Consider the following 144,179-nt stretch of genomic DNA (forward strand, 5'->3'; position numbering starts at 1 on the left):
ATGTGGAATCTTATTTCAGTCCATTTGGAGATAGTGTTAGTGTCGATGCAAGATAGGTGATCAGTTTCGCGTCAAACGTACCATAGGCTAAGAAATCATTTTAGACACACCCGATGGTACACCTAGGTGACGATGCTCAAGTGGAAGCTCGATTCGGTCCATTTGGAGATAGTGCTAATCCTGATGCAAGATAGGTGCTTGGTTTACACCGAACGTACCATATGCTTGGAAGTCATTTTGGACACACCCGATAGAACTCCTAGGTGACGTGGGTCATGTGGAATCTCACTTTGGTCTGTTTGGAGATAGTATTAGTGTTGATGTATGATAGGTGCTCGGTTTTGCGTCAAACGTACCATAGGCTTAGAAATCATTTTGGACGCACCCGATGGATCTCCAATGTGACGTTGGTAATGTGAAATCTCATTTCGGTCCATTTAGAGATAGTGTTAGTGTCGAATGCAAGATATGTGCTCGGTTTCATGTCAAACGTACCATAGGCTCAGCAGTGGATTTAAACGCACCCGATGGTACTCCTAGGTGACGAAGCTCATGTGGAAGCACGATTTGGTCCATTTGGAGATAGTGTAATCCTAACGCAAGATAGGTGCATGGTTTACGCCGAACCTACCATATGGTTGGAAGTCATTTTGGACACACACGATAGAAATCCTAGGTGACGTGGGTCATGTGGAATCTCATTTTGGTCTGTTTGGAGACTGGGTTAGATAGGTGCACGGTTTGCGACAAACATACCATAGGCTCAGAAAATCGTCTTGGATGACCCAATGGTACTCCTAGGTGACGAGGCTCAAGTGGAAGCTCGATTTGGTCCGTTTGGAGAGAGTGCTAATCTTGACGCAAGCTAGGTGTACGGTTTGCGTTGAATGTACCATAGGCTTGGAAATCGTTTTGGATGCACCCGATGGATCTCCTTGGTAACGTTGGTCATGTGGAATCTCATTTCAGTCCGTTTGGAGACAGTGTTAGTGTCGATGCAAGATAGGTGCTCGGTTTCACGTCAAACGTACCATAGGCTCAGAAATCGTTTTAGACACACCAGATGGTACTCCTAGGTGACGATGCTCAAGTGGAAGCTCGATTTGGTCCATTTGGAGAGAGTGCTAATCTTGACGTAAGATAGGTGCACCGTTTGCGTTGAATGTACCATAGGCTAGGAAATCATTTTGGACGCACCCGTGGGATCTCCAAGGTGACATTGGTCATGTGGAATCTCATTTCAGTCCATTTGGAGACAATGTTAGTGTCGAATGCAAGATAGGTGCTCGGTTTTGCGTCAAACGTACCGTATGCTCAGCAATGGTTTTAAATGCACCCGATGGTACTCCTAGGTGATGAGGCTCAAGTGGATGCTCGTTTCAGTCTGTTTGGAGATAGTGCTAATGTTGACGCAAGATAGGTGCACGGTTTGCGTCAAACATACCATAGGCTCGAAAATCATTTTGGACACACCCGATAGAACTCCTAGGTGACGTGGGTCATGTGGAATCTCATTTTGGTCCGTTTGGAGACAGTGTTAGAGAGGTGCTCGGTTTGCGCCAAACGTACCATAGACTCAGAAATCCTCTTGGACACACACGGTTTGCATTGAATGTACCATAGGCTTGGAAATCATTTTGGACGCACCCGAAGGATCTCCTAGGTGACGTTGGTCATGTGGAATCTCGTTTTAGTCCGTTTGGAGACAGTGTTAGTGTCGATGCAAGATAGGTGCTCGGTTTTGTGTCAAACGTACCATAGGCTTAGAAATCGTTTTAGTCGCACCTGATGGTACTCCTTGGTGACGAGGCTCAAGTGGAAGCTTGATTTGGTCCATTTTGAGATAGTGCTAATCCTGACGCAATATAGGTGCATGGTTTACACCGAACCTACCATATGCTTGGAGGTCATTTTGGACACACCCGATAGAAGTCCTAGGTGACGTGGGTCATGTGGAATCTCATTTCAGTCCATTTGGAGACTAGGTTAGATAGGTGCACGGTTTGCGCCAAACATACCATAGGCTCAGAAAATCGTCTTGGATGCACCCGATGGTACTCCTAGGTGACGAGGCTCAAGTGGAAGCTCGATTCGGTCTGTTTGGAGAGAGTGCTAATCTTGGCACAAGATAGGTGCACGGTTTGTGTTGAATGTACCATAGGCTTGGAAATCATTTTGGATGCACCCGATGGATCTACTAGGTGACGTTGATCATGTGGAATCTCATTTCAGTCCGTTTGGGGATAGTGTTAGTGTCGATGCAAGATAGGTGCTCGGTTTCGCGTCAAACGTACCATAGGCTTCGAAATCGTTTTAGACACACCCGATCATACTCCTAGGTGACGATGCTCAACTGGAAGCTCGATTTGGTCCATTTGGAGATAGTGCTAATCCTAACGCAATATAGGTGCATGGTTTACGCCGAACGTACCATATGCTTGGAAGTCATTTTGGACACACCCGATAGAACTCCTTGGTGACGTGGGTCATGTGGAATCTCACTTCGGTCCGTTTGGAGACAGTTTTAGTGTCGGTGCAAGATAGGCGCACGGTGATGATGAGGACATCAACACCGATCATACATCCACGCCGTCCACGTCGACACCTGCTGGTCCTATTACTCGTGCTCGTGCTCGAAAACTTAATCATCAAGTGAGTTCCTTCTTGAGCTCTTGTCCATCCTGTTTAGATCTTGGAGACACGTGCACTCTTGTTTTGATTAGAAATCAAGGAGAAGACCGAAAGGGAAAAGGACTTGCGTAGGCTGGATTCGGACTGCAGCACACCTCCAACTTGCGACGGTCGCCACGGTTACATACGGAGTCAGATTGGGGTGATTCTGGACTTGTTGGAAAGCTAATAAAGTCTACTTTCATACGGATCTGACCTCGTACTCATACCTGCTCAGAAGCGGCGTCAACAGTCCAAAAATCACCGAGAGGTCTATTCTGTCCAGGGTGCTGCGCCACCTTAAGTTAGCCCAATGGGCTTGTATCGTTTAGAGTCCAGTAGGGACGCGTCCTAGGGTTGGAGCACGACCCAAACTCTCTTGTGGTCATCCTCCACACGTCATATACCCCTTAGCCGCCACCAGGAACACTTGGGTTTTGTTTAGATCAAGTTTAGCCTTTGCTACTTGCTTGTAGGCGCGCGTGCTGATCCAGCCGCCCGTCTCCTTGTCTTCGGAACCCCACTCATAATAAGATTCAGTTTGAGGTTTTCAATTTCATCTTGCAAATTCAGTGCTTGTTTCCTTGTTCTTGCTAGTTCTTCGATTGCTTGCAGGACAGGAGCCCTAGTGGCTGGTTGTCGCGCTCCACAAGATCATGACGGCCTTTGGAGGTGGTGTATCGGTTGCTAAGGCGCAGTCTTGGAAGGTTGTAGTCGGGCCATGAACGTCATCTCCATCCACCAAATCGAGTTACCTCACGCCTCTCATCGAAAGATCGTCCATAAACCCTAGCGGGTTCTTATCAGTTTGCGCCAAATGTTCCATTGGCTCAGGAATCGTTTTGGACGCACCTGATGGTACTCCTAGGTGACAAGGCTCAAGTGGATGCTCATTTCAGTCTATTTCGAGATAGTGCTAATTTTGACGCAAGATAGGTGCACGATTTGCGCCGAACATACCACAGGCTCAAAAATTGTTTTGGACTCACCCGATAGAACTCCTAGGTGACGTGGGTCATGTTGAATCTCATTTCGGTCTGTTTGGAGACAGTGTTAGGTGCACGGTTTGCGCCAAACATACCATAGGCTCAAAAAATCATCTTGGACGCACTCGATGGTACTCCTAGGTGACGAGGCTCAAGTGGAAGCTCGACTCGGTCCATTTGGAGAGAGTGCTCATCTTGACGCAAGATAGTTGCACCGTTTGAGTTGAATGTACCATTGGCTAGGAAATCGTTTTGGACGCACCCAATGGATCTCCAACGTGCCGTTGGTCATATTAAATCTTGTTTCTGTCCATTTGGAGACAGTGTTAGTGTTGAATGCAATATAGGTGCTCGATTTCGCATCAAACGTACCATAGGCTCAGCAATGGATTTAAACGCACAAAATGGTACTCCTAAGTGACGAGCCTCAGGTGGAAGCTCGATTTGGTCCATTTGGAGATAGTGCTAATCCTGACACAAGATAGGTGCATGGTTTACGCCGAACCTACCATATGCTTGGAAGTCATTTTGGACACACCCGATAGAACTCCTAGGTGACGTGGGTCATGTGGAATCTGATTTCGGTCCGTTTGGAGACTGGGTCAGATAGGTGCACGGTTTGCGCCAAACATACCATAGGCTTAGAAAATCATCTTGGACACACCCGATGGTACTCCTAGGTGACGAGGCCCAAGTGGAAGCTCGATTCGGTCCATTTTGAGAGAGTGCTAATCTTGACGCAAGATAGGTGCACGGTTTGCGTTGAATGTACCATAGGCTTGGAAATCATTTTGGATGCACCCGATGGATGTCCTAGGTGACGTTGGTCATGTGGAATCTTATTTCAGTCCGTTTGGAGACAGTGTTAGTGTCGATGCAAGATAGGTGATCAGTTTCACGTCAAACGTACCATAGGCTAAGAAATCATTTTAGACACACCCGATGGTACACCTAGGTGATGATGCTCAAGTGGAAGCTCGATTTGGTCCATTTGGAGATAGTGCTAATCCTGATGCAAGATAGGTGCTTGGTTTACACCGAACGTACCATATGCTTGGAAGTCGTTTTCGACACACCCGATAGAACTCCTAGGTGACATGGGTCATGTGGAATCTCACTTTGGTCTGTTTGGAGATAGTATTAGTGTTGATGTATGATAGGTGCTTGGTTTTGCGTCAAACGTACCATAGGCTTAGAAATCGTATTGGACGCACCCGATGGTACTCCTAGGTGACAAGGCTCAAGTGGATGCTCGTTTTAGTCTGTTTCGAGATAGTGCTAATTTTGACGCAAGATAGGTGCACGGTTTGCGCCGAACATACCACAGGCTCAAAAATCATTTTGGACTCACCCGATAGAACTCCTAGGTGACGTGGGTCATGTGGAATCTAATTTTGGTCTGTTTGGAGACTGGGTCAGATAGGTGCACGGTTTGCGCCAAACATACCATAGGCTCAGAAAATCATCTTGGACGCACCCGATGGTACTCCTAGGTGACGAGGCTCAAGTGGAAGCTCGATTCGGTCCATTTGGAGAGAGTGCTAATCTTGACGCAAGATATGTGTGCCGTTTGCGTTGAATGTACCATAGGCATGGAAATCATTTTGGACGCACCCGATGGATCTCCGAGGTGACGTTGGTCATGTGGAATCTCATTTCAGTTTGTTTGGAGACAGTGTTAGTGTCGATGCAAGATAGGTGCTTGGTTTCACGTCAAACGTACCATAGGCTCAGAAATCGTTTTAGACACACCCGATGGTACTCCTAGGTGACGATGCTCAAGTGGAAGCTTGATTTGGTCCATTTGGAGATAGTGCTAGTCCTGATGCAAGATAGGTGCATGGTTTACGCCGAACATAACATATGCTTGGAGGTCATTTTGGACACACCCGAAAGAACTCCTAGGTGACGTGGGTCATGTGGAATCTCACTTTGGTCTGTTTGGAGACAGTATTAATGTTGATGTATGATAGGTGCTCAGTTTTGCATCAAACGTACCATAGGCTTAGAAATCGTATTGGACGCACCCGATGGTACTCCTAGGTGACAAGGCTCAAGTGGATGCTCGTTTCAGTCTGTTTCGAGATAGTGCTAATTTTGACGCAAGATAGGTGCACGGTTTGCGCCGAACATACCACATGCTCGAAAAATGTTTTGGACTCACCCGGTAGAACTCCTAGGTGACGTGGGTCATGTTGAATCTCATTCGGTCTGTTTGGAGACAGTGTTAGATAGGTGCACGGTTTGCGCCAAACATACCATAGGCTCAGAAATCATCTTGGACGCAACCGATGGTACTCCTTGGTGACGAGGCTCAAATGAAAGCTTGATTCGGCCTATTTGGAGAGAGTGCTAATCTTGACACAAGATAGGTGCACCGTTTGCGTTGAATGTACCATATGCTTGGAAATCATTTTGGACGCACCTGATGGATCTCCAACGTGACGTTTGTCATGTGAAATCTCTTTTCTATCCATTTGGAGACAGTGTTAGTGTCGAATGCAAGATAGGTCCTTGGTTTCGCGTCAAATGTACCATAGGCTCAGCAATGGATTTAAATGCACCCGATGGTACTCCTAGGTAACGAGGCTCAGGTGGAAGCTTGATTTGGTCCATTTGGAGATAGTGCTAATCCTAACGCAAGATAGGTGCATGGTGTACGCCGAACCTACCATATGCTTGGAAGTCATTTTGGACACACCCAAGACGTGGGTCATGTGGAATCTCATTTCGGTCCGTTTGGAGACAGGGTTAGATAGGTGCACAGTTTGCGCCAAACATACCATAGGCTTAGAAAATTGTCTTGGACGCACCCGATGGTACTCCTAGGTGATGAGGCTCAAGTGGAAGCTTGATTCGGTCCATTTTGAGAGAGTGCTAATCTTGACGCAAGATAGGTGCACGGTTTGCGTTGAATGTACCATATGCTTGGAAATCATTTTGGATGCACCCGATGGATGTCCTAGGTGATGTTGGTCATGTGGAATCTTATTTCAGTCCGTTTGGAGACAGTGTTAGTGTCGATGCAAGATAGGTGATCGGTTTCACGTCAAACGTACCATAGGCTAAGAAATCATTTTAGACACACCCGATGGTACACCTAGGTGACGATGCTCAAGTGGAAGCTCGATTTGGTCCATTTGGAGATAGTGCTAATCCTGACGCAAGATAGGTGCTTGGTTTACACCGAACGTACCATATGCTTGGAAGTCGTTTTGGACACACCCGATAGAACTCCTAGGTGACGGGGGTCATGTGGAATCACACTTTGGTCTGTTTGGAGAAAGTATTAGTGTTGATGTAGGATGGGTGCTCGGTTTTGCGTCAAACGTACCATAAGCTTAGAAATCGTATTGGACGCACCCGATGGTACTCATAGGTGACAAGGCTCAAGTGGATGCTCGTTTCAGTCTGTTTCGAGATAGTGCTAATTTTGACGCAAGATAGGTGCACGGTTTGCGCCGAACATACCACAGGCTCGAAAATCGTTTTGGGCTCACCCGATAGAACTCCGAGGTGATGTGGGTCATGTTGAATCTCATTTCGGTCGGTTTGGAGACAGTGTTAGATAGGTGCATGGTTTGCCCCAAACATACCATAGGCTCAGAAATCGTCTTGGATGCACCCGATGGTACTCCTAGGTGACCAGGCTAAAGTGGAAGCTCGATTCGGTCCATTTGGAGAGAGTGCTAATCTTGACGCAAGATAGGTGCACCGTTTGCGTTGAATGTACCATAGGCTTGGAAATCGTTTTGGACGATCTCCAAAGGATCTCCAACGTGACTTTGGTCATGTGAAATCTCGTTTCTGTCCATTTGGAGACAGTGTTAGTGTCGAATGCAAGATAGGAGCTCGGTTTCACGTCAAACATACCCTAGGCTCAGCAATGGATTTAAACGCACCCGATGGTACTCCTAGGTGACGACCTTAGGTGGAACCTCGATTTGGTCCATTTGGAGATAGTGCTAATCCTAACGCAAGATAGGTGCATCGTTTACGCTGAACCTACCATACGCTTGGAAGTCATTTTGGACACACCCGATAGAACTCCTAGGTGACGTGGGTCATGCGGAATCTCATTTCAGCCTGTTTGGAGATAGGGTTAGATAGGTGCACAGTTTGCGCCAAACAAACCATAGGCTCAGAAAATCATCTTGGACGCACCCAATGGTACTCCTAGGCGATGAGGCTCAAGTGGAAGCTCGATTCGGTCCATTAGGAGAGAGTGCTAATCTTGACGCAAGATAGGTGCACGGTTTGCATTGAATGTACCATAGGCATGGAAATCGTTTTGGACGCACCCGATGGATCTCGTAGGTGACGTTGGTCATGTGGAATCTCATTTCAGTCCGTTTGGAGACTGTTAGTGTCGATGCAAGATAGGTGCTCAGTTTCGCGTCAAATGTACCATAGGCTCATAAATTGTTTTAGACACACCCAATGGTACTCCTAGGTGACGATACTCAAGTGGAAGCTCGATTTGGTCCATTTGGAGATAGTGCTAGTCCTAATGCAAGATAGGTGCTTGGTTTACGCCGAACGTACCATATGCTTGGAAGTCATTTTGGACACACCCGAAAGAACTCCTAGGTGACGTGGGTCATGTGGAATCTCACTTTGGTCCGTTTGGAGATAGTTTTAGTGTCGGTGCAAGATAGGCGCACAATTTGCACCAAACGTACCATTGGCTCAGGAATCATTTTGGACACACCCGATGGTACTCTTAGGTGACGAGGCTCAAGTGGATGCTGGTTTTAGTCTGTTTGGCGATAGTGCTAATGTTGACGCAAGATAGGTGCACGGTTTGTGCCGAATATTCCATAGGCTCGAAAATCATTTTGGACTCACCCGATAGAACTCCTAGGTGACGTGGGTCATGTGGAATCTCATTTCGGTCCGTTTGGAGACAGGGTTAGATAGGTGCACGGTTTGCGCCAAACATACCATAGGCTCAGAAAATCGTCTTGGACGCACCCGATGGTACTCCTAGGTGACGAGGCTCAAGTGGAAGCTCGATTCGGTCCGTTTGGAGAGAGTGCTAATCTTGACGCAAGATAGGTGCACGGTTTGCGTTGAATGTACCATAGGCTTGGAAATCATTTTGGATGCACCCGATGGATGTCCTAGGTGATGTTGGTCCTGTGGAATCTCACTTCGGTCCGTTTGGACATAGTTTTAGTGTCGGTGCACGATAGGCGCACGGTTTGCGCCAAACGTTCCATTGGCTCAGGAATCGTTTTGGACGCACCCGATGGTACTCCTAGTTGACAAGGCTCAAGTGGATGCTCGTTTTAGTGTGTTTGGAGATAGTGCTAATGTTGACGCAAGATTGGTGCATGGTTTGCGCCGAACATACCATAGGCTCGAAAATCGTTTTGGACTGACCCAATAGAACTCCTTGGTGACGTGGGTCATGTTGAATCTCATTTCGGTCTATTTGGAGACAGTGTTAGATAGGTGCACGATTTGCGCCAAACATACCATAGACTCAGAAATCGTCTTGGACGCACCCGATGGTACTCCTAGGTGACGAGGCTCAAGTGAAAGCTCGATTAGGTCCATTTGGAGAGATTGCTAATCTTGACACAAGATAGGTGCACTATTTGCGTTGAATGTACCATAGGCTTCGATATCATTTTGGACGCACCCGATGGATCTCCAACGTGACGTTGGTCATGTGAAATCTCGTTTCTGTCCATTTGGAGACAGTGTTAGTGTCGAATGCAAGATAGGTCCTCGGTTTCGCGTCAAATGTACCATAGGCTCAACAATGGATTTAAATGCACTCGATGGTACTCCTAGGTGACGAGGCTCAGGTGGAAGCTCGATTTGGTCCATTTAGGGATAGTGCTAATCCTGACGCAAGATAGGTGCATGGTTTGCGCCGAACCTACCATATGCTTGGAAGTCATTTTGGACACACCCAAGACGTGGGTCATGTGGAATGTCATTTCGGTCCATTTGGAGACAGGGTTAGATAGGTGCACGGTTTGCGCCAAACTTACCATAGGCTTAGAAAATCGTCTTGGACGCACCCGATGGTACTCCTAGGTGATGAAGCTCAAGTGGAAGCTCGATTCGGTCTGTTTGGAGAGAGTGCTAATCTTGACGCAAGATATGTGCACGGTTTGCGTTGAATGTACCATAGGCTTGGAAATTGTTTTGGACGCACCCGATGGATCTCCTTGGTGACATTGGTCATGTGGAATCTCATTTCAGTCTGTTTGGAGACAGAGTTAGTGTCGATCCAAGATAGGTGCTCGGTTTCACGTCAAACGTACCAAAGGCTCAGAAATCATTTTAGACACACCCAATGGTACTCCTAGGTGACGATGCTGAAGTGGAAGCTTGATTTGGTCCATTTGGAGATATTACTAATCCTGACGGAAGATAGGTGCTTGGTTTACGCCGAACGTACCATATGCTTGGAAGTCGTTTTGGACACACCCGATAGAACTCCTAGGTCACATGGGCCATGTGGAATCTCACTTCGGTCTGTTTGGAGACAGTATTAGTGTTGATGCATGATAGGTGCTCGATTTCGCGTCAAACATACCATAGTCTTAGAAATTGTTTTAGACACACCCGATGGTACTCCTAGGTGACGAGGCTCATGTGGAAGCTCTATTTCGTCCATTTGGTGATAGTGCTAACCCTAACACAAGATAGGTGCATGGTTTACGCTGACCGTACCATATGCTTGGAAGTCATTTTGGACACACCCAATTGAACTACTAGGTGATGTGGGTCCTGCGAAACAACATTTTGGTCCGTTTGGAGACAGTGTTAGATTGGTGCACGGTTTGCGCCAAACATACCGTTGGCTCGAAAATCGTCTTGGACACACCCGATGGTACTCGTAGGTGATGAGGCTCAAGTGGAAGCTCAAATCGGTCCATTTGGAGAGAGTGCTAATCTTGACGCAAGATAGGTGCATGGTTTACGTTGAATGTACCATAGGCTTGGAAATCATTTTGGACGCACCCGTTGGATCTCCTAGGTGACGTTGGTCTTGTGGAATCTCGTTTCAGTCCGTTTGGAGACAGTGTTAGCGTCGATGCAAGATAGGTGCTCGGTTTTGTGTCAAACGTACCATAGGCTTAGAAATTGTTTTAAACACACCCGATGGTACTCCTAGGTGACGATGCTCAAGTGGAAGCTCGATTTGGTCCATTTGGAGAGAGTGGTAATCTTGACGCAGGATAGGTGCACCGTTTGCATTGAATGTACCATATGTTTGGAAATCATTTTGGACGCACCCGAGGGATCTGCAAGGTGATGTTGGTCAAGTGGAATCTCATTTTAGTCCATTTGGAGAGAATGTTAATGTTGAATGAAAGTTAGGTGCTCGGTTTCACATCAAACGTACCATAGGCTCAGCAATGGTTTTAAACGCACCCGATGGTACTCCTAGGTGACGAGGCTCAATGGAAGCTCAATTTGGTCCATTTGGAGATAGTGCTAATCCTGATGCAAGATAGGTGCATGGTTTACGCCAAACCTACTAGATGCATGGAAGTCAGTTTGGACACACCCGATAGAACTCCTAGGCGACGTGGGTCATGTGGAATCTCATTTCGGTCCGTTTGGACATAATGTTAGATAGGTGCACGGTTTGCGTCAAACATGCCATAGGCTCAGAAATCGTCTTGGACACACCTGATGGTACTCCTAGTTGATGAGGCTCAAGTGGAAGCTTGATTCGGTCCATTTGGAGAGAGTGCTAATCTTGACGCAAGATAGGTGCACGGTTTGCGTTGAATGTACCATAGGCTTGGAAATCATTTTGGATGCACCCGATGGATGTCCTAGGTGACGTTGGTCATGTGGAATCTCATTTCAGTCCGTTTGGAGACAGTGTTAGTGTCGATGCAAGATAGGTGCTCGGTTTCACGTCAAACATACCATAGGCACATAAATCATTTTGACGCACCCGATGGTACTTCTAGGTGATGAGGCTAAAGTGGAAGCTTGATTTGGTCCATTTGGAGATAGTGCTAATCCTGACGCAAGATAGGTGCATGGTTTACGTAGAACATACCATATGCTTGAAGTCGTTTAGGACACACCCGATAGAACTCCTAGGTGACGTGGGTCATGTAGAATATGATTTTGGTCCATTTGGAGATTGTGTTAGTATCGGTGCAAAATAGGTGCACGGTTTGCTCCAAACGTACCATAGGCTTAGAAATCATTTTGGACGCACCCGATGGTACTCATAGGTGACGTGGCTTAAGTGGAATCTCGTTTCAGTCCATTAGGAGATACTGCTAATGTTGACGCAAGATAGGTGCACGGTTTGCGCCAAACATACCACAGGTTTGAAAATCGTTTTGGACACACCAAATAGAACTCCTAGGTGACGTGGGTCATGTGGAATCCCATTTCGGTCTATTTGGAGACAGTGTTAGATAGGTGAAGGTTTGTGCCAAATATACTATAGGCTTAGAAATCATCTTGAACGCACCCGATGGTACTCCTAGGTGATGAGGCTTAAGTGGAAGCTCGATTCGGTCCGTTTGGAGAGAGTGGTAATCTGGATGCAAGATAGGTGCACGGTTTGCGTTGAATGTTCCATAGGCTTGGAAATCTTTTTGGACATACCCGATGGATCTCCTAGGTGAAGTTGGTCATGTGGAATCTTGTTTTAGTCTATTTGGAGACAGTGTTAGTGTCAATTGCAAGACAGGTGCTCGGTTTCGCGTCTATCGTACCATAGGCTCTGAAATCATTTTAAACGCACCCAATGGTACTCCTAGGTGACGATGCTCAGGTGGCAGCTCGATTTGGTCCATTTGGAGATAGTGCTAATTCTTATGCAATATAGGTACATGGTTTACGCCGAACCTACCATATGCTTGGATGTCATTTTGGACACACCCAACAAAACTCCTAGGTGACGTGGGTCATTTCGAATCTCATTTCGGTCCATTTGGAGATAGTGCTACATAGGTGAACGGTTTGCGCCAAACATACCATAGGCTCAAAAATAATCTTGGACACACCGGATGGTACTCCTAGTTGATGAGGCTCAAGTGGGAGCTCGATTCGGTCCATTTGGAGATATTGCTAATCTAGACGCAAGATAGGTGCACGGTTTGCGTTGAATGCACCATAGGCTTGGAAATCATTTTGGACGCACCCGATGGTACTCCTAGGTGACGAGGCTCAAGTGGATGCTCATTTTAGTCTGTTTGGAGATAATGCTAATGTTGACGCACGATAGGTGCACGGTTTGCACCGAACATACCACAGGCTCGAAAATTGTTTTGGACGCACCTGATGGTACTCCTAGGTGACAAGGCTCAAGTGGATGCTCATTTCAGTCTATTTCGAGATAGTGCTAATTTTGACGCAAGATAGGTGCACGATTTGCGCCGAACATACCACAGGCTCGAAAATTGTTTTGGACTCACCCGATAGAACTCTTAGGTGACGTGGGTCATGTTGAATCTCATTTCGGTCTGTTTGGAGACAGTGTTAGGTGCACGGTTTGCGCCAAACATACCATAGGCTCAAAAAATCATCTTGGACGCACTCGATGGTACTCCTAGGTGACGAGGCTCAAGTGGAAGCTCGACTCGGTCTATTTGGAGAGAGTGCTCATCTTGACGCAAGATAGTTGCACCGTTTGAGTTGAATGTACCATTGGCTAGGAAATCATTTTGGACGCACCCGATGGATCTCCAACGTGCCGTTGGTCATATTAAATCTTGTTTCTGTCCATTTGGAGACAGTGTTAGTGTTGAATGCAATATAGGTGCTCGATTTCGCATCAAACGTACCATAGGCTCAGCAATGGATTTAAACGCACACGATGGTACTCCTAGGTGACGAGCCTCAGGTGGAAGCTCGATTTGGTCCATTTGGAGATAGTGCTAATCCTGACACAAGATAGGTGCATGGTTTACGCCGAACCTACCATATGCTTGGAAGTCATTTTGGACACACCCGATAGAACTCCTAGGTGACGTGGGTCATGTGGAATCTGATTTTGGCCCGTTTGGAGACTGGGTCAGATAGGTGCACGGTTTGCGCCAAACATACCATAGGCTTAGAAAATCGTTTTGGACGCACCCGATGGTACTCCTAGGTGACGAGGCTCAAGTGGAAGCTCGATTCGGTCCATTTTGAGAGAGTGCTAATCTTGACGCAAGATAGGTGCACGGTTTGCGTTGAATGTACCATAGGCTTGGAAATCATTTTGGATGCACCCGATGGATGTCCTAGGTGACGTTGGTCATGTGGAATCTTATTTCAGTCCGTTTGGAGACAGTGTTAGTGTCGATGCAAGATAGGTGATCAGTTTCGCGTCGAACGTACCATAGGCTAAGAAATCATTTTAGACACACCCGATGGTACTCCTAGGTGACGATGCTCAAGTGGAAGCTCGATTCGGTCCATTTGGAGATAGTGCTAATCCTGATGCAAGATAGGTGCTTGGTTTACACCGAACGTACCATATGCTTGGAAGTCGTTTTGGACACACCCGATAGAACTCCTAGGTGACGTGGGTCATGTGGAATCTCACTTTGGTCTGTTTGGAGATAGTATTAGTGTTGATGTATGATAGGTGCTCGGTTTTGCGTCAAACGTACCATAGGCTTAGAAATCGTTTTGGACGCACCCGATGGATCTCCAACGTGACGTTGGTAATGTGAAATCTCATTTCGGTCCATTTAGAGATAGTGTTAGTATCGAATGCAAGATAGGTGCTCGGTTTCATGTCAAACGTACCATAGGCTCAGCAGTGGATTTAAACGCACCCGATGGTACTCCTAGGTGACGAAGCTCAGGTGGAAGCATGATTTGGTCCATTTGGAGATAGTATAATCCTAACGCAAGATAGGTGCACGGTTTACGCTGAACCTACCATATGGTTGGAAGTCATTTTGGACACACACGATAGAAATCCTAGGTTACGTGGGTCATGTGGAATCTCATTTTGGTCTGTTTGGAGACTGGGTTAGATAGGTGCACGGTTTGCGACAAACATACCATAGGCTCAGAAAATCGTCTTGGATGACCCAATAGTACTCCTAGGTGACGAGGCTCAAGTGGAAGCTCGATTCGGTCCGTTTGGAGAGAGTGCTAATCTTGACGCAAGATAGGTGCACGGTTTGCGTTGAATGTACCATAGGCTTGGAAATCATTTTGGACGCACCCGATGGATCTCCTTGGTAACGTTGGTCATGTGGAATCTCATTTCAGTCCGTTTGGAGACAGTGTTTGATAGTAGGGGAGTGCCCGATCTTTCGGTGAGTGAAGATAATTTCGATCTGGTGGAAGTAGACCCTCACGATCCGACTACGACGAGCGAACCCGAAGCGCCAATGCAATCGCTGAACCAACTCCCGATGGTTACCAACCTCGCCGGTGCGAGATCAGCCTGATCACGAAGATCGTTTCTTGCACGCAATCGAAAAACGAACAAGAAAAAGACGCGAGCAATCACAATTATCGCTCGAAGGTGGAGTTCTGAATCACACAAAGACGGCGCAGAATGGCCGTATTCGAGAGTAGCTAAAGCTAGATGTAAAACAAAACTCGAGTTGTAAACAAAAGGGACTCCGACTAAATAAAGGGGGCGCAGCCCCTGGAGTCCAGATCGACGGCAGGAGGGGGGGGCGCCACCAGGGGAAAGGCGGCGGCTCCCAGCCCTAGGCGCCCCACCTGGGCTGCCCTGTTGGGCCATCTTCTTATTCCGCTGGTCCTTCGTTCCTTAACAGCATGATGAAGTTTAATTCTCTCGCACGGGCCCGAGTGATTGGCCCTAGATGATCAACTGGAGGCGCCTGAGGTGCTGCTGGTGTAGATGTACTCGTGGTGTCCTCATCATCCTCCCCTTCTTGAATTGAAGTCGTCCTCGACGGCAACTCCTCATCTTCGCCCGCATAAGGTTTCAAATCTGCAACATTAAAACTCGTGGAAACACCAAACTCCGCAGGCAGGTCAAGGATGTAAGCATTATCATTAATCTTGGTTAGTACTTTAAAAGGACCAGCAGCACGTGGCATCAATTTAGAACGACGTAAAGTAGGAAAACGATCCTTTCTTAAATGCAACCAAACCAGATCACCCGGTTCAAAAGTAACATGTTTTCTCCCTTTACTACCCGCAACCTGATATTTAGCATTAGCAGTAGCAATGTTTTGTTTAGTTTGTTCATGCAAGCTAATCATGTGATCAATATGTGCAGCGGCATCTATGTGTGGAGCGTCCTCAGCATCAAGAGCAAACAAATCAATGGGCGCTCGAGGAATATAACCATAAACAATCTGAAAGGGACACATTTTTGTAGAAGAATGCGTTGCATGATTATAAGCAAACTCAACATGAGGCAAGCAATCCTCCCAACGTTTCAAGTTTTTATCTAAAACAGCCCTAAGCATGGTTGACAAAGTTCGATTAACCACCTCAGTTTGCCCATCAGTCTGAGGGTGACAAGTAGTGCTAAACAGCAATTTAGTTCCCATTTTATTCCACAGTGATCTCCAAAAATGACTGAGAAACTTAGCATCACGATCAGAGACTATTGTATTTGGAATACCATGCAAACGAATAATCTCTTTAAAGAACAATTCAGCAACATTGCTAGCATCATCAGTCTTATGACAAGGTATAAAATGAGCCATTTTGGAGAAACGATCAACAACCACAAAAATACTGTCCCTCCCCTTCTTAGTTCGAGGCAATCCCAAAACAAAGTCCATAGAAATATCAAGCCAAGGGGAAGTAGGAACAGGCAAAGGCATGTACAAACCATGGTTGTTCAATCGTGACTTAGCTTTCTGGTAAGTATTGCAACGTGCAACAAGGCGCTCAACATCAGCGCGCATCCGGGGCCAAAAGAAATGAGCAGCCAGCACCTCATGCGTCTTGTAGACGCCAAAGTGCCCCATGAGACCGCCTCCATGCGCTTCCTGTAACAACAAACGACGAACCGAGCTAGCTGGAACACACAGCTTGTTAGCGCGAAACAGGAACCCGTCCTGTATGTGAAATTTGCCCCATGGTTTGCCATGAATACAATGGGCAAAAGCATCTTTAAAATCAGCATCATCCACATATTGATCCTTCACAGTTTGCAGGCCAAAAATTTTAAAATCTAACTGTGATAGCATGGTATAGCGATGAGACAAAGCATCAGCAATAACATTTTCTTTCCCGCTCTTGTGTTTAATAATGTAAGGAAAAGACTCAATGAATTCTACCCATTTAGCATGACGACGGTTCAGGTTTGTTTGGGTACGAATATGTTTTAAAGCCTCATGATCAGAATGAATTATAAACTCGCGATGCCAAAGGTAGTGCTGCCAAGTATGCAAAGTGCGCACTAAAGCATAAAGCTCCTTATCATAAGTAGAATAATTCAAGCTAGCACCACTTAATTTCTCGCTAAAATAGGCAACAGGTTTTCCTTCTTGTAACAAAACAGCACCTAGCCCAATACCGCTAGCATCACATTCAAGCTCAAACACTTTAGTAAAATCAGGCAACTGCAAGAGAGGAGAATTGGTTAACTTATCTTTCAAGGTGCTGAACGCAACCTCTTGTGAATCACTCCAAGCAAAGGGGACATCCTTCTTTGTAAGCTCATGTAGAGGCGCTGCAATGGAGCTAAAATCACGAACAAACCTGCGGTAGAAACCTGCAAGGCCAAGAAAGCTTCGAATTTGTGTGACCGTCGTCGGTGTAGGCCACGCCCGAATGGCATCGATCTTGCTGCTATCCACCTCAATGCCCTGTGGAGTAACAACATAGCCAAGAAACGAGACACGTTGTGTGCAAAACATGCATTTTTCGATGTTAGCAAATAAATTGGCCGCACGCAACGCATCAAAAACAGCACGCAAATGGTCTAAATGCTCTTCCATAGACTTGCTGTAAATAAGGATATCATCAAAATAGACAACTACAAACAATCCTATGAAGGGCCTCAGAACTTCATTCATCAAACGCATAAAAGTGCTGGGAGCATTCGTCAAACCAAACGGCATAACCAACCATTCATATAACCCAAATTTCGTTTTAAAAGCCGTTTTCCATTCATCACCTAATTTCATGCGAATCTGATGGTAGCCACTACGCAAATCAATCTTAGTAAAAATAATGGCACCACTAAGCTCATCTAGCATATCATCAAGGCGTGGTATAGGATATCGGTAGCGAATGGTAATGTTATTAATAGCACGACAGTCTACACACATACGCCAAGAGCCATCTTTCTTTGGAACAAGTAACACAGGAACAGAGCAAGGGCTAAGAGACTCACGAATATAACCCTTGTCAAGCAACGCCTGTACCTGTCGCTGGATCTCCTTTGTCTCATCCGGATTTGTACGGTACGGGGCGCGGTTCGGGAGCTGTGCGCCGGGAATGAGGTCGATCTGGTGCTCAATGCCACGAAGTGGTGGAAGGCCTGGTGGCAAATCTTTTGGAAAGACATCAGCGTACTCCTGCAAAATGTTAGCAACAGCAGGGGGAATATCCAAAGACGGTGTATCATCAAGGGAAACGAGCACACGAGAGCATATAAGGGCATAGCATGGCAAAGTAGCATCGTGTAACTTATCAAAATCAGCACGTGTAGCAAGCAAAACAGGAGCATTTAACTTGATTTCAGAATTAACAGAGGTCGATGGTGCAAGTTGTTTAGCAGTTTTAGCAGCTCGAGCAAGATCATCTTTTAGAATTTGTTCAGGTGTCATTGGATGTATAATTATTTTTTGACCCTTAAACATGAGAGAATAGTGATTGGAACGACCATGATGCAAGCTATCAGTATCATATTGCCAAGGTCGCCCAAGTAACAGAGAGCATACTTCCATGGGAATAACATCACAATCGACAAAATCAGAATAAGCACCCATGGAGAAAGGAACACGGACCGAACGAGTAATTCTAATTTTCCCACCATCATTAAGCCATTGAATGTGATATGGATGTGGATGCTTACGAGTGGGCAAAGACAACTTCTCAACCAGCGCGGTACTCGCCAAATTGTTGCAGCTGCCGCTGTCGATGATGATGCGAATGGATCGCTCTTGCACAACGCCCTTGGTATGGAAAAGAGTGTGTCGCTGATTCGTCTCAGGCGTAGCGACCTGTGTACTAAGAACACGCTGCACAACAAGACTTTCATACCTATCGGCGTCGTCCGGGTTGACATGTACGTCCGTCTTTGCTGCATGGTCAGTGGCAAGCATAGCGGGTTGAATATCGTCAGAATCACTAGCGGAAGAATACTCACCATCATCACGAATGAGCAAGGCACGCTTGTTCGGACATTCCCGAGACACATGGCCAAATCCTTGGCAATGAAAGCACTGAATATCCCGTGTGCGGTGTGTGGAAGGAACTGCACCTGTGGATGGAGGAGTACCTGCAGAAGTGGCTGCCCGCTCACGTGGTGTAGTGGTGGGTGTGGACGGTGCAGGGGGCGCGGGTGCTGAACCGGATGTCGAGCTTCGTCCTGCAAAAGAGTTAGAATATGGCTTCGAGCGGCGTCCCTGTATTTGACGTTCAGCTTTGCAAGCAAATTCAAATAATGTGGTCATATCATAATACTCTTTGTAATCAAGTATATCCTGAATTTCACGGTTTAAACCACCACGAAAACGTGCCATAGCAGCATCGTTTTCCTCAACTAACCCACACCGAATCATGCCTTTTTGCAATTCCTGGTAATAGTCCTCTACAGATTGTGAACCTTGCTGAAAACATTGCATTTTATTAAGCAAATCGCGAGCATAATAAGAAGGTACAAATCTGTATCGCATAGCAGCTTTTAATTGATCCCATGTGGTTGGAACTGTAGCGGGATGTTTTTGTTTATATTCACGCCACCAGATTAAAGCAAAATCAGTAAATTCACTAATAGCAGCTTTAACTTGAGAATTAGCAGGAATATCATGGCATGAAAATTTCTGGTCGACTTCTAATTCCCAATCAAGATATGCAGCAGGATCATATTTGCCATTAAAAGATGGAATTTTAAATTTTATCTTAGCAAAAGAATCATTACCGGGACGGCGTGGCACACGGCGAGCGCGGCCTTGACGGTCTCCACCGTCCTGCTCCGTGTCACCAACATAATCATTCTGGAGATCTGCGACCAGCGTGCTCAATGAATCGAGGCGTGACACGATGGTGTCGAGCGTGGTCTTGGTGGCTGTCTGCGAGAGGTCTAGCTGATCGAACCGCTCGTTCGCCGTAGTGACCGTGGAATCCATCCGTTCATGCATCGTCTTGATGTCGGTGGCAAGTCCATCAATCTATGTCCGCATGTCCTGCAGCTCATCCTTCACGTCGTCGCCGTCGCCTGCCATGGTTAGCGCAAACACAAAACCGATGCCAAAATAGGGTATAACGGTTCACAAGGCGCTCACACTAGTGCTGTTATCAATGTCTTATCCGTTCTTACCTAGCACACAGGGGCGACCCACAACCGACCGGAGGAACTCGCGAAAGATTGGAGCAGCGATTGCCTGGGAACAAAGTCAGCTCGTCGTAGAACTATGTGGAGTTCTGGGTAGGCCGCACTCAAGTCAAGGATTAGCAATTAACGAATGCAGATTAGCGAATGTTCAATAAGTATCCAAAGTACAAGTCACAAGTGCTGGCTAAGACGTGTCCTAGACGTAGCGCAACAAGGTAAAACAAAGGACGATGGAAAGAACTCACAGAACAAGCAAATAGTCCGGATTTTTTTTTTTTTTTCAAAAGGTACTAGTAGGAATCAACTTTTTTTTTTGCACTATTTTTTTTTTATTTTTCTCTGAACAAGGATCACAAAAGATGCAACCACAAAAATTGGCACCTACAACTGAGGTGTTATGTGGCCTACAGAAAAACAACACGTTCTCTGAAAAACGTGCAAAACCCTTGACAATTTTTTTTCTATATTTTCCCGAATTTTTTTGGGGATTTTGACGAAACCAAACAGACCGAAGGTGAGTTTGGGTCGGCTCCAAATGGTGTCGAGATGCTCCACAAAAAATTTCAGATTTTTCTGACAAACGAGGGAAAAGTTATGCCTGTTTTACCGAAGGTATCTCAAGTTATGTTTTTCGGAAGGCACAACACGGCGGCGGCAGTTAGGGCAAAGCGTCCCTAAACTCCAACACCGATCACAGGATCAATCGTCCCTGTGACTAACAGCAGTAGGTAGGCGCCAGATGATGTAAGGAGGGCTGCGATGCAGGAGAAATAACAGCGGCTGGCAACCTATCTAGGGTTAGCGCGGCGGCGAGAGATCACACAAGGCGGCTAGCGGGGGCAAGTCGAGTAATATGGTGGCTTCGACTTGTTGTTTGGGAACGGTGGGTGGGATAGCGGCGGAAACAAAGAAGAGCAACGGTGCGGTTGAACTACGACCACGAACACAATCCTAAACCAGCAACAAGACTCGACCACGGAAACAAACTCAACAATGCGAAACTGGAACGAAATTGCAAAGGCACAAAGGTTGATAGGACAGCGGAAAGTAAAATATTTTTTTGGCTTTTGTGGACTCTAGGTAATGAACAAATATGAATCGGGAAAACACTCGATAAAGCTCACCGATCAACCTGGAAATCTGATACCACTTGATAGTAGGGAAGTGCCCGATCTTTCGGTGAGTGAAGATAATTTCGATCTGGTGGAAGTAGACCCTCACGATCCGACTACGACGAGCGAACCCGAAGCGCCAATGCAATCGCTGAACCAACTCCCGATGGTTACCAACCTCGCCGGTGCGAGATCAGCCTGATCACGAAGATCGTTTCCTGCACGCAATCGAAAAACGAACAAGAAAAAGACGCGAGCAATCACAATTATCGCTCGAAGGTGGAGTTCTGAATCACACAAAGACGGCGCGGAATGGCCGTATTCGAGAGTAGCTAAAGCTAGATGTAAAACAAAACTCGAGTTGTAAACAAAAGGGACTCCGACTAAATAAAGGGGGCGCAGCCCCTGGAGTCCAGATCGACGGCAGGAGGGGGGGCGCCACCAAGGGAAAGGCGGCGGCTCCCAGCCCTAGGCGCCCCACCTGGGCTGCCCTGTTGGGCCATCTTCTTATTCCGCTGGTCCTTCGTTCCTTAACAGCATGATGAAGTTTAATTCTCTCGCACGGGCCCGAGTGAGTGGCCCTAGATGATCAACTGGAGGCGCCTGAGGTGCTGCTGGTGTAGATGTACTCGTGGTGTCCTCATCAGTGTTAGTGTCGATGTAAGATAGGTGCTCGGTTTCACGTCAAACGTACCATAGGCTCAGAAATCGTTTTAGACACACCAGATGGTACTCCTAGGTGACGATGCTCAAGTGGAAGCTCGATTTGGTCCATTTGGAGAGAGTGCTAATCTTGACGTAAGATAGGTGCACCGTTTGCGTTGAATGTACCATAGGCTAGGAAATCATTTTGGACGCACCTGTGGGATCTCCAAGGTGACATTGGTCATGTGGAATCTCGTTTCAGTCCATTTGGAGACAATGTTAGTGTCGAATGCAAGATAGGTGCTCGGTTTTGCGTCAAACGTACCGTATGCTCAGCAATGGTTTTAAATGCACCCGATGGTACTCCTAGGTGATGAGGCTCAAGTGGATGCTCGTTTCAGTCTGTTTGGAGATAGTGCTAATGTTGACGCAAGATAGGTGCACGGTTTGCGTCGAACATACCATAGGCTCAAAAATCATTTTGGACACACCCGATAGAACTCCTAGGTGACGTGGGTCATGTGGAATCTCATTTTGGTCTGTTTGGAGACAGTGTTAGATAGGTGCTCGGTTTGCGCCAAACGTACCATAGGCTCAGAAATCCTCTTGGACACACACGGTTTGCATTGAATGTACCATAGGCTTGGAAATCATTTTGGACGCACCCGAAGGATCTCCTAGGTGATGTTGGTCATGTGGAATCTCGTTTTAGTCCGTTTGGAGACAGTGTTAGTGTCGATGCAAGATAGGTGCTCGGTTTTGTGTCAAACATACCATAGGCTTAGAAATCGTTTTAGTCGCACCTGATGGTACTCCTTGGTGACGAGGCTCAAGTGGAAGCTTGATTTGGTCCATTTTGAGATAGTGCTAATCCTGACGCAATATAGGTGCATGGTTTACACCAAACCTACCATATGCTTGGAGGTCATTTTGGACACACCCGATAGAAGTCCTAGGTGACGTGGGTCATGTGGAATCTCATTTTAGTCCATTTGGAGACTAGGTTAGATAGTTGCACGGTTTGCGCCAAACATACCATAGGCTCAGAAAATCTTCTTGGACGCACCCGATGGTACTCCTAGGTGACGAGGCTCAAGTGGAAGCTCGATTCGGTCTGTTTGGAGAGAGTGCTAATCTTGGCACAAGATAGGTGCACGGTTTGCGTTGAATGTACCATAGGCTTGGAAATCGTTTTGGATGCACCCGATGGATCTACTAGGTGACGTTGGTCATGTGGAATCTCATTTCAGTCCGTTTGGGGACAGTGTTAGTGTCGATGCAAGATAGGTGCTCGGTTTCGCGTCAAACGTACCATAGGCTTTGAAATCGTTTTAGACACACCCGATCATACTCCTAGGTGACGATGCTCAACTGGAAGCTCGATTTGGTCCATTTTGAGATAGTGCTAATCTTAACGCAATATAGGTGCATGGTTTACGCCGAACGTACCATATGCTTGGAAGTCATTTTGGACACACCCGATAGAACTCCTAGGTGACGTGGGTCATGTGGAATCTCACTTCGGTCCGTTTGGAGACAGTTTTAGTGTTGGTGCAAGATAGGCGCACGGTTTGCGCCAAATGTTCCATTGGCTCAGGAATCGTTTTGGACGCACCTGATGGTACTCCTAGGTGACAAGGCTCAAGTGGATGCTCATTTCAGTCTATTTCGAGATAGTGCTAATTGTGACGCAAGATAGGTGCACGATTTGCGCCGAACATACCACAGGCTCGAAAATTGTTTTGGACTCACCCGATAGAACTCCTAGGTGACATGGGTCATGTGGAATCTCATTTCGGTCTATTTGGAGACAGTGTTAGATTGGTGCACGGTTTGCACCAAACATACCATATGCTCAGAAATTGTCTTGGACGCACCCGATGGTACTCTTAGGTGACGAGGCTCAAGTGGATGCTTGTTTCAGTCCATTTGAAGATAGTGCTAATCCTGACGTAAGATAGGTGCATGGTTTACGCCGAACCTACCATATGCTTGGAAGTCATTTTGGACACACCCGATAGAACTCCTAGGATGATGAGGACATCAACACCGATCATACATCCACGCCGTCCACGCCGACACCTGCTGGTCCTATTACCCGTGCTCGTGCTCGAACACTTAATCATCAAGTGAGTTCCTTCTTGAGCTCTTGTCCATCCTATTTAGATCTTGGAGACACGTGCACTCTTGTTTTGATTAGGAATCAAGGAGAAGACCGAAAGGGAAAAGGACTCGCGTAGGCTGGATTCGGACTGCAGCACACCTCCAACTTGCGACGGTCGCCACGGTTACATACGCAGTTGGATTGGGGTGATTCTGGACTTGTTGGAAAGCTAATAAAGTCTACTTTCATACGGATCTGACCTCATACTCATACCTGCTCAGAAACGGCGTCAACAGTCCAAAAATCATAGAGAGGTCTATTCTGTCCAGGGTGCTGCGCCACCTTAAGTTAGCCCAATGGGCTTGTATCGTTTAGAGTCCAGTAGGGACGCGTCCTAGGGTTGGAGCACGACCCAAACTCTCTTGTGGTCGTCCTCCACACGTCATATACCCCTTAGCCGCCACCAGGAACACTTGGGTTTTGTTTAGATCAAGTTTAGCCTTTGCTACTTGCTTGTAGGCGCGCGTGCTGATCCAGCCGCCCGTCTCCTTGTCTTCGGAACCCCACTCATAATAAGATTCAGTTTGAGGCTTTCAATTTCATCTTGCAAATTCAGTGCTTGTTTCCTTGTTCTTGCTAGTTCTTCGATTGCTTGTAGGACGGGAGCCCTAGTGGCTGGTTGTCGCGCTCCACAAGATCGTGACGGCCTTTGGAGGTGGTGTATCGGTTGCTAAGGCGCGGTCTTGGAAGGCTGTAGTCGGGCCGTGAACGTCATCTCCATCCACCAAATCGAGTGATCTCACGCCTCTCATCGAAAGATCGTCCATAAACCCTAGCGGGTTCATATCAGTTGGTATCAGAGCAAGGTTGATCGGTGAGAGACTTCCAGTTCTTTGTTGTTTTTAATCTCCTATAGTCCAGAAAAAGCCAAAACAAAATTAGTAGATTAGTTCTCCATAATCCCAAAAACCCTTTGTGCTTAATACTAGTGCTACCTAGTTAGGGCTTGTTGAGTCGTCGGTTGCATCGGTTGTGTCAAGTTGCTGGTCTTAGTTTTAGTCCTTTAGAGTTTCGAGTTCTTGTTACTTTCCTATCACAACACGCGCTATCATATAGTCTCTCTGTTGGCCGAATCCAAGTAGGGTTTGAAGTTTGAATCGGACAAGGAATCGGCTGTTCCTTTCTGTTGGCCGAATCCAAGTAGGTTTTCAAGTTTGAGTCGGATCAAGGAATCGGGTATTCCTCGCTGTTGGCCAAGTCCGAGTAGAATTGGAAGTTCCAGTCGGACGAGGAATCAGTTCACCCCGTGCTACAAATATCAAACGGCAGCAAGTATTCATATCTAAACGAGTGGCTTACTCTAGAGAGAGAGAGAGAGAGTATCTTTTTTTACCGGAACACGGTTTGCGTTGAATGTACCATAGGCCTTCAAATCGTTTTGGACGCACCCTGATGGTACTCCTTGGTGACGAGGCTCAAGTGGAAGCTTGATTTGGTCCATTTTGAGATAGTGCTAATCCTGACGCAATATAGGTGCATGGTTTACACCAAACCTACCATATGCTTGGAGGTCATTTTGGACACACCCGATAGAAGTCCTAGGTGACGTGGGTCATGTGGAATCTCATTTTAGTCCATTTGGAAACTAGGTTAGATAGTTGCACGGTTTGCGCCAAACATACCATAGGCTCAGAAAATCGTCTTGGACGCACCCGATGGTACTCCTAGGTGACGAGGCTCAAGTGGAAGCTCGATTCGGTCTGTTTGGAGAGAGTGCTAATCTTGGCACAAGATAGGTGCACGGTTTGCGTTGAATGTACCATAGGCTTGGAAATCGTTTTGGATGCACCCGATGGATCTACTAGGTGACGTTGGTCATGTGGAATCTCATTTCAGTCTGTTTGGGGACAGTGTTAGTGTCGATGCAAGATAGGTGCTCGGTTTCACGTCAAACGTACCATAGGCTTTGAAATCGTTTTAGACACACCCGATCATACTCCTAGGTGACGATGCTCAACTGGAAGCTCGATTTGGTCCATTTGGAGATAGTGCTAATCTTAACGCAATATAGGTGCATGGTTTACGCCGAACGTACCATATGCTTGGAAGTCATTTTGGACACACCCGATAGAACTCCTAGGTGACGTGGGTCATGTGGAATCTCACTTCGGTCCGTTTGGAGACAGTTTTAGTGTCGGTGCAAGATAGGCGCACGGTTTGCGCCAAATGTTCCATTGGCTCAGGAATCGTTTTGGACGCACCTGATGGTACTCCTAGGTGACAAGGCTCAAGTGGATGCTCATTTCAGTCTATTTCGAGATAGTGCTAATTGTGACGCAAGATAGGTGCACGATTTGCGCCGAACATACCACAGGCTCGAAAATTGTTTTGGACTCACCCGATAGAACTCCTAGGTGACATGGGTCATGTGGAATCTCATTTCGGTCTATTTGGAGACAGTGTTAGATTGGTGCACGGTTTGCACCAAACATACCATATGCTCAGAAATTGTCTTGGACGCACCCGATGGTACTCTTAGGTGACGAGGCTCAAGTGGATGCTTGTTTCAGTCCATTTGGAGATAGTGCTAATCCTGACGTAAGATAGGTGCATGGTTTACGCCGAACCTACCATATGCTTGGAAGTCATTTTGGACACACCCGATAGAACTCCTAGGATGATGAGGACATCAACACCGATCATACATCCACGCCGTCCACGCCGACACCTGCTGGTCCTATTACCCGTGCTCATGCTCGAACACTTAATCATCAAGTGAGTTCCTTCTTGAGCTCTTGTCCATCCTATTTAGATCTTGGAGACACGTGCACTCTTGTTTTGATTAGGAATCAAGGAGAAGACCGAAAGGGAAAAGGACTCGCGTAGGCTGGATTCGGACTGCAGCACACCTCCAACTTGTGACGGTCGCCACGGTTACATACGGAGTCGGATTGGGGTGATTCTGGACTTGTTGGAAAGCTAATAAAGTCTACTTTCATACGGATCTGACCTCATACTCATACCTGCTCAGAAACGGCGTCAACAGTCCAAAAATCATAGAGAGGTCTATTCTGTCCAGGGTGCTGCGCCACCTTAAGTTAGCCCAATGGGCTTGTATCGTTTAGAGTCCAGTAGGGACGCGTCCTAGGGTTGGAGCACGACCCAAACTCTCTTGTGGTCGTCCTCCACACGTCATATACCCCTTAGCCGCCACCAGGAACACTTGGGTTTTGTTTAGATCAAGTTTAACCTTTGCTACTTGCTTGTAGGCGCGCGTGCTGATCCAGCCGCCCGTCTCCTTGTCTTCGGAACCCCACTCATAATAAGATTCAGTTTGAGGCTTTCAATTTCATCTTGCAAATTCAGTGCTTGTTTCCTTGTTCTTGCTAGTTCTTCGATTGCTTGCAGGACGGGAGCCCTAGTGGCTGGTTGTCGCGCTCCACAAGATCGTGACGGCCTTTGGAGGTGGTGTATCAGTTGCTAAGGCGCGGTCTTGGAAGGCTGTAGTCGGGCCGTGAACGTCATCTCCATCCACCAAATCGAGTGATCTCACGCCTCTCATCGAAAGATCGTCCATAAACCCTAGCGGGTTCATATCAGTTGGTATCAGAGCAAGGTTGATCGGTGAGAGACTTCCAGTTCTTTGTTGTTTTTAATCTCCTATAGTCCAGAAAAAGCCAAAACAAAATTAGTAGATTAGTTCTCCATAATCCCAAAAACCCTTTGTGCTTAATACTAGTGCTACCTAGTTAGGGCTTGTTGAGTCGTCGGTTGCATCGGTTGTGTCAAGTTGCTGGTCTTAGTTTTAGTCCTTTAGAGTTTCGAGTTCTTGTTACTTTCCTATCACAACACGCGCTATCATATAGTCTCTCTGTTGGCCGAATCCAAGTAGGGTTTGAAGTTTGAATCGGACAAGGAATCGGCTGTTCCTTTCTGTTGGCCGAATCCAAGTAGGTTTTCAAGTTTGAGTCGGATCAAGGAATCGGGTATTCCTCGCTGTTGGCCAAGTCCGAGTAGAATTGGAAGTTCCAGTCGGACGAGGAATCAGTTCACCCCGTGCTACAAATATCAAACGGCAGCAAGTATTCATATCTAAACGAGTGGCTTACTCTAGAGAGAGAGAGAGAGAGAGAGTATCTTTTTTTACCGGAACACGGTTTGCGTTGAATGTACCATAGGCCTTCAAATCGTTTTGGACGCACCCTGATGGTACTCCTTGGTGACGAGGCTCAAGTGGAAGCTTGATTTGGTCCATTTTGAGATAGTGCTAATCCTGACGCAATATAGGTGCATGGTTTACACCAAACCTACCATATGCTTGGAGGTCATTTTGGACACACCCGATAGAAGTCCTAGGTGACGTGGGTCATGTGGAATCTCATTTTAGTCCATTTGGAGACTAGGTTAGATAGTTGCACGGTTTGCGCCAAACATACCATAGGCTCAGAAAATCGTCTTGGACGCACCCGATGGTACTCCTAGGTGACGAGGCTCAAGTGGAAGCTCGATTCGGTCTGTTTGGAGAGAGTGCTAATCTTGGCACAAGATAGGTGCACGGTTTGCGTTGAATGTACCATAGGCTTGGAAATCGTTTTGGATGCACCCGATGGATCTACTAGGTGACGTTGGTCATGTGGAATCTCATTTCAGTCCGTTTGGGGACAGTGTTAGTGTCGATGCAAGATAGGTGCTCGGTTTCGCGTCAAACGTACCATAGGCTTTGAAATCGTTTTAGACACACCCGATCATACTCCTAGGTGACGATGCTCAACTAGAAGCTCGATTTGGTCCATTTGGAGATAGTGCTAATCTTAACGCAATATAGGTGCATGGTTTACGCCGAACGTACCATATGCTTGGAAGTCATTTTGGACACACCCGATAGAACTCCTAGGTGACGTGGGTCATGTGGAATCTCACTTCGGTCCGTTTGGAGACAGTTTTAGTGTCGGTGCAAGATAGGCGCACGGTTTGCGCCAAATGTTCCATTGGCTCAGGAATCGTTTTGGACGCACCTGATGGTACTCCTAGGTGACAAGGCTCAAGTGGATGCTCATTTCAGTCTATTTCGAGATAGTGCTAATTGTGACGCAAGATAGGTGCACGATTTGCGCCGAACATACCACAGGCTCGAAAATTGTTTTGGACTCACCCGATAGAACTCCTAGGTGACATGGGTCATGTGGAATCTCATTTCGGTCTATTTGGAGACAGTGTTAGATTGGTGCACGGTTTGCACCAAACATACCATATGCTCAGAAATTGTCTTGGACGCACCCGATGGTACTCTTAGGTGACGAGGCTCAAGTGGATGCTTGTTTCAGTCCATTTGGAGATAGTGCTAATCCTGACGTAAGATAGGTGCATGGTTTACGCCGAACCTACCATATGCTTGGAAGTCATTTTGGACACACCCGATAGAACTCCTAGGATGATGAGGACATCAACACCGATCATACATCCACGCCGTCCACGCCGACACCTGCTGGTCCTATTACCCGTGCTCGTGCTCGAACACTTAATCATCAAGTGAGTTCCTTCTTGAGCTCTTGTCCATCCTATTGAGATCTTGGAGACACGTGCACTCTTGTTTTGATTAGGAATCAAGGAGAAGACCGAAAGGGAAAAGGACTCGCGTAGGCTGGATTCGGACTGCAGCACACCTCCAACTTGCGACGGTCGCCACGGTTACATACGGAGTCGGATTGGGGTGATTCTGGACTTGTTGGAAAGCTAATAAAGTCTACTTTCATACGGATCTGACCTCATACTCATACCTGCTCAGAAACGGCGTCAACAGTCCAAAAATCATAGAGAGGTCTATTCTGTCCAGGGTGCTGCGCCACCTTAAGTTAGCCCAATGGGCTTGTATCGTTTAGAGTCCAGTAGGGACGCGTCCTAGGGTTGGAGCACGACCCAAACTCTCTTGTGGTCATCCTCCACACGTCATATACCCCTTAGCCGCCACCAGGAACACTTGGGTTTTGTTTAGATCAAGTTTAGCCTTTGCTACTTGCTTGTAGGCGCGCGTGCTGATCCAGCCGCCCATCTCCTTGTCTTCGGAACCCCACTCATAATAAGATTCAGTTTGAGGCTTTCAATTTCATCTTGCAAATTCAGTGCTTGTTTCCTTGTTCTTGCTAGTTCTTCGATTGCTTGCAGGACGGGAGCCCTAGTGGCTGGTTGTCGCGCTCCACAAGATCGTGACGGCCTTTGGAGGTGGTGTATCGGTTGCTAAGGCGCGGTCTTGGAAGGCTGTAGTCGGGCCGTGAACGTCATCTCCATCCACCAAATCGAGTGATCTCACGCCTCTCATCGAAAGATCGTCCATAAACCCTAGCGGGTTCATATCATAGGTGACGTGGGTCATGTGGAACCTGATTTCGGTCCGTTTGGAGACTGGGTCAGATAGGTGCACGGTTTGCGCCAACATACCATATGCTCAGAAATCGTCTTGGACGCACCCGATGGTACTCCTAGGTGACAAGGCTCAAGTGGAAGCTCGATTCCGTCCATTTGGAGAGAGTGCTAATCTTGACGTAAGATAGGTGCACCGTTTGCGTTGAATGTACCATAGGCTCAGCAATGCATTTAAATGCACCCGATGGTACTCCTAGATGACGAGGCTCAGGTGGAAGCTTGATTTGGTCCATTTGGAGATAGTGCTAATCCTGACGCAAGATAGGTGCATGGTTTACGCTGAACCTACCATATGCATGGAAGTCATTTTGGACACACCCGATTGTCGGTGCGGGACCCATGGGATACCCCGCAAGGAAGGGAGAAGATCTAGTCTAACTAGGATTCTTCCCATGTAATCTTAGTAGTAGTATTATTCTGTAATCCTACTAGGAACTCTCATTGTAAACCGACTAGGATTCTGACCTCTTGACTATATAAAGGAGGGCAGGGTTCCTAGAGATGGGACTTAGATAACACAACACAACACTTTACAATCAATCCATTGCAAAGGCTAACGCCGAATAGATGTAGGGCTATTACTCGATCAGCGATCGAGGGCCCAAACTAGGATAAATTGAGTGTCTCTTGCGTTAACCATCGAGTTCCGCATACGCTGAAGCCCGAACATACTGCCCTAGGTACCCCCGTGGTAGGCTATCGGTGGTCAAACATCGACAACGGTTCGGGCCCTTGATCGCTAATCGAGTAATAGCCCTTCGTCCAGTCGGCGCTAGCCTTTGCGTTGGATTGATTGTAAAGTGTTGTGTTGCGTTATCTAAGTCCCGTCCCTAGGAACCTTGCCCTCCTTTATATAGTCAAGAGGTTAGAGCTGTCGATGTTTGACCACCGATAGCCTGCCACGGGGGTACCCGGGGCAGTATGTTCAGGCTTCAGCGTATGCGGAACTCGATGGTTAACGCAAGAGACAGTTGATTTATCCTGGTTTGGGCCCTCGATCGTTGATCGAGTAATAGCCCTACGTCCAGTCGGTGTAAGCCTTTGTGTTGGATTGATTGTAAAGTGTTGTGTTGCATTATCTAAGTCCCGTCTCTAGGAACCCTGCCCTCCTTTATATAGTCAGGAGGTCAGAGTCCTAGTCAGTTTACAATGAGAGTTCCTAGTAGGATTACAGAATAATACTACTACTAAGATTACATGGGAAGAATCCTAGTTAGACTAGATCTTCTCCCTTCCTTACGGGGTATCCCATGGGTCCCACACCAACAAGGCCCCGAGCACTTCATGGTTGAGCTCTAGAAGTCTCGTCTTGTTCCTTCAGGTCTTGTCGAGCAGGAACAAGCGTCGTCTGAGTGCTTTCTTGAGCGAAACCAGGTAGCGCTTCGTGAGATCTTCGCGTGGTGTGTACCTTTTGAAGAAAAAAGTACTCCCATTTGGGTGTAGCCCCAAGCCTCTTGTTGTTTGGCACAAGGAGCTGGAGGGTCTTCTCTTGAAATCGCTCTGATTATTCGTCGAAGGGCTCCTATCTAACATTATCTCCAAACGGACCGAAATAAGATTCCACATGACCCACGTCACCTAGGTGTGTCCAAACTGACTTCCAAGCATCTGGTAGGTTCGGCGTAAACCATGCACCTATCTTGCGTTAGGATTAGCACTATCTCCAAATGGACCAAATCGAGCTTCCACCTGAGCCTCGTCAACTAAGAGTACCATCGGGTGCGTTTAAATCCATTGTTGAGCCTATGGTACGTTTGACGCAAAACCGAGCACCTATATTGCATTCAACACTAACACTGTCTCCAAATGGACAGAAACGAGATTTCACATGACCAACATCACGTTGGAGATCCATCGGGTGCATCCAAAACGATTTCCAAGCCAATAGCACATTCAACGCAAATGGTGCAACTATCTTGTGTCAAGATTAGCACTATCTCCAAATGGACCGAATCGAGCTTCTACTTAAGCCTCGTCACCTAGGAGTACCATCGGGTGCGTCCAAGATGATTTTCTGAGCCTATGGTATGTTTGGCGCAAACCGTGCTCCTATCTAACACTGTTTCCAAATAGACCGAAATGAGATTCAACATGACCCACGTCACCTAGGAGTTCTATCGGGTGTGTCCAAAACGACTTCCAAGCATATGGTACGTTCGGCGTAAACCATGCATCTATATTGCGTCAGGATTAGCACTATCTCCAAATGGACCAAATCGAGCTCTCAGTTTGGCCTCGTCACCTAGGAGTACCATCGGGTGCGTCTAAAACGATTTCTGAGCCTATGGTATGTTTGACGCAAACCATGCACCTATCTTGCGTCAAGATTAACACTCTCTCCGAATGGACCGTATTGAGCTTCCACTTGAGCCTCGTCACCTAGGAGTACCATCGGGTGCGTCCAAGATGATTTTCTGAGCCTATGGTATGTTTGTTGCAAACCATGCACCTATCTAACCTAGTCTCCAAACAGACCGAAATGAGATTCCACATGACCCATGTCACCTAGGAGTTCTATCGGTGTCGATGTTTGACCACCGATAGCCTGCCATAGCGGTAACCGGGGTAGTATGTTCGGACTTCAGCATATACGGAACTTGACGGTTAATGCAAGAGACAGTCGATTTATCATGGTTCGGGCCCTCGATCGTTGATTGAGTAATAGCCCTATGTCCAGTCGGTGTTAGCCTTTGCGTTGGATTGATTGTAAAGTGTTGTGTTGCGCTATCTAAGTCCCGTCTCTAGGAACCCTGCCCTCCTTTATATAGTCAGGAGGTCAGAATCCTTGTCGGTTTACAATGAGAGTTCCTAGTAGGATTACAGAATAATACTAGTACAAAGATTACATGGGAAGAATCCTAGTTAGACTAGATCTTCTCCCTTCCTTACGGGGTATCCCATGGGTCCCACACTGACAAGCCCCCAAGCACTTCATGGTTGAGCTCTAGAAGTCTCGTCTTGTTCCTTCAGGTCTTGTCGAGTAGGAACAAGCGTCGTCCGAGTGCTTTCTTGAGCGAAACCATGTAGCGCTTTGTGAGATCTTCACGTGGTGTGTACCTTTTGAAGAAAAAAGTACTCCCATTTGGGTGTAGCCCCCGAGCCTCTTGCTGTTTGGCACAAGGAGCTGGAGGGTCTTCTCTTGAATTCGCTCTGATTCTTCGTCAAAGGGCTCCTGAGCATATACCCGGGTTCTTTGTTAAAAAGATCTCGGATATAGCCATGTCCAGGTTCTTTTTGTTGTGTGGTCTTGAAGTGGTTTGTCTTGAAGAAGTCTTCTGAGTGATGTGCGCTTTTTTGAAGGAAAAAGTGCACTCACTGAGTGTAGCCCCCCAGCCTCTTGCTATTTGGAACAAAAAGTTGGAGGGTCTTGAATCTTATGTTGTTTGAAAAACTGTTGTCTTGAGGAAGTCTTCTGAGTGATGTGGGGCTTTCGGTGACTTTGCATCCGAGAGCTCGATGGACCTCGACAACATGATCTTCTCGGCAGGATCAACCTTCATCTTTGGCTCATGGATCTGCGAGGTGGATGACAATGGCAAGCTCCGAAGCCGTCTCCTTGAAAATTCGGATCACCATGAAGACCATTCTATTTCGGTGACTACGACAGATCAACTTGCTGGAAGATTCGCGCAGCTCGCGATGTCCGATCCAACTCAGATTTCACGGCTTCATGCATCCAATTCAAACTCAAGTTCCACTTCTGAGACGGAGTCTTATCCAAGTTCTTTTGGAAAACCGAGTTCTTTTCCGACAAGGCTCTGGAACACGACATCAACCTATCAAGAATACAACTCGGAGTACACTCAGAGTAGTTTAAAGAAGTCGGGTCCTCTTCCGTTCAGACTCCACAACATGGCAACATGTTATCAGACACAGCCCAAAGGATCCACCAATCCGGTGCTTAGAATGCCACTGAAAGGAGCCTAGGAAGGTCTCATCTTAACTATAACATCTCAAGACTGCATCGTCCACTGGCCAGGTTCCGTTCGTGAGGATAGCGGCACCCAACTAGTCAACAATGCGACAACAACAATTCTACCCTACCAAGAAGGAGACTCGATCTGTGACCTAGAAGCCTCTACTAAAGTTATCAACTACTCTGACAGTGTGGAAACCGATGCCGATAGCAGAGTGATTCATGCACAAGAAGTATTCATGGTTCGCCATCCTCGATCACCATTGGTCCCCCCAGAAGCACCCGACGTCAGATCATCAGATGAATCTGAGTCCAACATATCACCATTCACCCAGGGGCACGATGGTGAGACCGAGAATCAGAGGCAAGCCAGAGAGAGAAAGAACAAATTGAAACAAGGACATCAACACCGTGCTAAGCAGCGCAAGGAAGCTTGGATCAGATATGAGTCAAACCTAGCCAAGTACAATAGAAGAAAATCAGAGCGAGAGGTCGAAGAAGGATGAGCGGCGAATACACCCTATGATAAGATCCGAGAAGCACTAGAAGAACTCAGGGCGACTTCACATCCCAGTGAAAAACAAGAACAGCTCCGGGACTTCCTCCGATCAACAGTCCTAAGGACGCACGATAGAAGGGCCCGCTCAAGACTACCTGATAGGTCAACATCTAATGAGCAGGAAGATCAAAATCAAAGGAAGTCCGCTTTTGAGAGACTTGGACCAAGTGGAAGTCACAACAGAGAAAGCAGAAGAAACCATAGTCAAAACGACCGAGTCGAACAACCAAGAAAGGCTAAAAGCAAAGCACCTACTCGGACAGCCACGCAAAAATACTCTCACCAAGACAACAATTGGCAAGAAGGGGGTGCTAAATCAGAATACACAGAAGTCAGAACGCACGATAGATTTCCCTATTTTGCAAACAGACTTACTTCAATACGACTACCTCGCAAGTTCAAGCCGTCCAACCACTCCAAGTATGATGGCAAGACCAAACCAAAGTAGTGGCTTAGGATTTACTCGCAATCGATTGAATTAGCCGGAGGAGACGATGACATCAAGACCTTGTTCTTTCCCATGGCCCTAGAAACCATGCCCCTTCAATGGTTTGACAAATTGAATACAGGATCAATCAGAAATTGGGAGGACATGCAAAGAGCTTTCTGTGAAAATTTTGCGGGTATCATTATACACCCAATCACCCACACAGAGTTAAAAGGACTCAAGCAGAAAGGAGGCGAAAGTCTCAGAAATTACTATCGACGATTTGGCGAACTACGAGCTCAAGTACATGACATCACCCAACGGGAAGTAATCGAAGCTTTCTCTCACGGAATCATGGCTAGGTGGCAATTTCAAGACTTCTGCAAAGAAAACCCAAGAAACAATGAAAATTCAGATGAACAGTGGAAAAGATGATTACCACAGAAGAAAAGACACGAGAAAGATTCCTGGATAGAAACAACCAAGACATCCCAGACAAGCAAAATCATCGAAACAATAGACATCAGGAAAGAAAACATGGACCAGACAACACCGTAGCAGTGACTAACAAATCAAGGAAGTTTTCCAAGCCCAGGAGGTATGACGACATTGAAAACATGCGTTGCATCTTGCACCCCAAAGGAAATCACACCATCAGAGATTGCTACACCTTCAAAGATCGATACATAAGAAAAGATAATAAGGAGAATACCAAAGAAGGCAATCAGAAAAAAGAAGAAGAAAACCATGAAGACAAGGGATTCCAAAAATCCAAGGGGATAGTAGCAGTAATCTTTGTCGGTGTTCCAGATTCTAGAAGCAAACATCAAGAAAAGCTAGCGTTACGAACCATCATGGCAGCAGAACCGGCTACACCAAGATATCTCAATTGGTCACAGTATCCAATCCAATTTTCAAGAGAAGACCAATGGACTAGCGTAGGAAACGTAGGCCATTACCCACTGGTTCTAGATCCAACTATTGCCGGTATGACTGTCACGAAAGTACTAATCAACGGGGGAGCCAGACTCAACATCATTTTTTTCAGAAACTCTAAGGAAGATGAGACTACAACTCGCCGGGATGATTACACCAACAAGCACGCCTTTTATGGCATAGTACCCGGCAAGGCAGCAATGCCACTTGGACAAATCACTCTACCGGTTACTTTTGGGACTCCCTCGAACTACCGTACAGAGTTCATCAAGTTTGAAGTTGCGGACTTCGATTCATCATATCATGCAATCCTCGGGCGCCCAGCACTAGCAAAATTCATGGCGATACCACATTATCCGTACCTGTTGCTTAAGATGCCAGGGCCTAATAGTGTCCTTTCTCTTCGGAGTGATTTGAAGCGCGCTTTTGACTATGATGTTCAGGCAATCCAAATTGCAGCAAAAGCACAGGCCACCGACGGAAGAAAGGAAATAGCCACTGTTGCAGCAGAAATGAGCCCAGAAGAGCTAGTGATACCGGCTAAAAAAACCAGCATCCTAGCACCATCAAAAGAAGCCGACGTCAAGCAAATTGACCTAGGCACCGGTGATCCCTCCAAAACGGCAACCATCAGTGCCCACCTCTCAGCAAAATAGGAACTCACGCTCACCAACTTTCTTCGAGACAACAAAGATATCTTCGCTTGGAAGCTGGCCGACATGCCAGAGGTCCCAAGAGAGTTGGCTGAGCACGGAATTGATATCAATGAAGGCTCCAAGCCTGTGAAGCAATGACTACGACGATTCTCACCCGACAAGAAGGCAACAATTAAAAAAGAAATCACAAAACTAATGGCAGCCGGATTCATCAGAGAAATCCTTCATCCGGCTAGCAAACCCAGTTCTAGTATAGAAAAAGAATACGGACGAGTGGTGCATGTGTGTTGACTACACAGATCTCAACAAACACTACCCGAAAAAGATCCGTTCAGGCTACCATGCATTGATCAGATAGTTGATTCAACGGTAGGATCTGCCCTATTATCCTTCCTTGATTGCTATTCAGGATATCACCAGATCGCATTAAAGGAACAAGACCAGAGCAAGACATCTTTTATCACTCCATTCGGTGCCTACTGCTACAAAACCATGTCATTTGGACTCAAGAATGCTGGTGCCACTTACCACAGAGCTATCCAAACGTGCCTTGGTGATCAGATTAGCAAAAACGTAGAGGCATACATGGATGACATAGTAGTAAAGACAAAGAACCCGGATACACTAATTGAAGACTTAAAGCAAACCTTTGAAAACCTAAAAAGATGGAGGTGGAAATTGAACCCAAACAAGTGTGTATTCAGAGTTCCTTCAGGACAACTACTCAGATTCTTGGTTAGTCATCGCGGAATCGAAGCAAGCGCCAAGCAAATTCGAGCCATAACAGAGATGGGCCCTCCTCGAAGTGTCAAAGATGTGCAGAAGCTAACAGGCTGCATGGCGGCCCTAAATCATTTCATATCAAGACTCAGCGAAAAAGGGTTACCTTTCTTTAAACTGCTAAAGAAGATAGACAAATTCGAGTGGACAGAAGAAGCCAATGAAGCTTTCAAGAAGCTCAAGGCATACCTAACTTCCTCGCTCGTTCTCACACCTCCAAAGAAATACGAAGACATGATGCTGTACATCGCGACAACTTCTACTGTGATCAGCACAACGACTGTCGTAGAAAGAGAAAAAGAAGGGCGTGTATATAAAGTACAACGCCCCGTATACTACATCAGCGAAGTACTGTCAGAATCAAAAATCCGGTACCCGCATGTGCAAAAACTACTCTACACCCTCCTGATCACTTCACGCAAGCTTCGCCACTATTTTGAAAGCCACAAGATTACCGTGGTGATAGATTTCTCACTCGGAGACATCCTACACAACAGAGATGCAACAGGGCGCATATCTAAGTGGGCAGTTGAACTTGGTGCTCTCGATATCCATTTCACCCCATGGAAGGCAATTAAATCTCAAGCACTGGCTGATTTTGTTGCCGAGTGGATAGAAATTCAACAACCTATGTCAAATACCATCCTTGATCATTGGAAGATGTACTTTGATGGATCACTCAAGCTAGGCGGAGCCAGTGCAGGCGTTCTCCTCATTTCTCCAGACAGAAAACAACTCAAGTACGTCCTTTAGATATTATGGCAAGCTACAAACAATGAAGCAGAATACAAAGCCCTCATCCACGGGCTACGAGTGGCAATTACCCTCGGAATCAAGCGTTTACTCGTTTACTGCGATTCAGCAGTAGTCATCAATCAAGTCAACAAAGATTGGGACTGCACCAAAGAAAACATGGGCGCTTACTGTGCTGAAATACGAAAGCTCGAAAAACATTTTCAAGGATTAGAAATTCTACACGTCCTGCGTGATTCTAATATTGCGGCAGACGTCCTCGCCAAGCTTGGATCAGACAGGGTGAAGGTCCCACCCGGTGTATTCATAGAGGAGTTATCAGCTCCCTCTATCAAACAACCTAGTGAGATAACCCCTGAAATCTCAGCTAAAGGTACCCAGATTTTAGTAATCACCACTTCATGGACCCAGGTTTTTATCGATTACATCAAAGAGAATAAGTTGCCAACGGAAAAGAGGAAGCAACCCGAGTTGTTTGCAGAAGCAAGAACTACGTCCTAGTGGGAAACAAACTCTACAGAAGAGCCACATCATCAGGAGTACTCCTAAAATGTGTCTCATTTGAAGAGGGCAAAGAGATCCTAGACAAAATACACTTAGATTGCTGTGGAAATCACACCGCTTCAAGAACACTAGTCGGCAAAGCATTCCGCACCGGATTCTACTAGCCATCCGCTTTGAAAGACGTAGAAGAACTTGTCAGAAGATGCAAAGGTTGTCAAATGTTTGCAAGACAAGCTCATGTGCCAGCTCACAATCTCATCTGCATCCCACCCGCTTGGCCTTTCTCCTGCTGGGGGCTGGATCAAGTAGGACCTCTCAAGAAAGCAAAAGGCGGTTTCGAGTACATCTTCGTAGCAATTGACAAGTTCACCAAGTGGATTGAATACAAACCACTCGCAAAATACAACGTAGCCAAAGCAGTCGAGTTCATCCAAGACATTATGCACCGCTTCGGCATGCCCAATCAAATCATCACAGATTTGGGTTCTCCCTTCACAGCCACAGAATTCCAAAGTTGGGCACAGGACTGTGGCTTCAGAATAGATTACGCATCAGTCACACATCCAGAGGCCAATGGATAGGTAGAAAGGGCTAATGGACTCATACTAGCCGGATTAAAACCAAGATTGTATGAAGAACTAGTGGACTATGGATCAAAATGGATTGAAGAATTACCCAAGGTCGTATGGGGGCTACGGACTCAAATAAGCAGAGCCACTAGATACTCACCTTTCTTCCTAGTTTACAAATCAGAAGTCATACTACCTGCCGACTTGATCTAGACATCACCAAGGATAGAACAATATGACGAAGGAGAAGTAGAACACACCTAAAGATTAGAGCTCGACAATACAGAAGAAGTCAGAGTAAACGCTACCCTCCAATCAGCAAGATACCTCCATGGATTAAGACGCCACTACAACAAGAATACCCAGTCTCGATCACTACAAGTCAGAGACCTAGTACTAAGAAGAATACAAAAACTAACGGACGCCATAAACTACTCAGTCCATGGGAAGGTCCTTTGATCGTCAAAAAAGTCACCGGACCAGGCACATACAAGTTGGTAACTGAAGACGGAAAGGAAGTCAACAATACCATGGCACTCTTTCTTCATGGCCTCCACATTTTCCAAGGCCTCCTGGGCAGCTGCATCCCTCTGCTTTTCTGCCTCAACCACCCGGGCATGGAGAGCCTTCTCCTCCTTCTGATGTGTCTGACGCTCGGTCTCCAACTTGGCCCGATAGAGGTCAAGCTCCACCCTTACGGTACTCACCTCAGAAGACAACTTTTTCTCGGTTTCAGACGAGAAAAAGAAGCCAGTATGATCATGAGAGAAAGACTGAGCAAAAAGAGAGAGAGAAAACAAGACATAAGGACAGAAGAAAGACAAACATCCAAAGAAAGAACTTTAGAAAAACTTACCTGTAGCTTTTCCCCGAAAGAAGTCGCAAAGGTCGCCAAGTTTCCCCAGGCAGCGGTCAGCTCCGACAATCGATGAGTGGCATCAAATTGCTGCACCACGTCATCAGCCAAAGGCGGACCACCAGAAGCAAGAACAGGAGAGGGAGAAGCCGGCCGATGCAAAGAAGGTGCAACCAGGGTAATCTCCTGGGAAGCCACAGCCAACCCCTCAGATGAATTCGCCGCCATGGCCACGGTCACCTCAAGAGTCAGTAAATCAATGACTGCGTACTCTACCCCCCTCACAGCCACCTCAACGACTGTGCGTTCTGAGTCCTGAGACTCAGTACACAAGGGCGCACCAGGGTCTAACAAGAAGTCGACTGAGGGTTCAAGGAAGACGAAGGACTGAAAGTTGACAATGAAACTCACCAATAAGAATAAGAAAAAAAGGAGAACAGAAGCAAAGAAATAAAACCAGAATTCACTCACTCAGCTATCTTCTTCTTCATAAAACCAAAAGAAGACCTCGCACAGGGAACCACAGCAGCAAAAACATCACCACCACCCTGCGACAGGAGTAGCATGGCCGATACTGGAGCCCCAGAAGAACTCGAACCCGATGACCGCTTACTACAAGGGAACAAAACCAAAGTCAAAACAAAAAGAGGGGTTCAACAACAGGAAAACAAGAAAAGAACTCACTGATGAGTAATGAGGGCGGCATCATCATCCTCTTCTTCCTCATTCTCGACCAAGGCCACCATAGCACCAGCTGAAAAAGGACAAAAGTACTCAGTCAAAGATAAAAACAAACAACAAAAGGACAGAGCATATTAATATGCTCACCTAAGAGCATGCTAGCTACAACTGGAGTACCTGGACGAGTACTCAACTGATGAGACTTCTTGGCAGTAGATGGAGCAGAAGAAGAACTATTCGCTCGCCCCCTCTTCCCAAAAGTACGAGGAGCTCGAGGAACCAGATGGGAAACATACTCTACATATACATCAAGGTTTGCGGAAGAAATGCCAGGAAATATTGTGGTGGTCTAAAACTTACTAGTCAAGGATGCCCCAGCAAGACTAACCCTAGCCTCCACATTTGTAGGGAAATCATCTAGGGGAATTGGATCAGCAAAATTACGCCCCAATTCCTATAAAAGAGTAAAACCAGACAAAGAAGATTAAGCAAAAAGTGGATACGACAAAAGACATTCAAAAGTACCCGCATAAGAGAAGAACAACTCACAGCAGGGGGCGGGTTGTTAGCACTGTACTCAAGGACAGCAAGCGGGACGATGCTTACTCCTTTTAGCATCTTCTAAAGACGCTCGAGCACCTCCTCATCAGTCAACTCAAGGGAAGGGACCATACGAGAAGGGTCTTCCGCCCCAGAGTACTCGAAACCGTAGTTTTCTTGCTCCTTCAGAGGTTGAACTCGGTGGCAAAGAAAACTAGAAATAATCCCGAAGCCTGTCAAGCCTTGCTGTTTCAGAGTACAAATCCTCTCAAGAAACGGCTTGATCACCTAGACCTCAGCCATCATCACAGGGTTCTTTTCCCATCAGTCATTAACCAAGGGACCAGATCCAGAATAAACGGAAAGAGGAGGAATCAAGTTGGCGGCATAAAACCAGTCAGCACGCCAATCCCTCACAGAATCAACCAGGTCATAGTCAAAAAATTTGCTCTTAAGACCCTGGCGAAACTGAATCCTGCAGCCACCAAGAACATTGGTGTCATCGCAGCAGGGTTGTGGCTTCAGGCGAAAGAAGTAACGAAAGAGAGAAAGAGAAGGAGGAATTCCAAGGAAAGTTTCACTAAGATGAACAAAAATAGAAAGACGAAGGACAACGTTGGGAGCAAGATGGTTCAAGCTAATCCCAAAATAGTTGAGAAATCGGTGAAGAAAGGCAGAAGCAGGAAGGTAGAGACCGGCACAGATAAAGGAGACGAAAAGAATAATCTCACCAGGACCTGGAGCAGGGACCCGATGCTCGCCTGGAGCTCTCCAATCAGCAATATCCTTGCTCTGAATCAGACCATCGCTAATGAGCTCGCGAAGCTGATCTTCAGTCGTTGTTGGAGTCGGCCAGATCTTCTGAGCAGCCCTCATGGCCATGAATTCTTGATTTTCAATAACGGAGAGTGATGCTTCCTCGTCGACAAAGGTTGCCTAGGACTTACTCGCCGACTTCTTCCTACCCATATACTAGCAAAAGCAATGGGGCACTAAGAATCGAGAAGGCTTAGACAGCAGCGCTCAGATGACGGCAACAATGGCGGCGGTGGAAGTTTGAAGACTAGGGTTTCAAAGGAAAATTAGGGTAGTAAGGAAGAAGAAGAGGAAAGGCCCTTAAATAGATTTTACACCAGTAAAAACGCGGCCCACCAGGCCTGTTTTAACATGGCATGAGGACGCAATGGTCCATTTACTGACACAGCTAAAATGATGGATGGCACAAATCCACACAATGGTATAGTTCAATGGGCAGATTTCAGACTTATCCATCAAGCACTATAGCGGAGTCATCATATTACTACAAAAAGAACTCATCAGCCATGAAGCAAAGAAGGGCTAGCTCACAAGGAACGCAACAACCCGGTCCTTACAAAAAGAACTCGGGAATCTCTTAAACAACCGGGACATCAGGAGAATAAAGAATGACAACTCAGAAGACAAGATTCTTTCCATTATAAATGGTTTCAAAAAATAGAAGATTACACATCTTACAAGACCCAACAAACTCGGTACTATGACAAGCAAGGTAGCAAAGAGGAACTCGGACATGGCTAGGCTCTGGAACGACTACGTGTTCCAAATTGCTACTCGGTAGAAAAAACCACCCTCGGCTACACTGTTTTCTTCAAAGGACGGACGTAGTGCATCCAAGGCGAAAATCAGCAGCACGGTGGGACAACATGGAGCAGAGAAGGCCGGTAGGCATCTGTCTACCCAAGTCCGATGTGACGCTGGATATGGTGTTGATCTGCACCGGACAGTCTCAGGGCAGACGATGAGAATCAACCTAGAACTGCCAGATGAAGGAACGTATCCCACATCATAAGACTCCCTCCGACTACCGCCACGTACTTCCAAGTACAATGCTGCTGCAGGATTAGCCTACCTCTAATCCCTATCACAAGACTCCCTCCAGCTATGGCAAGATACACAAGAACTGCAAAATACGCCCAGAGGCTGCTCTACTTCACAAACTACCATATTTATGACTATGGAGATTTCACACAAAGCAACAGAATGCTCGATGAATCAAAACAGCACACAAGGAGGATATTTATAGGACAAAAGAAGCAGTGCACATAGACCGGGAGCACCAATGGAACAAACCTAACAAAGGATACAGTGAAAAGACAGAATTCAATGAAAGAGGACTCAGGCATGAAGGAGCAGTACTTGAGAACGAGCATATTCGGAAGAATATACCAACACTGTACAACTTGTGAACAAACAACATTTACTATCAACCACCACCATACAACTACATCTGACAACAGCAGACTACCAGAGAACATGTTAAGAACCTGTATCCAAGTTCTTTTTGGATAAAAAGAACCCAGCAAGAGGCTCGGGGGCTATGCTCAGTGACTGCACTTTTTCCTTCAAAAAAGTGCACATCACTCAGAAGACTTCCTCAAGATAGCAGTTTTTCAAACAACATAAGATTCAAGACCCTCCAACTTTTTGTTCCAAATAGCAAGAGGCTTGGGGGCTACACTCAGTGAGTGCACTTTTTCCTTCAAAAAAGCGCACATCACTCAGAAGACTTCTTCAAGACAAACCACTTCAAGACCACACAACAAAAAGAACCTGGACATGGCTATATCCAAGATCTTTTTAACAAAGAACCCAGGTATATGCTCAGGAGCCCTTCGACGAAGAATCAGAGCGATTTCAAGAGAAGACCCTCCAACTCCTTGTGCCAAACAGCAAGAGGCTCGGGGGCTACACCCAAATGGGAGTACTTTTTTCTTCAAAAGGTACACACCACGCGAAGATCTCACGAAGCGCTACACAGTTTCGCTCAAGAAAGCACTCGGACGACGCTTGTTCCTACTCAACAAGACCTGAAGGAACAAGACGAGACTTCCAGAGCTCAACCATGAAGTGCTCGGGGGCTTGTCGGTGTGGGACCCATGGGATACCCCGCAAGGAAGGGAGAAGATCTAGTCTAACTAGGATTCTTCCCATATAATCTTAGTAGTAGTATTATTCTGTAATCCTACTAGGAACTCTCATTGTAAACCGACTAGGATTCTGACCTCCTGACTATATAAAGGAGGGCAGGGTTCCAAGAGATGGGACTTAGATAACGCAACACAACACTTTACAATCAATCCAACACAAAGGCTAACGCCGACTGGACATAGGGCTATTACTCGATCAACGATCGAGGGCCCAAACTAGGATAAATCAACTGTCTCTTGCATTAACCGTCGAGTTCTGCATACGCTGAAGCCCAAACATACTGCCCCGATTACCCTTGTGGCAGGCTATCAGTGGTCAAACATCGACACCGATAGAACTCCTAGGTGACGTGGGTCATGTGGAATCTCATTTCGGTCCGTTTGGAGACTAGGTTAGATAGGTGCACGGTTTGCAACAAACATACCATAGGCTCAGAAAATCGTATTGGACGCACCCGATGGTACTCCTAGGTGACGAGGCTCAAGTGGAAGCTCGATTCAGTCCATTTGGAGAGAGGGTTAATCTTGACGCAAGATAGGTGCACGGTTTGCGTCAAAAATACCATAGGCTCAGAAATCGTTTTAGACGCACCCGATGGTACTCCTAGGTGATGAGGCTAAACTGGGAGCTTGATTTGGTCCATTTGGAGATAGTGCTAATCCTGACGCAATATAGGTGCATGGTTTACGCCGAACGTACCATATGCTTGGAAGTCATTTTGGACACACCCGATAGAACTCCTAGGTGACGTGGGTCATGTTGAATCTCATTTCGGTCTATTTGGAAACAGCGTTAGACATGTGCACGGTTTGCGCCAAACATACCATAGGCTCAGAAAATCGTCTTGGACGCACCCGATGGTACTCCTAGGTGACGAGGCTCAAGTGGAAGCTCGATTCAGTCCATTTGGAGATAGTGCTAATCTTGACGCAAGATAGTTGCACCATTTGCGTTGAATGTGCCATTGGCTTGGAAATCGTTTTGGATGCACCCGATGGATCTCCAACGTGACGTTGGTCATGTGAAATTTCATTTCTGTCCATTTGGAGACAGTGTTAGTGTTGAATGCAATATAGGTGCTCGGTTTTGCGTCAAACGTACCATAGGCTCAGCAATGGATTTAAACGCACCCGATGGTACTCTTAGTTGACGAGGCTCAGGTGGAAGCTCGATTTGGTCCATTTGGAGATAGTGCTAATCTTGACACATGATAGGTGCATGGTTTATGCCAAACCTACCAGATTCTTGGAAGTTAGTTTGGACACACCTAGGTGACGTGGGTCATGTGCAATCTTATTTCGGCCCATTTGGAGATAATGTTAGATAGGTGCACGGTTTGCGCCAAACATACCATAGGCTCAGAAATCATCTTGGACGCACCTGATGGTACTCCTAGTTGATGAGGCTCAAGAGGAAGCTCGATTCGGTCCGTTTGGATAGAGTGCTAATCTTGACGCAAGATAAATGCATGGTTTGCGTTGAAAGTACCAAAGGCATGGAAATTGGTTTGGACGCACGTGATGGATCTCCTAGGTGACGTCGGTCATGTGGAATCTCGTTTCAGTCCATTCGGAGATAGTGTTAGTGTTGATGCAAGATAGGTGCTCGGTTTCACGTCAAACATACCATAGGCTCAGAACTCATTTTGACGCACCCGATGGTACTCCTAGGTGACGAGGCTAAAGTGGAAGCTTGATTTGGTCCATTTGGAGATAGTGCTAATCCTGACGCAAGATAGGTGCATGGTTTACGTAGAACGTACCATATGCTTGAAGTCGTTTAGGACACACCCGATATAACTCCTAGGTGACGTGGGTCATGTGGAATCTAATTTTGGTCCATTTGGAGATTGTGTTAGTATCGGTGCAAAATAGGTGCACGGTTTGCTCCAAACGTACCATAGGCTCAGAAATCATTTTGGACGCACCCGATGGTACTCATAGGTGACGAGGCTTAAGTGGAATCTCGTTTCAGTCCATTAGGAGATACTGCTAATGTTGACGCAAGATAGGTGCACGGTTTGCACAAAACATACCATAGGTTCAAAAATCGTTTTGGACACACCCAAGAGAACTCCTAGGTGACGTGGGTCATGTGGAATCCGATTTTGGTCTGTTTGGAGACAGTGTTAGATAGGTGAACGGTTTGTGCCAAACATACTATAGGCTTAGAAATCATCTTGGACGCACCTGATGGTACTCCTAGGTGACGAGGCTTAAGTGAAAGCTTGATTCGGTCCGTTTGGAGAGAGTGCTAATCTGGATGCAAGATAGGTGCACGGTTTGCGTTGAATGTACCATAGGCTTGGAAATCATTTTGGACGTACCCGATGGATCTCCTAGGTGACGTTGGTCATGTGGAATCTTGTTTCAGTCTGTTTGGAGACAGTGTTAGTGTCAAATGCAAGACAGGTGCTCGGTTTCGCGTCTATCGTACCATAGGCTCAGAAATCATTTTAAACGCACCCGATGGTACTCCTAGGTGACAATGCTCAAGTGGAAGCTCGATTTGGTCCATTTGGAGATAGTGCTAGTACTGATGCAAGATAGGTGCATGGTTTATGCCGAACCTACCATATGCTTGTAAGTCATTTTGGACACACCCAAGACATGGGTCATGTGGAATCTCATTTCGGTCCGTTTGGCGATAGGGTTAGATAGGTGCACGGTTTGCGCCAAACATACCATAGGCTTAGAAAATCGTCTTGGACGCACCCGATGGTACTCCTAGGTGATGAGGCTCAAGTGGAAGCTCGATTCGGTCCATTTGGAGATAGTGCTAATCTTGACGCAAGATAGTTGCACCATTTGCGTTGAATGTACCATTGGCTTGGAAATCGTTTTGGATGCACCCGATGGATCTCCAACGTGACGTTTGTCATGTGAAATCTTGTTTCTGTCCATTTGGAGACAGTGTTAGTGTTGAATGCAATATAGGTGCTCGGTTTCGTGTCAAACGTACCATAGGCTCAGCAATTGATTTAAACACACCCGATGGTACTCTTAGTTGACGAGGCTCAGGTGGAAGCTCGATTTGGTCCATTTGGAGATAGTGCTAATCCTGACGCAAGATAGGTGTATGGTTTACGCCAAACCTACTAGATGCTTGGAAGTCAGTTTGGACACACCTAGGTGACATGGGTCATGTGGAATCTTATTTCGGTCCGTTTGGAGATAATGTTAGATAGGTGCACGGTTTGCGCCAAACATACCATAGGCTCAGAAATCATCTTGGACGCACCTGATGGTACTCCTAGTTGATGAGGCTCAAGTGGAAGCTCGATTCGGTCCGTTTGGAGAGAGTGCTAATCTTGACACAAGATAAATGCACTGTTTGCGTTGAAAGTACCAAAGGCTTGGAAATTGGTTCGGACGCAACCGATGGATCTCCTAGGTGACGTCGGTCATGTGGAATCTTGTTTCAGTCCGTTCGGAGACAGTGTTAGTGTCGATGCAAGATAGGTGCTCGGTTTCACGTCAAACATACCATTGGCTCAGAACTCATTTTGACGCACCCAATGGTACTCCTAGGTGATGAGGCTAAAGTGGAAGCTTGATTTGGTCCATTTGGAGATAGTGCTAATCCTGACGCAAGATAGGTGCATGGTTTACGTAGAACATACCATATGCTTGAAGTCGTTTAGGACACACCCGATAGAACTCCTAGGTGACGTGGGTCATGTGGAATCTGATTTTGGTCCATTTGGAGATTGTGTTAGTATCGGTGCAAAATAGGTGCACGGTTTGCTCCAAACATACCATAGGCTTAGAAATCGTTTTGGATGCACCCAATGGTACTCATAGGTGACGAGGCTTAAGTGGAATCTCGTTTCAGTCCATTAGGAGATACTGCTAATGTTGACGCAAGATAGGTGCGCGGTTTGCGCCAAACATACCACAGGTTCAAAAATCGTTTTGGACACACCCAATAGAACTCCTAGGTGACGTGGGTCATGTGGAATCCCATTTTGGTCTATTTGGAGACAGTGTTAGATAGGTGAACGGTTTGTGCCAAACATACTATAGGCTTAGAAATCGTCTTGGACGCACCCGATGGTACTCCTAGGTGACGAGACTTAAGTGGAAGCTCGATTCGGTCTGTTTGGAGAGAGTGCTAATCTGGATGCAAGATAGGTGCACGGTTTGCGTTGAATGTACCATAGGCTTGGAAATCATTTTGGACGTACCCGATGGATCTCCTAGGTGATGTTGGTCATGTGGAATCTCGTTTCAGTTCATTTGGAGACAGTGTTAGTGTCAAATGCAAGACAGGTGCTCGGTTTCACATCTATCGTACCATAGGCTCAGAAATCATTTTAAATACACCCGATGGTACTCCTAGGTGACGATGCTCAAGTGGAAGCTTGATTTGGTCCATTTGGAGATAGTGCTAATCCTGACGCAAGATAGGTGCATGGTTTACGTAGAACATACCATATGCTTGAAGTCGTTTAGGACACACCCGATAGAACTCCTAGGTGACGTGGGTCATGTGGAATCTCATTTTGGTCCATTTGGAGATTGTGTTAGTATCGGTGCAAAATAGGTGCACGGTTTGCTCCAAACGCACCAAAGGCTCAGAAATCGTTTTGGACGCACCCGATGGTACTCATAGGTGACGAGGCTTAAGTGGAATCTCGTTTCAGTCCATTAGGAGATACTGCTAATGTTGACGCAAGATAGGTGCACGGTTTGCGCCAAACATACCACAGGTTCAAAAATCGTTTTGGACACACCCAATTGAACTCCTAGGTGATGTGGGTCATGTGGAATCCCATTTCGGTCTATTCGGAGACAGTGTTAGATAGGTGAACGGTTTGTGCCAAACATACTATAGGCTTAGAAATCGTCTTGGACGCACCCGATGGTACTCCTAGGTGACGAGACTTAAGTGGAAGCTCGATTTGGTCCGTTTGGAGTGAGTGCTAATCTGGATGCAAGATAGGTGCACGGTTTGCGTTGAATGTACCATAGGCTTGGAAATCATTTTGGACGTACCCGATGGATCTCCTAGGTGACGTTGGTCATGTGGAATCTCGTTTTAGTCCGTTTGAAGACAGTGTTAGTGTCAAATGCAAGACAGGTGCTCGGTTTCGCGTCTATCGTAGCATAGGCTCAGAAATCATTTTAGACACACCCGATGGTACTCCTAGGTGACGATGCTCAAGTGGAAGCTCGATTTGGTCCATTTGGAGATAGTGGTAATCCTGACGCAAGACAGTTGCTTGGTTTACGCCGAACGTACCATATGCTTGGAAGTCATTTTCGACACACCCGATAGAACTCATAGGTGACGTGGGTCATGTGGAATGTCACTTTGGTCCGTTTGGAGATAGTATTAGTGTCGATGCATGATAGGTGCTCGGTTTTGCGTCAAACGTACCATAGGCTCACAAATAATTTTAGACACACCCGATGGTACTCCTAGGTGACGAGGCTCTTGTGGAAGCTCTATTTCATCCATTTGGTGATAGTGCTAACCCTAACGCAAGATAGGTGCATGGTTTACGCCGATCGTACCATATGCTTGGAAGTCATTTTGGACACACCCGATTGAACTACTAGGTGACATGGGTCATGTGAAATCACATTTCGGTCCGTTTGGAGACTGTGTTAGATAGGTGAACGGTTTGCGCCAAACATACCGTAGTCTCGGAAATCGTCTTGGACACACCCGATGGTACTTCTAGGTGACGAGGCTCAAGTGGAAGCTCGAATCGGTCCGTTTGGAGAGAGTGCTAATCTTGACGCAAGATAGGTGCACGGTTTACGTTGAATGTACCATAGGCTTGGAAATCATTTTGGACACAACCGATGGATCTCCTAGGTGACGTGGGTCATGTGGAATCCCATTTCGGTCTGTTTGGAGACAGTGTTAGATAGGTGAACGGTTTGTGCCAAATATACTATAGGCTCAGAAATCGTCTTGGACGCACCCGATGGTACTCCTAGTTGACGAGGCTTAAGTGGAAGCTCGATTCGGTCTGTTTGGAGATAGTGCTAGTCCTGATGTAAGATAGGTGCATGGTTTACGCCGAACCTACCATATGCTTGGAAGTCATTTTGGACACACCCGACAGAACTCCTAGGTGATGTGGGTCATTTCGAATCTCATTTTGGTCCATTTGGAGATAGTGCTAGATAGGTGCACGGTTTGCGCCAAACATACCATAGGCTCAGAAATAATATTGGACGCACCGGATGGTACTCCTAGTTGATGAGGCTCAAGTGGGAGCTTGATTCGGTCTGTTTGGAGAGATTGCTAATCCAGACGCAAGATAGGTGCACGGTTTGTGTTGAATGTACCATAGGCTTGGAAATCATTTTGGATGCACCCGATGGTACTCCTAGGTGACGAGGCTCAAGTGGATGCTCGTTTCAGTCTGTTTGGAGATAATGCTAATGTTGATGCACGATAGGTGCACGGTTTGCGTCGAACATACCACAGGCTCGAAAATTGTTTTGGACACACCCGATAGAACTCATAGGTGACATGGGTCATGTGGAATCTCATTTCGGTCTATTTGGAGACAGTGTTAGATTGGTGTACGGTTTGCGCCAAACATACCATATGCTCAGAAATCGGCTTGGACGCACCCGATGGTACTGCTAGGTGACGAGCCTCAGGTGGAAGCTCGATTTTGTCCATTTGGAGATAGTGCTAATCCTAACACAAGATAGTTGCATGGTTTACGCCGAACCTACCATATGCTTGGAAAGTCATTTTGGACACACCCGATAGAACTCCTAGGTGACGTGGATCATGTGGAATCTCATTTCGGTCCGTTTGGAGACTAGGTTAGATAGGTGCACGGTTTGCGCCAAACATACCATAGGCTCAGAAAATCATCTTGGACACACCCGATGGTACTCCTATGTGACTGGCTCAAGTGGAAGCTCGATTCGGTCCATTTGGAGAGAGTGCTAATCTTCACACAAGATAGGCGCATGGTTTGCGTTGAATGTACCATAGGCTTGGAAATCATTTTGGACGCACCCGATGGATCTCCTAGGTGACGTTGGTCATGTGGAATCTCATTTCACTCTGTTTGGAGACAGTGTCAGTGTCGATGCAAGATAGGTGCTCGGTTTCGCGTCAAACGTACCATAGGCTCAGAAATTGTTTTTGACACACCCGATGGTACTCCTAGGTGATGAGGCTCAGGTGGAAGCTCGATTTGGTCCATTTGGAGATAGTGCTAATCCTGACGCAATATAGGTGCATGGTTTATGCCGAACGTACCATATGCTTGGAAGTCGCTTTGGACACACCCGATAGAACTCCTAGGTGATGTGGGTCATGTTGAATCTCATTTCGGTCTATTTGGAAACAGTGTTAGATAGGTGCACGGTTTGCGCCAAACATACCATAGGCTCATAAAATCGTCTTGGACGCACCCGATGGTACTCCTAGGTGACGAGGCTCAAGTGGAAGCTCGATTCGGTCCATTTGGAGATAGTGCTAATCTTGACGCAAGATAGTTGCACCATTTGCGTTGAATGTGCCATTGGCTTGGAAATCGTTTTGGATGCACCCGATGGATCTCTAATGTGACGTTGGTCATGTGAAATCTCGTTTCTGTCCATTTGGAGACAGTGTTAGTGTTGAATGCAATATAGGTGCTCAGTTTTGCGTCAAACGTACCATAGGCTCAGCAATGGATTTAAACGCACCCGATGGTACTCTTAGTTGACGAGGCTCAGGTGGAAGCTCGATTTGGTCCATTTGGAGATAGTGCTAATCCTGACGCAAGATAGGTGCATGGTTTATGCCGAACCTACCAGATTCTTGGAAGTTAGTTTGGACACACCTAGGTGACGTGGGTCATGTGCAATCTTATTTCGGTCCGTTTTGAGATAATGTTAGATAGGTGCACGGTTTGCGCCAAACATACCATAGGCTCAGAAATCATCTTGGACGCACCTGATGGTACTCCTAGTTGATGAGGCTCAAGAGGAAGCTTGATTCAGTCCATTTGGAGAGAGTGCTAATCTTGATGCAAGATAAATGCATGGTTTGCGTTGAAAGTACCAAAGGCTTGGAAATTGGAAATGTTTGGACGCACGCGGATGGATCTCCTCAGGTGACGTCGGTTCATGTGGAATCTCATTCAGTCCGTTCGGAGACAGTGTTTAGTGTCGCTTGCAAGATAGGTGCTTGGTTTCCCGTCAATACATACCCATAGGCTCAGAACTCATTTGACGCACCCGATGGTTACTCCTAGGTGAACGAGGTTAAAGTGGAAGCTTGATTTGGGTCCATTTGGAGGATAGTGCTATCCTGACGGCAAGATAGACGTGCATGGTTTACGGTAGAAACGTACCATATGCTTTGAAGTCGTTTAGTGGGACACACCCGATTAGAACCTCCTAGGTGACGTGGGTCATGTGGAATCTGATTTGGTCCATTTATAGATTGTGTTAGTATCGGTTGTGGCAAAATAGGTGCACGGTTTGCCTCCAAACGTACCAAAGGCTTAGAAATCATTTTGGACGCACCCGCATGGTACTCATAGGTGACGATGGCTTAAGTGGAATCTCGTTTCAGTCCATTAGAGAGATACTGACTAATGTTGACGCAAGATAGGTGCACGGTTTGCACCAAACATACCACAGGTTCAAAAATCATTTTGGACACACCCAAGAGAACTCCTCGGTGACGTGGGTCATGTGGAATCCCATTTCGGTATGTTTGTAGACAGTGATAGATAGATGAACGGTTTGTGCCAAACATACTATAGGCTTAGAAATCATCTTGGACGCACCCGATGGTACTCCTAGGTGACGAGGCTTAAGTGAAAGCTTGATTCGGTCCGTTTGGAGAGAGTGCTAATCTGGATGCAAGATAGGTGCACGGTTTGCGTTGAATGTACCATAGGCTTGGAAATCATTTTGGACGTACCCGATGGATCTCCTAGGTGACGTTGGTCATGTGGAATCTCGTTTCAGTCCGTTTGGAGACAGTGTTAGTGTCAAATGCAAGACAGGTGCTCGGTTTCGCATCTATCGTACCATAGGCTCAGAAATCATTTTAAACGCACCCGATGGTACTCCTAGGTGACGATGCTCAAGTGGAAGCTCGATTTGGTCCATTTAGAGATAGTGCTAGTACTGATGCAAGATAGGTGCATGGTTTACGTCGAACCTACCATATGCTTGGAAGTCATTTTGGACACACCCAAGACGTGGGTCATGTGGAATCTCATTTCGGTCCGTTTGGCGACAGGGTTAGATAGGTGCACGGTTTGCGCCAAACATACCATAGGCTTAGAAAATCGTCTTGGACGCACCCGATGGTACTCCTAGGTGATGAGGCTCAAGTGGAAGCTCGATTCGGTCCATTTGGAGATAGTGCTAATCTTGACGCAAGATAGTTGCACCATTTGCGTTGAATGTACCATTGGCTTGGAAATCATTTTGGATGCACCCGATGGATCTCCAACGTGACGTTTGTCATGTGAAATCTTGTTTGTGTCCATTTGGAGACAGTGTTAGTGTTGAATGCAATATAGGTGCTCGGTTTCGCGTCAAACGTACCATAGGCTCAGCAATGGATTTAAACGCACCCGATGGTACTCTTAGTTGACGAGGCTCAGGTGGAAGCTCGATTTGGTCCATTTGGAGATAGTGCTAATCCTGACGCAAGATAGGTGCATGGTTTATGCCAAACCTACCAGCTTCTTGGAAGTTAGTTTGGACACACCTAGGTGACGTGGGTCATGTGCAATCTTATTTCAGTCCGTTTGGAGATAATGTTAGATAGGTGCACGGTTTGCGCCAAACATACCATAGGCTCAGAAAATCATCTGGGACGCACCTGATGGTACTCCTAGTTGATGAGGCTCAAGTGTAAGCTCGATTCGGTCCGTTTGGAGAGAGTGCTAATCTTGACGCATGATAAATGCACGGTTTGCGTTGAAAGTACCAAAGGCTTGGAAATTGGTTTGGACGCACCCGATGGATCTCCTAGGTGACGTCGGTCATGTGGAATCTTGTTTCAGTCCGTTCAGAGACAGTGTTAGTGTCGATGCAAGATAGGTGCTCGGTTTCACGTCAAACATACCATTGGCTCAGAACTCATTTTGACGCACCCAATGGTACTCCTAGGTGATGAGGCTAAAGTGGACGCTTGATTTGGTCCATTTGGAGATAGTGCTAATCCTGACGCAAGATAGATGCATGGTTTACGTAGAACGTACCATATGCTTGAAGTCGTTTAGGACACACCCGATAGAACTCCTAGGTGACGTGGGTCATGTGGAATCTGATTTTGGTCCATTTGGAGATTGTGTTAGTATCGGTGCAAAATAGGTGCACGGTTTGCTCCAAACGTACCATAGGCTCAGAAATCGTTTTGGACGCACCCGATGGTACTCATAGGTGACAAGGCTTAAGTGGAATCTCGTTTCAGTCCATTAGGAGATACTGCTAATGTTGACGCAAGATAGGTGCACGGTTTGCGCCAAACATACCACAGGTTCAAAAATCGTTTTGGACACACCCAATAGAACTCCTAGGTGACGTGGGTCATGTGGAATCCCATTTCGGTCTGTTTGGAGACAGTGTTAGATAGGTGAACGGTTTGTGCCAAACATACTATAGGCTTAGAAATCGTCTTGGATGCACCTGATGGTACTCCTAGGTGACGAGACTTAAGTGGAAGCTCGATTCGGTACGTTTGGAGAGAGTGCTAATCTGGATGCAAGATAGGTGCACGGTTTGCGTTGAATGTACCATAGGCTTGGAAATCATTTTGGACGTACCCGATGGATCTCCTAGGTGACGTTGGTCATGTGGAATCTTGTTTCAGTCCGTTTGGAGACAGTGTTAGTGTCAAATGGAAGACAGGTGCTCGGTTTCGCGTCTATCGTACCATAGGCTCAGAAATCATTTTAAACGCACCCGATGGTACTCCTAGGTGACGATGCTCAAGTGGAAGCTCGATTTGGTCCATTTGGAGATAGTGCTAGTACTGATGCAAGATAGGTGCATGGTTTACGCCGAACCTACCATACGCTTGGAAGCCATTTTGGACACACACAAGATGTGGGTCATGTGGAATCTCATTTCAGTCCATTTGGCAACAGGGTTAGATAGGTGCACGGTTTGCGCCAAACATACCATAGGCTTAGAAAATCGTCTTGGACGCACCCGATGGTACTCCGAGGTGATGAGGCTCAAGTGGAAGCTCGATTTGGTCCGTTTGGAGAGAGTGCTAATCTTGACGCAAGATAGGTGCACGGTTTGCGTTGAATGTACCATAGGCTTGGAAATTTTTTGGGCGCACCCGATGGATCTCCTAGGTGACGTTGGTCATGTGGAATCTCATTTCAGTCCATTTGGAGACAGAGTTAGTGTCGATGCAAGATAGGTGCTCGGTTTCGCATCAAACGTACCATAGGCTCATAAATCATTTTAGACACACCCGATGGTACTCCTAGGTGACGATGCTCAAGTGGAAGCTCGATTTGGTCCATTTGGAGATAGTGGTAATCTAGACGCAAGACAGGTGCTTGGTTTACGCCGAACGTACCATATGCTTGGAAGTCATTTTCGACACACCCGATAGAACTCCTACGTGACATGGGTCATGTGGAATCTCACTTCGGTCCGTTTGGAGATAGTATTAGTGTCGATGCATGATAGGTGCTTGGTTTCGCGTCAAACATACCATAGGCTCAGAAATCATTTTAGACACACCCGATGGTACTCCTAGGTGACGAGGCTCTTGTGGAAGCTCTATTTCGTCCATTTGGTGATAGTGCTAACCCTAACGCAAGATAGGTGCATGGTTTACGCCGATCGTACCATATGATTGGAAGTCATTTTGGACACACCCGATTGAACTACTAGGTGACATGGGTCATGTGAAATCACATTTCGGTCCGTTTGGAGACTGTGTTAGATAGGTGAACGGTTTGCGCCAAACATACCGTAGGCTCGGAAATCGTCTTGGACACACCCGATGGTACTCCTAGGTGACGAGGCTCAAGTGGAAGCTCGAATCGGTCTGTTTGGAGAGAGTGCTAATCTTGACGCAAGATAGGTGCACGGTTTACGTTGAATGTACCATAGGCTTGGAAATCATTTTGGACGCAACCGATGGATCTCCTAGGTGACGTGGGTCATGTGGAATCCTATTTCAGTCTGTTTGGAGACAGTGTTAGATAGGTGAACGGTTTGTGCCAAATATACTATAGGCTTAGAAATCATCTTGGACGCACCCGATGGTACTCCTAGTTGACGAGGCTTAAGTGGAAGCTCGATTCAGTCTGTTTGGAGATAGTGCTAGTCCTGATGCAAGATAGGTGCATGGTTTACGCCGAACCTACCATATGCTTGGAAGTCATTTTGGACACACCCGACAGAACTCCTAGGTGACGTGGGTCATTTCGAATCTCATTTCGGTCCATTTGGAGATAGTGCTAGATAGGTGCATGGTTTGCGCCAAACATACCACAAGCTCAGAAATAATCTTGGACGCACCGGATGGTACTCCTAGTTGATGAGGCTCAAGTGGGAGCTCGATTTGGTCCGTTCGGAGAGATTGCTAATCCAGACGCAAGATAGGTGCACGGTTTGTGTTGAATGTACCATAGGCTTGGAAATCATTTTGGATGCACCCGATGGTACTCCTAGGTGACGAGGCTCAAGTGGATGCTCGTTTTAGTCTGTTTGGAGATAATGCTAATGTTGATGCACGATAGGTGCATGGTTTGCGTCGAACATACCATAGGCTCGAAAATTGTTTTGGACACACCCGATAGAACTCCTAGGTGACATGGGTCATGTGGAATCTCATTTCGGTCTGTTTGGAGACAGTGTTAGATTGGTGCACGGTTTGCGCCAAACATACCATATGCTCAGAAATCGGCTTGGACGCACCCGATCGTACTGCTAGGTGACGAGCCTCAGGTGGAAGCTCGATTTTGTCCATTTGGAGATAGTGCTAATCCTAACACAAGATAGTTGCATGGTTTATGCCGAACTTACCATATGCTTGGAAAGTCATTTTGGACACACCCGATAGAACTCCTAGGTGACGTGGGTCATGTGGAATCTCATTTCGGTCCGTTTGGAGACTAGGTTAGATAGGTGCACGGTTTGCGCCAAACATACCATAGGCTCAGAAAATTGTCTTGGACACACCCGATGGTACTCCTATGTGACGAGGCTCAAGTGGAAGCTCGATTCGGTCCATTTGGAGAGAGTGCTAATCTTCACACAAGATAGGCGCATGGTTTGCGTTGAATGTACCATAGGCTTGGAAATCATTTTGGACGCACCCGATGGATCTCCTAGGTGACGTTGGTCATGTGGAATCTCATTTCACTCTGGTTGGAGACAGTGTCAGTGTCGATGCAAGATAGGTGCTCGGTTTCGCGTCAAACGTACCATAGGCTCAGAAATTGTTTTAGACACACCCGATGGTACTCCTAGGTGATGAGGCTCAGGTGGAAGCTCGATTTGGTCCATTTGGAGATAGTGCTAATCCTGACGCAATATAGGTGCATGGTTTACGCCGAACGTACCATATGCTTGGAAGTCGTTTTGGACACACCCGATAGACCTCCTAGGTGATGTGGGTCATGTTGAATCTCATTTCGGTCTATTTGGAAACAGTGTTAGATAGGTGCACGGTTTGCGCCAAACATACCATAGGCTCAGAAAATCGTCTTGGACGCACCCGATGGTACTCCTAGGTGACGAGGCTCAAGTGGAAGCTTGATTCAGTCCATTTGGAGATAGTGCTAATCTTGACGCAAGATAGTTGCACCATTTGCGTTGAATGTGCCATTGGCTTGGAAATTGTTTTGGATGCACCTGATGGATCTCCAACGTGACGTTGGTCATGTGAAATCTCGTTTCTGTCCATTTGGAGACAGTGTTAGTGTTGAATGCAATATAGGTGCTCGGTTTTGCGTCAAACGTACCATAGGATCAGCAATGGATTTAAACGCACCCGATGGTACTCTTAGTTGACGAGGCTCAGGTGGAAGCTCGATTTGGTCCATTTGGAGATAGTGCTAATCCTGACGCAAGATAGGTGCATGGTTTATGCCTAACCTACCAGATTCTTGGAAGTTAGTTTGGACACACCTAGGTGACGTGGGTCATGTGCAATCTTATTTCAGTCCATTTGGAGATATTGTTAGATAGGTGCACGGTTTGCGCCAAACATACCATAGGCTCAGAAATCATCTTGGACGCACCTGATGGTACTCCTAGTTGATGAGGCTCAAGAGGAAGCTTGATTCGGTCCGTTTGGAGAGAGTGCTAATCTTGATGCAAGATAAATGCATGGTTTGCGTTGAAAGTACCAAAGGCTTGGAAATTGGTTTGGACGCACGCGATGGATCTCCTAGGTGACGTCGGTCATGTGGAATCTCGTTTCAGTCCGTTCGGAGACAGTGTTAGTGTCGATGCAAGATAGGTGCTCGGTTTCACGTCAAACATACCATAGGCTTAGAACTCATTTTGACGCACCCGATGGTACTCCTAGGTGACGAGGCTAAAGTGGAAGCTTGATTTGGTCCATTTGGAGATAGTGCTAATCCTGACGCAAGATAGGTGCATAGTTTACGTTGAACGTACCATATGCTTGAAGTCGTTTAGGACACACCCGATAGAACTCCTAGGTGACGTGGGTCATGTGGAATCTAATTTTGGTCCATTTGGAGATTGTGTTAGTATCGGTGCAAAATAGGTGCACGGTTTGCTCCAAACGTACCATAGGCTCAGAAATCATTTTGGACGCACCCGATGGTACTCATAGGTGACGAGGCTTAAGTGGAATCTCGTTTCAGTCCATTAGGAGATACTGCTAATGTTGACGCAAGATAGGTGCACGGTTTGCATCAAACATACCACAGGTTCAAAAATCATTTTGGACACACCCAAGAGAACTCCTAGGTGACGTGGGTCATGTGGAATCCCATTTCGGTCTGTTTGTAGACAGTGTTAGATAGGTGAACGGTTTGTGCCAAACATACTATAGGCTCAAGTGGAAGCTCGAATCGGTCCATTTGGAGAGAGTGATAATCTTGACGCAAGATAGGTGCACGGTTTACGTTGAATGTACCATAGGCTTGGAAATCATTTTGGACGCAACCGATGGATCTCCTAGGTGACGTGGGTCATGTGGAATCCTATTTCGATCTGTTTGGAGACAGTGTTAGATAGGTGAACGGTTTGTGCCAAATATACTATAGGCTTAGAAATCGTCTTGGACGCACCTGATGGTACTCCTAGTTGACGAGGCTTAAGTGGAAGCTCGATTCGGTCCGTTTGGAGATAGTGCTAGTCCTGATGCAAGATAGGTGCATGGTTTACGCTGAACCTACCATATGCTTGGAAGTCATTTTGGACACACCCGACAGAACTCCTAGGTGACGTGGGTCATTTCGAATCTCATTTCAGTCCATTTGGAGATAGTGCTAGATAGGTGCACGGTTTGCGCCAAACATACCATAGGCTCAGAAATAATATTGGACGCACCGGATGGTACTACTAGTTGATGAGGCTCAAGTGGGAGCTCGATTCGGTCTGTTTGGAGAGATTGCTAATCCAGACGCTAGATAGGTGCACGGTTTGCGCCAAACATACCATAGGCTCAGAAATAATATTGGACGCACCGGATGGTACTACTAGTTGATGAGGCTCAAGTGGGAGCTCGATTCGGTCTGTTTGGAGAGATTGCTAATCCAGACGCAAGATAGGTGCACGGTTTGTGTTGACTGTACCATAGGCTTGGAAATCATTTTGGATGCACCCGATGGTACTCCTAGGTGACGAGGCTCAAGTGGATGCTCGTTTCAGTCTGTTTGGAGATAATGCTAATGTTGATGCACGATAGGTGCATGGTTTGCGTCGAACATACCACAGGCTCGAAAATTGTTTTGGACACACCCGATAGAACTCCTAGGTGACATGGGTCATGTGGAATCTCATTTCGGTCTGTTTGGAGACAGTGTTAGATTGGTGCACGGTTTGCGCCAAACATACCATATGCTTAGAAATCGGCTTGGACGCACCCGATGGTACTCCTAGGTGACGAGCCTCAGGTGGAAGCTCGATTTGGTCCATTTGGAGATAGTGCTAATCCTAACACAAGATAGTTGCATGGTTTACGCTGAACCTACCATATGCTTGGAAAGTCATTTTGGACACACCCGATAGAACTCCTAGGTGACGTGGGTCATGTGGAATCTCATTTCGGTCCGTTTGGAGACTAGGTTAGATAGGTGCACGGTTTGCGCCAAACATACCATAGGCTCAGAAAATCGTCTTGGACACACCCGATGGTACTCCTATGTGACGAGGCTCAAGTGGAAGCTCGATTCGGTCTATTTGGAGAGAGTGCTAATCTTCACACAAGATAGGCGCACGGTTTGCGTTGAATGTACCATAGGCTTGGAAATCATTTTGGACGCACCCGATGGATCTCCTAGGTGACGTTGGTCATGTGGAATCTCATTTCACTCTGTTTGGAGACAGTGTCAGTGTCGATGCAAGATAGGTGCTCGGTTTCACGTAAACGTACCATAGGCTTAGAAATTGTTTTAGACACACCCGATGGTACTCCTAGGTGATGAGGCTTAGGTGGAAGCTCGATTTGGTCCATTTGGAGATAGTGCTAATCCTGACGCAATATAGGTGCATGGTTTACGCCGAACGTACCATATGCTTGGAAGTTGTTTTGGACACACCCGATAGAACTCCTAGGTGACGTGGGCCATGTGGAATCTCACTTCGGTCCGTTTGGAGACAGTTTTAGTGTCGGTGCAAGATAGGTGCACGGTTTGCGCCAAACATTCCATTGGCTCAGGAATCGTTTTGGACGCACCCGATGGTACTCCTAGGTGACAAGGCTCAAGTGGATGCTCGTTTCAGTCTGTTTCGAGATAGTGCTAATTTTGACGCAACATAGGTGCACGGTTTGCGCCGAACATACCACAGGCTCAAAAATTGTTTTGGACTCACCCGATAGAACTCCTAGGTGACGTGGGTCATGTTGAATCTCATTTTTGGTTTGTTTGGAAATAGTGTTGGATAGGTGCACGGTTTGCGCCAAACATACCATAGGCTCAGAAAATCATCTTGGACGCACCCGATGGTACTCCTAGGTGACGAGGCTCAAGTGGAAGCTCGATTCGGTCCATTTGAAGAGAGTGCTAATCTTGACGCAAGAAAGTTGCTCCATTTGCATTGAATGTACCATTGGCTTGGAAATCGTTTTGGATGCACCCGATGGATCTCCAACGTGACGTTGGTCATGTGAAATCTTGTTTCTGTCCATTTGGAGACAGTGTTAGTGTCGAATGCAATATAGGTGCTCAGTTTCGCGTCAAACGTACCATAGGCTCAGCAATGGATTTAAACGCACCTGATGGTACTCTTAGTTGACGAGGCTCAGGTGGAAGCTCGATTTGGTGCATTTGGAGATAGTGCTAATCCTAACACAAGATAGGTGCATGGTTTACGTTGAACCTACCATATGCTTGGAAGTCATTTTGGACACACCCGATAGAACTCCTAGGTGACGTGGGTCATGTGGAATCTCATTTCGGTCTGTTTGGAGACATGGTTAGATAGGTGCACGGTTTGCGCCAAACATACCATAGGCTCATAAAATTGTCTTGGACGCACCCGATGGTATTCCTAGGTGACGAGGCTCAAGTGGAAGCTCGATTTGGTCTGTTTGGAGAGAGTGCTAATCTTGACGCAAGATAGGTGCACGGTTTGCGTTGAATGTACCATAGGCTTGGAAATCATTTTGGATGCACCCGATGGATGTCCTAGGTGACGTTGGTCATGTGGAATCTTATTTCAATCCATTTGGAGACAGTGTTAGTGTCGATGCAAGATAGGTGCTCAGTTTTGCGTCAAACGTACCATAGGCTCAGAAATCATTTTAGACACACCCGATGGTACTCCTAGGTGACGATGCTCAAGTGGAAGCTCAATTTGGTCCATTTGGAGATAGTGCTAATCCTAACGCAATATAGGTGCATGGTTTACGCCGAACGTACCATATGCTTGGAAGTCGTTTTGGACACACCCAATAGAACTCCTAAGTGACGTGGGTCATTTGGAATCTCACTTCGGTCCATTTGGAGACAATTTTAGTGCCGGTGCAAGAGGCGCACGGTTTGCGCCAAACATTCCATTGGCTCAGGAATCATTTTGGACGCACCCGATGGTACTCCAAGGTGACAAGGCTCAAGTGGATGCTTGTTTCAGTCTATTTGGAGATAGTCTTGGTTAGATAGGTGCATTTTGGTGTATGCTTGGAAGTCATTTTGGACACACCAGATAGAACTCCTAGGTGACGTGGGTCATGTGGAATATCATTTAGGTCCATTTGGAGACATGGTTAGATAGGTGCACAGTTTGCGCCAAACATACCATAGGCTCAGAAAATCGTCTTGGACGCACCCGATGGTACTCCTAGGTGACGAGGCTCAAGTGGAAGCTCGATTCAGTCCGTTTGGAGAGAGTGCTAATCTTGACGCAAGATAGTTGCACGGTTTGCATTGAATGTACCATACACTTGGAAATCATTTTGGATGCACCCGATGGATGTCCTAGGTGATGTTGGTCGTGTGGAATCTTATTTCAGTCCATTTGGAGATAGTGTTAGTGTCGATGCAAGATAGGTGCTCGGTTTCGCGTCAAACGTACCATAGGCTCAGAAATCGTTTTAGACACACCCGATGGTACTCCTAGGTGATGAGGCTAAAGTGGAAGCTCGATTTGGTCCATTTGGAGATAGTGCTAATCCTGACGCAATATAGTTGCATGGTTTACGCCAAACGTACCATACGCTTGGAAGTCATTTTGGACACACCCGATAGAACTCCTAGGTGACGTGGGTCATGTGGAATCTCATTTTGGTCCATTTGGAGATAGTGTTAGTGTCGGTGCAAGATAGACGCACGGTTTGCGCCAAACATACCATAGGCTCAGAAATAGTTTTGGACGCACCCGATGGTACACATAGGTGACGAGGCTCAAGTGGATTCTCGTTTCAGTCCATTTGGAGATAGTACTAATGTTGACGCAAGATAGTTGCACGTTTTGCGCCAAACATACCACTGGCTCGAAAATCGTTCTGGACACACCTAGTAGAACTCCTAGGTGACGTGGGTCATGTGGAATCTTATTTCGGTTCGTTTAGAGACAGTGTTGGATAGGTGCACGGTTTACGCCAAACAATAGACTTAGAAATCGTCTTGGACGCACCTGATGGTACTCCTAGGTGACGAGGCTCAAGTGGAAGCACGATTCGGTCCGTTTGGGGAGAGTGCTAATCTTGACACAAGATTAGTGCACAGTTTTCGTTGAATGTACCATAGGTTTGGAAATCATTTTGGACGCGCCCGACGGATCTCCTAGGTGACGTTGGTCATGTGGAATCTCGTTTCAGTCCGTTTGGAGGTAGTGTTCTTGTCGAATGCAAGATAGGTGCTCGGTTTTGCGTCAAACGTACCATAGGCTCAGAAATTGTTTTAAACGCACCCGATGGTACTCCTAGGTGACGAGGCCCAGGTGGAAGCTCGATTTGGTCCATTTGGAGATAGTGCTAATCCTGACGCAAGATAGGTGCATGGTTTACGCCGAACCTACCATATGCTTGGAAGTCATTTTGGACACACCCGATACAACTCCTAGGTGATGTGGGTCATGTCGAATCTCACTTCGGTCCGTTGAGAGACAGTGTTAGATTCGATGCAAGATAGGTACTCGGTTTCACGTCAAACGTACCATAGGCTCAGAAATGGTTTTAAACGCACCTGATAAACTCTTAGGTGACGAGGTTCAGGTGGAAGCTCGATTTGGTCCATTTGGAGATAGTGCTAATCCTGACGCAAGATAGGTGCATGGTTATGCCGAACCTACCATATGCTTGGAAGTCATTTTGGACACACCCAATAGAACTCCTATGTGACGTGGGTCATGTGGAATCTCATTTCGGTCCGTTTGGAGATAGTGTTAGATAGGTGCACGGTTTGTGCCAAACATGCTATTGGCTTAGAAATCGTCTTCGACGCACCCGATGGTACTCCTAGTTGATGAGGCTCAAGTGGAAGCTCGATTCGGTCCGTTTGGCGATAGGGCTAATCTTCATGTGAGATAGGTGCACGGTTTGTGTTGAATGTACCATAGGCTTGGAAATCATTTCGGAAGCACTCGAAGGATCTCCTAGGTGATGATGGTCATGTGGAACCTCGTTTCAGTCCATTTGGAGATAGTGTTCTTATCGAATGCAAGATAGGTGCTCGGTTTCACGTCAAATGTACCATAGGCTCAGAAATTGTTTTAAACGCACCCGATGGTACTCCTAGGTGACGAGGCTTAGGTGGAAGCTTGATTTGGTCCATTTGGAGATAGTGCTAATCCTGACGCAAGATAGTTGCATGGTTTATGCCAAACCTACCATATGCTTGGAAGTCATTTTGGACACACCCGATAGAACCCCTAGGTGACGTGGGTCATTTGGAATCTCATTTCAGTCCGTTTGGAGATTATGTTAGATAGGTGCATGGTTTGCGCCAAACATACCATAGGCTCAGAAATCATCTTGGACGCACCCATTGGTACTCCTAGTTGATGAGGCTCAAGTGGAAGCTCGATTCGGTCCGTTTGGAGATAGGGCTAATCTTCATGCGAGATAGGTGCATGGTTTGTGTTGAATGTACCATAGGCATGGAAATCGTTTCGGATGCACCCGAAGAATCTCCTAGGTGATGTTGGTCATGTGGAACCTCGTTTCAGTCCATTTGGAGACAGTGTTAGTGTCGATGCAAGATAGGTGCTCGGTTTCGCGTCAAACATACCATAGGCTCATAAATCATTTTGACACACCCAATGGTACTCCTAGGTGACGAGGCCAACGTGGAAGCTTGATTTGGTCCATTTGGAGATAGTGCTAATCCTAACGTAAGATAGGTGCATGGTTTACGCCGAACGTACCATATGCTTGGAAGTCATTTGGGACACACTCGATAGAACTCCTAGGTGACGTGGGGTCATGTGGAATCTGATTTCGGTCCATTTGGAGACAGTGTTAGTGTCGGTGCAAGATAGGTGCACAGTTTGCGCCAAACATACCATAGGCTCAGAAATCGTTTTGGACGCACCCGATGGTACTCATGGGTGACGAGGCTCAAGTGGATTCTCGTTTCAGTCCGTTTGGAGATAGTGCTAATGTTGACGCAAGATAGGTGCACGTTTTGTGCCAAACATACTATAGGCTCGAAAATCACTTTGGACACACCCAATAGAACTCCTAGGTGATGTGGGTCATGCGGAAGCTGATTTCGGTCCATTTGGAGACAATGTTAGATAGGTGCACGTTTTGCGCCAAACATACTATTGGCTTAGAAATTGTCTTGGACGCACCCGATGGTACTCCTAGGTGATGAGGCTCAAGTGGAACCTCGATTCAGACCATTTGGAGAGAGTGCTAACCGTGATGCAAGAAAGGTGCACGGTTTGTGTTGAATGTACCATAGGCTTGGAAATTGTTTTGGACGCACCCGATGGATCTCCTTGGTGACGTTGGTCATGTGGAATCTCGTTTCAGTCCGTTCAACGACAGTGTTAGTGTCGATGCAAGATAGGTGCTCGGTTTTGCGTCAAGCATCCATAGGCTCAGAAATTGTTTTAGACGCACCCGATGGTACTCCTAGGTGACGAGGCCAACGTGGAAGCTTGATTTGGTCCATTAGGAGATAGTGTTAATCCTGACGCAAGATAGGTGCATGGTTTACGCCGAACGTACCATATGCTTGGAAGTCATTTGGGACACACTTGATAGAACTCCTAGGTGACGTGGGTCATGTGGAATCTGATTTCATTCCATTTGGAGATAGTGTTAGTGGCGGTGCAAGATAGGTGCACGGTTTGTGCCAAACATACCATAGGCTCAGAAATCATTTTGGACGCACCCGATGGTACTCATGGGTGACGAGGCTCAAGTGGATTCTCGTTTCAGTCCGTTTGGAGATAGTGCTAATGTTGACGCAAGATAGGTGCACGTTTTGTGCCGAACATACTATAGGCTCGAAAATCACATTGGACACACCCAATAGAACTCCTAGGTGACGTGGGTCATGTGGAATCTGATTTCGGTCCGTTTGGAGACAATGTTAGATAGGTGCACGTTTTGCGCCAAACATACTATTGGCTTAGAAATCATCTTGGACGCACCCGATAGTACTCCTAGGTGACGAGGCTCAAGTGGAACCTTGATTCGGACCATTTGGAGAGAGTGCTAACCTTGACGCAAGAAAGGTGCACGATTTGCGTTGAATGTACCATAGGCTTCGAAATCATTTTGGACGCACCCGATGGATCTCCTAGGTGACGTTGGTCATGTGGAATCTCGTTTCAGTCTATTCGGAGACAGTGTTAGTGTCGATACAAGATAGGTGCTCGGTTTCGCGTCAAGCATACCATAGGCTTAGAAATTGCTTTAGACGCACCCGATGGTACTCCTAGGTGATGAGGCTAAAGTGGAAGCTTGATTTGGTCCATTTGGAGATAGTGCTAATCCTGACGCAGGATAGTTGCATGGTTTACGCCGAACGTACCTTATGCTTGGAAGTCGTTTTGGACACACCCGATAGAACTCCTAGGTGACGTGGGTCATGTGGAATCTGATTTCGGTCCATTTGGAGATAGTGTTAGTGTCAGTGCAAGATAGGTGCATGGTTTGCGCCAAACGTACCATAGGCCCAGAAATCATTTTGGACGCACCTGATGGTACACATAGGTGACGAGGCTCAAGTGGATTCTTGTTTTAGTCCATTTGGAGATATTACTAATGTTGATGCAAGATAGGTGCACGTTTTGCGCCGAACATACCACTGGCTCAAAAATCATTTTGGACACAGCCAATAGAACTCCTAGGTGACATGGGTCGTGTGGAATCTCATTTCGGTCCATTTGGAGACAGTGTTAGATAGGTGCACAGTTTGCACCAAACAAATTATAGGCTTAGAAATCGTCTTGGACGCACCCGATGGTACTCCTAGGTGACGAGGCTCAATTGGAAGCTCAATTCGGTCCATTTGGGGAGAGTGCTAATCTTGACGCAAGATTGGTGCACGGTTTGCGTTGAATGTACCATAGGTTTGGAAATCATTTTGGACGCACCCGATGGATCTCCTAGGTGACGTTGGTCATGTGGAATCTCGTTTCAGTCTGTTTGGAAACAGTGTTCGAGTCGAATGCAAGATAGGTGCTCGGTTTCGCATCAAACGTGCCATAGGCTCAGAAATCATTTAAAACACACTCGATGGTACTCCTAGGTGACGTGGCTCAGGTGGAAGCTCGATTTGGTCCATTTGGAGATAGTGCTAATCCTGACGCAAGATAGTTGCATGGTTTACGCCGAACCTACCATATGCTTGGATGTCATTTTGGACACACCCAATACAACTCCGAGGTGACGTGGGTCAAGTGGAATCTCACTTTAGTCTGTTGGGACACAGTGTTAGTGTCGTTGCAAGATAGGTGCTCGGTTTCACGTCAAACGTACCATAGGCTTAGAAATGGTGTTAAACGCACCCGATAGAACTCCTAGGTGACGAGGCTCAGGTGGAAGCTCGATTTGGACGATTTCGAGATAGTGCTAATCTTGACGCAAGATAGGTGCATGGTATACGCCGAACCTACCATATGCTTGGAAGTCATTTGGACACACTCGAGAGAACTCCTAGGTGGCGTGGGTCATGTGAAATCACATTTCGATCCATTTGGATACAGTGTTAGATAGGTGCACGGTTTGCACCAAACATACCGTAGGCTTAGAAATCGTCTTAGACGCACCTGATGGTACTACTAGTTGATGAGGCTCAAGTGGAAGCTCAATTCGGTACGTTTGGAGATAGTGCTAATCTTCATGCAAGATAGGTGCACGGTTTGCGTTGAATGTACCATAGGCTTGGAAATTGGTTTGGATGCACCTGATGGATCTCCTAGGTGACGTTGGTCATGTGGAATCTTGTTTCAGTCCGTTTGGAGATAGTGTTAGTGTCATGCAAGATAGGTGCTCGGTTTCGCATCAAACGTACCATAGGCTCAGAAATCGTTTTGATGCACCCGATGGTACTCCTAGGTGACGAGGCTAAAGTGTAAGCTTGATTTGGTCCATTCGGAGATAGTGCTAATCCAGACGCAAGATAGGTGCACGGTTTGTGTTGAATGTACATAGGCTTGGAAATCGTTTTGGACACACCCAATAGAACTCCTAGGTGACCTGGGTCATGTGGAATGTCATTTTGGTCTGTTTGGAGACAGTGTTGGATAGGTGCACGGTTTGCGTCAAACATACTATCGGCTTAGAAATCATCTTGGACGCACCCGATGGTACTCCAAGATGACGAGGTTCAAGTGGAAGATCGATTTGGACCGTTTGGAGAGAGTGCTAATCTTGATTCAAGACAGGTGCACGGTTTGCGTTGAATGTACCATAGGCTTGGAAATTGTTTTGGACGCACCCGATGGATCTCCTAGGTGACGTTGGTCATGTGGAATCTCCTTTCAGTCAATTTGGAGACAGTGTTAGTGTCGAATGCAAGATAGGTGCTCAGTTTCAAGTCAAACGTACCATAGGCTCAGAAATCGTTTTGATGCACCCGATGGAACTCCTAGGTGACGAGGCTAAAGTGTAAGCTTGATTTGGTCCATTTGGAGATAGTGCTAATCCAAATGCAAGATAGGTGCACGATTTGCGTTGAATGTACATAGGCTTGGAAATCATTTTGGACACACCCGATGGATCTGCTAGGTGACGTTGGTCATGTGGACTCTCATTTCAGTCTATTCAGAGACAGTGTTAGTGTCGATGCGAGATAGGTGCTCGGTTTCGCGTCAAACTTACCATAGGCTCAGAAATCATTTTAGACGCACGTGATGGTACTCCTAGGTGACAAGGCTAAAGTGGAAGCTTGATTTGTTCCATTTGAAGATAGTGCTAATCCTGACGCAAGATAGGTGCATGGTTTATGCCGAACATACCATATGCTTGGAAGTCATTTTGGACACACCCGATAGAACTCCTAGGTGATGTGGGTTATGTGGAATCTGATTTCGTTCCATTTGGAGATAGTGTTGGTGTCGGTGCAACATAGGTGCATGGTTTGCGCCAAACGTACCATAGGCTCAGAAATCATTTTGGACACACCCCATGGTACTCATGGGTGATGAGGCTCAAGTGGATTCTCGTTTCTGTCCGTTTGGAGATAGTGCTAATGTTGACGCAAGATAGGTGCATGTTTTGCGCTGAACATACCACAGCCTTGAAAATCATTTTGGACACACCCAATAGAACTCCTAGGTGACGTGGGTCATGTGGAATCTCTTTTCGGTCCGTTTGGAGACAGTGTTAGATAGGTGCACGGTTTGCGCCAAACATACTATAGGCTTAGAAATCGTCTTGGACGCACCTGATGGTACTCCTATGTGACGAGGCTCAATTGGAAGCTAGAGTCGGTCCGTTTGGAGAGAGTGCTAATCTTGACGCAAGATTGGGGCACGGTTTGCGTTGAATGTACCATAGGTTTGGAAATCGTTTTGGACGCACCCGATGGATCTCCTAGGTGACGTTGGTCATGTGGAATCTTGTTTCAGTCCATTTGGAGAGAGTGCTAATCTTGACGCAAGATAGGTGCATGGTTTGCGTCAAACATACCATAGGCTCAGAAATAGTTTTAGACGCATCCGATGGTACTCCTAGGTGACGAGGCTAAACTGGGAGCTCGATTTGGTCCATTTGGAGATAGTGCTAATCCTGACGCAAGATAGGTGCATGGTTACGCCAAACGTACCAATGCTTGGATGTCGTTTTGGACACACCCGATAGAACTCCTGGGTGACGTAGGTCATGTTGAATCTCACTTCGGTCCGTTTGGAGACAGTGTTAGTGTCGGTGCAAGATAGGCGCACGATTTGCGCCAAATGTACCATAGGCTCAGAAATTTTTTTGGACACACCCGATGGTACTCCTAGGTGACGAGGCTAAAGTGGATGCTCGTTTCAGTCTATTTGGAGATAGGGCTAATATTGATGCAAGATAGGTGCATGGTTTGCGTCGAACATACCACAGGCTTGAAAATCATTTTGGACCCACCTGATAGAACACCTAGGTGAAGTGGGTCATGTGGAATCTCATTTCGGTCCTTTTGGAGACAGGGTTAGATAGGTGCACGGTTTGCGCCAAACATACCATAGGCTCAGAAATCGTCTTCAACACACCCGATGGAACTCCTAGGTGATGAGCCTCAAGTGGAAGCTCGATTCGGTCCGTTTGGAGAGAGTGCTAATCTTGACGCAAGATAGGTGCACGGTTTGCGTTGAATGTACCATAGGCTTCGAAATCATGTTTGATGCACCCGATGGATCTCCTAGGTGACGTTGGTCATGTGGAATCTTGTTTCAGTCCGTTTGGAGACAGTGTTAGTGTCGAATGCAAGATAGGTGCTCGGTTTCACGCCAAACATACTATAGGCTCAGAAATGGTTTTTAAACGCACCCGATGGTACTCCTAGATGACACGGCTTAGGTGGAAGCTCGATTTGGTCCATTTGGAGATAGTGCTAATTCTGACACAAGATAGGTGCATGGTTTACGCCGAAACTACCATATGCTTGAAAGTCATTTTGGACACAACCGATAGAACTCCTAGGTGATGTGGGTCATTGAGAATCTCATTTTGGTCTGTTTGGAGATAGTGTTAGATAGGTGCACGGTTTGCGCCAAACATACCATAGGCTTAGAAATCATCTTGGACGCACTCGATGGTACGCCTAGTAGATGAGGCTCAAGTGGAAGCTCGATTTGGTCCATTTGGAGAGAGTGCTAATCTTGACGCAAGATAGGTGCACGGTTTGTGTCAAACATACCATAGGCTCAGAAATCATTTTAGACGCATCCGATGGTACTCCTAGGTGACGAGGCTAAACTGGGAGCTCGATTTGGTCCATTTGGAGATAGTGCTAATCCTAACGCAAGATAGGTGCATGGTTACGCCAAACGTACCAATCCTTGGATGTCGTTTTGGACACACCAGATAGAACTCCTGGGTGACGTAGGTCATGTTGAATCTCACTTTGGTCCGTTTGGAGACAGTGTTAGTGTGGTGCAAGATAGGCGCACGGTTTGCGCCAAACGTACCATAGGCTTAGAAATTTTTTTGGACACACCCGATGGTACTCCTAGGTGACGAGGCTCAGGTGGATGCTCGTTTCAGTCTATTTGGAGATAGGGCTAATGTTGACGCAAGATAGGTGCACGGTTTGTGTCGAACAAACCACGGGCTTGAAAAATCATTTTGGACCCACCTGATAGAACACCTAGGTGAAGTGGGTCATGTGGAATCTCATTTCGGTCCGTTTGGAGACAATGTTAGATAGGTGCACGGTTTGCGACAAACATACCATAGGCTCAGAAATCGTCTTCAACACACCCGATGGAACTCCTAGGTGACGAGCCTCAAGTGGAAGCTCGATTTGGTCCATTTGGAGAGAGTGCTAATCTTGACGTAAGATAGGTGCACGGTTTGCGTTGAATGTACCATAGGCTTCGAAATCATGTTTGACGCACCCGATGGATCTCCTAGGTGACGTTGGTCATGTGGAATCTCGTTTCAGTCCGTTTGGACATAGTGTTAGTGTCGAATGCAAGATAGGTGCTCGGTTTCACGCCAAACATACTATAGGCTCAGAAATGGTTTTAAACGCACCCGATGGTACTCCTAGATGACACGGCTTAGGTGGAAGCTCGATTTGGTCCATTTGGAGATAGTGCTAATTCTGACACAAGATAGGTGCATGGTTTATGCCGAACCTACCATATGCTTGGATGTCATTTTGGACACACCCGATACAACTCCGAGGTGACGTGGGTCATGTGGAATCTCACTTCAGTCCGTTGGGACACAGTGTTAGTGTCGTTGCAAGATAGGTGCTCGGTTTCACGTCAAACGTACCATAGGCTTAGAAATGGTGTTAAACGCACCCGATAGAACTCCTAGGTGACGAGGCTCAGGTGGAAGCTCGATTTGGATGATTTTGAGATAGTGCTAATCCTAACACAAGATAGGTGCATGGTTTACGTCGAACCTACCATATGCTTGGATGTCATTTTGGACACACTCGAGAGAACTCCTAGGTGGCGTGGGTCATGTGAAATCACATTTCGGTCCATTTGGATACAGTGTTAGATAGGTGCACGGTTTGCACCAAACATACCTTAGGCTTAGAAATCGTCTTGGACGCACCTGATGGTACTCCTAGTTGATGAGGCTCAAGTGGAAGCTCGATTCGGTACGTTTGGAGATAGTGCTAAACTTCACGCAAGATAGGTGCACGGTTTGCGTTGAATGTACCATAGGCTTGGAAATTGTTTTGGATGCACCCGATGGATCTCCTAGGTGACATTGATCATGTGGAATCTCGTTTCAGTCCGTTTGGAGACAGTGTTAGTGTCGATGCAAGATTGGTGCTCGGTTTCGCGTCAAACATACCATAGGCTCAGAAATCATTTTGATGCACCCAATGGTACTCCTAGGTGACGAGGCTAAAGCGTAAGCTTGATTTGGTCCATTTGGAGATAGTGCTAATCCAGACACAAGATAGGTGCACGGTTTGCATTGAATATACATAGGCTTGGAAATTGTTTTGGACACACCCGATGGATCTCCATGTGATGTTGGTCATGTGGACTCTCGTTTCAGTCCATTCGGGGACAGTGTTAGTGTCGATGCAAGATAGGTGCTCGGTTTCACGTCAAACATACCATAGGCTCATAAATCGTTTTAGACGCACCTGATGGTACACCTAGGTGACATGGCTAAAGTGGAAGCTTGATTTGTTCCATTTGGAGATAGTGCTAATCCTGACGCAAGATAGGTGCATGGTTTACGCCGAACGTACCATATGCTTGGAAGTCATTTTGGACACACCTGATAGAACTCCTAGGTGACGTGGGTTATGTGGAAACTGATTTCGTTCCATTTGGAGATAGTGTTAGTGTCGGTGCAAGATAGGTGCATGGTTTGCGCCAAACGTACCATAGGCTCAGAAATTATTTTTGATGCACCCCATGGTACTCATGGGTGACGAGGCTCAAGTGGATTCTCGTTTCAGTCCGTTTGGAGATAGTGCTAATGTTGACGCAAGATAGGCGCATGTTTTGCGCTGAACGTACCACAGCCTCGAAAATCATTTTGGACACACCCAATAGAACTCCTAGGTGACCTAGGTCATGTGGAATGTCATTTTGGTCCATTTGGAGACAGTGTTAGATAGGTGCACGGTTTGCGCCAAACATACTATCGGCTTAGAAATCATCTTGGATGCACCTGGTGGTACTCCAAGGTGACGAGGTTCAAGTGGAAGCTCAATTTGGACCGTTTGGAGAGAGTGCTAATCTTGTTTCAAGACAGGTGCACGGTTTGCGTTGAATGTACTATAGGCTTGGAAATCATTTTGGATGCACCCGATGGATCTTCTAGGTGACGTTGGTCATGTGGAATCTCCTTTCAGTCAATTTGGAGATTGTGTTAGTGTCGAATGCACGATAGGTGCTCGGTTTCGAGTCAAACGTACCATAGGCTCAGAAATTGTTTTAAACGCACCCGATAGTACTCCTAGGTGACGAGGCTCAGGTGGAAGCTCGATTTGGTCCATTTGGAGATAGTGCTAATCCTGACACAAGATAGGTGCATGGTTTACGCATAACCTACCATATGCCTGGAAGTCTTTTTAGACACACCCGATAGAACTCCTAGGTGACGTTGGTCATTTGGAATCTCATTTCGGTCCATTTGGAGATTGTGTTAGATAGGTGCACGGTTTGCGCCAAACATACCATAGGCTTAGAAATTGTCTTGGACGCACCCAATGGTACTCCTAGTTGATGAGGCTCAAGTGGAAGCTCGATTCGGTCTATTTGGAGAGAGTGCTAATCTTGACGCAAGATTGGTGCATGGTTTGCGTTGAATGTACCATAGGCTTGGAAATCGTTTTGGACACACCCAATGGATCTCCTAGGTGACGTTGGTCATGTGGAATCTCATTTCAGTCCGTTCGAAGATAGTGTTAGTGTCGATGCAAGATAGGTGCTCGGTTTTGCGTCAAACATACCATAGGCTCAAATCATTTTAGACGCACCCGATGGTACTCGTAGGTGACAATTCTAAAGTGGAAGCTTGATTTGTTACATTTGGAGATAGTGCTAATCCTGACGCAAGATAGGTGCATGGTTTACGACGAACGTACCATATGCTTGGAAGTCATTTTGGACACACCCGATAGAACTCCTAGGTGACGTGGGTCATGTGGAATCTGATTTCATTCCATTTGGAGATGGTGTTAGTGTCGGTGCAAGATAGGTGCATGGTTTGTGCCCAACGTACCATAGGCTCATAAATCATTTTGGATGCACCCTATGGTACTCATGGGTGACGAGGCTCAAGTGGATTCTCGTTTCAGTCCGTTTGGAGATAGTGCTAATGTTGACGGAAGGTAGGTGCATGTTTTGCGCCGAACATACCACAGGCTCGAAAATCATTTTGGACACACCCAATAGAACTCCTAGGTGGCGCGGGTCAGGTGGAATGTCATTTCGGTCCGTTTGGAGACAGTGTTAGATAGCCGCACGGTTTGCGCCAAACATACTATAGGCTTAGAAATCGTCTTGGACGCACCCGATGGTACTCCAAGGTGATGAAGTTCAAGTGGAAGCTCGATTTGGACCATTTGGAGAGAGTGCTAATCTTGATGCAAGACAGGTGCACGGTTTGCGTTGAATGTACAATAGGCTTGGAAATCGTTTTGGACGTACCCGATGGATCTCCTAGGTGATGTTGGACATGTGGAATCTCCTTTCAGTCAATTTGGAGATAGTGTTCGTGTCGAATGCAAGATAGGTGCTCGGTTTCGCGTCAAACGTACCATAGGCTCAGAAATTGTTTTAAACGCACCCTATGGTACTCCTAGGTGACGAGGCTCAGGTGGAAGCTTGATTTGGTCCATTTGGAGATAGTGCTAATCCAGACACAAGATAGGTGCATGGTTTACGCATAACCTACCATATGCCTAGAAGTCTTTTTAGACACACCCGATAGAACTCCTAGGTGACGTTGGTCATTTGGAATCTCATTTCGGTCCATTTGGAGATTGTGTTAGATAGGTGCACGGTTTGCGCCAAACATACCATAGGCTCAGAAATCATCTTGGACGCACCCAATGGTACTCCTAGTTGATGAGGCTCAAGTGGAAGCTCGATTTGGTCCATTTGGAGAGAGTGCTAATCTTGACGCAAGATAGGTGCACGGTTTGCGTTGAATGTACCATAGGCTTGGAAATCGTTTTGGACACACCCAATGGATCTCCTAGGTGACGTTGGTCATGTGGAATCTCATTTCAGTCCGTTCGAAGATAGTGTTAGTGTCGATGCAAGATAGGTGCTCGGTTTTGCGTCAAACATACCATAGGCTCATATATCATTTTAGACGCACCCGATGGTACTCGTAGGTGACAAGGCTAAAGTGGAAGCTCGATTTGTTCCATTTGGTGATAGTGCTAATCCTGACGCAAGATAGGTGCATGGTTTATGCCGAACGTACCATATGCTTGGAAGTCATTTTGGACACACCCGATAGAACTCCTAGGTGACGTGGGTCATGTGGAATCTGATTTCATTCCATTTGGAGATGGTGTTAGTGTCGGTGCAAGATAGGTGCATGGTTAGCGCCAAACGTACCATAGGCTCATAAATCATTTTGGATGCACCCCATGGTACTCATGGGTGACGAGGCTCAAGTGGATTCTCGTTTCTGTCTGTTTGGAGATAGTGCTAATGTTGATGGAAGGTAGGTGCATGTTTTGCGCCGAACATACCACAGGCTTGAAAATCGTTTTGGACACACCCAATAGAACTCCTAGGTGACGCGAGTCATGTGGAATGTCATTTCGGTCTGTTTAGAGACAGTGTTAGATAGGTGCACGGTTTGCGCCAAACATACTATAGGCTTAGAAATTTTCTTGGACGCACCCGATGGTACTCCAAGGTGACAAAGTTCAAGTGGAAGCTCGATTTGGACCATTTGGAGAGAGTGCTAATCTTGATGCAAGACAGGTGCATGGTTTGCGTTGAATGTACCATAGGCTTGGAAATCATTTTGGACGCACCCGATGGATCTCCTAGGTGACGTTGGACATATGGAATCTCCTTTCAGTCAATTTGGAGACAATGTTCATGTGGAATGCAAGATAGGTGCTCGGTTTCGCGTCAAACGTACCATACGCTCAGAAATTGTTTTAAATGCACCCGATGGTACTCCTAGGTGATGAGGCTTAGGTGGAAGCTCGATTTGGTCCATTTGGAGATAGTGCTAATCCTGACACAAGATAGGTGCATGGTTTACGCCCAAACTACCATATGCTTGAAAGTCATTTTGGACACACACGATAGAACTCCTAGGTGACGTGGGTCATTGAGAATCTCATTTCGGTCCGTTTGGAGATAGTGTTAGATAGGTGCACGGTTTGTGCCAAACACACCATAGGCTCAGAAATCGTCTTGGACGCACCCGATGGTACTCCTAGTTGATGAGGCTCAAGTGGAAGCTCGATTCGGTCCGGTTGGAGAGAGTGCTAATCTTGACGCAAGATAGGTGCACGGTTTGCGTTGAATGTACCATAGGCTTGGAAATCGTTTTAGACGCACTCGATGGATCTCCTTGGTGACGTTGGTCATGTGGAATCTCGTTTCATTCCGTTTGGAGACAGTGTTAGTGTCGATGCAAGATAGGTGCTCGGTTTCGCGTCAAACAAACCATAGGCCCATAAATCGTTTTAGACGCACCCGATGGTACTCCTAGGTGATAAGGCCAAAGTGGAAGCTTGATTTGTTCCATTTGGAGATAGTGCTAATCCTGGCGCAAGATAGGTGCATGGTGATGGGACAAGGGGTTGTTCCTGATCTTTTGGTGGGTGTGGATAAACTCGATTTGGGGTGGATTCGACGTTGGCTGTCCGACTACAACGACCACAAGGTTGCTGCGCCTTAGCAACAGGTACACCGGCTCCGATTGTGATGTTCTTGCCGTGCCAAGAACACCATGAACCTGCAAGCAACCGAGAACAAGCAAGAACAAGATGAACAAGCAAATAACTTACGGATTTAAGCCAAAGGCTGAATCTGAATCACAAGTTGGGGTCTTGAAACAAGCAAATCGGGTGGTCTAGTCGACACACATGTTTACAAGGAAGAAGCAGCAGCTATCTTGCATCTAAACAAAACCCACCCTCATTCTGATGGCTGCTGGTTCTATTTATAAGGAGGAGAGCACAAGGGAGAGTGGGAAACCCTAATCTGGGCGTCCCTCAATGGGCTGTAGTCAGTACAAGGCCCAGGCCCGAGTTGTAGGTCTGTGCGTGCTTTTGCTTGCTGTGCATAGATTCGGTAGATTCTGATAGTGGGGTTGGGCCCATCTGAAAGAGGACGATGCGCTCTTTCCAACAAGTCAAAAACCAGCTTCATTGGATCTCGTATCAAGGAGTTATCGTACTTTTGATGGAGTGTTTCCTGCTGTCTCGAGATGAGCTGAGCGCCCCATTAATGATGATTCCCACTTGTTTGGCTGCTCCATCCTCATCATTGGGTCTAAACATGAGGCAATGGGGTCTTGACCAACATTCCTAAGAATAAGACAATCAACACCATGATTTAGTAGAATCCAATTCTGAGACGAGTTTGTATGAACAGTGAGGAACGACTTTACCTGATAATTAAGTTGTCGTGCTCGAGCTCTTGTCATCGGACCTTGTTGTGCAGCAGGTGTGGTTGTATCAATGGAAGGGATGTCCTCATCATCCTCCCCTTCTTGCATTTGAGTCGTCCTAGACTCTAGTTCATCCTCTTCTCCCAAATATGGCTTCAAATCTGCAATGTTAAATGTGGGGCTAACCCCAAAAGCTGCAGGTAGCTCAAGTTAGACTTTAAAAGGACCATCGGCTCTAGGCAACAACTTAGACTTTCGCAAATCAGGGAACCTATCTTTTCTCAAATGGAGCCAAACTAGATCACCTGGTTCAAAAATGACATGTGTTCTTCCCTTTGCTACCAGCTAGTTTATACTTTGCATTCATGCACTCTATTTTCTCTTTAGTGGTTTCATGCAATTTTAAGATCAGTTCAACATGTTGTTTAGCATCAAAGTTCACTCGCTCCGAGGTCGGAAGAGGTAACAAATCAATAGGAGCACGTGGCACAAACCCATAAACAATCTCAAAAGGGCTTTTCTTAGTGGTAGAATGTTGTGAACGATTATAAGCAAACTCATCATGAGGCAAGCACTCTTCCCACATTTTTATGTTCTTTTTCAAAACAGCCCTAAGCAATGTAGATAAGGTTCTATTGACAACCTCAGTTTGTCCATCAGTTTGGGGATGACAAGTAGTGGAAAATAAAAGCTTAGTCCCTAGCTTAGCCCACAAAGTTCTCCAAAACTGACTAAGAAATTTTGCATCCCGGTCAGAAACAATGGTGTTAGGCACACCGTGCAATCGAATAATCTCATGAAAGAACAAATCAGCAACATGTGTAGCATCATCGCTCTTATGACATGGTATGAAATGTGCCATTTTAGAAAATCTATCCACAACAACAAACACACTATCCCTCCCCTTCTTTGTTCTAGGCAGTCCTAAAACAAAGTCCATTGAAATATCTTCCCACGGTGCACTTGGAACAGGAAGAGGCATGTATAAATCATGAGGATTAAGGTGTGACTTAGCTTTCTGGCATGTTGTGCAGCGAGCAAGGAACCTCTCCACGTCTCTCCTCATCTTGGGCCAAAAGAAATGACCAGCAAGGATGTCCTCTGTCTTTTTCACACCAAAATGTCCCATGAGTCCTCCTCCATGCGCTTCCTGCAACAATAACAAACGCACAGAGCTAGCTGGAATGCATAGCTTGTTAGCTCTAAAGACAAACCCGTCGGTGAGGACGAATCTGTTCCATGTTTTCCCCTCTTGGCAATTCAGCAATACATCTTTGAAATCATTGTCATGTGCATATTGTTCCTTAATAGTTTCCAAACCAAAGATTTTAAAGTCAAGTTGTGAAAGCATGGTGTAACGTCTAGACAAAGCATCAGCAATTATATTTTCCTTCCCCTTTTTGTGTTTGATGACATAAGGAAAGGACTCGATGAATTCAACCCACTTGGTATGTCTACGGTTCAGTTTTGCTTGACTATGGATGTGTTTCAAAGATTCATGATCAGAATGTATGGCAAACTCTTTGGGCCATAAATAATGCTGCCATGTTTCCAAAGTCCAAACTAGAGCAAGCAATTCCTTATCATAAGTAGAATAGTTCAAACTAGGGCCACTCAACTTTTCACTGAAATACGCCACAGGTTTTCCCTCTTGTAACAGCACACCACCCAACCCAATTCCACTAGCATCACATTCAAGCTCAAAGGTTTTGTTGAAATCAGAAAGTTGGAGTAAAGGTGCGTGTGTTAACTTATCTTTTAGCGTGTCGAATGCATTCCTGTGTGCTGCAGCCCAAGTGAATGCCACACCCTTCTTGGTGAGCTCATGTAGCGGGGCTGCAAGGGTGCTAAAGTCCCTCACAAAGCGGCGATAGAACCCCGCAAGTCCTAGAAAACTTCTTATTTGTGTGATCGTAGTGGGAACTGCCAGCTATGAATTGCCTCGACCTTGGCTTGATCAACTTCAATACCCTATGGGGTCACAACATAGCCAAGGAAAGAGACTCGATCTGTGCAAAACGTGCACTTCTCAAGATTACCAAATAATTGAGCATTACGTAAAGCATCAAAAACAGCACGTAAATGATCAAGATGTTCCTCCAAAGTTTTGCTATATATCAGAATGTGATCAAAGTATACCACCACAAATCTACCAAAGAAAGCACGTAAAACTTCATTCATTAATCTCATGAAAGTGCTGGGTGCATTAGTGAGGCCAAAAGGCATGACTAACCACTCATATAGACCGAACTTGGTTTTAAATGTTGTTTTCCATTCATCTCCTAACTTCATGCGAATCTGGTGGTAACCACTACGCAAATCAATTTTAGAGAACACAATTGAGCCGCTCAATTCATCAAGCATATCATCTAGTCTAGGAATTGGATGACGATATCTAATTGTGATATTATTAATCGCTCTACAATCCACACACATGCGCCAGGATCCATCTTTCTTAGGAACTAAAAGTATAGGAATAGCACAAGGGCTAAGAGACTCACGCACATAACCTTTGTCAAGCAATTCTTGCACTTGGCGCTGTATCTTTTTAGTTTCCTCCGGGTTGGTCCTATAAGGAGCGCGATTTGGCAAGGAGGCCCCAGGAATGAGGTCAATCTGGTGCTCAATTCCCCGAATTGGTGGCAGTCCCGGTGGTACCTCCTTTGGGAAAACATCGGCGTACTCCTACAAAAGGTTAGTGACAGCAGGAGGCAAAGAAATAGGAGTATCCTCAAGTGAAAACAAAGTTTCTTTGCAAACCAAAGCATAGCATATAGTAGTGCAAGTATCAATCTCATCCAAATCAGATTTGGTGGCAAAGTAACAAGAGCCTTTCAGCTTGATCTCATTTTTATTATGATGAACAGATTTGCTAGACTTCTTATGTTTCTCAAGTTCATTAGCGACAATCTGATTTTCACTAGCAATAGCCTGATTCTTAAGTTTGCTAGCTCTAGCAAGTTCATCTCTTAGAATAGCCTCAGGGGACATGGGGTGCAACACAATTTTCTTGTCATTATGCACAAAAGAGTATTGATTTGTTTTACCAAAGTGCAAGGAATCTTTATCAAACTGCCATGGTCTACCTAACAACATAGAGCATGCTTGCATAGGCACAACATCGCAGTCAATGGAATCATGATAAGAACCAATGGCAAACTCTACCCTTACCAATCGTGTTACCTTCACCTTGCCGCTGCTGTTAAGCCACTGAATGTAGTAAGGCTGCGGGTGTGGTTTTGTGCTCAACGAAAGCTTCTCCACCATTTCAGCACTTGCCAAGTTGTTGCAGCTTCCTCCATCTATGATCACACGGCAAGAGCGTTCCTTGATCACACACTTGGTTTGAAACAAAGTGTGGCGCTGATTTTGTTCAGCCCTCTCCATTTGGGCACTTAGCACCCGCTGCACCACGAGGCTCTCATAGTGCTCAGCAGCTTCAGCCCCAATGTGCTCTTCGTCTTGTTGGAAATCATCTCCTTCCGCTACATTGTTAGCAGCAAGCAAAGCATATGTTTCTTCATCAAAATCACTAGCAGAGTACCCACCATCAACTCGCACAACCATCACACGTGTGCTTGGGCAGTCCTTGCGTACGTGGCCATATCCTTTGCAGCGTAGGCACTGAATATCCCTTGTTCTCCCCGTGGATACCACCGAGGATGAACTCTTGGCAGATGTAGCCGTTGCTCCTCTAGTTGGTTCACTTGGGCATGGTACAGAATTTGTTGTAGATGAGCGTGGCTTGATGGTCGAGGAAGATTGTGGGGGTGCACGTGTTGACGGTGCAGCAGCATTGGAGGGTGTCCATGGGCTAGCACGACCTGCAGGAATGTTAGCCCTCATGCTAGCTCGTCGTCCCTGCACTTCTCGTTCAGCTTTACAAGCAAGGAGAAATAAACGATTGACATAATTATATTTCTTGTAAGCTAGAATGTCCTGAATCTCCCGGTTCAGCCCACCCATAAATCTAGCTATGGCACCATCCTCATTTTCCTCTAGCCCGCAACAAAGCATACCCATTTGTAGCTCTTGATAGTACTCTTCTACAGATTTGGATCCTTGCCTCAATTGTTGCAACTTATGTAAAAGATCACAGGCATAATAAGAAGGAACAAATCTAGCCCGCATGACCCGTTTCAAAGCATCCCAAGTTGGTGTGTTATTTGGGTTCTTACGATGGTATTCAGACCACCAAATAGAAGCAAAGTCAGTAAACTCACTAGTGGCAGCCCTAACACGTTTGTCCTCAGGGAAATCATGGCAAGTAAATTTCTGATCAACAGCTAATTCCCAACTAAGGTACATATCAGGATTATACCTACCATCAAAAGCAGGTATGGTGAATTTAATCTTGCCAAATGAGTCATTGGCACGTACCTCTTACCGTGGTGGGCGAGGACCTGTCTCATGGCGGCGGCGATGTTGTTCGATGCGTCGATGACCATTCACCTCGTCATCAAGCTCAGTGTCCGCTGCATATTCTTCTTCATCATGACCAGCAGCGCTGCCCCTGTTGTTGTTGGTGTTGTGTTTGCGTCGTTCGAAACCATCACATCGATTCTGTTCCATCCTCTCCAATCGCTCCAAGACACCTACAAGAGATGTATTAACAGAACCAAGAGTGCCTTCCAAGGAAGCCAACTTGGTGTTGGTCTCAATCTAAGCCGTCTCCAATTGACCAAGGCGCTCATTTGTGACACGAACGTCCTCATCAAGGTGTTCAGCATGGAGCCTCACTTTGTGTTCAAAGTGTTGCAGCAAGGCTTTTGATCGAGGTGATTGTGGAGGGGTCCTTTCACCTTCTCCTGCCATGGTTAGTATGCAGCAAGGGAATCACAAGAAAATATGTCCTACCAACTAACTGAATTAGGTGGCAACAATTTTCATTCTCTCAGCATGTGCAACCGAGTTCTTACATGTCCTTACCTTGCTATGCAGATGGTGTTGGCGACGGCAAGAACAACACAAGTAGTAGCAAGTAGAACCCTGTGACGTTGTAGATAATTTGTGGAGCTGTAGGTGGCTTAAAAAATCAAGGTACAGCTGGAACCACGTTAGTCAATGCAAGTTGAATAAGTGTTCAAAGATAGTACCGTGCTGGTCCTAGGCTAACCCGTGCTAGAGACGCGAGCCTAGACACAAATGTTGTCACCGGACAGTAGCAAACAATGGAAATGATGAGAGTAAATAGCATCAACTTAACCCTTCTTTTTTTGTTTCTTTCTTTCCTCATTTTCCTTTCTTTTTCTTTTCTATTTTCTATTGTGTTTTCTTTTTCTTTTCTTTTCTTTTCGATAAGCAGCACAAACTGAACTTTTGCAATATGATTATAACAAGAATGCAGCAAGTAGCATAGACTTTCTTTTACTAGGGATAACGATTGCAACAAGTAGTACCAATATGCAATTTGAACTCTCTTATTTTCAAAACTGAGTGTACTCAGATTTGCACCAAAAGGACAGGTGCATAAGGTAGTGTTTGTGTAGGCGCGGCTGAAGGTGATGGTGGTGAGGGTTTTAGCGAAAAGGTCGAGAGAGCAGCGGTGCTTTTGGTGGTGGTGGTGGTGGTATTGGTGGAGATTGCAGTGGCTGAAGTGGGGGGAAAGGCAACAACGGATTGTGTGGTGAATGAAACGTGACAAGAACTCGAAACTCTAAAGGATTAAAACCTAAGAACCAGCACTTGACACCACGATGTAAACCACAAACTCAACAAACAAAGAACTAAGCAGATCAGCAAAGGCTCAAACTTGTGTTTGGAATTTCAGTTCTATCCTATTTTTATATTTCTGGACTATAGGTAAAGTAATGAACGGTAAATCACTCACCAAAGAACCTTGCTCTGATTACCACATGATGGGACAAGGGGTTGTTCCTAATCCTTTGGTGAGTGTGGATAAACTCGATTTGGGGTGGATTCGACGTTGGCTGTTCGACTACAACGACCACAAGGTTGCTGCGCCTTAGCAACAGGTACACCGGCTCCAATTGTGATGTTCTTGCCGTGCCAAGAACACCATGAACCTGCAAGCAACCGAGAACAAGCAAGAACAAGATGAACAAGCAAATAACTCACGGATTTAAGCCAAAGGCTGAATCTGAATCACAAGTTGGGGTCTTGAAACAAGCAAATCAGGTGGTCTAGTCGACACACGCGTTTACAAGGAAGAAGCAGCAGCTATCTTGCATCTAAACAAAACCCACCCTCATTCTGATGGCTGCTGGTTCTATTTATAAGGAGGAGAGCACAAGGGGGAGTGGGAAACCCTAATCTGGGCGTCCCTCAATGGGCTGTAGTCAGTACAAGGCCCAGGCCCAAGCTGTAGGTCTGTGCGTCCTTTTGCTTGCTGCGCACAGCTTCGGTAGATTCTGATAGTGGGGTTGGACCCATCTGAAAGAGGACGACGCGCTCTTTCCAACAAGTCAAAAACCAGCTTCATTGGATCTCGTATCAAGGAGTTATGGTACTTTTGATGGAGTGTTTCCTGCTGTCTCGAGATGAGCTGAGCGCCCCATTAATGATGATTCCCACTTGTTTGGCTGCTCCATCCTCATCATGGGGTCTAAACATGAGGCAATGGGGTCTTGACCAACATTCCTAAGAATAAGACAATCATCACCATGATTTAGTAGCATCCAATTCTGAGACGAGTTTGTATGAACAGTGAGGAACGACTTTACCTGATAATTAAGTTGTCGTGCTCGAGCTCTTGTCATCGGACCTTGTTGTGCAGCAGGTGTGGTTGTATCAATGGAAGGGATGTCCTCATCATCCTCCCCTTCTTGCATTTGAGTCGTCCTTGACTCTAGTTCATCCTCTTCTCCCAAATATGGCTTTGAATCTGCAATGTTAAATGTGGGGCTAACCCCAAAAGCTGCAGGTAGCTCAAGTTTGTATGCATTATCATTAATCCTTTCTAACACTTTAAAAGGACCATCGGCTCTAGGCAACAACTTAGACTTTCACAAATCAGGGAACCTATCTTTTCTCAAATGGAGCCAAACTAGATCACCTGGTTCAAAAATGACTTGTTTCTTCCCTTTGCTACCAGCTAGTTTATACTTTGCATTCATGCACTCTATTTTCTCTTTAGTGGTTTCATGCAATTTTAAGATCAGTTCAGTTGTTTAGCATTAAAGTTCACTCGCTCTGAGGTCGGAAGAGGTAACAAATCAATAGGAGCACGTGGCACAAACCCATAAACAATCTCAAAAGGGCTTTTCTTAGTGGTAGAATGCTGTGAACGATTATAAGCAAACTCAACATGAGGCAAGCACTCTTCCCACATTTTTATGTTCTTTTTCAAAACAGCCCTAAGCAATGTAGATAAGGTTCTATTGACAACCTCAGTTTATCCATCAGTTTGGGGATGACAAGTAGTGGAAAATAAAAGCTTAGTCCCTAGCTTAGCCCACAAAGTTCTCCAAAAATGACTAAGAAATTTTGCATCCCGATCAGAAACAATGGTGTTAGGCACACCATGCAATCGAATAACCTCACGAAAGAACAAATCAGCAACATGTGTAGCATCATCGCTCTTATGACATGGTATGAAATGTGCCATTTTAGAAAATCTGTCCACAACAACAAACACACTATCCCTCCCCTTCTTTGTTCTAGGTAGTCCTAAACCAAAGTCTATTGAAATATCTTCCCATGGTGCACTTGGAACAGGAAGAGGCATGTATAAACCATGAGGATTAAGGCATGACTTAGCTTTTTGGCATGTTGTGCAGCGAGCAACGAACCTCTCCACGTCTCTCCTCATCTTGGGCCAAAAGAAATGACCAGCAAGGATGTCCTCTGTCTTTTTCACACCAAAATATCCCATGAGTCCTCCTCCATGCACTTCCTGCAACAATAACAAACGCACAGAGCTAGCTGGAATGCATAGCTTGTTAGCTCTAAAGACAAACCCGTCGGTGAGGACGAATCTGTTCCATGTGCCTGGAAGTTTTTTTAGACACACCCGATAGAACTCCTAGGTGACGTGCGTCATTTGGAATCACATTTCGGTCTGTTTGGAGATAGTGTTAGATAGGTGCACGGTTTGCGCAAACAAACCATAGGCTCAGAAATCGTCTTGGACGCACCCGATGGTACTCCTAGTTGATGAGGCTCAAGTGGAAGCTCGATTCGGTCCGTTTGGAGAGAGTTGTAATCTCGACGCAAGATAGGTTCACGGTTTGTGTTGAATGTACCATAGGCTTGGAAATCGTTTTGGACGCACCAGATGGATCTCCTAGGTGACGTTGGTCATGTGGAATCTCATTCCAGTCCGTTCGGAGATAGTGTTAGTGTCGATGCAAGATAGGTGCTCGGTTTCACGTCAAACATACCATAGGCTCAGAAATCATTTTAGACGCACCCAATGGTACTCCTAGGTGACAAGGCTAAAGTGGAAGCTTGATTTGTTCCATTTGGAGATAGTGCTAATCCTGACGCAAGATATGTGCATGGTTTACGCCGAACGTACCATATGCTTGGAAGTCGTTTTGGACACACCCAATAGAACTCCTAGGTGACGTGGGTCATGTGGAATCTGATTTCGTTCCATTTGGAGATAGTGTCAGTGTTGGTGCAAGATAGTTGCATGGTATGCGCCAAACGTACCATAGGCTCAGAAATCATTTTGGACGCACCCCATGGTACTCATGGGTGACGAGGCTCAAGTGCATTCTCATTTCAGTCCGTTTGGAGATAGTGCTAATGTTGACGCAAGGTAGGTGCATGTTTTGCGCTGAACATACCACAGGCTCGAAAATCATTTTGGACACACCCAATAGAACTCCTAGGTGACGTGGGTCATGTGGAATGTCATTTCGCTCCATTTGGAGACAGTGTTAGAGAGGTGCACGGTTTGCGCCAAACATACTATAGGCTTAGAAATCGTCTTAGACGCACCCGATGGTACTTCTAGGTGATGAGGTTCAAGTGGAAGCTCGATTTGGACCATTTGGAGAGAGTGCTAATCTTGATGCAAGACAGGTGCTCGGTTTCGCGTCAAACATACCATAGGCTCAGAAATCATTTTAGACACACCCGATGGTACTCCTAGGTGACAAGGCTAAAGTGGAAGCTTGATTTGTTCCATTTGGAGATAGTGCTAATCCTAACGCAAGATAGGTGCATGGTTTACGCCGAACGTACCATATGCTTGGAAGTCATTTTGGACACACCCGATAGAACTCCTAGGTGATGTGGGTTATGTGGAATCTGATTTCGTTCCATTTGGAGATAGTGTTAGTGTCGGTGCAAGATAGGTGCATGGTTTGCGCCAAACGTACCATAGGCTCAGAAATCATTTTGGACGCACCCCATGGTACTCATGGGTGATGAGGCTCAAGTGGATTCTTGTTTCAGTCCGTTTGGAGATAATGCTAATGTTGACACAAGGTAGGTGCATGTTTTGCGCCGAACATACCACAGGCTCGAAAATCATTTTGGACACAATCAATAGAACTCCTAGGTGACATGGGTCATGTGGAATGTTATTTCGGTCTGTTTGGACATAGTGTAAGATAGGTGTGCGGTTTGTGCTAAACATACTATAGGCTTAGAAATCGTCTTGGACGCACCCGATGGTACTCCTAGGTGACGAGGTTCAAGTGGAAGCTTCATTTGGACCGTTTGGAGAGAGTGCTAATTGTGACGCAAGACAGGTGCACGGTTTGCGTTGAATGTACCATAGGCTTGGAAATCGTTTTGGACGCACCCGATGGATCTCCTAGGAGACGATGATCAAGTGGAAGCTTGATTTGTTCCATTTAGAGATAGTGCTAATCCTGACACAAGATAGGTGCATGGTTTATGCTGAACATACCATATGCTTGGAAGTCATTTTGGACACACCCAATAGAACTCCTAGGTGACGTGGGTCATGTGGAATCTGATTTCATTCCATTTGGAGATAGTGTTAGTGTCGGTGCAAGATAGGTGCATGGTTTGCGCCAAACGTACCATAGGCTCAGAAATCATTTTGGATGCACGCCATGGTACTCATGGGTGATGAGGCTCAAGTGGATTCTCGTTTCAGTCCGTTTGGAGATAGTGCTAATGTTGACGCAAGGTAGGTGCATGTTTTGCGCCGAACATACCACAGGCTCGAAAATCATTTTGGACACAATCAATAGAACTCCTAGGTGACGTGGGTCATGTGGAATGTCATTTCGTTCCGTTTGGAGACAGTGTCAGATAGGTGCGTGGTTTGCGCCAAACATACTATAGGCTTAGAAATCGTCTTGGACGCACCCGATGGTACTCCTAGGTGACGAGGTTCAAGTGGAAGCTTGATTTGGACTGTTTGGAGAGAGTGCTAATCGTGACGCAAGACAGGTGCACGGTTTGCGTTGAATGTACCATAGGCTTGGAAATCATTTTGGACGCACCCGATGGATATCCTAGGAGACGTTGGTCTTGTGGAATCTCCTTTCAGTCAATTTGGAGATAGTGTTAGTGTCGAATGCAAGATAGGTGCTCGGTTTCACGTCAAACGTATCATAGGCTCAGAAATTGTTTTAAACGCACCCGATGGTACTCCTAGGTGACGAGGCTTAGGTGGAAGCTCGATTTGGTCCATTTGGCGATAGTGCTAATCCTGACACAAGATAGGTCCATGGTTTTGCAAAACCTACCATATGCCTGGAAGTCTTTTTAGACACATCCGATAGAACTCCTAGGTGACATGGGCATTTGGAATCTCATTTCGGTCCATTTGGAGATAGTGTTAGATAGGTGCACGGTTTGCGCCAAACATACCATAGGCTCAGATATTGTCTTGGACACACCCGATGGTACTCCTGGTTGATGAGGCTCAAGTGGAAGCTCGATTCGGTCTGTTTGCAGAGAGTGCTAATCTTGACGCAAGATAGGTGCACGGTTTGCGTAGAATGTACCATAGGCTTAGAAAACATTTTGGACGCACCCGATGGATCTCCTAGGTGACGTTGGTCATGTGGAATCTTGTTTCAGTCCATTCGGAGATAGTGTTAGTGTCGATGCAAGATAGGTGCTCGGTTTCTTGTCAAACATACCATAGGCTCAGAAATCATTTTAGACGCACCCGATGGTACTCCTAGGTGACAAGGCTAAAGTGGAAGCTTGATTTTGTTCCATTTGGAGATAATGCTAATCCTAACACAAGAAAGGTGCATGGTTTACGCTAAACGTACCATATGCTTGGAAGTCATTTTGGACACACCCGATAGAACTCCTAGGTGACATGGGTCATGTGGAATCTGATTTCGTTCCATTTAGAGATAGTGTTAGTGTCGGTGCAAGATAGGTGCACGGTTTACGCCAAACGTACCATAGGCTCATAAATTGTTTTGTACGCACCTCATGGTACTCATGGGTGACGAGGCTCAAGTGGATTCTCGTTTCAGTCCGTTTGGAGATAGTGCTAATGTTGACGCAAGATAGGTTCATGTTTTGCGCCGAACATACCACAGGCTCAAAAATCGTTTTGGACACACCCAATATAACTCCTAGGTGACGTTTGGAGACAGTGTCAGATAGGTGACAAGGCTAAAGTGAAAGCCTGATTTGTTCCATTTGGAGATAGTGCTAATCCTGATGCAAGATAGGCGCATGGTTTACGCCGAACGGACCATATGCTTGGAAGTCGTTTTGGACACACCCAATAGAACTCCTAGGTGACGTGGGTCATGTGGAATCTGATTTCGTTCCATTTGGAGATAGTGTTAGTGTCGGTGCAAGATAGGTGCACAGTTTGCGCCAAACGTACCATAGGCTCAGAAATCATTTTGGACGCACCCCATGGTACTCATGGGTGACGAGGCTCAAGTGGATTCTCATTTCAGTCCATTTGGAGACAGTGCTAATGTTGACGCAAGATAGTGCATGTTTTGCGCCGAACATACCACAGGCTCGAAAATCATTTTGGACACACCCAATAGAACCCCTAGGTGACGTGGGTCATGTGGAATGTCATTTCGGTCCGTTTGGAGATAGTGTTAGATAGGTGCACGGTTTGTGTTGAATGTACCAGTGGGAGAGAGTGCTAATCTTGACGCAAGACAAGTGCACGGTTTGTGTTGAATGTACCATAGGCTTAGAAATCATTTTGGACGCACCCGATGGATCTCCTAGGTGACGTTGGTCATGTGGAATCTCCTTTCAGTCAATTTGGAGACAGTGTTAGTGTCGAATGCAAGATAGGTGCTCGGTTTCACGTCAAACGTACCATAGGCTCAGAAATTGTTTTAAATGGTACTCCTAGGTGACGAGGCTCAGGTGGAAGCTCGATTTGGTCCATTTGGAGATAGTGCTAATCCTGACACAAGATAGGTGCATGGTTTATGCAGAACCTACCATATGCCTGGAAGTCTTTTTAGACACACCCGATAGAACTCCTAGGTGATGTGGGTCATTTGGAATCTCATTTCGGTCCATTTGGAGATAGTGTTAGATAGGTGCACGGTTTGCGCCAAACATACCATAGGCTCAGAAATCATCTTGGACGCACCCGATGGTACTCCTAGTTGATGAGGCTCAAGTGAAAGCTTGATTCGGTCCGTTTGGAGAGAGTGCTAATCTTGACGCAAGATAGGTGCACGGTTTGCGTTGAATGTACCATAGGCCTGGAAATCATTTTGGACGCACCCGATGGATCTCCTAGGTGACGTTGGTCAAGGGGAATCTCATTTCAGTCCGTTCGGAGACAGTGTTAGTGTCGATGCAAGATAGGTGCTCGGTTTCGCGTCAAACATACCATAGGCTCAGAAATCATTTTAGACGCACCCGATGGTACTCCTAGGTGACAAGGCTAAAGTGGAAGCTTGATTTGTTCCATTTGGAGATAGTGCTAATCCTAACGCAAGAAAGGTGCATGGTTTACACCGAATTTACCATATGCTTGGAAGTCATTTTGGACACACCCGATAGAACTCCTAGGTGACATAGGTCATGTCGAATCCGATTTTGTTCCATTTGGAGATAGTGTTAGTGTCGGAGCAAGATCGGTTCATGGTTTGCGCCAAACGTACCATAGGCTCAGAAATCGTTTCGGACGCACCCCATGGTACTCATGGGTGACGAGGCTCAAGTGGATTCTCATTTCAGTCCATTTGGAGATAGTGCTAATGTTGACGCAAGATAGGTGCATGTTTTGTGCCGAACATACCACATGTTCGAAAATTATTTTGGACGCACCCAATAGAACTCCTAGGTGAAGTGGGTCATGTGGAATGTCATTTCGGTCCGTTTGGAGACAGTGTTAGATAGGTGCACGTTTGCGCCAAACATACTATAGGCTTAGAAATTGTCTTGGACACACCCGATTGTACTCCTACGTAACGAGGTTCAAGTGGAAGCTCGATTTGGACCGTTTGGAGAGAGTGGTAATCGGGACGCAAGACAGGTGCACGGTTTGCGTTGAATGTACCATAGGCTTGGAAATCATTTTGGACGCACCCGATGGATCTCCTAGGTGACGTTGGTCATGTGGAATCTCCTTTCAGTCAATTTGGAGATAGTGTTAGTGTCGAATGCAAGATAGGTGCTCGGTTTCGCGTCAAACATACCACAGGCTCAAAAATTGTTTTAAATGCACCCGATGGTACTCCTAGGTGACGAGGCTCAGGTGGAATCTCGATTTGGTCCATTTGGAAATAGTGCTAATCCTGACACAAGATAGGTGCATGGTTTACGCAAAACCTACCATATGCTTGGAAGTCTTTTTAGACACACCCGATAGAACTCCTAGGTGCCGTGGGTCATTTGGAATCTCATTTTGGTCCGTTTGGAGATAGTGTTAGATAGTTGCTCGGTTTGCGCCAAACATACCATAGGCTCAGAAATCATCTTGGACGCACCAGATGGTACTCCTAGTTGATGGGGCGCAAGTGGAAGCTTGATTTGGTCCGTTTGGAGAGAGTACTAATCTTGACGCAAGACAGGTGCACAGTTTGCGTTGAAAGTACCGTAGGCTTGGAAATCGTTTTGGACACACCCGATGGATCTCCTAGGTGACGTTGGTCATGTGGAATCTCATTTCAGTCCTTTCGGAGACAATGTTAGTGTCGATGCAAGATAGGTGCTCGGTTTCGCGTCAAACATACGATAGGCTCAGAAAACGTTTTAGACGCACCTGATGGTACTCCTAGTTGATGAGGCTCAAGTGGAAGCTCGATTCGGTCCGTTTGGAGAGAGTGCTAATCTCGACGCAAGATAGGTGCACGGTTTGCGTTGAATGTACCATAGGCTTGGAAATCGTTTTGGACGCAGTCGATGGATCTCCTAGGTGACGTTGGTCATGTGGAATCTCATTTCAATCCGTTCTGAGACAGTGTTAGTGTCGATGCAAGATAGATGCTCGGTTTTGTGTCAAACATACGATAGGCTCAGAAATCATTTTAGACGCACCCGATGGTACTCCTAGGTGACAAGGCTAAAGTGAAAGCTTGATTTCTTCCATTTGGAGATAGTGCTAATCCTGACGCAAGATAGGTGCATGGTTTACGCCGAACGTACCATATGCTTGGAAGTCGTTTTGGACACACCCGATAGAACTCCTAGGTGACGTGGGTCATGTGGAATCTAATTTCGTTCCATTTGGAGATAGTGTTAGTGTCGGTGCAAGATAGGTGCACAGTTTGCGCCAAACATACCGTAGGCTCAGAAATCATTTTGAACGCACCCCATGGTACTCATGGGTGACGAGGCTCAAGTGGATTCTCGTTTCAGTCCATTTGGAGATAGTGTTAATGTTGACGCAAAATAAGTGCACAGTTTACACCGAACATACCATAGGCTCGAAAATTGTTTTGGACACACCCAATAGAACTCCTAGGTGACATGGGGCATATGGAGTGTCATTTCGGTCCATTTGGAGACAGTGTTAGATAGGTGCCCGATTTGCGCCAAACATACTATAGGCTTAGAAATCGTCTTGGACACACCCGATGGTACTCCTAGGTAACGAGGTTCAAGTGGAAGCTCGATTTGGATCGTTTGAAGAGACTGCTAATCTTGACGCAAGACAGGTGCGCGGTTTGTGTTGAATGTACCATAGGCTTAGAAATCATTTTGGACACACCCGATGGATCTCCTAGGTGACGTTGGTCATGTGGAATCTCCTTTTAGTCAATTTGGAGACAGTGTTAGTGTCGAATGCAAGATAGGTGCTCGGTTTCACGTCAAACGTATCATAGGCTCAGAAATTGTTTTAAACGGTACTCCTAGGTTACGAGGCTCAGGTGGAAGCTCGATTTGGTCCATTTGGAGATAGTGCTAATCCTGACACAAGATAGGTGCATGGTTTACGCAAAACCTACCATATGCCTAGAAGTCTTTTTAGACACACCCAATAGAACTCCTAGGTGATGTGGGTCATTTGGAATCTCATTTTGGTCCGTTTGGAGATAGTGTTAGATAGTTGCTCGGTTTGCGCCAAACATACCATAGGCTCAGAAATCGTCTTGGACGCACCAGATGGTACTCCTAGTTGATGGGGCTCAAGTGGAAGCTTGATTTGGTCCGTTTGGAGAGAGTACTAATCTTGATGCAAGACAGGTGCACAGTTTGCGTTGAAAGTACCGTAGGCTTGGAAATCGTTTTGGACACACCCGATGGATCTCCTAGGTGACGTTGGTCATGTGGAATCTCATTTCAGTCCTTTCGGAGACAGTGTTAGTGTCGATGCAAGATAGGTGCTCGGTTTCGCATCAAACATACCATAGGCTCAGAAATCGTTTTAGACGCACCCGATGGCACTCCTAGGTGACAAGGCTAAAGTGGAAGCTTGATTTGTTCCATTTTGAGATAGTGCTAATCCTGATGCAAGATAGGTGCATGGTTTATGCCAAACATACCATATGCTTGGAAGTCGTTTTGGAGACACCCGATAGAACTCCTAGGTGACGTGGGTCATGTGGAATCTGATTTCATTCCATTTGGAGATAGTGTTAGTGTTGGTGCAAGATAGGTGCACGGTTTACACCAAACGTACCATAGGCTCAGAAATCGTTTTGGATGCACCCCATGGTACTCATGGGTGATGAGGCTCAAGTGGATTCTTGTTTCAGTCCGTTTGCAGATAGTGATAATGTTGACGCAAGATAGGTGCATGTTTTGCGCCGAACATACCACAGGCTCGAAAATCGTTTTGGACACACCCAATAGAACTCCTAGGTGACGTGGGTCATGTGGAATGTCATTTCGGTCCGTTTGGAGATAATGTTAGATAGGTGCCCGGTTTGCGCCAAACATACTATAGGCTTAGAAATCATCTTGGACGCACCCGATCGTACTCCTAGGTGACGAGGTTCAAGGGGAAGCTCGATTTGGACCGTTTGGAGAGAGTGCTAAACTTGACGCAAGACAGGTGCACGGTATGCGTGGAATGTACCATAGGCTTAGAAATCATTTTGGACGCACCCGATCGATCTCTTAGGTGACGTTGGTCATGTGGAATCTCCTTTCAGTCAATTTGGAGACAGTGTTAGTGTCGAATGCAAGATAGGTGCTCGGTTTCACGTCAAACGTACCATAGGCTTAGAAATTGTTTTAAACGGTACTCCTAGGTGACGAGGCTCAGGTGGAAGCTCGATTTGGTCCATTTGGAGATAGTGCTAATCCTGACACAAGATAGGTGCATGGTTTATGCAAAACCTACCATATGCCTGGAAGTCTTTTTAGACACACCCGATAGAACTCCTAGGTGATGTGGGTCATTTGGAATCTCATTTCGGTCCATTTGGAGATAGTGTTAGATAGGTGCACGGTTTGCGCCAAACATACCATAGGCTCAGAAATCATCTTGGACGCACCCGATGGTACTCCTAGTTGATGAGGCTCAAGTGGAAGCTTGATTCGGTCCGTTTGGAGAGAGTGCTAATCTTGACGCAAGATAGGTGCACGGTTTGCGTTGAATGTACCATAGGCCTGGAAATCATTTTGGACGCACCCGATGGATCTCCTAGGTGACGTTGGTCAAGGGGAATCTCGTTTCAGTCCGTTCGGAGACAGTGTTAGTGTCGATGCAAGATAGGTGCTCGGTTTCGCGTCAAACATACCATAGGCTCAGAAATCATTTTAGACGCACCCGATGGTACTCCTAGGTGACAAGGCTAAAGTGGAAGCTTGATTTGTTCCATTTGGAGATAGTGCTAATCCTAACGCAAGAAAGGTGCATGGTTTACACCGAATTTACCATATGCTTGGAAGTCGTTTTGGACACACCCGATAGAACTCCTAGGTGACATGGGTCATGTGGAATCTGATTTCGTTCCATTTGGAGATAGTGCTAGTGTCGGAGCAAGATCGGTGCATGGTTTGCGCCAAACGTACCATAGGCTCAGAAATCATTTCGGACGCACCCCATGGTACTCATGGGTGATGAGGCTCAAGTGGATTCTCGTTTCAGTCCGTTTGGAGATAGTGCTAATGTTGACGCAAGATAGGTGCATGTTTTGTGCCGAACATACCACATGTTCGAAAATTGTTTTGGACGCACCCAATAGAACTCCTAGGTGAAGTGGGTCATGTGGAATGTCATTTCGGTCCATTTGGAGACAGTGTTAGATAGGTGCACGTTTGCGCCAAACATACTATAGGCTTAGAAATTGTCTTGGACACACCCGATTGTACTCCTAGTTAACGAGGTTCAAGTGTAAGCTCGATTTGGACCGTTTGGAGAGAGTGGTAATCGGGACGCAACACAGGTGCACGGTTTGCGTTGAATGTACCATAGGCTTGGAAATCATTTTGGACGCACCCGATGGATCTCCTAGGTGACGTTGGTCATGTGGAATCTCCTTTCAGTCAATTTGGAGATAGTGTTATTGTCGAATGCAAGATAGGTGCTCGGTTTCGCGTCAAACATACCACAGGCTCAAAAATTGTTTTAAACGCACCCGATGGTACTCCTAGGTGACGAGGCTCAGGTGGAATCTCGATTTGGTCCATTTGGAAATAGTGCTAATACTGACACAAGATAGGTGCATGGTTTACGCAAAACCTACCATATGCCTGGAAGTCTTTTTAGACACACCCAATAGAACTCCTAGGTGCCGTGGGTCATTTGGAATCTCATTTTGGTCCGTTTGGAGATAGTGTTAGATAGTTGCTCGGTTTGCGCCAAACATACCATAGGCTCAGAAATCGTCTTGGACGCACCAGATGGTACTCCTAGTTGATGGGGCTCAAGTGAAGCTTGATTTGGTCCGTTTGGAGAGAGTACTAATCTTGACACAAGACAGGTGCACAGTTTGCGTTGAAAGTACCGTAGGCTTGGAAATCGTTTTGGACACACCCGATGGATCTCCTAGGTGACGTTGGTCATGTGGAATCTCATTTCAGTCCTTTCGGAGACAGTGTTAGTGTCGATGCAAGATAGGTGCTCGGTTTCGCGTCAAACATACCATAGGCTCAGAAATCGTTTTAGACGCACCCGATGGCACTCCTAGGTGACAAGGCTAAAGTGGAAGCTTGATTTGTTCCATTTTGAGATAGTGCTAATCCTGATGCAAGATAGGTGCATGGTTTATGCCAAACGTACCATATGCTTGGAAGTTGTTTTGGAGACACCCGATAGAACTCCTAGGTGACGTGGGTCATGTGGAATCTGATTTCATTCCATTTGGAGATAGTGTTAGTGTTGGTGCAAGATAGGTGCACGGTTTACACCAAACGTACCATAGGCTCAGAAATCATTTTGGATGCACCCCATGGCACTCATGGGTGATGAGGCTCAAGTGGATTCTTGTTTCAGTCCGTTTGGAGATAGTGATAATGTTGACGCAAGATAGGTGCATGTTTTGCGCCGAACATACCACAGGCTCTAAAATCATTTTGGACACACCCAATAGAACTCCTAGGTGACGTGGGTCATGTGGAATGTCATTTCGGTCTGTTTGGAGATAATGTTAGATAGGTGCCCGGTTTGCGCCAAACATACTATAGGCTTAGAAATCGTCTTGGACGCACCCGATGGTACTCCTAGGTGACGAGGTTCAAGTGGAAGCTCGATTTGGACCGTTTGGAGAGAGTGCTAAACTTGACGCAAGACAGGTGCACGGTGTGCGTGGAATGTACCATAGGCTTAGAAATCATTTTGGACGCACCCGATCGATCTCTTAGGTGACGTTGGTCATGTGGAATCTCCTTTCAGTCAATTTGGAGACAGTGTTAGTGTCGAATGCAAGATATGTGCTCGGTTTCACGTCAAACGTACCATAGGCTTAGAAATTGTTTTAAACGGTACTCCTAGGTGACGAGGCTCAGGTGGAAGCTCGATTTGGTCCATTTGGAGATAGTGCTAATCCTGACACAAGATAGGTGCATGGTTTATGCAAAACCTACCATATGCCTGGAAGTCTTTTTAGACACACCCGATAGAACTCCTAGGTGATGTGGGTCATTTGGAATCTCATTTCGGTCCATTTGGAGATAGTGTTAGATAGGTGCACGGTTTGCGCCAAACATACCATAGGCTCAGAAATCATCTTGGACGCACCCGATGGTACTCCTAGTTGATGAGGCTCAAGTGGAAGCTTGATTCGGTCCGTTTGGAGAGAGTGCTAATCTTGACGCAAGATAGGTGCACGGTTTGCGTTGAATGTACCATAGGCCTGGAAATCATTTTGGACGCACCCGATGGATCTCCTAGGTGACGTTGGTCAAGGGGAATCTCGTTTCAGTCCGTTCGGAGACAGTGTTAGTGTCGATGCAAGATAGGTGCTCGGTTTCGCGTCAAACATACCATAGGCTCAGAAATCATTTTAGACGCACCCGATGGTACTCCTAGGTGACAAGGCTAAAGTGGAAGCTTGATTTGTTCCATTTGGAGATAGTGCTAATCCTAACGCAAGAAAGGTGCATGGTTTACACCGAATTTACCATATGCTTGGAAGTCGTTTTGGACACAACCGATAGAACTCCTAGGTGACATGGGTCATGTGGAATATGATTTCGTTCCATTTGGAGATAGTGTTAGTGTCGGAGCAAAATCGGTGCATGGTTTGCGCCAAACGTACCATAGGCTCAGAAATCATTTCGGACGCACCCCATGGTACTCATGGGTGACGAGGCTCAAGTGGATTCTCGTTTCAGTCCGTTTGGAGATAGTGCTAATGTTGACGCAAGATAGGTGCATGTTTTGCGCCGAACATACCACATGTTCGAAAATTGTTTTGGACGCACCCAATAGAACTCCTAGGTGAAGTGGGTCATGTGGAATGTCATTTCGGTCCGTTTGGAGACAGTGTTAGATAGGTGCACGTTTGCGCCAAACATACTATAGGCTTAGAAATTGTCTTGGACACACCCGATTGTACTCCTAGGTAACCAGGTTCAAGTGTAAGCTCGATTTGGACCGTTTGGAGAGAGTGGTAATTGGGACGCAACACAGGTGCACAGTTTGCGTTGAATGTACCATAGGCTTGGAAATCATTTTGGACGCACCCGATGGATCTCCTAGGTGACGTTGGTCATGTGGAATCTCCTTTCAGTCAATTTGGAGATAGTGTTAGTGTCGAATGCAAGATAGGTGCTCGGTTTCGCGTCAAACATACCACAGGCTCAAAAATTGTTTCAAATGCACCCGATGGTACTCCTAGGTGACGAGGCTCAGGTGGAATCTCGATTTGGTCCATTTGGAAATAGTGCTAATCCTGACACAAGATAGGTGCATGGTTTACGCAAAACCTACCATATGCCTGGAAGTCTTTTTAGACACACCCGATAGAACTCCTAGGTGCCGTGGGTCATTTGGAATCTCATTTTGGTCCGTTTGGAGATAGTGTTAGATAGTTGCTCGGTTTGCGCCAAACATACCATAGGCTCAGAAATCGTCTTGGACGCACCAGATGGTACTCCTAGTTGATGGGGCTCAAGTGGAAGCTTGATTTGGTCCGTTTGGAGAGAGTACTAATCTTGACACAAGACAGGTGCACAGTTTGCGTTGAAAGTACCGTAGGCTTGGAAATCATTTTGGACACACCCGATGGATCTCCTAGGTGACGTTGGTCATGTGGAATCTCATTTCAGGCCTTTCGGAGACAGTGTTAGTGTCGATGCAAGATAGGTGCTCGGTTTCGCGTCAAACATACGATAGGCTCAGAAATCGTTTTAGACGCACCCGATGGCACTCCTAGGTGACAAGGCTAAAGTGGAAGCTTGATTTGTTCCATTTTGAGATAGTGCTAATCCTGATGCAAGATAGGTGCATGGTTTATGCCAAACATACCATATGCTTGGAAGTCGTTTTGGAGACACCCGATAGAACTCCTAGGTGACGTGGGTCATATGGAATCTGATTTCATTCCATTTGGAGATAGTGTTAGTGTTGGTGCAAGATAGGTGCACGGTTTACACCAAACGTACCATAGGCTCAGAAATCGTTTTGGATGCACCCCATGGTACTCATGGGTGATGAGGCTCAAGTGGATTCTTGTTTTAGTCCGTTTGGAGATAGTGATAATGTTGACGCAAGATAGGTGCATGTTTTGCGCCGAACATACCACAGGCTCGAAAATCGTTTTGGACACACCCAATAGAACTCCTAGGTGACGTGGGTCATGTGGAATGTCATTTCGGTCCGTTTGGAGATAATGTTAGATAGGTGCCCGGTTTGCGCCAAACATACTATAGGCTTAGAAATCGTCTTGGACGCACCCGATGGTACTCCTAGGTGACGAGGTTCAAGTGGAAGCTCGATTTGGACCGTTTGGAGAGAGTGCTAAACTTGACGCAAGACAGGTGCATGGTGTGCGTGGAATGTACCATAGGCTTAGAAATCATTTTGGACGCACCCGATCGATCTCTTAGGTGACGTTGGTCATGTGGAATCTCCTTTCAGTCAATTTGGAGACAGTGTTAGTGTCGAATGCAAGATAGGTGCTCGGTTTCACGTCAAACGTACCATAGGCTTAGAAATTGTTTTAAACGGTACTCCTAGGTGACGAGGCTCAGGTGGAAGCTCGATTTGGTCCATTTGGAGATAGTGCTAATCCTGACACAAGATAGGTGCATGGTTTATGCAAAACCTACCATATGCCTGGAAGTCTTTTTAGACACACCCGATAGAACTCCTAGGTGATGTGGGTCATTTGGAATCTCATTTCGGTCCATTTGGAGATAGTGTTAGATAGGTGCACGGTTTGCGCCAAACATACCATAGGCTCAGAAATCATCTTGGACGCACCCGATGGTACTCCTAGTTGATGAGGCTCAAGTGGAAGCTTGATTCGGTCCGTTTGGAGAGAGTGCTAATCTTGACGCAAGATAGGTGCACGGTTTGCGTTGAATGTACCATAGGCCTGGAAATCATTTTGGACGCACCCGATGGATCTCCTAGGTGACGTTGGTCAAGGGGAATCTCGTTTCAGTCCGTTCAGAGACAGTGTTAGTGTCGATGCAAGATAGGTGCTCGGTTTCGCGTCAAACATACCATAGGCTCAGAAATCATTTTAGACGCACCCGATGGTACTCCTAGGTGACAAGGCTAAAGTGGAAGCTTGATTTGTTCCATTTGGAGATAGTGCTAATCCTAACGCAAGAAAGGTGCATGGTTTACACCGAATTTACCATATGCTTGGAAGTCGTTTTGGACACACCCGATAGAACTCCTAGGTGACATGGGTCATGTGGAATCTGATTTCGTTCCATTTGGAGATAGTGTTAGTGTCGGAGCAAGATCGGTGCATGGTTTGCGCCAAACGTACCATAGGCTCAGAAATCATTTCGGACGCACCCCATGGTACTCATGGGTGACGAGGCTCAAGTGGATTCTCGTTTCAGTCCGTTTGGAGATAGTGCTAATGTTGACGCAAGATAGGTGCATGTTTTGCGCCGAACATACCACATGTTCGAAAATTGTTTTGGACGCACCCAATAGAACTCCTAGGTGAAGTGGGTCATGTGGAATGTCATTTCGGTCCGTTTGGAGATAGTGTTAGATAGGTGCACGTTTGCGCCAAACATACTATAGGCTTAGAAATTGTCTTGGACACACCCGATTGTACTCCTAGGTAACGAGGTTCAAGTGTAAGCTCGATTTGGACCGTTTGGAGAGAGTGGTAATTGGGACGCAACACAGGTGCACAGTTTGCGTTGAATGTACCATAGGCTTGGAAATCATTTTGGACGCACCCGATGGATCTCCTAGGTGACGTTGGTCATGTGGAATCTCCTTTCAGTCAATTTGGAGATAGTGTTAGTGTCGAATGCAAGATAGGTGCTCGGTTTCGCGTCAAACATACCACAGGCTCAAAAATTGCTTTAAACGCACCCGATGGTACTCCTAGGTGACGAGGCTCAGGTGGAATCTCGATTTGGTCCATTTGGAAATAGTGCTAATCCTGACACAAGATAGGTGCATGGTTTACGCAAAACCTACCATATGCCTGGAAGTCTTTTTAGACACACCCGATAGAACTCCTAGGTGTCGTGGGTCATTTGGAATCTCATTTTGGTCCGTTTGGAGATAGTGTTAGATAGTTGCTCGGTTTGCGCCAAACATACCATAGGCTCAGAAATCGTCTTGGACGCACCAGATGGTACTCCTAGTTGATGGGGCTCAAGTGGAAGCTTGATTTGGTCCGTTTGGAGAGAGTACTAATCTTGACACAAGACAGGTGCACAGTTTGCGTTGAAAGTACCGTAGGCTTGGAAATCATTTTGGACACACCCGATGGATCTCCTAGGTGACGTTGGTCATGTGGAATCTCATTTCAGTCCTTTCGGAGACAGTGTTAGTGTCGATGCAAGATAGGTGCTCGGTTTCGCGTCAAACATACGATAGGCTCAGAAATCGTTTTAGACGCACCCGATGGCACTCCTAGGTGACAAGGCTAAAGTGGAAGCTTGATTTGTTCCATTTTGAGATAGTGCTAATCCTGATGCAAGATAGGTGCATGGTTTATGCCAAACATACCATATGCTTGGAAGTCGTTTTGGAGACACCCGATAGAACTCCTAGGTGACGTGGGTCATATGGAATCTGATTTCATTCCATTTGGAGATAGTGTTAGTGTTGGTGCAAGATAGGTGCACGGTTTACACCAAACGTACCATAGGCTCAGAAATTGTTTTGGATGCACCCCATGGTACTCATGGGTGATGAGGCTCAAGTGGATTCTTGTTTCAGTCCGTTTGGAGATAGTGATAATGTTGACGCAAGATAGGTGCATGTTTTGCGCCGAACATACCACAGGCTCGAAAATCGTTTTGGACACACCCAATAGAACTCCTAGGTGACGTGGGTCATGTGGAATGTCATTTCGGTCCGTTTGGAGATAATGTTAGATAGGTGCCCGGTTTGCGCCAAACATACTATAGGCTTAGAAATCGTCTTGGACGCACCCGATGGTACTCCTAGGTGACGAGGTTCAAGTGGAAGCTCGATTTGGACCGTTTGGAGAGAGTGCTAAACTTGACGCAAGACAGGTGCACGGTGTGCGTGGAATGTACCATAGGCTTAGAAATCATTTTGGACGCACCCGATCGATCTCTTAGGTGACGTTGGTCATGTGGAATCTCCTTTCAGTCAATTTGGAGACAGTGTTAGTGTCGAATGCAAGATAGGTGCTCGGTTTCACGTCAAACGTACCATAGGCTTAGAAATTGTTTTAAACGGTACTCCTAGGTGACGAGGCTCAGGTGGAAGCTCGATTTGGTCCATTTGGAGATAGTGCTAATCCTGACACAAGATAGGTGCATGGTTTATGCAAAACCTACCATATGCCTGGAAGTCTTTTTAGACACACCCGATAGAACTCCTAGGTGATGTGGGTCATTTGGAATCTCATTTCGGTCCATTTGGAGATAGTGTTAGATAGGTGCACGGTTTGCGCCAAACATACCATAGGCTCAGAAATCATCTTGGACGCACCCGATGGTACTCCTAGTTGATGAGGCTCAAGTGGAAGCTTGATTCGGTCCGTCTGGAGAGAGTGCTAATCTTGACGCAAGATAGGTGCACGGTTTGCGTTGAATGTACCATAGGCCTGGAAATCATTTTGGACGCACCCGATGGATCTCCTAGGTGACGTTGGTCAAGGGGAATCTCGTTTCAGTCCGTTCGGAGACAGTGTTAGTGTCGATGCAAGATAGGTGCTCGGTTTCGCGTCAAACATACCATAGGCTCAGAAATCATTTTAGACGCACCCGATGGTACTCCTAGGTGACAAGGCTAAAGTGGAAGCTTGATTTGTTCCATTTGGAGATAGTGCTAATCCTAACGCAAGAAAGGTGCATGGTTTACACCGAATTTACCATATGCTTGGAAGTCGTTTTGGACACACCCGATAGAACTCCTAGGTGACATGGGTCATGTGGAATCTGATTTCGTTCCATTTGGAGATAGTGTTAGTGTCGGAGCAAGATCGGTGCTTGGTTTGCGCCAAACGTACCATAGGCTCAGAAATCATTTCGGACGCACCCCATGGTACTCATGGGTGACGAGGCTCAAGTGGATTCTCGTTTCAGTCCGTTTGGAGATAGTGCTAATGTTGACGCAAGATAGGTGCATGTTTTGCGCCGAACATACCACATGTTCGAAAATTGTTTTGGACGCACCCAATAGAACTCCTAGGTGAAGTGGGTCATGTGGAATGTCATTTCGGTCCGTTTGGAGACAGTGTTAGATAGGTGCACGTTTGCGCCAAACATACTATAGGCTTAGAAATTGTCTTGGACACACCCGATTGTACTCCTAGGTAACGAGGTTCAAGTGTAAGCTCGATTTGGACCGTTTGGAGAGAGTGGTAATCGGGACGCAACACAGGGGCACGGTTTGTGTTGAATGTACCATAGGCTTGGAAATCATTTTGGACGCACCCGATGGATCTCCTAGGTGACGTTGGTCATGTGGAATCTCTTTTCAGTCAATTTGGAGATAGTGTTAGTGTCGAATGCAAGATAGGTGCTCGGTTTCGCGTCAAACATACCACAGGCTCAAAAATTGTTTTAAACGCACCCGATGGTACTCCTAGGTGACGAGGCTCAGGTGGAATCTCGATTTGGTCCATTTGGAAATAGTGCTAATCCTGACACAAGATAGGTGCATGGTTTACGCAAAACCTACCATATGCCTGGAAGTCTTTTTAGACACACCCGATAGAACTCCTAGGTGCCGTGGGTCATTTGGAATCTCATTTTGGTCCGTTTGGAGATAGTGTTAGATAGTTGCTCGGTTTGCGCCAAACATACCATAGGCTCAGAAATCGTCTTGGACGCACCAGATGGTACTCCTAGTTGATGGGGCTCAAGTGGAAGCTCGATTTGGTCCCTTTGGAGAGAGTGCTAATCTTGACGCAAGATAGGTGCACGGTTTGCGTTGAAAGTACCATAGGCTTGGAAATCGTTTTGGACACACCCGATGGATCTCCTAGGTGACGTTGGTCATGTGGAATCTCATTTCAGTCCTTTCGGAGATAGTGTTAGTGTCGATGCAAGATAGGTGCTCGGTTTCGCGTCAAACATATGATAGGCTCAGAAATCGTTTTAGACGCACCCGATGGCACTCCTAGGTGACAAGGCTAAAGTGGAAGCTTGATTTGTTCCATTTTGAGATAGTGCTAATCCTGATGCAAGATAGGTGCATGGTTTATGCCAAACATACCATATGCTTGGAAGTCGTTTTGGAGACACCCGATAGAACTCCTAGGTGACGTGGGTCATATGGAATCTGATTTCATTCCATTTGGAGATAGTGTTAGTGTTGGTGCAAGATAGGTGCACGGTTTACACCAAACGTACCATAGGCTCAGAAATCGTTTTGGATGCACCCCATGGTACTCATGGGTGATGAGGCTCAAGTGGATTCTTGTTTCAGTCCGTTTGGAGATAGTGATAATGTTGACGCAAGATAGGTGCATGTTTTGCGCCGAACATACCACAGGCTCGAAAATCGTTTTGGACACACCCAATAGAACTCCTAGGTGACGTGGGTCATGTGGAATGTCATTTCGGTCCGTTTGGAGATAATGTTAGATAGGTGCCCGGTTTGCGCCATACATACTATAGGCTTAGAAATCGTCTTGGACGCACCCGATGGTACTCCTAGGTGACGAGGTTCAAGTGGAAGCTCGATTTGGACCGTTTGGAGAGAGTGCTAAACTTGACGCAAGACAGGTGCACGGTGTGCGTGGAATGTACCATAGGCTTAGAAATCATTTTGGACGCACCCGATCGATCTCTTAGGTGACGTTGGTCATGTGGAATCTCCTTTGAGTCAATTTGGAGACAGTGTTAGTGTCGAATGCAAGATAGGTGCTCGGTTTCACGTCAAACGTACCATAGGCTTAGAAATTGTTTTAAACGGTACTCCTAGGTGACGAGGCTCAGGTGGAAGCTCGATTTGGTCCATTTGGAGATAGTGCTAATCCTGACACAAGATAGGTGCATGGTTTATGCAAAACCTACCATATGCCTGGAAGTCTTTTTAGACACACCTGATAGAACTCCTAGGTGATGTGGGTCATTTGGAATCTCATTTCGGTCCATTTGGAGATAGTGTTAGATAGGTGCACGGTTTGCGCCAAACATACCATAGGCTCAGAAATCATCTTGGACGCACCCGATGGTACTCCTAGTTGATGAGGCTCAAGTGGAAGCTTGATTCGGTCCGTTTGGAGAGAGTGCTAATCTTGACGCAAGATAGGTGCACGGTTTGCGTTGAATGTACCATAGGCCTGGAAATCATTTTGGACGCACCCGATGGATCTCCTAGGTGACGTTGGTCATGTGGAATCTCGTTTCAGTCCGTTCAGAGACAGTGTTAGTGTCGATGCAAGATAGGTGCTCGGTTTCGCGTCAAACATACCATAGGCTCAGAAATCGTTTTAGACGCACTGATAGTAGGGGAGTGCCCGATCTTTCGGTGAGTGGAGATAATTTCGATCTGGTGGAAGTAGACCCTCACGATCCGACTACGACGAGCGAACCCGAAGCGCCAATGCAATCGCTGAACCAACTCCCGATGGTTACCAACCTCGCCGGTGCGAGATCAGCCTGATCACGAAGATCGTTTCCTGCACGCAATCGAAAAACGAACAAGAAAAAGACGCGAGCAATCACAATTATCGCTCGAAGGTGGAGTTCTGAATCACACAAAGACGGCGCGGAATTGCCGTGTTCGAGAGTAGCTAAAGCTAGATGTAAAACAAAACTCGAGTTGTAAACAAAAGGGACTCCGACTAAATAAAGGGGGCGCAGCCCCTGGAGTCCAGATCGACGGCAGGAGGGGGGGGCGCCACCAGGGGAAAGGCGGCGGCTCCCAGCCCTAGGCGCCCCACCTGGGCTGCCCTATTGGGCCCTCTTCTTATTCCGCTGGCCCTTCGTTCCTTAACAGCATGATGAAGTTTAATTCTCTCGCACGGGCCCGAGTGATTGGCCCTAGATGATCAACTGGAGGCGCCTGAGGTGCTGCTGGTGTAGATGTACTCGTGGTGTCCTCATCATCCTCCCCTTCTTGAATTGAAGTCGTCCTCGACGGCAACTCCTCATCTTCGCCCGCATAAGGTTTCAAATCTGCAACATTAAAACTCGTGGAAACACCAAACTCCGCAGGCAGGTCAAGGATGTAAGCATTATCATTAATCTTGGTTAGTACTTTAAAAGGACCAGCAGCACGTGGCATCAATTTAGAACGACGTAAAGTAGGAAAACGATCCTTTCTTAAATGCAACCAAACCAGATCACCCGGTTCAAAAGTAACATGTTTTCTCCCTTTACTACCCGCAACCTGATATTTAGCATTAGCAGTAGCAATGTTTTGTTTAGTTTGTTCATGCAAGCTAATCATTTGATCAATATGTGCAGCGGCATCTATGTGTGGAGCGTCCTCAGCATCAAGAGCAAACAAATCAATGGGCGCTCGAGGAATATAACCATAAACAATCTGAAAGGGACACATTTTTGTAGAAGAATGCGTTGCATGATTATAAGCAAACTCAACATGAGGCAAGCAATCCTCCCAACGTTTCAAGTTTTTATCTAAAACAGCCCTAAGCATGGTTGACAAAGTTCGATTAACCACCTCAGTTTGCCCATCAGTCTGAGGGTGACAAGTAGTGCTAAACAGCAATTTAGTTCCCATTTTATTCCACAGTGATCTCCAAAAATGACTGAGAAACTTAGCATCACGATCAGAGACTATTGTATTTGGAATACCATGCAAACGAATAATCTCTTTAAAGAACAATTCAGCAATATTGCTAGCATCATCAGTCTTATGACAAGGTATAAAATGAGCCATTTTGGAGAAACGATCAACAACCACAAAAATACTGTCCCTCCCCTTCTTAGTTCGAGGCAATCCCAAAACAAAGTCCATAGAAATATCAAGCCAAGGGGAAGTAGGAACAGGCAAAGGCATGTACAAACCATGGTTGTTCAATCGTGACTTAGCTTTCTGGCAAGTATTGCAACGTGCAACAAGGCGCTCAACATCAGCGCGCATCCGGGGCCAAAAGAAATGAGCAGCCAGCACCTCATGCGTCTTGTAGACGCCAAAGTGCCCCATGAGACCGCCTCCATGCGCTTCCTGTAACAACAAACGACGAACCGAGCTAGCTGGAACACACAGCTTGTTAGCGCGAAACAGGAACCCGTCCTGTATGTGAAATTTGCCCCATGGTTTGCCATGAATACAATGGGCAAAAGCATCTTTAAAATCAGCATCATCCACATATTGATCCTTCACAGTTTGCAGGCCAAAAATTTTAAAATCTAACTGTGATAGCATGGTATAGCGATGAGACAAAGCATCAGCAATAACATTTTCTTTCCCGCTCTTGTGTTTAATAATGTAAGGAAAAGACTCAATGAATTCTACCCATTTAGCATGACGACGGTTCAGGTTTGTTTGGGTACGAATATGTTTTAAAGCCTCATGATCAGAATGAATTATAAACTCGCGATGCCAAAGGTAGTGCTGCCAAGTATGCAAAGTGCGCACTAAAGCATAAAGCTCCTTATCATAAGTAGAATAATTCAAGCTAGCACCACTTAATTTCTCGCTAAAATAGGCAACAGGTTTTCCTTCTTGTAACAAAACAGCACCTAGCCCAATACCGCTAGCATCACATTCAAGCTCAAACACTTTAGTAAAATCAGGCAACTGCAAGAGAGGAGAATTGGTTAACTTATCTTTCAAGGTGCTGAACGCAACCTCTTGCGAATCACTCCAAGCAAAGGGGACATCCTTCTTTGTAAGCTCATGTAGAGGCGCTGCAATGGAGCTAAAATCACGAACAAACCTGCGGTAGAAACCTGCAAGGCCAAGAAAGCTTCGAATTTGTGTGACCGTCGTCGGTGTAGGCCACGCCCGAATGGCATCGATCTTGCTGCTATCCACCTCAATGCCCTGTGGAGTAACAACATAGCCAAGAAACGAGACACGTTGTGTGCAAAACATGCATTTTTCGATGTTAGCAAATAAATTGGCCGCACGCAACGCATCAAAAACAGCACGCAAATGGTCTAAATGCTCTTCCATAGACTTGCTGTAAATAAGGATATCATCAAAATAGACAACTACAAACAATCCTATGAAGGGCCTCAGAACTTCATTCATCAAACGCATAAAAGTGCTGGGAGCATTCGTCAAACCAAACGGCATAACCAACCATTCATATAACCCAAATTTCGTTTTAAAAGCCGTTTTCCATTCATCACCTAATTTCATGCGAATCTGATGGTAGCCACTACGCAAATCAATCTTAGTAAAAATAATGGCACCACTAAGCTCATCTAGCATATCATCAAGGCGTGGTATAGGATATCGGTAGCGAATGGTAATGTTATTAATAGCACGACAGTCTACACACATACGCCAAGAGCCATCTTTCTTTGGAACAAGTAACACAGGAACAGAGCAAGGGCTAAGAGACTCATGAATATAACCCTTGTCAAGCAACGCCTGTACCTGTCGCTGGATCTCCTTTGTCTCATCCGGATTTGTACGGTACGGGGCGCGGTTCGGGAGCTGTGCGCCGGGAATGATGTCGATCTGGTGCTCAATGCCACGAAGTGGTGGAAGGCCTGGTGGCAAATCTTTTGGAAAGACATCAGCGTACTCCTGCAAAATGTTAGCAACAGCAGGGGGAATATCCAAAGACGGTGTATCATCAAGGGAAACGAGCACACGAGAGCATATAAGGGCATAGCATGGGAAAGTAGCATCGTGTAACTTATCAAAATCAGCTCGTGTAGCAAGCAAAACAGGAGCATTTAACTTGATTTCAGAATTAACAGAGGTCGATGGTGCAAGTTGTTTAGCAGTTTTAGCAGCTCGAGCAAGATCATCTTTAAGAATTTGTTCAGGTGTCATTGGATGTATAATTATTTTTTGACCCTTAAACATGAGAGAATAGTGATTGGAACGACCATGATGCAAGCTATCAGTATCATATTGCCAAGGTCGCCCAAGTAACAGAGAGCATACTTCCATGGGAATAACATCACAATCGACAAAATCAGAATAAGCACCCATGGAGAAAGGAACACGGACCGAACGAGTAATTCTTAGTTTCCCACCATCATTAAGCCATTGAATGTGATATGGATGTGGATGCTTACGAGTGGGTAAAGACAACTTGTCAACCAGCGCGGTACTCGCCAAATTGTTGCAGCTGCCGCTGTCGATGATGATGCGAATGGATCGCTCTTGCACAACGCCCTTGGTATGGAAAAGAGTGTGTCGCTGATTCGTCTCAGGCGTAGCGACCTGTGTACTAAGAACACGCTGCACAACAAGACTTTCATACCTATCGGCGTCGTCCGGGTTGACATGTACGTCCGTCTTTGCTGCATGGTCAGTGGCAAGCATAGCGGGTTGAATATCGTCAGAATCACTAGCGGAAGAATACTCACCATCATCACGAATGAGCAAGGCACGCTTGTTCGGACATTCCCGAGACACATGGCCAAATCCTTGGCAACGAAAGCACTGAATATCCCGTGTGCGGCGTGTGGAAGGAACTGCACCTGTGGACGGAGGAGTACCTGCAGAAGTGGCTGCCCGCTCACGTGGTGTAGTGGTGGGTGTGGACGGTGCAGGGGGCGCGGGTGCTGAACCGGATGTCGAGCTTCGTCCTGCAAAAGAGTTAGAATATGGCTTCGAGCGGCGTCCCTGTATTTGACGTTCAGCTTTGCAAGCAAATTCAAATAATGTGGTCATATCATAATACTCTTTGTAATCAAGTATATCCTGAATTTCACGGTTTAAACCACCACGAAAACGTGCCATAGCAGCATCGTTTTCCTCAACTAACCCACACCGAATCATGCCTTTTTGTAATTCCTGGTAATAGTCCTCTACAGATTGTGAACCTTGCTGAAAACATTGCATTTTATTAAGCAAATCGCGAGCATAATAAGAAGGTACAAATCTGTATCGCATAGCAGCTTTTAATTGATCCCATGTGGTTGGAACTGTAGCGGGATGTTTTTGTTTATATTCACGCCACCAGATTAAAGCAAAATCAGTAAATTCACTAATAGCAGCTTTAACTTGAGAATTAGCAGGAATATCATGGCATGAAAATTTCTGGTCGACTTCTAATTCCCAATCAAGATATGCAGCAGGATCATATTTGCCATTAAAAGATGGAATTTTAAATTTTATCTTAGCAAAAGAATCATTACCGGGACGGCGTGGCACACGGCGAGCGCGGCCTTGACGGTCTCCACCGTCCTGCTCCGTGTCACCAACATAATCGTTCTGGAGATCTGCGACCAGCGTGCTCAATGAGTCGAGGCGTGACACGATGGTGTCGAGCGTGGTCTTGGTGGCTGTCTGCGAGAGGTCTAGCTGATCGAACCGCTCGTTCGCCGTAGTGACCGTGGAATCCATCCGTTCATGCATCGTCTTGATGTCGGTGGCAAGTCCATCAATCTGTGTCCGCATGTCCTGCAGCTCATCCTTCACGTCGTCGCCGTCGCCTGCCATGGTTAGCGCAAACACAAAACCGATGCCAAAATAGGGTGTAACGGTTCACAAGGCGCTCACACTAGTGCTGTTATCAATGTCTTATCCGTTCTTACCTAGCACACAGGGGCGACCCACAACCGACCGGAGGAACTCGTGAAAGATTGGAGCAGCGATTGCCTGGGAACAAAGTCAGCTCGTCGTAGAACTATGTGGAGTTCTGGGTAGGCCGCACTCAAGTCAAGGATTAGCAATTAACGAATGCAGATTAGCGAATGTTCAATAAGTATCCAAAGTACAAGTCACAAGTGCTGGCTAAGACGTGTCCTAGACGTAGCGCAACAAGGTGAAACAAAGGACGATGGGAAGAACTCACAGAACAAGCAAATAGCCCGGATTTTTCTTTTTTTTTTTCCAAAAGGTACTAGTAGGAATCAACTTTTTTTTTTTTGCACTATTTTTTTTTTCTCTGAACAAGGATCACAAAAGATGGAACCACAAAAATTGGCACCTACAACTGAGGTGTTATGTGGCCTACAGAAAAACAACACGTTCTCTGAAAAACGTGCAAATCCCTTGACAATTTTTTTTCTATATTTTCCCGAATTTTTTTGGGGATTTTGACGAAACCAAACAGACCGAAGGTGAGTTTGGGTCGGCTCCAAATGGTGTTGAGATGCTCCACAAAAAATTTCAGATTTTTCTGACAAACGAGCGAAAAGTTATGCCTGTTTTACCGAAGGTATCTCAAGTTATGTTTTTCGGAAGGCACAACACGGCGGCGGCAGTTAGGGCAAAGCGTCCCTAAACTCCAACACCGATCACAGGATCAATCGTCCCTGTGACTAACAGCAGTAGGTAGGCGCCAGATGATGTAAGGAGGGCTGCGATGCAGGAGAAATAACAGCGGCTGGCAACCTATCTAGGGTTAGCGCGGCGGCGAGAGATCACACAAGGCGGCTAGCGGGGGCAAGTCGAGTAATATGGTGGCTTCGACTTGTTGTTTGGGAACGGTGGGTGGGATAGCGGCGGAAACAAAGAATAGCAACGGTGCGGTTGAACTACGACCACGAACACAATCCTAAACCAGCAACAAGACTCGACCACGGAAACAAACTCAACAATGCGAAACTGGAACGAAATTGCAAAGGCACAAAGGTTGATAGGACAGCGGAAAGTAAAATATTTTTTTGGCTTTTGTGGACTCTAGGTAATGAACAAAAATGAATCGGGAAAACACTCGATAAAGCTCACCGATCAACCTGGAAATCTGATACCACTTGATAGTAGGGGAGTGCCCGATCTTTCGGTGAGTGGAGATAATTTCGATCTGGTGGAAGTAGACCCTCACGATCCGACTACGACGAGCGAACCCGAAGCGCCAATGCAATCGCTGAACCAACTCCCGATGGTTACCAACCTCGCCGGTGCGAGATCAGCCTGATCACGAAGATCGTTTCCTGCACGCAATCGAAAAACGAACAAGAAAAAGACGCGAGCAATCACAATTATCGCTCGAAGGTGGAGTTCTGAATCACACAAAGACGGCGCGGAATTGCCGTGTTCGAGAGTAGCTAAAGCTAGATGTAAAACAAAACTCGAGTTGTAAACAAAAGGGACTCCGACTAAATAAAGGGGGCGCAGCCCCTGGAGTCCAGATCGACGGCAAGAGGGGGGGGGCGCCACCAGGGGAAAGGCGGCGGCTCCCAGCCCTAGGCGCCCCACCTGGGCTGCCCTGTTGGGCCCTCTTCTTATTCCGCTGGCCCTTCGTTCCTTAACAGCATGATGAAGTTTAATTCTCTCGCACGGGCCCGAGTGATTGGCCCTAGATGATCAACTGGAGGCGCCTGAGGTGCTGCTGGTGTAGATGTACTCGTGGTGTCCTCATCACGCACCCGATGGCACTCCTAGGTGACAAGGCTAAACTAGAAGCTTGATTTGTTCCATTTTGAGATAGTGCTAATCCCGATGCAAGATAGCTGCATGGTTTACGCCAAACTTACCATATGCTTGGAAGTCATTCTGGACACACCCGATAGAACTCCTAGGTGACGTGGGTCATGTGGAATCTGATTTCGTTCCATTTGAAGATAGTGTTAGTGTTGGTGCAAGATAGGTGCACGGTTTGCGTCAAACGTACCATAGGCTCAGAAATCATTTTGGATGCACCCCATGGTACTCATGGGAGGCGAGGCTCAAGTGGATTCTTATTTCAGTCTGTTTGGAGATAGTGCTAATGTTGACGCAAGATAGGTGCATATTTTGCGCCAAACATACCACAGGCTCGAAAATCATTTTGGACACACCCAATAGAACTCCTAGGTGACGTGGGTCATGTGGAATGTCATTTCGGTCCGTTTGGAGACAGTGTTAGATAGGTGCATGGTTTGCGCCAAGCATACTATAGGCTTAGAAATCATCTTGGACGCACCCGATGGTACTCCTAGGTGACGAGGTTCAAGTGAAAGCTCAATTTGGACCATTTGGAGAGTGCTAATCTTGACGCAAGACAGGTGCACGGTTTGCGTTGAATGTACCATAGCCTTAGAAATCATTTTGGATGCACCCGATGGATCTCCTAGGTGACGTTGGTCATGTGGAATCTCCTTTCAGTCAATTTGGAGACAGTGTTAGTGTCGAATGCAAGATAGATGCTCGGTTTCGCGTCAAACGTACCATAGGCTCAGAAGTTGTTTTAAACGGTACTCCTAGGTGACGAGCCTCAGGTGGAAGCACGATTTGGTCCATTTGGAGATAGTTCTAATCCTGACACAAGATAGGTGCATGGTTTATGCAAAACCTACCATATGCCTAGAAGTCATTTTAGACACACCCGATAGAACTCCTAGGTGATGTGGGTCATTTGGAATCTCATTTCGGTCCGTTTGGAGACAGTGTTAGATAGGTGCACGGTTTGCGCCAAACATACCATAGGCTCAGAAATTGTCTTGTACGCACCCGATGGTACTCCTAGTTGATGAGGCTCAAGTGGAAGCTCGATTCGGTCCATTTGGAGAGAGTGCTAATCTTGATGCAAGATAGGTGCACGGTTTGTGTTGAATGTACCATAGGCTTGGAAATCATTTTGGACGCACCCGATGGATCTCCTAGGTGACGTTGGTCATGTGGAATCTCGTTTCAATCCGTTCAGAGACAGTGTTTGTGTCTATGAAAGATAGGTGCTCGGTTTCGCGTCAAACATACCATAGGCTCAGAAATCGTTTTAGACGCACTCAATGGCACTCCTAGGTGACGAGGTTCAAGTGGAATCTCGATTTGGACCATTTGGAGAGAGTGCTAATCTTGACGCAAGACAGGTGCACAGTTTGTGTTGAATGTACCATAGGCTTAGAAATTGTTTTGGGCGCAGCTGATGGATCTCCTAGGTGACGTTGGTCATGTGGAATATCCTTTCAGTCAATTTGGAGACAGTGTTAGTGTCGAATGCAAGATAGGTGCTCGATTTCACGTCAAACGTACCATAGGCTCAGAAATTGTTTTAAAAGGTACTCCTAGGCGACGAGGCTCAGGTGGAAGCTCGATTTGGTCCATTTGGAGATAGTGCTAATCCTGACATAAGATAGGTGCATGGTTTACGCAAAACCTACCATATGCCTAGAAGTCTTTTTAGACACACCCGATAGAACTCCTAGGTGATGTGGGTCATTTGGAATCTCATTTTGGTCCATTTGGAGATAGTGTTAGAAAGGTGCACGGTTTGCGTCAAACATACCATAGGCTTAGAAATTGTCTTGGACGCACCCGATGGTATTCCTAGTTGATGAGGCTCAAGTGGAAGCTCGATTCGGTCCATTTGGAGAGAGTGCTAATCTTGATGCAAGATAGGTGCACGGTTTGCTTTGAAAGTACCATAGGCTTGGAAATCATTTTGGACGCACCCGATGGATCTCCTAGGTGACGTTGGTCATGTGGAATCTCGTTTCAGTCCGTTCAGAGATAGTGTTAGTGTCTATGAAAGATAGGTGCTCGGTTTCGCGTCAAATATACCATAGGCTCAGAAATTGTTTTAGACGCACCTGATGCCACTCCTAGGTGACAAGGCTAAAGTGGAAGCTTGATTTGTTCCATTTTGAGATAGTGTTAATCCTGATGCAAGATAGGTGCTTGGTTTACGCAAAACCTACCATATGCCCGGCAGTCTTTTTAGACACACCCGATAGAACTCCTAGGTGATGTGGGTCATTTGGAATCTCATTTCGTTCCATTTGGAGATAGTGTTAGATAGGTGCACGGTTTGCGCCAAACATACCATAGGCTCAGAAATTGTCTTGGACGCACCCGATGGTACTCCTAGTTGATGAGGCTCAAGTGGAAGCTCGATTCGGTCCGTTTGGAGAGAGTGCTAATCTTGACGCAAGATAGGTGCATGGTTTGCATTGAATGTACCATAGGCTTGGAAATCGTTTTGGACGCACCCGATGGATCTCTAAGGCGACGTTGGTCATGTGGAATCTTGTTTCAGTCTGTTCGGAGACAGTGTTAGTGTCGATGCAAGATAGGTGCTCGGTTTCACGTCAAACATACCATAGGCTCAGAAATCGTTTTAGACGCACCCGATGGTACTCCTAGGTGACAAGGCTAAAGTGGAAGCTTGATTTGTTCCATTTGGAGATAGTGCTAATCCTGACGCAAGAAAGGTGCATGGTTTATGCCGAACGTACCATATGCTTGGAAGTTGTTTTGGACACACCCGATAGAACTCCTAGGTGACATGGGTCATGTGGAATCTGATTTCGTTCCATTTGGAGATAGTGTTAGATAGGTGCACGGTTTGTGCCAAACATACCATAGGCTCAGAAATTGTCTTGGACGCAGCCGATGGTACTCCTAGTTGATGAGGCTCAAGTGGAAGCTCGATTCGGTCCGTTTGGAGAGAGTGCTAATCTTGATGCAAGATAGGTGCACGGTTTGCGTTGAATGTACCATAGGCTTGGAAATCATTTTGGACGCACCTGTTGGATCTCCTAGGTGACGTTGGTCATGTGGAATCTTGTTTCTGTCAATTTGGAGACAGTGTTAGTGTCGATGCAAGATAGGTGCTCGGTTTTGCATCAAACATACCATAGGCTCAGAAATCATTTTAGACGCACTCGATGGCACTCCTAGGTGACAAGGCTAAAGTGGAAGCTTGATTTGTTCCTTTTAGAGATAGTGCTAATCCTGACGCAAGATAGGTGCATGGTTTACGCCAAACGTAGCATATGCTTGGAAGTCGTTTTGGACACAACCGATAGAACTCCTAGGTGACGTGGGTCATGTGGAATCTGATTTCGTTCCATTTGGAGATAGTGTTAGTGTCGGTGCAAGATAGGTGCACGATTTGCGCTTAACGTACCATAGGCTCATAAATCGTTTTGGACGCACCCCATGGTACTCAGGGGTGACGAGGCTCAAGTGGATTCTCGTTTCAGTCCATTTGGAGACAGTGCTAATGTTGATGCAAGATAGGTGCATGTTTTGCGGCGAACATACCACATGCTCGAAAATCATTTTGGACACACCCAATAGAACTCCTAGCTGGCGTGGGTCATATGGAATGTCATTTTGGTCCGTTTGGAAACAGTGTTAAAAAGGCGCACGGTTTGCGTCAAACATACTATAGGCTTAGAAATCATCTTGGACGCACCCGACGGTACTCCTAGGTGACGAGGTTCAAGTGTAAGCTCGATTTGGATCGTTTGGAGAGAGTGCTAATCTTGACGCAAGACAGGTGACGTGGGTCATGTGGAATCTGATTTCGTTCCATTTGGAGATAGTGTTAGTGTCGGTGCAAGATAGGTGCACGGTTTGCGCTTAACGTACCATAGGCTCAGTAATCATTTTGGACGCACCTCATGGTACTCATGGGTGATGAGGCTCAAGTGGATTCTCGTTTCAGTCCGTTTAGAGATAGTGCTAATGTTGACGCAAGATAGGTGCATGTTTTGCGCCGAACATACAACAGGCTCAAAAATCGTTTTGGACACACCCAATAGAACTCCTAGGTGACGTGGGTCATGTGGAATGTCATTTTGGTCCGTTTGGAGATAGGTGCACGGTTTGCGCCAAACATACTATAGGCTTAGAAATCGTCTTGGACGCACCCGACGGTACTCCTAGGTGACAAGGTTCAAGTGGAAGCTCGATTTGGATCGTTTGGAGAGAGTGCTAATCTTGACGCAAGACAGGTGCACGGTTTGCGTTGAATGTACCATAGGCTTGGAAATCATTTTGGACGCACCCGATGGATCTTCTAGGTGACGTTGGTCTTGTGTAATCTCCTTTCAGTCAATTTGGAGACAGTGTTAGTGTCGAATGCAAGATATGTGCTCGGGTTTGCGTCAAACGTACCAAAGGCGCAGAAATTGTTTTAAATGCACCCGATGGTACTCCTACGTGATGAAGCTCAGGTGGAAGCTCAATTTGGTCCATTTGGAGATAGTGCTAATCCTAACACAAGATAGGTGCATGGGTTACGCAAAACCTACCATATGTCTGGAAGTCTTTTTAGACACACCCGATAGAACTCCTAGGTGACGTGGGTCATTTGGAATCTTGTTTCGGTCCGTATGGATATAGTGTTAGATAGGTGGCTAAGAAATCGTCTTGGACGCACCCGATGGTACTCCTAGTTGATGAGGGTCAAGTGGATGCTCGATTCGGTCCATTTGGAGAGAGTGCTAATCTTGACGCAACATAGGTGCACGGTTTGCGTTGAATGTACCATAGCCTTGGAAATCATTTTGGACGCACCCGATGGATCTCCTAGGTGACGTTGGTCATGTGGAATCTCGTTTCAGTCCGTTCGGAGATAGAGTTAGAGTCGATGCAAAATAGGTGCTCGGTTTCGCGTCAAACATACCATAGGCTCAGAAATCGTTTTAGACGCACCCGATGGTACTCCTAGTTTACAAGGCTAAAGTGGAAGCTTGATTTGTTCCATTTGGAGATGTGCTAATCCTGACGCAAGAAAGGTGCATGGTTTACGCCGAACGTACCATATGCTTGGAAGTCTGATATGAACCCGCTAGGGTTTATGGACGATCTTTCGATGAGAGGCGTGAGATCACTCGATTTGGTGGATGGAGATGACGTTCACGGCCCGACTACAGCCTTCCAAGACCGCGCCTTAGCAACCGATACACCACCTCCAAAGGCCGTCACGATCTTGTGGAGCGCGACAACCAACCACTAGGGCTCCCGTCCTGCAAGCAATCGAAGAACTAGCAAGAACAAGGAAACAAGCACTGAATTTGCAAGATGAAATTGAAAGCCTCAAACTGAATCTTATTATGAGTGGGGTTCCGTAGACAAGGAGACGGGCGGCTGGATCAGCACGCGCGCCTACAAGCAAGTAGCAGAGGCTAAACTTGATCTAAACAAAACCCAAGTGTTCCTGGTGGCGGCTAAGGGGTATATGACGTGTGGAGGACGACCACAAGAGAGTTTGGGTCATGCTCCAACCCTAGGACGCGTCCCTACTGGACTCTAAAGGATACAAGCCCATTGGGCTAACTTAAGGTGGCGCAGCACCCTGGACAGAATAGACCTCTCGGTGATTTTTGGACTGTTGACGCCGTTTCTGAGCAGGTATGAGTATGAGGTGAGATCCGTATGAAAGTAGACTTTATTAGCTTTCCAACAAGTCCAGAATCACCCCAATCCGACTCCGTATGTAACCGTGGCGACCGTCGCAAGTTGGAGGTGTGCTGCAGTCCGAATCCAGCCTACGCGAGTCCTTTTCCCTTTCGGTCTTCTCCTTGATTCCTAATCAAAACAAGAGTGCACGTGTCTCCAAGATCTAAACAGGATGGACAAGAGCTCAAGAAGGAACTCACTTGATGATTAAGTGTTCGAGCACGAGCACGGGTAATAGGACCAGCGGACGGCGTGGATGTATGATCGGTGTTGATGTCCTCATCATCCTCCCTTTCTTGAATTTGAGTCGTCCTCGACTCAAGCTCATCTTCCTCACCCAAATAAGGCTTCAAATCTGCAATGTTAAATGTGGGACTAACCCCAAAATCTGCAGGAAGATCAAGCTTATATGCATTCTCATTTATTCGTTGCATCACTTTAAAAGGACCATCCGCTGTAGGCATCAATTTAGATTTTCTTAATTCAGGAAACCTATCCTTTCGCAAATGCAACCAAACCAAATCTCCAGGTTCAAGAATCAATTCCCTTCTACCTTTATCTCCAGCAAATTTGTACTTAGCATTCATGCGCTCTATGTTTTCTTTAGTGGTTTCATGTAGTTTTAGCATCAATTCAGCACGTTGCTTAGCATCAAAATTCAACTTTTCAGAACTTGGCAATGGCATTAAATCAATAGGAGCACGTGGTAACAAGCCATAAACAATCTCAAAGGGACACATCTTCGTAGTAGAATGCAGCGAACGATTATAAGCAAACTCAATATGAGGCAAACAATCTTCCCACATCTTAATATTCTTCTTTAAAACAGTCCTTAACATAGTAGACAAAGTTCTATTCACAACTTCAGTTTGACCATCAGTTTGGGGGTGACAAGTGGTGGAAAATAAAAGCTTAGTCCCCAATTTGGCCCATAAAGTTCTCCAAAAATGGCTAAGAAATTTAGCATCACGATTAGAAACAATTGTATTTGGCACACCATGCAAGCGAACAACTTCTCGAAAGAACAAATCAGCAATATTTGTAGCATCATCAGTTTTATGACATGGTATGAAATGTGCCATTTTAGAGAATCGATCCACAACCACAAAAACACTATCTCGCCCTTTCCTAGTCCGTGGCAATCCCAACACAAAATCCATAGAAATATCCTCCCAAGGAGCACTAGGAACAGGAAGAGGCATATACAAACCGTGTGGATTCAACCGGGACTTAGCCTTTTGACATGTTGTGCAGCGAGCAACAAATCTCTCCACGTCTCGTCGCATCTTTGGCCAAAAGAAATGACCAGCAAGAATGTCCTCCGTCTTCTTCGCTCCAAAATGCCCCATCAAGCCACCTCCATGCGCTTCCTGCAGCAACAACAAGCGAACGGAGCTAGCTGGAATGCATAGCTTGTTAGCTCTAAACACAAACCCATCATTGAGGATGAATTTGTTCCACGTTTTCCCATCTTTACAATGCAGCAGCACTTCTTTAAAATCAGCATCATGAGCATATCGGTCTTTAATTGTTTCTAACCCAAAGATCTTGTAATCAAGTTGATTCAGTAAAGTATATCTCCTAGACAATGCATCTGCAATGATATTATCCTTCCCTTTCTTGTGTTTGATAACATAAGGAAAAGATTCAATAAATTCAACCCATTTTTCATGTCTACAATTCAGTTTTCCTTGACTACGAATATGCTTCAAAGATTCATGATCAGAATGTATAACAAATTCTTTGGGCCACAAATAATGCTGCCATGTTTCTAATGTCCGCACTAGAGCATATAATTCCTTATCATATGTAGAATAATTAAGAATAGGCCCGCTCAATTTCTCACTAAAGTATGCAACAGGTTTTCCTTCTTGTAACAAAACACCACCCAATCCAATTCCACTCGCATCACATTCAAGCTCGAAAGTCTTATTAAAATCAGGGAGTTGGAGTAGAGGTGCATGTGTTAACTTATCTTTCAGCACATGGAAGGCGTGCTCTTGTGCTTTGCCCCAAGAAAAGGGCACTCCCTTCTTTGTAAGCTCATTCAATGGTGCAGCAATGGTGCTGAAGTCCTTCACAAAATGGCGATAGAAACCAGCAAGTCCTAGGAAACTCCGCACTTGTGTGACCGTCGTGAGTACAGGCCATCCTTGTATAGCTTCCACCTTGGCTTTATCAACCTCAATTCCCTGTGGAGTGACAACATAGCCAAGAAACGATACTCGATCGGTGCAGAAAGTGCACTTCTCAAGGTTACCAAACAAACGTGCATCACGTAGAGCATTGAAAACAGCACGTAAGTGATCAAGGTGTTCATCCATGGATTTGCTATAAATCAGTATATCATCAAAGTAGACGACAACAAATTTCCCAATGAAAGCACGCAAAACCTCGTTCATTAATCTCATGAAAGTACTAGGTGCATTAGTTAACCCAAAAGGCATGACTAACCACTCATATAGACCGAACTTGGTTTTGAAAGCAGTTTTCCATTCATCTCCCAATTTCATACGAATCTGGTGGTACCCACTATGCAAATCAACCTTTGAAAACACAACAGCACCACTCAATTCATCAAGCATATCATCTAATCGTGGAATAGGGTGTCGATATCGAATGGTGATATTATTAATAGCCCTACAATCAACACACATGCGCCATGTTCCATCTTTCTTAGGCACTAAAATCACTGGGACAGCACAAGGACAAAGAGACTCACGCACATAACCTTTGTCTAGTAGTTCTTGCACTTGTCGCTGAATTTCCTTCGTTTCCTCCGGATTGGTCCTGTATGGCGCACGGTTTGGCAAAGATGCTCCAGGGATAAGATCAATTTGGTGCTCAATCCCTCGTATTGGTGGCAGCCCCGCTGGTATCTCAATGGGGAACACATCAGAATACTTCTGCAAAATGTTAGCAACAGCAGGGGGCAAAGAACGTTGCATATCCTCAAATGAAATCAAAGCATCCTTGCATACCAAAGCATAAGCAACAAAGGTGGATGCATTGAACTCATTAATATCAGATTTTGTAGCAAGCATACAACGTCCTTCCAATTTTATCTCATCTTTGTCATCAACAACAGATTTGTCACTCTCGCTCTTTGCTTTTGCAGCCTTAGTAACATCAGATTGCATAATAGCTTCAGGAGACATAGGATGCAACACAATTTTTCGATCATGGTATAGAAACGAATATTGATTTGATCTACCATGATGCATCGAATCTCTATCAAATTGCCATGGTCTACCTAGCAGAATATTGCAAGCTTGCATAGGCACAACATCACATTCAACAATATCTTTGTATGATCCGATGGCAAAATCGATTCGCACCAGTCTCGTTACCTTTGCCTTACCACTGTTGTTCAGCCATTGGATGTAGTAGGGATGGGGGTGTGGTTTGGTGGTGAGGGCGAGCTTCTGTACCATGTCGCTACTTGCCAAGTTGTTGCAGCTACCTCCATCAATGATCATGCGGCACGAACGCTCCTTGATGACACACTTTGTTTGGAATAAAGTGTGTCACTGATTTTGCTCCGCCTTCTCCATTTGTGCACTAAGCACTCGCTGTACAATCAAGCTCTCATAGTGCTCCGCGTCACCTGCATTAATGTGTTCTTCTATGTGTTCCTCACTACCTGCATAGTCAGCCGCAAGCAATGCAAGTGTATCTTCATCAAAATCACTAGCAGATGAACACTCACCATCATCTTTGACAATCATAACACGCTTGTTTGGGCAGTCACGCATCATATGGCCATATCCCTTGCACCGATGACATTGTATGTTGCTTGTTCTACCTGTCGATGCCACGGATGAAGTACTCGCAGCCGGCTTTTGCGCTGTCTTCGCTACTAAATTGGTGGGGGCAGCTCGAGTCTTGTCACTAGATGATGGCGTAGGAGTACGTGTAGACGGAGTTGTAGACGTGCGCGGCTGCCATGAACTAGCTTTCCCTGCAGAAACATTAGTCCTTGCGCTAGCACGTCGTCCCTACACTTCCCGTTCAGCTTTACAAGCAAGATGAAACAGTTTGGTTACGTTATTGTATTCTTTGTAAGCGAGGATATCCTGAATTTCCCGATTTAACCCACCTAAAAATCTAGCCATAGCAGGTTCCTCATCCTCCTCTAATTTACAATGCAACATACCCGTTTGTAATTCCTGATAGTATTCTTCTACACTTTTAGAACCTTGTCTCAATTGCTGCAACTTATTTATCATATCACGGGCATAGTAAGATGGAACAAATCTAGCTCTCATGGCTCGTTTCAGCGCATCCCAAGTTTTAGGTATGTTATTAGGATTTTTCTTGCCATATTCGATCCACCAAACAGAAGCAAAATCTGTGAACTCACTAGTAGCAGCCCTAACACGTGTGTTCTCAGGAAATTCATGGCATGCAAACTTTTGATCAACAGCAATCTCCCAAGTAATGTATGCATCAGGGTCATATTTACCATCAAAAGGAGGTATTTTAAATTTAATCTTACTGAAAGCATCATCATTATTGTGTACCTCGCGTCGGCGGCGGCCACCCATACCTCTACGGTTGTGACGTAGGCGACGTCGATCACGAGTGTCTCGATCATCATGTTCAGTATCACCTGTGTATTCTTCATCATAACTACCATCCTCTCGATCTTCCTCCTTCTTTTCTTCTTTATGCTGGTCTTTATCATTGTTGTGGAGGTCATCAAAACGCCTTAGCAGAGCAGCAAGGCTTTTGTCCACACTAGCAATGGACTGCTCCAAACCTGCAAGCTTGTTGTTTGCGGCAATCTGCGTAGCCTCCAACTGCCCAAGTTTGTCATTTGTCACCTGCAAGTCATTATCAAGTCCCTCCGTGTGCAACTTCACTTTCCTTTCAAAATGTTGTATGATGCCCTTTGTGCGAGGCGAATGTGGAATTTGGTTATCTTCGTCGGACCCTGGCATGGTTCAAAGACAAAGACAACAAGAAGACAAGTGAAGAAATAAAAGCCCTACAACTACTAGGATGTAGCTACAGCAAGTCACTCACTCTCCACCTGTTACACAAGTTCTTACCAGTTCTTACCTTGCTCGACAGGAGGGGTCGTCTACCAACAAGTCTGCAGCAATGGATGAAGTGTATCGGTGCCGCAGCATGAGACCTGTCAAGCTGTAGAATATGTGGAGCTATAGGTGGGCTGAAACAAGGAATGAACTAGCACCACGTTAGTTACAAAAAGCAAGCTGAATAATCGTTCAACCGGCGGTACTGTGCTGGTCCTAGTCTTTTTTTTCTTTCTTTTTTTATATTTTTTTTTCAGGGGGCACTCAAAACTGATTATATGAACAAGAACACTCCCAAAGAGTAACTCAGCACACACACTTTTTCCGAAAGGGCAGGGGTATTCCGGTAAAAAAAAGATACTCTCTCTCTCTCTCTAGAGTAAGCCACTTGTTTAGATATGAATACTTGCTGCGTGGTTAGTTTGATATTTGTAGCACAGGGTGAACTGATTCCTCGTCCGATTGGAACTTCCAATTCTACTTGGACTTGGCCAACAGCGAGGAATAACCAATTCCTTGATCCGACTCAAACTTGAAAACCTACTTGGATTCGGCCAACAGAGAGGAACAGCCGATTCCTTGTCCGATTCAAACTTCAAACCCTACTTGGATTCGGCCAACAGAGAGACTATATGATAGCGCGTGTTGTGATAGGAAAGTGACAAGAACTCGAAACTCTAAGGGAATAAACTAAGACCAGCAATCCGACACACCCGATGCAACCGAATACTCAACAAGCCCAAACTAGGTAGCACTAGCCACGGCTCAAAGGTCTATAGGATTGCAGGAAACTAATCTACTATTTTTTTGGCTTTTCTGGACTATAGGAAAAATAAAACAGTGAAGGATTGGAAGTCTCTCACCGATAAACCTTGCTCTGATTACCAATTGATAAGAACCCGCTAGGGTTTATGGATGATCTTTCGATGAGAGGCGTGAGACAACTCGATTTGGTGGATGGAGATGACATTCACGGCCCGACTACAGCCTTCCAAGACTGCACCTTAGCAACCGATACACCACCTCCAAATGTCGTCACGATCTTGTGGAGCGCGACAACCAGCCGGGCTCCCGTCCTGCAAGCAATCGAAGAACTAGCAAGAACGAGGAAACAAGCACTGAATTTGCAAGATGAAATTGAAAGCCTCAAACTGAATCTTATTATGAGTGGGGTTCTGAAGACAAGGAGATGGGCGGCTGGATCAGCACGCGCGCCTACAAGCAAGTAGCAAAGGCTAAACTTGATCTAAACAAAACCCAAGTGTTCCTGGTGGCGGCTAAGGGGTATATGACGTGTGGAGGATGACCACAAGAGAGTTTGGGTCGTGCTCCAACCCTAGGACGCGTCCCTACTGGACTCTAAAGGATACAAGCCCATTGGGCTAACTTAAGGTGGCGCAGCACCCTGGACAGAATAGACCTCTCGGTGATTTTTGGACTGTTGACGCCGTTTCTGAGCAGGTATGAGTATGAGGTGAGATCCGTATGAAAGTAGACTTTATTAGCTTTCCAACAAGTCCAGAATCACCCCAATCCAACTCCGTATGTAACCGTGGCGACCGTCGCAAGTTAGAGGTGTGCTGCAGTCCGAATCCAGCCTACGCGAGTCCTTTTCCCTTTCGGTCTTCTCCTTGATTCCTAATCAAAACAAGAGTGCACGTGTCTCCAAGATCTAAACAGGATGGACAAGAGCTCAAGAAGGAACTCACTTGATGATTAAGTGTTCGAGCACGAGCACGGGTAATAGGACCAGCGGACGGCGTGGATGTATGATCGGTGTTGATGTCCTCATCAAAGTCATTTTGGACACACCCGATAGAACTCCTAGGTGACATGGGTCATGTGGAATCTGATTTTGTTCCATTTGGAGATAGTGTTAGTGTCGGTGCAAGATAGGTGCATGGTTTGCGCCAAACGTACCATAGGCTCAGAAATCATTTTGGACGCACCTCATGGTACTCATGGGTGATGAGGCTCAAGTGGATTCTCGTTTCAGTCCGTTTAGAGATAGAGCTAATGTTGACGCAAGATAGGTGCATGTTTTGCGCCGAACATACAACAGGCTCAAAAATCGTTTTGGACACACCCAATAGAACTCCTAGGTGACGTGGGTCATGTGGAATGTCATTTTGGTCCGTTTGGAGATAGGTGCACGGTTTGCGCCAAACATACTATAGGCTTAGAAATCGTCTTGGACGCACCCGATGGTACTCCTAGGTGACGAGGTTCAAGTGGAAGCTCGATTTGGACCGTTTGGAGAGAGTGCTAATCTTGACGCAAGATAGGTGCACGGTTTGCGTTGAATGTACCATAGGCTAAGAAATTGTTTTGGATGCACCCGATGGATCTTCTAGGTGACGTTGGTCATGTGGAATCTCCTTTCAGTCAATTTGGAGACAGTGTTAGTGTTTAATACAAGATAGGTGCTCGGTTTCACGTCAAACGTACCATAGGCTCAGAAATTGTTTTAAACGGTACTCCTAGGTGACGAGGCTTAGGTGGAAGCTCGATTTGGTCCATTTGGTGATAGTGCTAATCCTGACACAAGATAGGTGCATGGTTTACGCAAAACCTACCATATGCCTGGAAGTCTTTTTAGACACACCTGATAGAACTCCTAGGTGATGTGGGTCATTTGGAATCTCATTTCGGTCCATTCGGAGATAGTGTTAGATAGGTGCACGGTTTGCGCCAAACATACCATAGGCTCAGAAATTGTCTTGGACGCACCCGATGGTACTCCTAGTTGATGAGGCTCAAGTGGAAGCTCAATTCGGTCCGTTTGGAGAGAGTGCTAATCTTGACGCAAGATAGGTGCACAGTTTGCTTTGAAAGTAAATAGGCTTGGAAATTGTTTTGGGCGCACCCGATGGATCTCCTTGGTGACGTTGGTCATGTGGAATCTCGTTTTAGTCCGTTCGGAGACAGTATTAGTGTCGATGCAAGATAGGTGCTCGGTTTCGCGTCAAACATACCATAGGCTCAGAAATCATTTTAGACACACCCGATGGTACTCCTAGGTGACAAGGCTAAAGTGGAAGCTTGATTTGTTCCATTTGGAGATAGTGCTAATCCTGACGCAAGAAAGGTGCATGGTTTACGCTGAACATAGCATATGCTTGGAAGTCATTTTGGACACACCCGATAGAACTCCTAGGTGACGTGGGTCATGTGGAATCTGATTTCGTTCCATTTGGAGATAGTGTTAGTGTCGGTGCAAGATAGGTGCACGGTTTGCGCCAAACGTACCATAGGCTCAGAAATCGTTTTGGACGCACCCCATGGTACTCATGGGTGACGAGGCTCAAGTGGATTCTCGTTTTAGTCCGTTTGGAGATAGTGCTAATGTTGACGCAAGATAGGTGCATGTTTTGGGCCGAACATACCACAGGTTTGAAAATTATTTTGGACACACCCAATAAAACTCCTAGGTGACGTGGGTCATGTGGAATGTAATTTCAGTCCGTTTGGAGACAGTGTTAGATAGGTGCACGGTTTGCGTCAAACATACTATAGGCTTAGAAATCGTCTTGGACACACCCGATGGTACTCCTAGGTGTCGAGGTTCAAGTGGAAGCTCGATTTGGACCGTTTGGAGAGAGTGCTAATCTTAATGCAAGACAGGTGCACGGTTTGCGTTGAATGTACCATAGGCTTAAAATCGTTTTGGATGCACCCAATGGATCTCCTAGGTGACGTTGGTCATGTGGAATCTCCTTCAGTCAATTTGGAGACAGTGTTAGTGTTGAATGCAAGATAGGTGCTCAGTTTCGCGTCAAACGTACCATAGGCTCAGAAATGGTTTTAAACGGTACTCCTAGGTGACGAGTTTCAGGTGGAAGCTCGATTTGGTCCATTTGGAGATAGTGCTAATCCTGACACAAGATAGGTGCATGGTTTACGCAAAACCTAACATATGCCTGGAAGTCTTTTTAGACGCACCCGATAGAACTCCTAGGTGATGTGGGTCATTTGGAATCTCAGTTTGGTCCATTTGGAGATAGTGTTAGATAGGTGCATGGTTTGCGCCAAACATACCATAGGCTCAGAAATTGTCTTGGACGCACCCGATGGTACTCCTAGCAGATGAGGCTCAAGTGGAAGCTCCATTCGGTCCATTTGGAGAGAGTGCTAATCTTGACGCAAGATAGGTGCACGGTTTGCGTTGAAAGTACCATAGGCTTGGAAATCATTTTGGACGCACCCGATGGATCTCCTAGGTGACGTTGGTCATGTGGCATCTCGTTTTAGTCCGTTTAGAGACATTGTTAGTGTCTATGAAAGATAGGTGCTCGGTTTCGCGTCAAACATACCATAGGCTCAGAAATCGTTTTAGACGCACCCGATGGCACTCCTAGGTGACAAGGCTAAAGTGGAAGCTTGATTTGTTCCATTTGGAGATAGTGCTAATCCTGACGCAAGATAGGTGCATGGTTTACGCCAAACATACCATATGCTTGGAAGTCGTTTTGGACACACCCGACAGAACTCCTAGGTGATGTGGGTCTTGTGGAATCTGATTTCGTTCCATTTGGAGATAGTGTTAGTGTTGGTGCAAGATAGTTGCACGGTTTGCGCCAAACGTACCAGAGGCTCAGAAATCATTTTGGACGCACCCCATGGTACTCATGGGTGACAAGGCTCAAGTGGATTCTCGTTTCAGTCCGTTTGGAGACAGTGCTAATGTTGACGCAAGATAGGTGCATGTTTTGCGCTGAACATACCACATGCTCGAAAATTGTTTTGGACACACCTAATAGAACTCCTAGGTGACGTGGGTCATGTGGAATGTCATTTCGGTCCATTTGGAGACAGTGTTAGATAGGTGCACGGTTTGCGCCAAACATGATATAGGCTTAGAAATCGTCTTGGACGCACCCGATGGTACTCCTAGGTGACGAGGTTCAAGTGGAAGCTCGATTTGGACCGTTTGGAGAGAGTGCTAATCTTGACGCAAGACAGGTGCCCGGTTTGCGTTGAATGTACCATAGGCTTGGAAATCAGTTTGGACGCACCCGATGTATCTCCTAGGTGACGTTGGTCATGTGGAATCTCCTTTCAGTCAATTTGGAGACAGTGTTAGTGTCGAATCCAAGATACGTGCTCGGTTTCGCGTCAAACATACCATAGGCTCAGAAATTTTTTTAAACGCACCCGATGGTACTCCTAGGTGATGAGGCTCAGGTGGAAGCTCGATTTGGTCCATTTGGGGATAGTGCTAATCCTGACACAAGATAGGTGCATGGTTTACGCAAAACCTACCATATGCTTGGAAGTCTTTTTAGACACACCTGTTCTAGGTGACGTGGGTCATTTGGAATCTCAGTTCGGTCCGTTTGGAGATAGTGTTAGATAGGTGCATGGTTTGCGCCAAACATACCATAGGCTCGGAAATTGTCTTGGACGCACCCGATGGTACTCCTAGTTGATGAGGCTCAAGTGGAAGCTCGATTCGGTCTGTTTGGAGAGAGTGCTAATCTTGACGCAAGATAGGTGCACGGTTTGCGTTGAAAGTACCATAGGCTTGGAAATCATTTTGGACGCACCGATGGATCTCCTAGGTGACGTTGGTCATTTGGAATCTCATTTTAGTCCGTTCAGAGACATTGTTAGTGTCTATGAAAGATAGGTGCTCGGTTTCGCGTCAAACATACCCTAGGCTCAGAAATCATTTTAGACGCACCCGATGGCACTCCTAGGTGACAAGGCTAAAGTGGAAGCTTGATTTGTTCTATTTGGAGATAGTGCTAATCCTGACGCAAGATAGGTGCATGGTTTATGCCAAACGTGCCATATGCTTGGAAGTCGTTTTGGACACACCCAATAAAACTCCTAGGTGACGTGGGTCATGTGGAATCTGATTTCGTTCCATTTGGAGATAGTGTTAGTGTTGGTGCAAGATAGGTGGGCGGTTTGCGCCAAACGTACCAGAGGCTTAGAAATCGTTTTGGACGCACCCCATGGTACTTATGAGTGACGAGGCTCAAGTGAATTCTCGTTTCAGTCCGTTTGGAGATAGTGCTAATGTTGACGCAAGATAGGTGCATGTTTTGCGCTGAACATACCACAGGCTCGAAAATTGTTTTGGACACACCCAATAGAACTCCTAGGTGACGTGGGTCATGTGGAATGTCATTTCGGTCTGTTTGGAAACAGTGTTAGATAGGTGCACGGTTTGCGCCAAACATGCTATAGGCTTAGAAATCATCTTGGACGCACCCGATGGTACTCCTAGGTGACGAGGTTCAAGTGCAAGCTCGATTTGGACCATTTGGAGAGAGTGCTAATCTTGACGCAAGATAGGAGCCCGGTTTGCGTTGAATGTACCATAGACTTGGAAATCAGTTTGGACGCACCCGATTGATCTCCTAGGTGATGTTGGTCATGTGGAATCTCATTTCAGTCAATTTGGAGACAGTGTTAGTGTCGAATGCAAGATACGTGCTCGGTTTCGCGTCAAACATACCATAGGCTCAGAAATTTTTTTAAACACACCCGATGGTACTCCTAGGTGATGAGGCTCAGGTGGAAGCTCGATTTGGTCCATTTGGGGATAGTGCTAATCCTGACACAAGATAGGTGCATGGTTTACGCAAAACCTACCATATGCCTGGAAGTCTTTTTAGACACACCTGATCTAGGTGACGTGGGTCATTTGGAATCTTAGTTCGGTCCGTTTGGAGATAGTGTTAGATAGGTGCATGGTTTGCGCCAAACATACCATAGGCTCAGAAATTGTCTTGGACGCACCCGATGGTACTCCTAGTTGATGAGGCTCAAGTGGAAGCTCAATTCGGTCTGTTTGGAGAGAGTGCTAATCTTGACGCAACATAGGTGCACGGTTTGCGTTGAATGTACCATAGGCCTGGAAATCATTTTGGATGCACCGACGGATCCCCTAGGTTATGTTGGTCATGTGGAATCTCGTTTCAATCCGTTCAGAGACAGTGTTAGTGTCGATGCAAGATAGGTGCTCGGTTTCGCGTCAAACATACCATAGGCTCAGAAATCATTTTAGACGCACCCGATGGTACTCCTAGGTGACAAGGCTAAAGTGGAAGCTTGATTTGTTCCATTTGGAGATAGTGCTAATCCTAATGCAAGATAGGTGCATGGTTTATGCCGAACATACCATATGCTTGGAAGTTGTTTTGGACACACCCGATAGAACTCCTAGATGACGTGCGTCATGTGGAATCTGATTTCGTTCCATTTGGAGATAGTGTTAGTGTCGGTGCAAGATAGGTGCACGGTTTGCGCCAAACGTACCATAGGCTCATAAATCATTTTGGACGCACCCCATGGTACTCATGGGTGACGAGGCTCAAGTGGATTCTCATTTCAGTCCGTCTGGAGATAGTGCTAATGTTGACGCAAGATAGGTGCATGTTTTGCGTCGAACGTACCACAGGCTCAAAAATCATTTTGGACACACCCAATAGAACTCCTAGGTGACGTGGGTCATGTGGAATGTCATTTCGGTCCATTTGGAGACAGTGTTAGATAGGTGCACGGTTTGCGCCAAACATACTATAGGCTTAGAAATCATCTTGGACACACCCGATGGTACTCCTAGGTCGAGGTTCAAGTGGAAGCTTGATTTGGACCGTTTGGAGAGAGTGCTAATCTTGACGCAAGACAGGTGCACAGTTTGCGTTGAATGTAACATAGGCTTGGAAATCGTTTTGGACACACCCGATGGATCTCCTAGGTAACGTTGGTCATGTGGAATCTCTTTTCAGTCAATTTGGAGACAGTGTGTAGCGTCGAATGCAAGATTGGTGCTCGGTTTCGCGTCTAACATACCATAGGCTTAGAAATTGTTTTAAACGCACCCGATGGTACTCCTAGCTGACGAGGCTCTGGTGGAAGCTCAATTTGGTCCATTTGGAGATAGTGGTAATTTTGACACACGATAGGTGCATGGTTTACGCAAAACCAACCATATGCTTGGAAGTCTTTTTAGACACACCCGATCTAGGTGACGTGGGTCATTTGGAATCTCATTTCGGTCTGTTTGGAGATAGTGTTAGATAGGTGCACAGTTTTTGCCAAACATACTATAGGCTCAGAAATCATCTTGGACGCACCCGATGGTACTCCTAGTTGATGAGGCTCAAGTGAAAGCTCGATTCGGTCCGTTTGGAGAGAGTGCTAATCTTGACGCAAGACAGGTGCACGGTTTGCGTTGAATGTAACATAGGCTTGGAAATCGTTTTCGACACACCCGATGGATCTCCTAGGTAACGTTGGTCATGTGGAATCTCTTTTCAGTCAATTTGGAGACAGTGTGTAGCGTCGAATGCAAGATTGGTGCTCGGTTTCGCGTCTAACATACCATAGGCTCAGAAATTGTTTTAAACACACCCGATGGTACTCCTAGCTGACGAAGCTCAGGTGGAAGCTCAATTTGGTCCTTTTGGAGATAGTGGTAATTTTGACACACGATAGGTGCATGGTTTACGCAAAACCAACCATATGCTTGGAAGTCTTTTTAGACACACCCGATCTAGGTGACGTGGGTCATTTGGAATCTCATTTCGGTCTGTTTGGAGATAGTGTTAGATAGGTGCACGGTTTTGCCAAACATACTATAGGCTCAGAAATCATCTTGGACGCACCCGATGGTACTCCTAGTTGATGAGGCTCAAGTGAAAGCTTGATTCGGTCCGTTTGGAGAGAGTGCTAATCTTGACGCAAGATAGGTGCACGGTTTGCGTTGAATGTACCATAGGCTTGGAAATCGTTTTGGACGCACCCGATGGATCTCCTAGGTGACATTGGTCATGTGGAATCTTGTTTCAGTCCGTTCGGAGACAGTGTTAGTGTCGATGCAAGATAGGTGCTCGGTTTCGCGTCAAACATACCATAGGCTCAGAAATCATTTTAGACGCACCCAATGGTACTCCTAGGTGACAAGGCTAAAATGGAAGCTTGATTTGCTCCATTTGGAGATAGTGCTAATCCTGACGCAAGATAGGTGCAAGGTTTACGCCGAACGTACCATATGCTTGGAAGTCGTTTTGGACACACCCGATAGAACTCCTAGGTGACGTGGGTCATGTGGAATCTGATTTCGTTCCATTTGGAGATAGTGTTAGTGTCGGTGCAAGATAGGAGCACAGTTTGCGCCAGACGTACCATAGGCTCAAAAATCGTTTTGGACGCACCAGATGGTACTCATGGGTGACGAGGCTCAAGTGGATTCTCATTTCAGTCCATTTGAAGATAGTGCTAATGTTGACGCAAGATAGGTGCATGTTTGCGCCGAACATACCACAGGCTCGAAAATTGTTTTGGACACACCCAATAGAACTCCTAGGTGACGTGGGTCATGTGGAATGTCATTTCGGTCCGTTTGGAAACAGTGTTAGATAGGTGCTCGGTTTGCGCCAAAGATACTATAGGCTTAAAAATCATCTTGGACGCACCCGATGGTAATCCTAGGTGACGAGGTTCAAGTGGAAGATTGATTTGGACCATTTGGAGAGAGTGCTAATCTTGATGCAAGATAGGTGCACGGTTTGCGTTGAATGTAACATAGGCTTGGAAAACGTTTTGGATGCACCCGATGGATCTCCTAGGTAACGTTGGTCATGTGGAATCTCTTTTCAGTCAATTTGGAGACAATGTTAGTGTCGAATGCAAGATAGGTGCTCGGTTTCGCGTCTAACATACCATAGCCTCAGAAATTGTTTTAAATGCACCCGATGGTACTCCAAGCTGATGAGGCTCAGGTGGAAGCTCGATTTGGTCCATTTGGAGATAGTGGTAATTTTGACACAAGATAGGTGCATGGTTTACACAAAACCAACCATATGCTTGGAAGTCTTTTTAGACACACCCAATCTAGGTGATGTGAGTCATTTGGAATCTCATTTCGGTCTGCTTAGAGATAGTGTTAGATAGGTGCATGGTTTTTGCCAAACATACTATAGGCTCAGAAATCATCTTGGACGCACTCGATGGTACTCCTAGTTGATGAGTCTCAAGTGGAAGCTCGATTCGGTCCATTTGGAGAGAGTGCTAATCTTGACGCAAGATAGGTGCACAGTTTGCGTTGAATGTTCCATAGGCTTGGAAATCATTTTGGACGCACCGACGGATCTCCTAGGTTACGTTGGTCATGTGGAATCTCGTTTCAGTCCGTTCAGAGACAGTGTTAGTGTCGATGCATGATAGGTGCTTGGTTTCGCGTCAAACATACCATAGGCTCAGAAATCATTTTAGACGCACCCCATGGTACTCCTAGGTGACAAGGCTAAAGTGGAAGCTTGATTTGTTCCATTTGGAGATAGTGCTAATCCTAACGCAAGATAGGTGCATGGTTTACGCCGAACGTACCATATGCTTGGAAGTTGTTTTGGACACCCCCGATAGAACTCCTAGGTGACGTGGGTCATGTGGAATCTGATTTCGTTCCATTTGGAGATAGTGTTAGTGTCGGTGCAAGATAGGTGCACGATTTGCGCCATCGTACCAGAGGCTCAAAAATGATTTTGGACACACCCCATGGTACTCATGGGTGACGAGGCTCAAGTGGATTCTCGTTTCAGTCCGTTTGGAGATAGTGCTAATGTTGATGCAAGATAGGTGCATGTTTTGCGCTGAACATATCACAGGCTCGAAAATTGTTTGGGACACACCCAATAGAACTCCTAGGTGACGTGGGTCATGTGGAATGTCATTTCGGTCCGTTTGGAGACAGTGTTAGATAGGTGCACGGTTTGTGCCAAACATGCTATAGGCTTAGAAATCGTCTTGGACGCACCCGATGGTACTCCTAGGTGACGAGGTTCAAGTGGAAGCTCGATTTGGACCGTTTGGAGAGAGTGCTAATCTTGACGCAAGACAGGTGCTCGGTTTGCGTTGAATGTACCATAGGCTTGGAAATCAATTTGGACGCACCCAATGTATCTCCTAGGTGACGTTGGTCATGTGGAATCTCCTTTCAGTCAATTTGGAGACAGTGTTAGTGTCGAATCCAAGATACGTGCTCGGTTTCGCGTCAAACATACCATAGGCTCAGAAATTGTTTTAAACGCACCCGATGGTACTCCTAGGTGATGAGGCTCAGGTGGAAGCTCGATCTGGTCAATTTGGGGATAGTGCTAATCCTGACACAAGATAGGTGCATGGTTTACGCAAAACCTACCACATGCCTGGAAGTCTTTTTAGACACACCTGATCTAGGTGACGTGGGTCATTTGGAATCTCAGTTCGGTCCATTTGGAGATAGTGTTAGATAGGTGCATGGTTTGCGCCAAACATATCATAGGCTCAGAAATTGTCTTGGACGCACCCGATGGTACTCCTAGTTGATGAGGCTCAAGTGGAAGCTCGATTCGGTCCGTTTGGAGAGAGTGCTAATCTTGACGCAAGATAGGTGCGCGGTTTGCGTTGAAAGTACCATAGGCTTGGAAATCATTTTGGACGCACCGATGGATCTCCTAGGTGACGTTGGTCATTTGGAATCTCATTTTAGTCCGTTCAGAGACATTGTTAGTGTCTATGAAAGATAGGTGCTCGGTTTCGCGTCAAACATACCATAGGCTCAGAAATCATTTTAGACGCACCCGATGGCACTCCTAGGTGACAAGGCTAAAGTGGAAGCTTGATTTGTTCCATTTGGAGATAGTGCTAATCCTGATGCAAGATAGGTGCATGGTTTACGCCGAACGTACCATATGCTTGGAAGTCGTTTTGGACACACCCGATAGAACTCCTAGGTGACGTGGGTCATGTGGAATCTGATTTCGTTCCATTTGGAGATAGTGTTAGTGTCGGTGCAAGATAGGTGCACAGTTTGCGCCAAACGTACCATAGGCTCAGAAATCATTTTGGACGCACCCAATGGTACTCATGGGTGACGAGGCTCAAGTGGATTCTCATTTCAGTCCGTTTGAAGATAGTGCTAATGTTGACGCAAGATAGGTGCACGTTTGCGCCGAACATACCACAGGCTCGAAAATTATTTTGGACACACCCAATAGAACTCCTAGGTGACGTGGGTCGTGAGGAGTGTCATTTCGGTCCGTTTGGAAACTGTGTTAGATAGGTGCTCGGTTTGCGCCAAAGATACTATAGGCTTAAAAATCGTCTTGGACGCACCCGATGGTAATCCTAGGTGACGAGGTTCAAGTGGAAGCTTGATTTGGACCATTTGGAGAGAGTGCTAATCTTGATGCAAGACAGGTGCACGGTTTGCGTTGAATGTTACATAGGCTTGGAAAATGTTTTGGATGCACCCGATGGATCTGCTAGGTAACGTTGGTCATGTGGAATCTCTTTTCAGTCAATTTAGAGACAGTGTTAGTGTCGAATGCAAGATAGGTGCTCGGTTTTGCGTCTAACATACCATAGCCTCAGAAATTGTTTTAAATGCACCCGATGGTACTCCTAGCTGACGAGGCTCAGGTGGAAGCTCGATTTGGTCCATTTGGAGATAGTGGTAATTTTGACACAAGATAGGTGCATGGTTTATGCAAAACCAACCATATGCTTGGAAGTCTTTTTAGACACACCCGATCTAGGTGACGTGAGTCATTTGGAATCTCATTTTGGTCTGCTTGGAGATAGTGTTAGATAGGTGCACGGTTTTTGCCAAACATACTATAGGCTCACAAATCGTCTTGGACGCACCCGATGGTACTCCTAGTTGATGAGTCTCAAGTGGAAGCTCGATTCGGTCCGTTTGGAGAGAGTGCTAATCTTGACGCAAGATAGGTGCATAGTTTGCGTTGAATGTTCCATAGGCTTGGAAATCGTTTTGGACGCACCGATGGATCTCCTAAGTTACGTTGGTCATGTGGAATCTTGTTTCAGTCCGTTCGGAGACAGTGTTAGTGTCGATGCAAGATAGGTGCTCGGTTTCGCGTCAAACATACCATAGGCTCAGAAATCATTTTAGACGCAGTCCATGGTACTCCTAGGTGAGAAGGCTAAAGTGGAAGCTTGATTTGTTCCATTTGGAGATAGTGCTAATCCTAACGCAAGATAGGTGCATGGTTTACGCCGAACGTACCATATGCTTGGAAGTTGTTTTGCACACACCCGATAGAACTCCTAGGTGACGTGGGTCATGTGGAATCTGATTTCGTTCCATTTGGAGATAGTGTTAGTGTCGGTGCAAGATAGGTGCACGATTTGCGCCATCGTACCAGAGGCTCAAAAATCATTTTGGACGCACCCCATGGTACTCATGGGTGACGAGGCTCAAGTGGATTCTCGTTTCAGTCCGTTTGGAGATAGTGCTAATGTTGACGCAAGATAGGTGCATGTTTTGCGTTGAACATATCACAGGCTCGAAAATTATTTTGGACACACCCAATAGAACTCCTAGGTGACGTGGGTCATGTGGAATGTCATTTCGGTCCGTTTGGAAACTGTGTTAGATAGGTGCTCGGCTTGCGCTAAAGATACTATAGGCTTAAAAATCGTCTTGGACGCACCCGATGGTAATCCTAGGTGACGAGGTTCAAGTGGAAGCTTGATTTGGACCATTTGGAGAGAGTGCTAATCTTGATGCAAGACAGGTGCACGGTTTGCGTTGAATGTTACATAGGCTTGGAAAATGTTTTGGATGCACCCGATGGATCGCCTAGGTAACGTTGGTCATGTGGAATCTCTTTTCAGTCAATTTGGAGACAGTGTTAGTGTCGAATGCAAGATAGGTGCTCGGTTTTGCGTCTAACATACCATAGCCTTAGAAATTGTTTTAAATGCACCCGATGGTACTCCTAGCTGACGAGGCTCAGGTGGAAGCTCGATTTGGTCCATTTGGAGATAGTGGTAATTTTGACACAAGATAGGTGCATGTTTTACGCAAAACCAACCATATGCTTGGAAGTCTTTTTAGACACACCCGATCTAGGTGACGTGAGTCATTTGGAATCTCATTTCGGTCTGCTTGGAGATAGTGTTAGATAGGTGCACGGTTTTTGCCAAACATACTATAGGCTCAGAAATCGTCTTGGACGCACCCGATGGTACTCCTAGTTGATGAGTCTCAAGTGGAAGCTCGATTCGGTCCGTTTGGAGAGAGTGCCAATCTTGACGCAAGATAGGTGCACAGTTTACGTTGAATGTTCCATAGGCATGGAAATCGTTTTGGACGCACCGACGGATCTCCTAGGTTACGTTGGTCATGTGGAATCTCGTTTCAGTCCGTTCGGAGACAGTGTTAGTGTCGATGCAAGATAGGTGCTCGGTTTCGCGTCAAACATACCATAGGCTCAGAAATCATTTTAGACACACCACATGGTACTCCTAGGTGACAAGGCTAAAGTGGAAGCTTGATTTGTTCCATTTGGAGATAGTGCTAATCCTAACGCAAGATAGGTGCATGGTTTACGCCGAACGTACCATATGCTTGGAAGTTGTTTTGGACACACCCGATAGAACTCCTAGGTGACGTGGGTCATGTGGAATCTGATTTCGTTCCATTTGGAGATAGTGTTAGTGTCGGTGCAAGATAGGTGCACGATTTGCGCCATCGTACCAGAGGCTCAAAAATCATTTTGGACGCACCCCATGGTACTCATGGGTGACGAGGCTCAAGTGGATTCTCGTTTCAGTCCGTTTGGAGATAGTGCTAATGTTGACGCAAGATAGGTGCATGTTTTGCGCTGAACATATCACAGGCTCGAAAATTGTTTTGGACACACCCAATAGAACTCCTAGGTGATGTGGGTCATGTGGAATGTCATTTTGGTCCATTTGGAGACAGTGTTAGATAAGTGCACGGTTTGTGCCAAACATGCTATAGGCTTAGAAATCATCTTGGATGCACCCGATGGTACTCCTATGTGATGAGGTTCAAGTGGAAGCTCAATTTGGACCGTTTGGAGAGTGCTAATCTTGACGCAAGACAGGTGCCCGGTTTGCGTTGAATGTACCATAGGCTTGGAAATCAGTTTGGACGCACCCGATTGATCTCCTAGGTGATGTTGGTCATGTGGAATCTCCTTTCAGTCAATTTGGAGACAGTGTTAGTGTCGAATACAAGAGAGGTGCTCGGTTTCGCGTCAAACATACCATAGGCTTAGAAATTGTTTTAAACGCACCCGATGGTACTCCTAGGTGATGAGGCTCAGGTGGAAGCTCGATCTGGTCCATTTGGGGATAGTGCTAATCCTGACACAAGATAGGTGCATGGTTTATGCAAAACCTACCATATGCCTAGAAGCCTTTTTAGACACACCTGATCTAGGTGATGTGGGTCATTTGGAATTTCATTTCGGTCCATTTGGAGATAGTGTTAGATAGGTGCACGGTTTGCGCCAAACTTACCATAGGCTCAGAAATCGTCTTGGACGCACCCGATGGTACTCCTAGTTGATGAGGCTCAAGTGGAAGCTCGATTCGGTCCGTTTGGAGAGAGAGTGCTAATCTTGACGCAAGATAGGTGCACGGTTTGCGTTGAATGTACCATAGGCCTGGAAATCGTTTTGGATGCACCGACAGATCCCCTAGGTTATGTTGGTCATGTGGAATCTCGTTTCAGTCCATTCGGAGACAGTGTTAGTGTCGATGCAAGATAGGTGCTCGGTTTCGCGTCAAACATACCATAGGCTCAGAAATCATTTTAGACACACCCGATGGTACTCCTAGGTGACAAGGCTAAAGTGGAAGCTTGATTTGTTCCATTTGGAGATAGTGCTAATCCTAACGCAAGATAGGTGCATGGTCTACGCCGAACGTACCATATGCTTGGAAGTTGTTTTGGACACACCCGATAGAACTCCTAGGTGACGTGCGTCATGTGGAATCTGATTTCGTTCCATTTGGAGATAGTGTTAGTGTTGGTGCAAGATAGGTGCACGGTTTGCGCCAAACGTACCATAGGCTCATAAATCGTTTTGGACGCACCCCATGGTACTCATGGGTGACGAGGCTCAAGTGGATTCTCATTTCAGTCCGTCTGGAGATAGTGCTAATGTTGACGCAAGATAGGTGCATGTTTTGCGTCGAACATACCACAGGCTCAAAAATCGTTTTGGACACACCCAATAGAACTCCTAGGTGACGTGGGTCATGTGGAATGTCAATTCGGTCCATTTGGAGACAGTGTTAGATAGGTGCACGGTTTGCGCCAAACATACTATAGGCTTAGAAATCATCTTGGACGCACCCGATGGTACTCCTAGGTGACGAGGTTCAAGTGGAAGCTTGATTTGGACCGTTTGGAGAGAGTGCTAATCTTGACGCAAGACAGGTGCACGGTTTGCGTTGAATGTAACATAGGCTTGGAAATCATTTTGGACACACCCGATGGATCTCCTAGGTAACGTTGGTCATGTGGAATCTCTTTTCAGTCAATTTGGAGATAGTGTGTAGCGTCGAATGCAAGATTGGTGCTCGGTTTCACGTCTAACATACCATAGGCTCAGAAATTGTTTTAAATGCACCCGATGGTACTCCTAGCTGACGAGGCTCAGGTGGAAGCTCAATTTGGTCCATTTGGAGATAGTGGTAATTTTGACACACGATAGGTGCATGGTTTACGCAAAACCAACCATATGCTTGGAAGTCTTTTTAGACACACCCGATCTAGGTGATCTGGGTCATTTGGAATCTCATTTCGGTCCATTTGGAGACAGTGTTAGATAGGTGCACGGTTTTTGCGAAACATACTATAGGCTCAGAAATCATCTTGGACGCACCCGATGGTACTCCTAGTTGATGAGGCTCAAGTGGAAGCTCGATTCGGTCCGTTTGGAGAGAGTGCTAATCTTGACGCAAGATAGGTGCACGGTTTGTGTTGAATGTACCATAGGCTTGGAAATCATTTTGGATGCACCCGATGGATCTCCTAGGTGACGTTGGTCACGTGGAATCTCGTTTCAGTCTGTTCGGAGACAGTGTTAGTGTCGATGCAAGATAGGAGCTCGGTTTCGCGTCAAACATACCAAAGGCTCAGAAATCATTTTATACGCACCCAGTGGTACTCCTAGGTGACAAGGCTAAAGTGGAAGCTTGATTTGTTCCATTTGGAGATAGTGCTAATCCTGATGCAAGATAGGTGCATGGTTTACGCCGAACGTACCATATGCTTGGAAGTCGTTTTGGACACAGCCGATAGAACTCCTAGGTGACGTGGGTCATGTGGAATCTGATTTCGTTCCATTTGGAGATAGTGTTAGTGTCGGTGCAAGATAGGTGCACAGTTTGCGCCAAACGTACCATAGGCTCAGAAATCGTTTTGGATGCACCCGATGGTACTCATGGGTGACGAGGCTCAAGTGGATTCTCGTTTCAGTCTGTTTGAAGATAGTGCTAATGTTGACGCAAGATAGGTGCACGTTTGCGCCGAACATACCACCGGCTCGAAAATTATTTTGGACACACCCAATAGTACTCCTAGGTGACGTGGGTCATGTGGAATGTCATTTCGGTCCATTTGGAAACAGTGTTAGATAGGTGCTCGGTTTGCGCCAAAGATACTATAGGCTTTAAAATCGTCTTGGACGAACCCGATGGTAATCCTAGGTGATGAGGTTCAAGTGGAAGCTTGATTTGGACCATTTGGAGAGAGTGCTAATCTTGATGCAAGACAGGTGCACGGTTTGCGTTGAATGTTACATAGGCTTGGAAAATGTTTTGGATGCACCCGATGGATCTCCTAGGTAACGTTGATCATGTGGAATCTCTTTTCAGTCAATTTGGAGACAGTGTTAGTGTCAAATGCAAGATAGGTGCTCGGTTTTGCGTCTAACATACCATAGCCTCAGAAATTGTTTTAAATGCACCCGATGGTACTCCTAGCTGACGAGGCTCAGGTGGAAGCTCGATTTGGTCCATTTGGAGATAGTGGTAATTTTGACACAAGATAGGTGCATGGTTTACGCAAAACCAACCATATGCTTGGAAGTCTTTTTAGACACACCCGATCTACGTGACGTGAGTCATTTGGAATCTCATTTCGGTCTGCTTGGAGATAGTGTTAGATAGGTGCACAGTTTTTGCCAAACATACTATAGGCTCAGAAATTGTCTTGGACGCACCCGATGGTACTCCTAGTTGATGAGTCTCAAGTGGAAGCTCGATTCGGTCCGTTTGGAGAGAGTGCTAATCTTGACGCAAGATAGGTGCACAGTTTGCGTTGAATGTTCCATAGGCTTGGAAATCGTTTTGGATGCACTGACGGATCTCCTAGGTTACGTTGGTCATGTGGAATCTCGTTTCAGTCCGTTCGGAGACAGTGTTAGTGTCGATGCAAGATAGGTGCTCGGTTTCGCGTCAAACATACCATAGGCTCAGAAATCATTTTAGACGCACCCCATGGTACTCCTAGGTGACAAGGCTAAAGTGGAAGCTTGATTTGTTCCATTTGGAGATAGTGCTAATCCTAACGCAAGATAGGTGCATGGTTTATGCCGAACGTACCATATGCTTGGAAGTTGTTTTGGACACACCCGATAGAACTCCTAGGTGACATGGGTCATGTGGAATCTGATTTCGTTCCATTTGGAGATAGTGTTAGTGTCGGTGCAAGATAGGTGCACGATTTGCGCCATCGTACCAGAGGCTCAGAAATCATTTTGGACGCACCCCAAGGTACTCATGGGTGACGAGGCTCAAGTGGATTCTCGTTTCAGTCCGTTTGGAGATAGTGCTAATGTTGACGCAAGATAGGTGCATGTTTTGCGCTGAACATATCACAGGCTCGAAAATTGTTTTGGACACACCCAATAGAACTCCTAGGTGACGTGGGTCATGTGGAATGTCATTTCGGTCCGTTTGGAGACATTGTTAGATAGGTGCACGGTTTGTGCCAAACATGCTATAGGCTTAGAAATCATCTTGGATGCACCCGATGGTACTCCTAGTTGATGAGGTTCAAGTGGAAGCTCAATTTGGACCGTTTGGAGAGAGTGCTAATCTTGACGCAAGACAGGTGCCCGGTTTGCGTTGAATGTACCATAGGCTTGGAAATCAGTTTGGACGCACCCGATTGATCTCCTAGGTGACGTTGGTCATGTGGAATCTCCTTTCAGTCAATTTGGAGACAGTGTTAGTGTCGAATACAAGAGAGGTGCTCGGTTTCGCGTCAAACATACCATAGGCTTAGAAATTGTTTTAAACGCACCCGATGGTACTCCTAGGTGATGAGGCTCAGGTGGAAGCTCGATCTGGTCCATTTGGGGATAGTGCTAATCCTGACACAAGATTGGTGCATGGTTTACGCAAAACCTACCATATGCCTAGAAGCCTTTTTAGACACACCTTATCTAGGTGATGTGGGTCATTTGGAATCTCATTTCGGTCCATTTGGAGATAGTGTTAGATAGGTGCACGGTTTGCGCCAAACTTACCATAGGCTCAGAAATCATCTTGGACGCACCCGATGGTACTCCTAGTTGATGAGGCTCAAGTGGAAGCTCGATTCGGTCCGTTTGGAGAGAGAGTGCTAATCTTGATGCAAGATAGGTGCACGGTTTGCGTTGAATGTACCATAGGCTTGGAAATCTTTTTGGACGCACCCGATGGTTCTCCTAGGTGACGTTGGTCATGTGGAATCTCGTTTCAGTCCGTTCGGAGATAGTGTTAGTGTCGATGCAAGATAGGTGCTCGGTTTCGCGTCAAACATACCATAGGCTCAGAAATCATTTTATACGCACCCTATGGTACTCCTAGGTGACAAGGCTAAAGTGGAAGCTTAATTTGTTCCATTTGGAGATAGTGTTAATCCTGACGCAAGATAGGTGCATGGTTTACGCCGAACGTACCATATGCTTGGAAGTCGTTTTGGACACACCCGATAGAACTCCTAGTTGACGTGGGTCATGTGGAATCTGATTTCGTTCCGTTTGGAGATAGGGTTAGTGTCGGTGCAAGATAGGAGCACGATTTGCGCCAAACGTACCATAGGCTCAGAAATCATTTTGGATGCACCCCTTGGTACTCATGGGTGATGAGGCTCAAGTGGATTCTCGTTTCAGTCCGTTTGGAGATAGTGCTAATGTTGACGCAAGATAGGTGCATGTTTTGCGCTAAACATACCACAGGCTCGAAAATCATTTTGGACACACCCAATAGAACTCCTAGGTGATGTGGGTCATGTGGAATGTCATTTCGGTCCATTTGGAGACAGTGTTAGATAGGTGCAATGTTTGCGCGAAACATACTATAGGCATAGAAATCATCTTGGACGCACCCGATGGTACTCCTAGGTGACGAGGTTCAAGTGGAAGCTCGATTTGGACCGTTTGGAGAGAGTGCTAATCTTGACGCAAGACAGGTGCATGGTTTGTGTTGAATGTACCATAGGCTTGGAAA

At 46.1% G+C, this 144,179-nt stretch overlaps 1 protein-coding gene across 1 annotated transcript; it reads right to left on the reverse strand.

Annotated features, from left to right (window-relative positions):
- Nucleotides 1-40,801: 40,801 nt before the first annotated feature.
- Nucleotides 40,802-111,240, reverse strand: LOC136460774 (uncharacterized). The gene is made up of 5 exons (XM_066460352.1): nt 107,854-111,240; nt 107,032-107,187; nt 41,376-41,469; nt 41,019-41,088; nt 40,802-40,946 (listed from the first exon to the last, which is right to left on the reverse strand). Exons 1-5 carry the CDS (start codon nt 111,238-111,240, stop codon nt 40,802-40,804), a joined length of 3,852 nt encoding a protein of 1,283 aa, XP_066316449.1.
- Nucleotides 111,241-144,179: the final 32,939 nt, after the last annotated feature.

The sequence above is a fragment of the Miscanthus floridulus genome, chromosome 1 (assembly GCF_019320115.1).
Source record: "Miscanthus floridulus cultivar M001 chromosome 1, ASM1932011v1, whole genome shotgun sequence".
NCBI lineage: Eukaryota > Viridiplantae > Streptophyta > Magnoliopsida > Poales > Poaceae > Miscanthus > Miscanthus floridulus.

What these genes read in the sequence shown, in the direction of transcription:
- LOC136460774 (XM_066460352.1), bottom strand. Translation starts at nt 111,240, where the DNA reads ATGGCAGGCGACGGCGACGACGTGAAGGATGAGCTGCAGGACATGCGG. An exon ending in TGCTGGGGCATCCTTGACTA is followed by an intron (nt 41,089 to 41,375) that starts GTAAGTTTTAGA and finishes GTCCTTTTTCAG; the next exon opens with CTGGTGCTATGGTGGCCTTG. An exon ending in GCCGCCCTCATTACTCATCA is followed by an intron (nt 40,947 to 41,018) that starts GTGAGTTCTTTT and finishes GTTCCCTTGTAG; the next exon opens with TAAGCGGTCATCGGGTTCGA.